This window comes from Rhinolophus hipposideros (assembly GCF_964194185.1).
Source record: "Rhinolophus hipposideros genome assembly, chromosome: 7".
Lineage (NCBI taxonomy): Eukaryota > Metazoa > Chordata > Mammalia > Chiroptera > Rhinolophidae > Rhinolophus > Rhinolophus hipposideros.
In genome coordinates, this window is record NC_138053.1 from 39383171 (window position 1) to 39527349 (window position 144179).

The following is a 144179-nucleotide window of genomic DNA, read 5'->3' on the forward strand; positions in this document are numbered from 1 at the left end:
AAAAGACGCATTAGGACTGATGTTCAGGGATGTCATCCTGAAAAATCATGTTAGGGCTTATTTTCCGGTTAGGTCTTATTTTCTGGGAAACACGATATGTATTTACTATTAAGAAGAGTTATGGGTAATTTTCAAACTTCTTAATTCTTTAACTTTCTGTGTATAAAATTATCATGAAGGGGACGGGATGCAGAAACAAATTACCATGGAAAATATGTTCAACTGAGATCTAAATTTCTAAATAAACTTTCTGTGTAATTATTTTATATTGAGCCCCATTAAATAACAATGCTACTACCCTAATTCCCCCACCTCAATTATTAAGAAAGGATAAACATATGCAGAAATGTTTATGGAAGAACAGCATTTGTAATCCCAACACCCTGAGATAATAGCTATTAATGTGTTGGCATATACATACTACCCCAAACTGGAAATAACCTAAATGTCCATTAACTAGTATAAATGGGTAGACAAATGGTAGTATATCTATTTAGCAATATTAAAAAAAATTAAAGTCATGGATGAACCTCAAAAGCATTATGCTAAGTGAAAGAAGCCATAATAAAAGACCATAAGGTTCTATTTGCATATATGAATTCATTAAAAAAATATTGTACTAAAGTTGTTAAAAATAAATATATGTTGGCATAAAACTTTCCCAACTTTTCCTAATTCATATAATAAAAGGGGTGATAATCTATATGCCAACTTGCAGTATTTTTTTATTGAGCATATATAATGGACATTTTCTGTTTAGCGTAGTGCTACATCACCATTTTTGATTGATTGTTCTATATTGTACAGGTGTACCATAATTAACTTATTTTTTCTAATTATTCAACTTTAGCATACATGTATGTGTGTGTATACATATCTTTATACATTGGTTTCATTTTTTGCATAAACTGCATTCAAACATGGTTTTGAACTCTGCTGGTCATTTATATGAAGATTTTTTCCAATAAATATACAGTTGACCCTCCATATCCCTAATTTTGCATCTGCAGATTCAACCAACTGCTGATTGAAAACAGTGTTTTTTGATCTGAGGCTGGGAACCCATTGATGTAGAGGGCCAACTGTATGCACTGTTCTATGCCACTTCATATAAGGGACTTGAGCATCTGCGGATTTTGGTATCCTCCAGAAGTCCTAGAACCAACCCCCTGCAGAAACTGAGGGGCAATTTTAGTTAAGATTTTGGGGAGTCAAAAGTTATGCGTGGAATTTTGACTGTATGGCAGTAAGTGCCCCAACCCCTATGTTGTTCAAGGGTCAATTGTGTATGTATATATTTTATCTATATCTATTTTTCTATCTATTAATAGATTGCCCTCAGAACACACTGCACCAATTTATACTTTCATCTTTAAATAGTGAGAATCTCCATTTACCCTTAACCTTAGCAGCAAATGGGCCTTATCAACCTTGCTAATCTAGGCCAATCCTTAAAAAGTTAATTTATAGTGCTTGCATGCAGAGGTTAACATCCTTTTATATGTCGTATGTTCATTTGTATTTTTGTTTTGTGGGAAATTGCCTGTTTGTTTACCTTGCTCATCATTTTAGTGGAGTTTTTTGTTTTTAATTTATTAGTTGATAAAATTTATTTATTTATAAACTTGCCTTTCACATGTTGTGTAGATATTTGTTATACATTTTTCTTTGATTTCAATTTTTTATGTTGGTCATATACTTTACATATATATATATATATTTTACAACTGTAATGTTGGTCATACATTTTTAGGTAACCGAATCTATCAAATTTTCTTTATTGGTTTTTCTTTTTGATGCCATGTTAACATAATCCTCCCCTCCCTTAAATTCTAAAAATATTCACCTCAATTTTTTTTAGTACTTCTGTTCTTTTCATTTTAATCTTAAATGTTTAAATAATTTACAATTTAATTCGGTCAGTACTATGAAAAATATGTAACTTTACTTTTCATCATTATGACTCCTTGGTTGTATCAGCAATAGTGACTGAATAACGTAGGTATTTCTTCCCTAACCTAGTTTGAAATTAACATGATTCCGGAATAACAGATATGGATTTCAGCTAATTTCGAAAAAAATACATATATTTATTATAAATCTTTGGCATTGTATTTTCCTTCCTGACAGACTATTCAGCAGTTCTTAGTTATTACATATCATTAAAATCAATTAAAAATTTAGACAAGATCTATTTCCTAGTTGAGGGATCAAGTAGGAACCTTGACCCTACAGATGTAGATGGACACTTTACAGAAAGCTATCTGAGAGGAGAGATACAATGCCCAATTTTTTTGTTTGTTGTATCCCAGAAAATTCTGTTTCATCATTGACTTGGAATAAATTCTTCACATTTACCACCTTCTTGGATAGAGTATTTTAAATTAAATAGAAACTTAAAAATCCGTATGAATTATGATAGATATAATAAAACTATACATATAAAATAAAAGATTAGAATTACAGTGCTTAAATATAACATTTGAGCATGCACATGTTGCCATGATTTAAAATGCATCATAAAATATGTATATGCATTTGAAGATAAATTTTAAAGAAAATTTTGAAGAAAGCACGTTCTTTCCAGCCCAGGGTAGGAAGGACTCTCAGCTTGAAATAATAAATGCTGATATCTATTGAGTGTTTGCTACTTGCTAGGCCCTATTCTGAGCAATTTACAAATGTTGACTCCTTTGACTCTCATAATAACTCTGTGATGAGTCCATTGAAGCGCCAAAAGCTGAGATAACTTAGCCAAGGGCTCCCATTTGTAAAAGCCAGGGCCAAGATTCACTCCAGTCAGTTCTCCAGTCCAGTCCTTACCCATAACACTAAATCTCCTCAAAGACTCCTCCAATTTCCAATCTGCTGTTTTAGTAGTCTTATGCTTTCAGATTTTCATCAACCTATACAAATTTAAGTTTTATCTTTTATAAAAAGGGGTAAAATGTTGACTGCTTTCTTCACAGAATGACTCTGAGGATAAAATGAAAATATTGGGCATACTGTTTACATGTTAAAGCACAATGAAAAATATGAATTTTCATCAACCTTACAAAAAATGTCCTGTTCATTTAAAGCTCTTCATAATGAAAGCATAGAGTAATGACTCCAGACTCTATGGTTACAAACACTTCACTTATGTATTTACCCACCATTTATTCAAATAATAAATATATGACGATTATTATGAGCCAGGCTCTGTAAGTGTTGGGAAGATAGTGATGAACAAGATAGCAAAGGTCCCTACTCTCACGGATCTTCCAAGGCAGTTGGTGTAGGAAAGGAAGGCTTTGCAGAAAATAAACAACATTTTAGAGGTGTAGAGTCCCTAGATGATGCTAGTGAAATTAGTCCAAAGGAAGTAAGTCTACTTTTCTATACTCAACACCACGAAAATCAATTCAGCTGGAGAAACATTTTGTGAAATCCTCTTCAGAATGAAAATCTCATCCTGTTAGTGGGCAGCATAATTTCTTAACATAAGAAATAAATCATTTTAATGTTTTACATATGAAATCACTATTGATAGAAGTTATATCAATCTAGAAAAAGTGATACTTAAGAAATAAAACTCAGACTGAGTGTTGTATAATATGCATATATAATTCATTTTATTTTAAGCCTCCATTAAAGCTAACACTTGAGAACTAAGGTTTTGAGACTTACTATAAACCAGACAGCAGTAACCAAGTAAAAACTTTCAGTTTACAGTTTCTGGAGGAAGCACAGAAAGACTATCACCAAATAGACAATTTTAGTATTTTTTAAATACCTGAGAGTAAAGTGCTAGATTTAACTAAGCTATCAAATAAGATAAACCAATAGGATTTATAATGCCAGTAGTTCTATTTCATTGTAAAATCAATAAATTAAGACGTTAATTTAAGCCCAGTCTTTGATTTTATTTTTGCATTCGTCTCCTGGGTAGACTGTACCCCAAAGCCAATGCGACTGAGAAAAGAAGAAGGATGAAACGGAAACCATGCTCCTGAGCAAATTGCAAGACATGAGCAATTTTGTAAATATTAACATATTGTTAACAGATATCCTGCATTCCTCTTAGCCCTTGATGGGCTTCCTTACTACAGTTTATTTATAACACACTTATTTATGTACTTATTCACTTATTTATTTTTCCAGATAGCCAGCAGAAACATATTTGCACCAGAGCCATAAGAACAAAGCTATGAACTTCTCAATTTTAGTATGAAACACATTCTACTAGCTCACCTAAAACCAAATCTCACCATCCACCATTAGGTGAACTGAATTAGTTGAGTCAACTGCTTGCGAGATGCCAAATTCCTATATCTACCTTTTTCATATTCTCTGACCCTGAAAGCTGAGTCAATTATCTTTTTATTTTGATATTTTAGCATTTTGCACTTTCACTAGTATTGGCTTTTGGCCTTTTCTACTGGAATGACAATGCCTTCAGAGTATGAATAGTGTCTTTCTATTTACCACTGAATCACCATCTTGTAGTAGGGCAGAGATAGAAGGAGTGTTTAATAAATATTTATTTCATAAAAGAAGAAAAATCAAAAAGTACATATTTCTAGTCAAAAGAGTTATCTAGTAACCAAAATTATTGAATAATAACTTCAATCTGATGAGTAAGATGTTTCAAAACAGGAAGAATTACATTTGAAATGTTAGCATCTACTCTTTTAATTTTTAAAGTGTTTGAACTCATGATATATGGAATGCTGTTTAATGAATTAAAGTGCTTTCTTCTTTAAAGGTCGAAAAATTCAATAAGTGTTATATTTACTAGAAAACTTAGATTGTTGTTGGCACTAATAATTATTCGCTTCGATATACATACACACAGCACAATCTTGGCATTCACAATTTCCAACTGTTTCAACACTGCTGAAGTTTTAGGAGGGAGATTTTCAGAGATGGAGCATGTAGAAACTTTATTTCTTGTCTTTTAATCAAAGGAAGGATTCATTTCCAAAAGCTGTCCATCTGGTTCCTTTCATGAGCTCTAAATTTACATGATAAAAAGGCAGAAATATAATTAATATATTTTTTCAATAAGAGACAGTTTTAGGCATGTGCTTTAGCAATGAATTGTGAAAGCTTTGACATATCTAATTTTGAAATCTGTGTCTCCACCCTGAGAGAGGATGAAGGAGAAGGCAGGGCCTGCAGCCTTTTGCTTATGAGAAGATCTTTTAGTGATCTATAGCTGCAAACCATAGGAAGATAGTTTCAATTTTGTTCTTGAAACATGTATCAAGCCCTATTGCCAACACATAGTCTTTCCTGTCACACATTTCACTGATTCTAAATCAGTGAAGGAGCTGTCTTTTGGCAGCATTACTGCATTGGAATCTTCTCTTCAAATCCAATCTGCAATTGCTAAACCTGGAGATCTGCATTTAAAAAAAAAAAAAAGACAGTAACTGTAATAATATTATGCCATTAATATTCCCAAGAAGTAGACTGATGGAAAAAGGATTCTATAGTGGAGGGAAAAGAAGCCGTGGAAGAACCTTATAGTATATTTTCAAAAGTGCAAAGTCTGGGAGGGAAACAAGATCAAGTTGTCAGTTTTTTAAGGTTAAACACATTGATTTCACTGCAGAAGGTCAGTAACAATACCACCAGTAGATTTATACAAAAAAAAAATAAAAAAAAATGTATGCAGTTGCTGGAAACTCAGGACTTCTGAGTCATAAATAGTAGATTCACTAATAATTGTTTCATGACAAATCACTTAATTTCAGTCAACTTTTTCTATAAAATATTAGACATAGGTTGAATCTACCTAATGAAGTTTTGTGATTACTGCCTGAATTGGCACTTGGGAGAATATTACAAGAAGGAGGTTTATAGTTTGGGGGGTTATTCTGGCTCCTTTTCCACAAATAATGGATGCCTATAAATTGAAAATTATTCTTACTGTGTGGCTCTTTCAAATCTTGTCCAAATGTGTGCCTAGGATGCCACGAATTTAATGGAAGAGTATGGAAATGACTCTTTTGGAAGTTTTCACATAATGAAAAGTAAGGTGCATAATAAACCAGATTCTACTTCTTAGTAATATGCATTCATAAAAAAGATTTGAAGTTAAGTGTTGTTAGACTATGTTTATGGAAGGCAGATGAATGTCCTTTATGCCTACTCAACCATGCCAACTTTATATTTTGAGTAATCAGAGTACATATGTGTGATCCCAGCTGGGCACACTGAGGGTGGAAATGACCAGTGAGAACAAGAAAGGAGAGCAATACAGATAATGTTTGCTTTTTAAATACTCTTACATATATTTTGGGTAATTCAAAAATGTTTGTGCAACATTTCACAAACATTCAAAAATGTTTGTGAAAACATTCATGGCGTTAGCTTATTTCCAAGTAATGGCGAGTTTTTTTTTCCATGTGGCTTACACGGTGCATATCTAAGCCTCCTTCCACGTCCAGAGAGTATTTCCAGTCTGGTATGGAAGGAGAATTTTGAATATAGGCTATCGTTCATCCAGGAAAGACACAGATTCACAGAAATTTTAACTTAGTTAATTTTGGCCAAAGGTAAGTTAAACAAATATATAAAAAAGTAAGACACTGCTAAATACAAACTAATTTTGCCTATTAGTAAAGCTATCTTATCAAAGAAAGCAAAGTTTATTCTAATTTTTCTGATAGATATTTTAAAAATCTTTTTGAAAAATCAGATACAGATTAACAGGTACATTCATATCAGTCCTCTTTCAACATGTGATCGGCTTTAGCAGGTTTGAAAGGTTATTTTCTTCCAAATTGCCCAAACATAAACATTACGTTAAATTCGTTTTTAAAAATATGTTCCCTGGTACACATTCTGTACATGTTGAAAATGAATTCGCAGGGAGGGAGTAGGGAATCGGAATATTTTTAATAAAGAATCTCAAGTGATATTCTCAGGCATGTTTGGGAATCACAGTCCCAAATTATTACCTGAATTTAAGCCCTCTTTGTAGTATCTGTGAGCAGTTAAAATTCCACATATTGAATAAACCATATTTACTTTTCTGTACATTTCTTATTTTGAAGGCAATGTAGGGGGCTAATTCCTTTAGGTAAGTAAGTGACAGTCTGTGTTAGTAGTGATATTACTGAAGAATAACATAGTTCATGTCACAAATATTGAATAATCTAAATTATTTGTGCAAATCACAAGAAGAATGATTTGGGTATTCTTTAAACTCACTATAATTTTTAGCAGATCTTCTAAGCGACTTGCATTTCCCTGGTTAACCAAATTACATGAAAAATGTTAAGTTAGGTTAGTGATCTGTCATCATAGTTTAATAACTTTTAGGATACTTACAGAATATTTTTTACAAGCTTCTGTTAATTACTCATTGCCCTATTCTTCAATAAAAAGAGCTAAGAGAATGATCACTAGAACTATCTAGAGATATTGGCATTTGGTTAGAATCAGTATGGTAATTGATGCTATCTGCACTTACGCTGTTATATATATGTATATATATATACATATATATATATACATATATATACATATATATATTCTCATAAAGTAAACAGACAAAAATGTGGCAAGGTAAAATTTCCTCTTCTGATAAGCTATTTATTAAGCACAACTTCATAATATAAAAATTTCCAGTTTGACTATATTTTGTTCCCAAAACTTCCACATTGTCACTTACCACATGATGGAATTATTATTCCTCAGATTAATAAATGATTAGCTAATTCACTATGTAATTACAAAATTACTATGCACTAGGAGCTGGGGCAAATAAGTCAGACTTGGTCCTTATCTCCCTGGCACTCATAGTAACGATAAGTTAGAGTGGAGGGTGATTTTTATTCCAGACTTGCAAAAGTATGGAAGTGAGAGACAAAATGGTGCAGCACTTAGTTTAATGCTCTGCTGTCACCATCTTGAAAATTTTAATAAGTTTTAAATGAAGGGCATTGCATTTCCATTTTTCACTGGGCCCTGCTATTGTTGTTATCAGTCCTGATTATCCATTTCTGCCACAGCAGCATTATTATATTCTTGAAATTTGCAGTTGTTTCTCCTATCTGTCACCATGTACCAAAATTAACTCAAAATGGACCAAAGACCTAAACATAAGACCTGAAACAATAAACTGCATAGAAGAAAATATAGGTACCAAACTCATGGACCTTGGGTTCAAAGGGCATTTTAGGAATTGTCTCCAAAGACAAGGGAAGTAAAAGCTAAAATAAATGAATGAGACTGTATCAAAAAAAAAAGCTTCTACACAGCAAAAGAAACCATTGACAAAATAAAGAGGCAACCAACTGAATGGGAGAAGATATTTGCAAAGAACACCTCCAATAAGAGGCTACCTTTACAAAAAAAAAACAACCCAATTGAAAAATGGGCAGAGGACCTGAAGAGACATTGCTCCACAGAGGACATACAAATGGCAAATAAACATATGAAAAAATGCTCAACATCAGTAATCATCAGAGAAATGCAAATACAAATAGCAATGAGATATCACATCGCACTAGTTAGAATGGCTATCATCAACAAGACAGATAATAACAAGTGTTGGAGAGGCTGTGGAGAGAAAGGAACCCTCATACACTGTTAATGGGAATGCAGATTGGTGCAGCCATTATGGAAGGCAGTGTGGAGGTTTCTCAAAAGATTAAGGATAGAATTACCATATGACCCAGCAATCCTTCTCCTGGGTATCTACCCAAAAAATCTAAAACATTTGGCCATAAATAAATATGTGCTCCAATGTTCACTGAAGCTTTATTTATGGTGGCCAAGTCATGGAAACAATTAAAGTGTCCTTCGATAGATGAATAGATAAAGAACTTGTAGTATATATACACAATGGAATACTTTTCGGCCATAAGAAAAGATGAAATAGTACCATTTGCGACAACATGGATTGGTCTTGAGATTATAATGCTCAGAGAAATAAGTCAGACAGAATAAGTAGAGAACCATATGATTTCACTGATATGTATATAAATCTGAAAACAAAAAAAGAATGAGACAAACAAATGAAGAAACAAAAGTCGTAGACCGAGACAATTTAGTGGTTACCAGAGGGTAAGCGGAAAGGAGGGTGGTAGATGAGGGTAAAGGCGATCCAATATATGGTGATGGAAAGAGAACTGACTCTGGGTGGTGAACACACAATGTGATATATAGATGAGGTATTACAGAATTGTACACCTGAAATCTATGTAACTTTACTAACAATTGTCACCCCAATAAACTTTAATTTTAAAAAAATGTTAATTCAACTCTTTAACTAGCTAATCCATTTTCTTAAGATCTTAGCAAAATGTCACCTTGTTAGGCTTTTTTCAGCCACCATTTCTAAAGAAGTCCTCTGTCCACTTACCTCATTACACATCACTGCTCATTATCCCTAAAGCATCTATGACAATATAGAACTGTTTTGTTTGTTTACTTGTTTCCCTATTATAGGTATAGTTCATGAAGGAAGAGCCCTTATTGTGTCTTATTTAATAATTTATCTCCATGCCTTACAATGTTGAGTCAATATTTATTGAATGAATAAATAAAGAAATGTGTGGAATTCAGTGAATCTAAAGCACAGGAACTATGAAGGAGAGTGATCTGAGATAACGCTGTTGAAGTAAGGAAGAACCACAAGTTAGGGATGTTTGTCAGTATCCTCTCAAAATGGAAGGAATATATTAGGTTGGTGCAAAAGTAAGCACAGTTTTTGCAATGATTTTTAACCTTTTAAACTGCAATTACTTTTGTACCAACCTATTAAGTTGAGGGTAGTGATTTTGTTTTTCAGTATTAGAAATTTTGAAATTGTATTTTTGTTTAAAATGGACATTCCTGATAGTAGTCTATTTCTTTCTGAGAAGTCATATGTGGTGACATTTTACTTAAATTAAAAAAATAATAATAATTGATATTTTTAGCTTTTTGGATTTCAACTATTTCAATACGCTCCTTAAAAATGTAACAAGCACTGTGTTCTGAATATGTAGATAAAATAGAACAATTATCCTCAGTTTGGTGCTACAGAAAAATATATAGCTGCCATTTTGTTAACGTTCCTTCTTTTTTCCCCCAAGGGAATATAAAAAGGAAAGAAATATCTAAATTAAAATCCCATGGGTCATTGTATATATTACAAATATTTTTTTAATTAATTTATTTATTTATTAGTTTCAGGTGTACAAAACAAGGTAATACTTAGACGTTCATCATTTATATCCCTCATACTGTGAACCCCCCTCCCCCCATCCACTATCCCTCCGACCTCACACTGAACCATCACATTATATATATAAAATTATAGTTGGCATTCATTAATGTTTAGCTTCTGGTGTACAATGCCATGATCAGGTATCCACAGTATCCCTGAGGTGGTCTCCCAAATAGGACGCATGTCCATCGGATACCCAACAAAATCTTTACAACATTATAGAATACCTTCCCCAAATTAATTTTCAAAAAAACCCTGAGGCCATCTTGTGGTTACCAGCTGCTTCCAAATCCCTTCACCTTTCCCCTTATCTCCAACCCCCTCCCACACACCCATCTAACCACTCTCGGTTTTTTCTCTGCGTCCCCAAAACTGTCTCTGATTAGTTCATTCACATAGTCTTTTCTTTAGATTCCATATATAAGTGAGATCATATGGTACTTGTCTTTCTCTTTCTGACTTATTTCACTTAACATAATGTTCTCTAGATCCATCCATGTTGCTGCAAATGATAAGATTTCTTTCTTCTTTATGGCTGCGTAATACTCCATTGTATAAATGTACCACAGCTTCTTAATCCAGTCATCTACCGATGGGCATTTCGGTTGTTTCCATATCTTGGCTATTGTGTAAAGTGCTGCAATAAACATAGGAGTGCATACAGATTTTTGAATTGGAGTTTTGGAATTCTCCGGGTAGATGCCTAGGAGTGGAATTACTGGATCATAGGGTAGTTCCATTTTCAGATTCCTGAGATACCTCCATATTGTTTTCCATAGTGGCTGCACTAATCTGCAGTCCCACCAACAGTGCACTAGCGTTCCCTTTTCTCCACATCCGCGCCAGCATTTGTTGTTTGTTGATTTATTGATAATAGCCATTTTGACTGGAGTGAGGTGGTATCTCATTGTGGTTTTTATTTGCATTTCTCTGATGGTTAGTGAGGTTGAGCATTTCTTCATATGTCTTCTTGCCTTCTGTATGTCCTTTTTAGAGAAATGTCTCCCCAAGTCCTCTGCCCATTTTTTAATTGGGTTGTTTGTTTTTTTGGAGTTGAGTTGAGTAAGTTTTTTATAGATTTGTGATATTAATCCCTTATCAGATATATCATTGGCAAATATCTTTTCCCATACAGTAGGATCCCTTTTTGTTTTATTGATGGTTTCCTTTGCTGTGAAGAAACTTTTTAGTTTGATGTATTCCCACATGTTTATTTTTTCTCTTACTTCGCTCGCGCGAGGGGATATATCAGTGAAAATCTTACTCCGGGTAATGTCCATGAAGTTTCTTCCTATATTTTCTTCTAGATATTTTATGGTTTCAGATCTTACATTTAAGTCTTTAAGCCATTTTGAATTTGTTTTTGTATATGGTGTAAGGAGGTGGTCCAGCTTCATTTTCTTGCATGTGTCTGTCCAGGTTTCCCAACACCACTTATTGAACAGACTGTCTTTACCCCATCGTACATTCTTGCTTCCATTGTCGTAGATTAGATGGGCATATAGGCATGGATTTACGTCTGGACTCTCTATTCTGTTCCATTGGTCTATGTATCTATTTTTATGCCAGTACCATGTTGTTTTGATTACTGTAGCCTTGTAGTATAGTTTGAAATCAGGTATCGTTATACCTCCCACTTTGTTCTTATTTCTCAAGATTGCTGAGGCTATCCGGGGTCTTTTATGGTCCCATATAAATTTTAGGATTATATGTTCTATTTCTGTGAAAAACGTCGTTGGTAGTTTGATAGGAATTGCGTTGAATATGTATATTGCCTTAGGCAGTATGGACATTTTAACTATATTAATTCTTCCTATCCATGAACATGGAATGTGTTTCCATCTATTTATGTCTTCTTTCATTTCTTTCTTCAGTGTTGTATAATTTTCTGAGTACAGATCCTTTACATCTTTGGTTAGATTTATTCCCAGATATTTTATAGTCTTTGGAGCAATTGTAAATGGAATTGTTTTTTTAATTTCTCCTTCTGCTATTTTATCATTGGTATATACAAATGCAACTGATTTCTGAATATTAATTTTATATCCTGCTACTTTACTAAATTCATCTATCAGTTCTAATAGTTTCTTGGTGGAGTCTTTAGGGTTCTCTATATATAGTATCATATCATCTGCATATAATGATAATTTTACTTCCTCCTTACCAATTTGGATGCCTTTTATTTCTTTCTCTTGTCTGATTGCTGTGGCTAGAACTTCCAGTACTATGTTGAATAGAAGTGGAGAAAGTGGGCAACCTTGTCTTGTTCCTGATCTTAGGGGGAATGGTTTTAGCTTTTCCCCATTGAGTATGATGTTAGCTGTGGGTTTGTCATATATGGCCTTTATTATGTTAAGATATGATCCCTCTATTCCCACTTTCTTAAGGGTTTTTATCATAAAAGGTTGCTGTATTTTATCAAATGCTTTTTCTGCATCTATTGATATGATCATGTGATTTTTATTTTTCATTTTGTTAATGTGGTGTATCACATTAATTGATTTGCAGATGCTGAACCACCCTTGCATACCAGGGGTGAATCCCACTTGATCATGGTGTATGATCTTTTTAATGTATTGCTGAATTCTGTTTGCTAATAATTTGTTGAGAATTTTTGCATCTATGTTCATTAGAGATATCGGCCTGTAGTTTTCTTTCTTTGTGGTGTCTTTGTCTGCTTTTGGGATCAGGGTGATAGTGGCTTCGTAAAAAGTGTTTGGGAGTCTTCCTTCCTTCTGGATTTTTTGGAAGAGCTTGAGGAGAATAGGTGATAATTCTTTTTTGAACGTTTTGAAAAATTCACCTGTAAAGCCATCTGGTCCAGGGCTTTTGTTTGTTGGGAGATTATTGATTACTGATTCAATTTCCCTGGTGGTAATCAGACTGTTCAGGCTTTCTGTTTCTTCTTGAGTTAGCCTTGGAAGGTTGTGCGCCTCTAGAAAATTGTCCATTTCTTCAAGGTTGTCAAATTTGTTGGCATATAGTTGCTCATAGTAATTTCTTACAATTTTTTGTATATCTGTGGTGTCTGTTGTCACTTCTCCTCTTTCATTTCTGATTTTATTAATTTGGGTCCTCTCTCTCCTTTTTTTAATGAGTCTGGCTAAAGGTTTGTCAATTTTGTTTATCTTCTCTAAGAACCAACTCTTGGATTCATTGATCTTTTGTATTGTTTTTCTGGTTTCTATTTCATTTATTTCTGCTCTGATCCTTATTATCTCCTTCCTTGTGCTCCCTTTGGGTTTATTTTGCTGTTCTTTTTCCAGATCCCTTAAGTGTGAAGATAAACTGTCAATTAGTGATGTTTCTTGTTTCTTTAGGTAGGCCTGCAGTGCTATGAACTTCCCTCTTAGGACTGCTTTCGCAGCATCCCATAGATTTTGGGTTGTTGTGTTCTCATTCTCATTTGTCTCAAGATATCTTTTGATTTCTTCTTTGATCTGCTGCTTGACCCATTCATTATTTAGCAACATGTTATTCAGCCTCCATGAATTGGTGTATCTTCCTGTTTTTTTTTCCCCTGTAGTTCATTTCTAATTTCATAGCACTGTGGTCAGAGAAGACAATTGGTATGATTTCAATTTTCTTAAATTTATCAAGGCTTGTTTTGTGTCCTAACATATGATCTATCTTAGAAAATGTTCCATGTGCACTTGAGAAGAATGTGTATTCTGCAGCATTGGGGTGAAATGCTCTGAAAATATCAATTAAATCCAACTGCTCCAAAGTATCATTTAAGGCTGTTGTTTCCATATTGATTTGCTGTCTGGAGGACCTGTCCCTCGTTGTCAGAGGTGTGTTGAAGTCCCCTACTATGATAGTGTTGCTGTTGATCTCTGTCTTTATGTCCATCAGTACCTGTTTTATATATTTAGGTGCTCCTATGTTAGGTGCATAGATGTTTACTAGGGTTATGTCCTCTTGTTGGATTGATCCCTTTATTATTATATAGTGCCCATCTTTGTCTTTTAATATGTTCTTCATTTTAAAGTCTATTTTGTCAGATATAAGTATTGCAACTCCAGCTTTTTTTTTGCTTCCATTTGCATGAAATATGTTACTCCAACCCTTCACTTTCAGCCTGTGTGTGTCTTTTGATCTGAAATGAGTCTCTTGTATACAGCATATACAAGGGTCTTGCTTCCTTATCCACTCAGCCACCCTATGTCTCTTGATTGGAGCGTTTAATCCATTTACATTTAAAGTGATTATTGATAGGTACATAGTTATTGCCATTTTTAAATTTGTAGTAAATTGTTTTCATCTTTCTTCTATTTACAGAAGTCCTTTTAGTATTTCTTGCAATGCTGGCTTGGTTGTAATAAATTCTTTCAGTTTGTTCTTTTCTGGGAAGCTCTTTATCTCTCCATCAACTTTAAATGATAGCCTTTCTGGATAAAGCAATCTAGGTTGTAGGCCTTTGTGTTCCATCACTTTGAGTATCTCCTGCCACTCCCTCCTGGCCTTCAATGTTTCTGTAGAAAAGTCATTTGATAGTCTTATGGGAGTTCCCTTGTATGTCACCTTCTGCCTTTCTCTTGCTGCTTTCAAGATTCTCTCTTTGTCTTTAAGCTTTGCCATTTTAACTATAATGTGTCTTGGTGTGGGCCTGTTTGGGTTTATCCTGGTTGGAACTCTCTGCACTTCCTGGGCTTGTATGTTGGTTTCCTTCATCAGGTTAGGGAAGTTTTCGGACATTATTACCTCAAATATGTTCTCAATCCCTTGCTTCTTCTCTTCGCCTTCTGGTATTCCTATGATGCGCATGTTGTTGCGCTTGATGTTATCCCAGAGGTCTCTTAACCCATCTTCATTGTTTTTTATTCTTTTTTCTTTCTGTTGTTCAGTTTGAGTGATCTCTGCTAACTTGTCTTCTAAGTCGCTGATTCGATCCTCTGCTTCATCTAACCTGCTGGTCATTCCTTCAAGTGAGTTCTTAATTTCAGTGATTGTGTTTTTTAGTTCTAGCTGGTTGTTCGTTAAGATTTCTACATCCTTTTTTAGCTCTAACTGGTTGTTCTTTATGATTTCTATATCCTTCTTTATGTCTTCTCTAAGCTCCTTAAACATTCTTATCACCAGTGTTCTGAACTCTGCCTCTGACATGTTGGTTACCTCTGCTTCATTTGGTTCCAGTTGTGGAGGTTTCTTCTGTTCTTTTATTTGGGACATGTTTCTTTGTCTCCCCATTCTGACTGACTCTCTGTGTTTGCTTTGGTGTATTAGGAAGATACCCTAGAGCTCTTAGTTCTTGCTGGGTTATCTTATGTAGTATGTGTCTTTTATATTTGACTTGGGCTACTTCGTTCTTCTCTGCATGTGCTCAACAGGTGGCTCGTGTGTTTAGTATATCGTCCTGTTCAAGAAGAACTTTAATTGCTTTTTGCTTGTGAGTAGGTGGGTTTAACTCCTAGGCCGTCTAGTTGTGAAACTTGGCTCTGCTCACCACAGGGTGTTCTGCTGGGTGAGGGTTGGCCACTTAAATGAGGTTTGGCCTCTATGGGCACTTGTGCCTTCAGAGAATTCCCTCTGGGTGTGTGACTTGTAGGTCAAACTCGGTAGTACTCTGGTTTGGTCCAGAGTTGGCTTCTGGAAAATGTGAATCTTTTGCCTCTTAAGCTGGGCCCTGGTAGGGCAGTTTCAGCACAAATCAAGTTGCCAAGTACAACAACAACAACCACAACAACAAAGAAAACAAATCAAGTACGTTCACATGTAAAATACAACCAACAATCCCCCCTCAACATAGGCAAAGATATCAAAGAAATAATGACAGAACAAAGCAAATCACAACAAGCAGAAAAAAAAAAAAAAAAAAAGCACCACGCAAAGCAAAACAGAAAGCAACACCAGTCTTGGCTTAAGCCCACCAGGTAATCTCCAGGTTGTCCTCCGCTGTGCCAAAGAGTTCCCTGCCTATTGCGCAGGCAGCGCTGGTCACCTGGTGCCCAGAGTGAATTTGGGAGTGTAGATTTAAATGCGAGGGGCTGAGGGGTCTGGATGACAGTTTTCAGAGAGACCATGCAGTTTCTGTCCTTTCCTGCACAGATGCACGCTGAGAGTAGCTCCACCAGCCCTGTGCCCAGTACTCCTGAGTCTTAGGCCCTCCTTCCATGGGTGACTTGTAGGTCAAACCCGGTAGTACTCTGGTTTGGTCCAGAGTTGGCTTCTGGATATGTTGAATCTTGTGCCTCTTAAGCTGGGTCCTGGTAGGGCAGTTTCAGCACAAATAAAGTTACCAAGTACAACAACAACAACAACAACAAAGAAAACCAATCAAGTACATTCACATGTAAAATACAACCGACAATCCCCACTCAACATAGGCAAAGATATCAAAAAAATAAAGACATAACAAAGCAAATCACAACAAGCAGAAAAAAGAAAAAAAAAGAATAGAAAGAAAGAAAAAAGAAAAAAAAAATTAAAAAAATAAAAAAATAAAAAATAAAAAAAATAAATAAAAACCACCAAGCAAAGCAAAACAGAAAGCTGCACCAGTCTTGGCTTAAGCCCACCAGGTGATCTCCAGGTTGTCCTCCGCTGTGCCAAAGAGTTCCCTGCCTAGTGCGCAGGCATCGCTAGTCACCTGGTGCCCAGAGTGAATTTGGGAGTGTAGATTTAAATGTGAGGGGCTGAGGGGTCTGGATGACAGTTTTCAGAGAGACCATGCAGTTTCTGTCCTTTCCTGCACAAATGCACGCTGAGAGTAGCTCCACCAGCCCTGTGCCCAGTACTCCTGAGTCTTAGGGCCCTCCTTCCATGGTTGTGTGGGAGGGGGCGGGCGGGAGATCTCTAAGCTGCTGAAAGCCGGGAGCTGCGACTGCCGCTTACTGCTGAACTCAGGGATTGCTTCCGTGGTTGCCCTTGCCCCTCCGCAGGCCAGCCAGAAAGGGTGGGGCCTGGGGATGGAGGGGTCTCCTCCCTCCCAGGCCAGCCACTCACACTCCTCCCGCAGGCCTGAAAAGGTGGTGGCTGGGGGTGTGGGAGTCTCCTCTCTCCTCGTCCAGCGAAAATCCCCTCCTCCCAGCCTCTTCCGAAGGTCAGAGCCGGCTGCCAATCTTCCCAGCACCTGAGCGCAGACGCCCCTCGGTAATCTGACACTATTTCTCAGTTTAGGGGTAGTTTAAATGTCTGGAAGGGCGGGGGGAGGATTCGAAAAGCGCGGTGAGGGGCCCAGGTGTGGCGTCTGAGTTCTTTGTCTGCCCTAGGGCCCACGAGCTGCCCGCCCCGGCGGGAGCGATCAGCTGTGGGACACAGGGATAGAGCCCACCTCCTGGACCCTATGCTCTCCGCTGCACCCTGGGCTCCCGTGGGACTCTAGAGCCCCGGGTGCTGCCTGCCGCTCCTCCTATGGGCACTCTCCTCTTTCCCTCCTCACTCCTCCCCCGCTCGCCCAACTATCGCACCTCAAAGCAAACCTTCCACGAGTCTCCGCTCAGTCCTGGGAGCCGCGCAGCGCAGCTGTTGCTGTACGGCCTGTGCTCCGCTGTGTGGGGGTTAGTGTTTTCACTTTGCGCCCCTCTCTCCTCCCCCGCTTGCCTAGCTAGCGCACTCCAAAGCAAACCTTCCACGAGTCTGCGCTCCGTCGTCCTGGCGCTGCGGCGGCGGTTGCCGCTGGCCTCGGCTCCACTGGGGTGGGGGTGGGGGGGCGCGCTTCCACTTTGCTGTCCTGCCTCCTCCCCTGCTTGCAATCCGCGCTCACCTTCAGGTAATTCCTCCACGAGTCTCCCCTCTTTTCTGCGTGTTCTATATCTCCCTGTGTCTTTAGAGCTGCGGTTTACCGCCGCAGCCGCCGCCACCGGTTTGATTCCACCGCGAGACCGCGCGTTTCCCCCTATATTACAAATATTGAGGTCATTCAGCACATGGCAGTGATCATAGTGCAAAATTATACTACTTTTCTTGTGAACATCATTTTTTTTCCTTGGGCATGTATCTTTTCCCTGAAAAAATTATATATTCAGTTAAAACGATCTTATAATCAAGTGAGTAGGTGGATAGAAATGTCAAATAAGAATGACAATATTTCCCACCTACTTGCCTTCACAGGATGCCATGAGAATTGATATGAAAATGTTTTTGAAGTGTTTTGAACTCTTTATACAAAAGACGTAAACACATAGTTGTAAATTCATTCCAGTGACCCCCAATGATAAATCTTATGACTTTAGAGTTAGAAGAGTTATAGTCACTTTTGAGTGCTAACTCCTCGCTATAGATTTGAAGCTCAGAGAAGTGAATATTCTTGGTGCCACTCACTATAATACCTTTTATTTTTCAAGCAAAAACAAACATTGATTCAGTGGATGGACATTTAGCATCAATTTCATTGCTTTGGGCATTGAAGGATACTGTGCTGGTAACACGATGCATTAGTTTGTAGGACAGCTGTAACAAAACGCCACAGACTGAGTGGTTTAAACAACAGAAATTTATTTTCTCACAATTCTGGAGGCTGGAAATCTGAGATCAAGTGTCAACAGTGTTGATTTCTTCTGAAGTCTCTCTCCTTGGCTTATAAGGATAGCCATCTTTTTCTTGTGTCTTCACAAGGTCTTCCCTCTGAACCTGTTTATAGCTTAATTTCCTTTTCTTATAAGGACATCAGTCATATTGAAGTAGGTCCCACCTTAGTGGCCTCATTTCAATATGATTATCTCTTTAAAGGTCCTCGCTCCAAACACAATCACATTCTGAGGTATTGGGGTTTAGCACGTCAACATATAAATTTGGGGGGGGGATACAATTCAGCCCATAACACTCAAAAACCATGAGTTTGGGCCTAGCATGAAGTCACTAATTAATACATGCACACTTACATACAGCCTTTTAGTGCTTCCCATTGCTCTTAAAATTAAATGTAAACCCTTTACTATAATCTTTATGGCCCTGTATCTCAGGTTTCAGTTACGTGCCATTCTCACTGGCAGTTACTTTTTTTCCAGACTTGTGCTTCTTTCTGGTTCTCAGCTCTTCGTATCATTATGTTTAGGGTCTTAGCTTAATGTCATCTTCACAAAGAGGTCTTTTTCGGCCACACTATGTAAATTAATCCTGGTGATATTGATTACCTTATTCTGTTTATTTTCTGAATAATCTGTAACAAAAAAAGAAGCAACCCTTGATGTCTGGGAACTGATATGACACTCAAACTCAGGCTCAACATTATTAGAGACTGATCTCACTTTTACAGCTAAGCGATGTTATTCTCCTGCTAGGAGTAATGTCATAAAACATTCGCATTAACAAGGTTATTGTGCAACCCAGAAAAGAAAAACCATCTCCCTCTCACTAAATGAGTGACTACTACTACCGGTTATACCTATAGCCTTGCCTTAATCTGCTTTCCCTGTTGATGCTATTTGTGGAGATATCGAATCATAGAATTGTCCCTACTTTATAACAACACCCAATTGGCCCCTAAACTCTTCCCAGTGTTACCCAACTAGAGCTCAAATCCTATAACAGGATTTTTCTAATGTCCTTATTGAGATACAGCACAGTTCCCGAGGTGAGTGTTCTCTCTCCTTGCAACAAGTAATAGGTAGAATTTACTGAACTGCTGGCAGTCTTTGGCTGAGTTAACTATTATCCAGATCGTTTATATGTTTACTTATTGTCTGTCTCTTCCATGAAGGTGTAAACTATCTGAGGGAAATGATCTGGGTTTGCCTCATCACTTCTTTATTGCTAGCAGCTTTCACAGCAACTGTCACTGTACCTGGCGCATAAGTACTTGGTTAATATCAGATGAATGAATGAATCAATCAACGCCAGAATATTTATGTCTTTATACTCATTTAAATTCCTCTCTTTAGAACTTTTAGGACCTTTCTAGTAATATTATGGATATATAGGGGGACTGTGGTCTCTAAGTAGGGAATGAGATATTGCAAGTGGTACGTGAAGAAGATTATTCCTGTTGCTGGGAATAGAACAGAATCCAGGGAGAAGAGAATAAATATTACTGTGTTAGGTAACGAAAGTTAGATTTTGAGTGGACTCTTGGGTAAAGTGAACAAATGGCCTATTTGAGAACTATATCACATAGTAGTATACTTTTAGTGTACATTGATTATAAGGACCAGGATAATGAGACAAAATAGGTTCAAGATTGTGAGTCTTAGAATTTTTATTAAATTTCAGTCATTGTTCTCATTAAGTATTCATTATTTGTGGCTGTGGTGGAAATCTACTAAAAAATAAAAATAAAAAAGTCAACTGTTTTCTTAGTCATTAACCTTATCTTATAAAAATGGTTTCTATATGTGTATATTCTTCAAAGCCATTTTTATATGGCATGAGTAGACAAATTGTATTAGATCTTTATACTTTAAGTTATATAAAGTGTTTGGTAATTTATGTTTCATATAGTTAGTCCTTGGTTTTTAAAATTGCTTACTTTAGAAAAACTTTATTATAGCTCCATTATTTGCAGAAAAGAGTCAACCCAATTAAAACACCTAAGCTCAATTTAAAGATCTTTTAGGTATCGAATAAGAAATTATATCACATGAAGTACGTAATGTTATGGTAATAGAGAATAACTTAATTCATAAATATTTTTAAAAGATAAGTTTTTGTAAAACAATGTGTAATATGAAGATAGCAATGATAGAAAAAAATTAGTATCTGTTTTGTATCTGATTGATATAGGCAATCCATGCAGTATATTCGAATTCTAAGTTTAAAATTTTAAACCAACTGTTTCAATGCTTTTAGGACAAACCTATAGAAAATAGACTCTGAGTTTCATAATTTGATTTTATTTTGCCCACAAAATTACAAATACTAGATTCAATAATAATGACTGATATTGTGTATTATTTTATTTATCTATGGTAGTAGAAAAATTTGATTTAAATTTTTACAAGTCATAATAACAACATATATCCAAATGTTTTCAATCTCACATAATCCTATATGTTGTGCTTATTACAAAACAAAACAAAAACCTCTGATTATTGAATTCTATATGGAAATTACTGCTAAAGTAGTAAAAGTACTATCTTCTTGTTTTATAAGGATGAACATTTGCTAATTTATGAAGCCTCTATTTAGAATCTGTTACTTTTTTCTTTTAATATATAAAATCAAATTATTTTAAGTGGCCAATAATTAAAACTTGAAAGAAATGCTTTATTAATTATACTTCTCTTAATGCAGATATCAAGTTGTTTCATTTCTAAATTTTAAGTTGAAAGTTTTGTAATACTTTTCTATGGTTTAAGTTTTTATGTAACTTTTAATTCTTTTTATGAGCTATTGGTTTTGATTTCACATCTTTAAATCTTTTGAGTTCTGAGTTACACATCGCTATCTCTGGCAAAACTTAGCCTTAAAACGCATTGTTCCTATTGGAGGAGAACTTCATTTTGTGGAATATGAACAGCATGCTAAATACCGACAATGTTAGAATTATCGAGAACAAAAATTTGGAGGTTTTTATTGCTTTCATTAAAAAAGGAGAAGTCTTCTAGTGTCACCTTCAAAATGTAATACAGAAACAAAGATAAGAAAAAAGAAAGAGTAAAGAGTATATCTTCATATTATTGGAAAACTATCCACCATAAGGACTTGGAATATTCAACTGTAGGTTATCTCTTATTATAGATTTAGCTATCCATGTTTCTGCATACAGCATTACATACTCAAGTATTTGCTCATTTTTTTTTAAAAGTCAGATTTTTTCCTGGCTCAGATTGTTTCTGAACTAATTAGTTTATTGGTTTTCCCATAACTAAAATATTGCAAGAGTGGAAAAAAGATTCTGGTGTGACTTTCACATAAGGAAGCAAGCTTAAGGCAGAATCAAGGAGATACACTAGTGTTTCCGGCAGGAACTGATCTTGAGTGATGTTCATAGTCTCTGAGTCATCTTGCTTTGACATTAGCACAAAGAGCTCCTTAATATGGGGGAGGGGGGGACAAAGGGATGGTGGAGTGAGAGATTTAGAGATGTCTCTTCAGTCTCCAGAGGAAGAAGGCTATTATTTGTTTATTTTCATTAAAATATTAAGTGAGAATGTCTCGTAAAGAAAGCTTATTTTCTCTTGTTTCTTTGAACATGGGAACCCTTGGCCTAAATATTGGCAGAAAGGATCAGCTTTCCCTTGGCTATGTTCTATTTTCAGACCTCAAGTATTTGGGGGAAAGAACAACCAGTAGCCATTATACCTATGACCCAGAGTGATTATTGTTAGATTTAAAGGCAAAGAAGGAGGAGGAAGAGGAAGAGAAAGAGGAGGAGGAGGAGGAAGAATAATCTTTATTATGATCTCTTTAATCAAATTAGAAGTATTTGGTTCAGAAATTCTTTGGAAACTCGATTTTTAAAGATTGGATTAGAGTAGGATTATGGTCTCATTTTGCCCCTATCTACTAAATAATTGTTCTAGGAGACCCCTTTCTTATATACTGCCAACACTCTGGAACATGGATTTTCCAACAAAATAAAATGTGCATTCCTGAGGAATAGCCTTTTAATCATTGGGGAATTTATGGAATAGGCTTTCTAAATGTTCATGTTAATGATTTAAAAAAGGGACTCAATTCCACTAAATAATATTGTTGGCTAAACATTTCATGATTGATAGATATTCATCCCAATATTGCTCCATCTGGTTTTACCAGTATTAGTTCTAATAAATCTACATACTTCTACATTGTTTCTGAAGTTCAACAAGATTTTACCTAATACTCACTAATATGCTTCACATATAAATTCCTTAGCTATCCTTTCGGAAATAAAACAGTAATCTCCTTTAGACATAGTTCTCTGTATTGCATCACCAAATTTGCAACATCTTTCAGTATTTATATGAGTTTTTGGGATAGTTCTAAAATCAATAATATACAAAGAATTTTATCTAGTGTGTCTTTTGCTTCATTTAATACTTTGTAAGAAGTCTACCTGACAATCTTATAGCAAGCTGAGTATTTTGCACAAATAGACTCATGTAAAGTGTAGATGCAAACCATATATTTGATAAAGGATTGATATCCAAGATATATGAGGAAGTCTTATAACTCAATTTTAAAAAACAAAAAGAAGAACAAATAACACAAAAATAGGCAGAGAATCTGAATACACATTTTTCCAAGATGCATATTGAAATGGCCAACAGGTGCTCAATATCACTAATCATTAGAGAAATGCAAATCAAAACCACAATAAGACATCACCTCACACATGTTAGAATGGCTATTATTAAAAAGACAAACGATAACAAGTGTTGCCTAGGATATGGAGAAAAGGGAACCCTCATGCATTGTTAGTGGAAATGGATATTGGTATAGCTACTATGGAAAACAGTATGGAAGTGCCTCAAAAAAATAAAAATAGAGGTACCATATTATCCACCACCCACTTCTGGGTATGTAGCTGAAGGATATTAAATCACTGTATAAAAGAGATATCTGAACCTCCATATTCATTGCAGCATTATTTATAATAGTCAAGACATGGAAATAACCTGTGTCCATTGACAGATGAGTATAGAAAATGGGGCACGTGTGTTCAAATGGAATATTATTCAGCCATAAAAGAGAAGAAAATCCTGTCATTTGCAGCAACATAGATGAACCTTGAGGGCATTGAGCAAAGTAAAATAAGTCAGACAGAAAGACAAATACTCTATGACCTCAGTTTTATATGGAACCTGAAAAACCCAAAATTATAGAAGTAGAGAATAGACTAATGGTTGCCAGACATGATGGTAGGGGAAATGGGTGAGGGTGGTTAAAAGATAAAAACTCCAGTTATAAATAAGTTCTGGAGAAGTAATGTACAGCATGGTGACTACATTTAACAACACTGTGTTGTATATTTGAAAGTTGCTAAGAGAATAGATTTTAAATATTCTCATAAGAAGAAAAAAATATAACTATTGAGAGGTAATGAATGTGTTACCTAAATTTATTATTGGAATCATTTTGCAATATATACATATATCAAATCACTGTTATATGCCTTAAACTTATGCAATGCTATATACCATTTTATCTCAACAAAGCTGGAAAGAAAATTAGGATAATAATATGAAGGATTTGGGGGGATTAAAAACCACTTTATATTGAATTAACATATTGTGAAAAAGCTGCAAAATTATATGTATTATTATTATTGTTATTACTCATATATATTCCGTTACTCTAGAGGATCCTGATTTAAACAGTATAAATCATTCACATGATGCTTTATCATTCACTAGGTGCCAGACCAGAATGAAGTCAGGTCGAGTCTCTAAAAAAAAGATTGAGTCTCTTATTTCACTTGTTATTGCAATGGGACTGAAAATCCAATAAAGGTTATAGCTCTTTTTATTATTATTATAAGTTTCAGGTGTACAAACCAACATACTAGTTAGACATTTACATACTGCACAAAGTGATAACCCTCCTCCCCTAATTTACTACCCTTCTGATATCATATATAGCTGTTACAATTCCATTAACTGTTCCCTATGCTGTCTGTACTCTACATCCTGTGAATACACACACACACACACACACACACACACACACACACACATACACACACATATTCACAGGATATGCCAAAAAAACGTATACAAGTGAATATTTTGGTCAATGTTGCTCAAACAGTAGTTTGGCATAATCAGAAGTGTCTGGGCGCTGATGGTAACCATTTTGAGTACCTCTTGTAATTGCAGAAGTCAAATGTAACTTGTATTCATCTTTTTTTAATTGGTATATATTTAGCATTGCAATTTTAATACAGCTTTCCTTTCTTAAAATGTGTATGCATTTTTTGGCATCCTCTGTATATATGATAGTTGATATTCAATATTATTCAGGTTCAACTTCAGGTGTACAGAGCAGTGGTCAGTCATCTACACTGACCATGAAGTCCTCTCCCTAATAAGACAAGTGCCCATCTGACACCCAACAAAATCTTTACAGCATTATTGATTATATTACTCAAACTGTCTTTCAAATCCCCATGGCACTATTGTGACTACTAATTTATAGTTTCTAATCCTTTACCTTCTCCTGTACCCCCACCGCCCTCCCACCTAGCAACCACCAGTTTTTTTCTCTGTATCTCTGAGTCTATATCTGTTTAGTTCACTCATTTATTGTGTTCTTTAGATTAGACATACAAGTGAGACCATTTGGTATTTATCTTTCTCCATCTGACTTATTTCACTTAGCATAATATTCTCTAGGTCCATCCATGTTGTTGCAAATGGTAAGATTTCATTCTTCTTTATGGCTGAGTAGTACTCCATTGTATAAATGTACTACAGTTTCTTTATCCAGCTGTCTACTGGTGGGGATTTCAGTTGTTTCCATATCTTGGCTATTGTGAATAGTGCTGCAGTAAACATAGGGGTGATATTTTTTCAAATTAGTGTTTTGAATTTCTCTGGATAGATACCCAAGAGTGCAATTGCTGGGTCATAATGTAGTTCCATTTTCAATTTTTTGAGGAACCTCCATGCTGTTTTCCATAGTGGCTGCACCAATCTGCAATCCCACCAGCAGTGCATGAGAGTTCCCTTTTCTCCACATCCTTACCAGCACTTGTTTGTTGATTTATTGGTGAAGGCATTCTGACCAGAGTGAAGTGATATCTCATTGTGGTTTTTAATTTGCATTTCTCTAATGATTAGTGAGGTTGAGCATTTTTAAAAAATATATCTGTTGTCCATCTGTATGTGCTCTTTAGAGAAATGTCTCTTTATGTCCTCTGCCCATATTTTAATTGGGTTGTTTGTGTTTTTGGTGTTGAGTTGTATGAGTTTTTTATAAAGTTTGGATATTAACCCCTTATCAGATATATTATTGGCAAATATCTTCTCCCATTAAGGATGCCTTTTGTTTTACTGATGTTTGCTGTGAAAAAAAATGTTTAGTTTGATGTAATTTTTTTCTTTTGTTTCCCTTGCTGAGAGGATATATCAATAAAAATATTACTAAGGGTAATGTCTGCAAATTTACTTCTTATATTTTCTTCTAGGTGTTTTATGGTTTGGATCTTAGTTTTTAGTCTTTAATCCATTTTGAATTTATTTTTTTATATGGCATACAGAGCTGGTCCACCTTCATTTTTTTTTTTTGCATGTCTCTGTCCAGTTTTCCCAACACCATTTATTGTATAGACTGTCTTTACCCCATTATAAATTCTTGCTCCCATTGTCATAGATTAAATGACCATATAGATATGTATTTTATTTCTGGGCTCTCTATTTTGTTCAATTGAACTATGTGTCTGTTTTTTTGCCAGTGCCATATTGTTTTGATTACTATAGGCTTGTAGTATGATTTGGTGTCAGGTAGAGTTATTTCCCCCCACTTTGTTCTTATTTCTCAAGATTGCCTTGGCTATTTGGGTTTTTTTATGGTTCCATATAAATTTTAGGATTATATGTTCTAGTCCCGTGAAAAATGTCATTGGTAATTTGATAGGGATTGTGTTGAATCTATATATTGCCTGAGGTAGTATGGATATTTTACCGTATTAATTCTTCCTATCTATGAGCATGGTATATGTTTCCATTTATTTGTATCTTTTTAAATTTCTCTCTTCAGTGACTTACAATTTTCTGAGTAAAGGTCTTTTACTGCCTTGGTTAAATTTATTCCTAAGTATGGAAGTGCCTCAAAAGTATGGAAGTGCCTCAAAGTGCCTCAAGTATGGAAGTGCCTCAAAATAGTCAAGACATGTTTTATTGTTTTTGATGCAATTGTAAATGGGATTGTTTTCTTAATTTCTCCTTCCGACAGATTGTTATCGGTGTATGCACATATAACTGATTTCTGAAGATTAATTTTGTATTCTGCTACTTTACTAAATTCAGTCATCAGTTCTAATAGTTTTTTGGTGGAGTCTTTGAGGTTCTCTCTATATAGTATCATGTCATCTGCATATGATGAAAATTTTGCTTCCTCCTTTTCAATTTGGATGCCTTTTATTTTTCTTGTCTGGTTGCTGTGGCTAGAACTTCCAGAACTATGTTGAATGAAAGTGGACAACCTTGTCTTGTTCCTGATCTTAATGAGAATGGTTTTATCTTTTCCCCACTGAGTCTGATGTTAGCTATGGGTGTTATATATGGCCTTTATTATATTGAAATATGATCTCTCTATCCCACTTTGTTAAGTTTTTATCAAAAATGGTGGCTGGATTTTTTCAAATGCTTTTTCTGCATCTATTGTTATGACCATATGATTTTTAAGATTAAAGCTCTTGGCAAATGTAATTGGGTAACTATAATCATTCCTACTCATTTTTGGAGAAAGTGTTAAATAGGATTTGGTAGATTTTATAGAAATATATGCAAGGAGGAAGAAAAGGTATTTTTACATTTTATTAGGTTGGTGCAAAAGTAATTGAAGTTTAAAAGATTAAAGATTACTTTTGCACCAGCCTATAAAACTTTTCATGGAAAAAGAGACTCCTTTGGCTACGGAGTCAAAGCTAACACAGTACAAAAGGCAGCACTATCTCTTCTTTACAAAATACATGCCTAGAGAAAAAGAATATCCTTGAAAATTGTGTTGGTTACATCGTAAGTAGTATTAGACTATGTTAGTAAAATAAAAAGTGTTTGCCCAAAGACATTTTTGCATTCCTTCCATGATTTTCATGTTTCTAATGTACTGTTGAAAAAAATCAAAGTTCTGTTCAGTATTTTGTTTGTAGTTGACTCTAAAAAATTAAGGGAAACCATTAAGCTGATTTTTCCTTCTTTATAGTTTTACAGTACTTTATTTTGAATAGTGGTGATGCTATAAAGAATACACGAGGTATAGCAATTAAGTTCAGAAACTTGGTACTGTGTGCTTACATTGACTGCACTGTACAAACAGCTCAGTAAGGTTTCATAACCTTAGTATATCAGTGTCTCACAGCTGTGTGCGTGTTGATGTGTGGTACTGTCTTAATGAGTGGCATTCATTATTGTTGTTGCGTGTTTTTGTGTGCCATCATGAGAATGTCTGAGCTTGAATTAGAGCAACGAACAAACATTAAATTTATTGTTAAACTTGACAAGAGTGGAAGTGAAATCAGGGACATGTTAGTCCAAGTTTATGGGGATAATGCCATGAAGAAAATGGCAGTATACAGATTAAATGTTTTTCTGAGGGGAGAAAATGTGTCACTAATGAAGAGAGGTCAGGGCGGCCAATAATGAGTAGAACTGATGAAAACATTGCAAAAATCGATCCAATAGTGATATTCAGCAATGAGGTACACAGTATATTTTCTAGGATGAGTTCGAGACTGTAATTATCACACCTCATACTTTTGCCTTAATATAAGTACGTGAATTTCCAGAAGGTTGAGACCTGTTTCATTTTAGTCTTCCTCACTTTCCAGTCCACATTCACACATTGCCTTTCCTTCTGTAATAGCACCTGCCATGCACCTTTCTGAAATTTTTAGAGGTAGGAATAATTAAGAGTAATTTGGATCAGTCCTAGGAATGGCTTAGAGAACTTAAGAATTAACTTCTAGTATTAGCTGATTTTTGGTTGCACTTAAATTTTAAAGTTTCCTGAAAAATACATGTATGGCCATACTACATATTTTAATGTTTCAAGAGAAATCTCTTTTGATGTATGCTCAGCTTTATAAATATAGAAGATAAATATGATAGGCAGGAGCCAGAAAGAGAGAGACAAATGTGAATTTGTTTCAGAATACTTTATTTTCATGATGACAATGAAATATTTTAAAGAGAGAATTACATCAGTATGTTTCTTCTATTACTTAAGAATCACAATTAATTTCCCTAAAATGTAATTTTTCTTTCTAATACATTGTTTTCACTATATTGCATTTTAATCTCAAAAATACTTCTCATTTGTAAATCAAATGGTGACAATTTGCTTTTCTTTCACTGTGATAGTTCAGAAACTAGAAATTACTTGATCCATCTAGCAACCAAGAGACAAAAAATATGAAGTTGATCAAAGTTTCATTTTCTGAAGTTTGCTGTCTTTATGTTTATGCTGATGCTTCCAGTTGCAAGGTCACTTCATGTCTATAGAGGAATGGTTATTTCCAATGAGTGGTCATTTGTAGAAGTACATTGTTTTGTGACAGGATGGTATTTACTACAAAAGAGTTAATAATGGAAAGATAGCTTTATTTATTGACCTACTTATAGTTTTCAATGAAAAAATTGTGTGGATAGTTGCTTAATCTGTACTAGGAAATGGAGAGTAATTAGAGGTTTAATACAATTTTCATTGATAGTACTTGTGAGTCTGAAGGAAGTCAGGAAAGCCTCCAGTTGTTTATTATTATTATTTTATAACTCTTAACATGTAGATCCCTGACAGAAGGAGGACCCTTACCAGTATCGGAGGTAGTATCCCACGGGGAGGCAGGGGATGTATTTTATACTCAGCAATAGCAATTCTACTTTGAGTTTCATGGGGAAAAAAAGGTCTGGCTATTGGTCAAACTGACCACCTAGGCTGTATTTTTCAGAATACAGTGTAAAAGCTAAATATAGAATTCAGCTTTTGACTGTTGTGGGTAAAATGCTGTTACTTGGAACAAGTTTTTTTGTTTGTTTGTTTTATTTAAATAGTGGATTTAAGAAAACAACAATCTTCATGGAATTTCTTTATTCTACATAGAGAATCAGTCATTGTGATTTGCTTTTTGTTGTATGGTGGCAATACGAATCCATACAGAGTATAGATCCTACTCAGCTTTGCTAATCTTCTATCAACTTCGGGACCTGCAGATTTAACTTAAAGAGGGAATGTGGCTCTCAACGACCAAATCAAGTTTTTCCTGAAAACACAGATCATGTTTCAATCTTCTACTCTAAGGCATTTCTTTTCTAGAAAAGCTCCCTTAATGGATATTAGACAAAATAATAGCATGACAGTTAAAAATACATTGTTTATTTTCAAATCTTTCACTACATAGACAAAGAGAGTGTTCTAATTTCCCTTCTTGTATTTTCATTTAAAAATTTTAGTATTAGCTGAATTCCTGATAATCCTCATTCAATCAAGTAAACAAATAAATCAACAGAGAAATTGTTTATAAGATAAATGTGATCTAAACTGTCACTGTGAAAGGCCAAAGCAGAATTCATTTTATGTAGACCTCAAGCAACTCAATTTCTGAGGGATAATTTTAATGGTGGCTTTAACTTAAATGCATATTTTAACAAGGCATATTTACAGTATATAATAAATGTTTAAATTAGATTAATTAGTATGTATAGTCGAGATTTTCTTACTGTTTAGAATTATTTGCCTTGCTAAAGTAGTAAATCTAGATGAGCTGAGCACTCAAATGATTTTAATCACACTTGGCATTTGTACAGTGCATTATATTTTCTAAGTACTTTATAATTATAGTATTAATTAGTTAAGTGACACACTGATGTTGTGAAGAGGTCTGTGTCATTATCTCCTTTCACATTTCAAGAAACTTTAAATGCAAAGAACACAGTAATTCACGTTGCAAGTGATCAGGTTAGGACTAAAATCCTTTTGCATGATGTGTGCACATCTGATGCTGCATTTTACTAAGAGTAATTTATTTGGATGCCATTTTCTCTTGGCTCGAGAGATGGAGGTTTCATCTCAAATATAATTTCCCAGAATGCCAGCTGACTAAAAAAAAAAAAAAAGAGAGAGAGAGAGAGAAAACAAAATAGTGAGTTCTTAATTTCATTGCATTCTGTCTCCCATAGTAAATTTTTATTTTATCCTAAGTATGACTTGTTGAGTATGGCACTTTAATGGTAAATTGAGTAGCCTCCTAGAAGGACCCTTGGCAGTCTTTTGGAAAAATTGTCTGTCCATTTCTGCAGCATCGCTAGTGCTTCGTGTCAGAACAAGGGGAAACTATAACTTCCATGGCAAATGAGGTTTCAGAATTCACTTAAGTGTATTTGGTTTACAATCTCAATGCAAATTAAGTCGGGTTCCAAAATATTATAGAATAATTTTACATTATTATACGCAAATATACACAACAAGCATTATTCAGCCATTTGTTTATGTTCTGGTTCCTAAGAGAAGACCTGGGGATTAATAAGACAAGTCTTCTGTACTAAAGTAACTCTTAGTTTAGTAGAAGGATATAACATGTAAACAAATTAGAACAATATAGAAGAAATATTTATCAGACTCGTGCTACCTATCAGACATAGTTTTAGGAAATACAACAGTTAAATAAAATAAAACAGTTAAAAATCCCTCTTCATGTAGCATACATTCTAGTGGGTAAGAAAAAAAATATATATATATGTATGCACTGTGATAGAAGAGTAATAGAGTACTTCCAGATAAGACATGAAAGAAAAAGTAGTTAATATTTATTTATCTGAGTGACAATGTGGTCAGGAAAGGTTTAATGATGAATTGTTATTTGAATTTAATATTGTAAAGTAAGTAAGTGTCTATTTGAGAGCTAGAGAGAACTTTAGGGCAGCCAAAAGGATTGGGGTGTGGAGGGTGATTGGAGTGGGAAATGGTTAGGTGTAGAGAAAATATACTAAGCAGAGGCAGTCTGGTGGACAAAGACTTGGACATAGAAAACAGTCTCATAAATTGCACCATGTGCAAAAACAAGTTCAGAATGAATCAAATATTTAAATAAAAACATTTATTTGTAAAGATATATGTGCTCTGATCATTGCAGCTTTATTTATGGTGGCCAAGACATAGAAACAAGCAAAGTGTCCTTCGATAGATGATTGGATAAAGAAGATGTGATAGGTATATATTGTGTTTCCCCAAAAATAAGACCTAACTGGAAAATAAGCCCTAGCATGATTTTTCAGGATGACATCCCCTGAGCATAAGCCCTAATGCGTCTTTTGGAGCAAAAATTAACATAAGACCCAGTTTTACTTTGGTGGAAACACAGTATACACCATGGAATACTACTCTGCTGTAAGAAAAGATGAAATAGTGCCATTTGTGACAACATGGATGAGTCTTGAGATTATTATGCTAAGCGAAATAAGTCACAAACAAAGTTGAGAACCATATGATTTCACTGATATGTGGGATATAAAACTGAAAGCAACAATGTAATAAGACAATAAAGAAACAAAAACTAATAGACACAGACAATAGTTTAGTGGTTACCAGAAGGTAAGGGGGGAAGGGAGGTGGAAGAGGGTAACCGGGATCAAATACATGGTGATGGAAGGAGAAGTGACTCTGGGTGGTGAGCACACAATGTGATATATAAATGATGTATTACAGAATTGTACACTTGAAACCTATGTAATTTTACTAACCATTGACATCTCAATAAAATTTAATTTAAACAAATCCAAGTGTATATGTATATATATGTGTGTATATATATGCGTGTGTGTATATGTATATATATACATATATATGTGTGTGTGTGTGTGTGTGTGTGTGTTTGTGTGTGTATACACACACATAATGATTCCACTTATATGAAATATCTAGAATAGTCAAATACATCAAGATAGAAAGTAGAATGGTAGTTGCCAAGGACTGGAGAGAGGCAGGTATAGAGAATTGTTTAATGAGTATATAGTTTCAATTTTGCAAGATGAAAAGAGTTCTGGAGATTGATTATGCAACATTGAGAATGTATTTAACTCTACTAAACTGTACACTTAGAAATGGTTAAGATGATGAATTTTATATTATACGATTTTGCCACAATTTAAAAAGTGTTTAAAAGGTTTTTTGAAAAGTAAGGTGCAGCATAAGTTGTTTGTATAACATGATTCACATAAATAAATCAATCATAATTTAAAAATTGTATTAGGACAAAATAACTGAGAATAAGAGAAAAATGGAAAAATTGATTTTGTATATTATTTTTACCTTTGGTATATTTTTGAATTTGAATATTTACTTTGAAAAAATCCTTACAAAAGTAGATTGACATAGATAGGTGGACAGATGAATAGGTGGATATATAGTTGGGATGGTCCATAGTATTGTATTACCGATCGTTGATCAATTTTAACCCACAGAAATGACAGTCTTATACAATTTAATAAAATACAGGAATTAGTAAAAGAAAATGAAAGTAGCCTAATATTTAAAATCCTTTCCAGATTTGATTTTATAAATTAAAAAAAAAAAACCTCCAAAAATAAGTCTCAATTTAGTGATAAAAAGTTAGAAGGATATTGAGTTTGTGATATTGTAGTCCAAATTGCTTCATTTGTAATTCTGCTTGCAATTATTGGTTTTTGTGTGAAGCATATTAGCTCACTGAATTTCTAAGATTAGACTTTAGGCCTTACTGCATAGTTTATATATAGTACATTTATTGAGACTTAAACAGTACAGATATACGAGTTCTGACAATTAAGTTTGTGAACTGTTGCAATGATGTTGCTAACATTTTTTTGATATCAGAGGGATTATCCATTATGAACTTGAATCAACTGGACAAACAATTAACCAAGTTTACAATTTCGAAGTGCTGAAAAAACTGTGTGAAAAAGTTAGACAAAAATGCCCTGAACTTTTCACCAGTAATAACTGTATCGGAACGCCTTCCCTATTCGCCTGATCTGGCCCCCAGTGACTTCTTTGTTTACCCAAAGATAAATATTGAAAGGAAGACATTTTGATGACATTCAGGAAATCAAAGGTAATACTACGACAGCTCTGATGGCCATTCCAGAAAGAGTTCCAAAATTGCTTTGAAGGGTGGACTAGGAGCTGGTCTCAGTTCATGGCTTCCCAACGGGAGTACTTTGATAGTGACCATAGTGATATTCAGCAGTGAGGTATGTAGCACTTTTTCTAGGATGAGTTTGCAAACTTAATTGCCAGACCTTTGTATGTAGCATCTTAAGAATATTTCTAGACAAATCAACATTGTTGGTTGATAATTATCCTATAGTGTTTTTCATGTACAAATTATATTAAGAGAGACTATTTGAATGTCATATAAGTAGAATTGGCCTTTTTGAATCCATATCATTTTAAAAGACACAGGGCAGAAAAACGTGATTGTGAATGGGATGATGCTTATAGTGTTTGGTTAAAAAATCTTTCTTTGCCTGTGATGGAGCTCATGTTCCTTAGGCAGATAATGTATAGTAATAGTTGAAGTATATAATAAATATTCTTTCTTACTAATGTATTACATTTTATTAGCTAGATCAATATTGCTGTAATTTCTACCATTAGCATCTCATTGCTGCCAAGCACATAAAAATATTTACATTGACATTGATCAAAATTGCAACAGTGTATATTAAAATATGAATGACATATAATCAGAATTTTCTGTTTTTACTGCCTCCAGTTATTTGTGACCCCAGATATGAAGTTCAAGTTTATATTTAATAGCACAATTATGTAAATCTGTAATTCTAACACTGAATTACAGCTGGTAATGATCAATAATTATATTTATGTATGATGTGAAGTTAATACTGCCACCATAGATTAATGTAAACAACAAAATTATTTCTGCAGTCAAGAGCTAACAAATCATCATAAACAAAGAGAACTAAAACAATCTCTTCAGAGTCTAATTTCTTCAGCAGAGTAAACAGATTTTTTATGCCCAATGAATGTAAAGCCCCAATTAAAGAAAACACAACTCTACCGAAAACATCATGATGGCTGAGTGTTTCACTACACTTTTTAATTCTTATTTCGGTCTTCAGAAAAGGGAAAATATCCTGAAGTATCTGATAAGGCTTTGCTGAACAGATTCACTGAGAGAGGTGAGAGACACAATAGAAATTCCAGAAAAATACAACCAGCCAATTTAAAATACATTATGGAAAATATATACATCTTCTGGACAGTATAGAGTTTGAGGTCTTTTAAAAAAAAAAATCTTTGCAAATTGTATGTAGCTCTTATGTGGTCTGACCCTTTCTTGATTCTAGCCACAGTTAAAAGAAACAAAAGCTTGAAATATTCCATATAAAAGACTTTAAATTTCAACAGTTAGATATTTCTGAACCAGGAAGATGACAGGATTTATACTACACATTTTTGCATTGCTTAATGCTGTGTAAATATTAGATACTTGATAAACATACTGTACATGGATATAGATATACCCAAATCCATATTAGAATACAATGAAAAGAACTGCAATATTGTACAATGACTATGCTCCTTGCTAAGACTATAAGCAATGTCATGTTTTCTATTTCACCAGTATGGTTAGAGAAGAAGGATTGACTTTAGGAGGATACTCATTTTACATCTATTTTATTCATTTATCATTCACTCATTTTTAGCTGACATTCGTATAGGACTTCCTATGGGCCAGACACTGTTCTAGGTGTTTTGTATATAAGAATCTATTAGTTTTCACAACTGCTCTGTGAAGTAGGTACTATCAGGACCTCCATTTTACAGACCAGAAAAATGAGGTGCAGAGGGGTCCAAGCTTACATAGTTAATAAGTAGAGGAGGTAGGATTTAAACAAATTTTGCTTGAAATTAAAATCATGTTATTTACTTCATACTGCACTGCATAATCCAAATTATCAGCATTATGTAGTGGAACTCTGCTAAAATACAATTTTTGGCTTCCTAATTTAGGCCAAGCTAGATTGTTAATATTCACTCCACTACAGGGTTTCTAATCTTCAACACGATTGACACTTGCAGGATCAAATCATTCTTTGTTTTGGTTGCTGTCTCGTGCATTATAGGATGTATGACATCATACCTGGCTTCTTCCCACCAAATTCTAGTACCACCTCCCCACCCAGTTGTGACAACAAAAATGTGCCTTGGGGAGCAAAATCACCTGCAGTTGAGAACTACTGAATCTTAGTCAAATCCCAACAACTGCATATATTAAAACAGATTTTTAGTAAATGCTTTTCTAAAACACTTATTCAATAAAAGTCAGATATTTTCTCTATTCCTAATCTACCTAGGAAACTTCACATCTTAATTCTGTCAAGGATGAATCTGGAAAATGAAAACTGACAACAAGAATTAGTCATTTCCTTGTAACAACTTCTCATGATGGTGTTACCAGTGATGGCTGGCCTCCCTGTCTCACAGATTTTCATCTCTGACATAGCTTATTTTTTACTTTGACTATATATATAATATGGATATATATATATATTCATCTAGAAGAAGATGATTTCTACTCCTCCTAACCCATTGACACAAATACTTTATAGATCCCAAGATTGCTTCTGATATAATAAGTTAAAACCTTCTTTAGGAATGAATTTCTGTTCTTAATTTAGATGAAGTTCTGGTTTCTTCTAAAGGTCATCTCAATAGAATAATTCTATTCACTTTCATGCTACAGAAACTTTTTTGGGATTGGTAGTAAAAAATTATTGGCCTGTAGCCCAATTCTCTCTGAACTGTTCTAGCTACCTTCTTAGCAAGATGAAAAAAGCAGAATAATTCTAAGCTCCCTTGTGAGAGTTCGTGACATGATGTTCTCACACTGTAAAATTTCACCCTGTGATCTGGAATGATAGGCTTACATTTCTTACCTGGTCCTTGTGTAACTCCTCAGGTAGCTTAAGCAAGGATAAGCTTGTTCATTCTACCTTTTCATGACAAAAAATAATGTTTCTAAGACAATACATTTACGTGAAATTAATTTGTTCAACAAATATATATATATATATGTATATATGGCATTCATTATGTACTAGTCACTGTTCTAAGATATTCACAAATATTATTAGCTCATTTAACTCTCATAGTATTATGAGGTAGGCACTACGTTTTTTATAATCACCTCAACTTTAAAAAGGAAGAAACTGAGGCACAGAAGGTTAAATAACTTGCCCAAGGTTACATGGCACAAGTAGCACACGCAGGCCTTAGACACAGGCGTGTGGTGCCAGAGGGCAGGCTTCAGCTATTGGCCATGCTGCCTCTGCAGAATATTCTGAATCATTTCTTAAGAGATTCAATTTCTCTTCTAACTTGAAAATACCTCTACATTTCAACAAAGAAAGAGTTGCTATTACTGATATTTTTATTCATATAGAGATTCTTATTTATCAGATAGCTGAAGCTTTTAAGACAAAGCTCTAATCCTAAATTGGCAAAATGGCGCCCTTGAGCCAGATTTTGCCTACAAGTGTGTGTGTGTGTGTGTGTGTGTGTGTGTGTGTGAGTGAATGTGTGTGTTGGACCAAACAAAGTGGTTATTATATTGTTTGCCAACATTTAAAGCTTTAGGAAATTTCTCAGAAAAATATGGATTTCAGGTGGTTCTTGAAATAATTATAAGATAAGAAAATAACATTCAGTTTTCCTATATGGCAACAATCTGTCACAGCTAAGCAGCTGTCCTTTTATAAGGGACATGAAAGCCCCAGCACTCTGTTATCATGCATCTTGCAAAACTCATTAATTATCGTTTCTTGCTGGTCTCTGGATAGTTGAGTTTGAGACCCCTACTCTAACCCCTGGAAGCACTGGAAAGAAGTAAAACAGAACTTAGTTCTCCAAGAACATAGGTCTTTATGGAGGTGCCATTTCTAGAACTTGATAATAAGGTGAAATCTTAGGCTCAGACAAATATTCAGAGTCCATTGATTAAATCTAGTTTGCAAATTACAATACTGCAGTATTGTGATTGTTAAAAAAATACAACGGAGAAAATTTAAAAATCTTATTGGCCTTATTCAATAATTCAAATATCCAGCAGTATCCAATCTAGCAGATAGAAAGGGGATCTGAGGATCAATACAAAATGTAAGACTTTTATAGGTAGAAGGGTGCTAGAACAAGGAAATGAAACTAACGAAAAGCAGATTGGTTGTGGTGAAGTCATTTTGCTTTAGGGATGGCAGGAGTCCATCAGGCATATTATTTTATTAATGCTGATCAGGTAATTCCTGATTGACTGGTTTAAGATTCCATTTGTGGGAGAGCCAAAGCTGTAACTGGTGACATGGGGCTTAGCATAAGACCCCACTCCATTTTGAGCTGGTTGTCTTATTTTTAACATGATTTATAAGAAATACTGTGTTTCCCTGAAAATAAGACCTAGCCGGACCATCAGCTCTAATGCGTCTTTTGGAGCAAAAATTAATGTAAGACCCGGTCTTATTTTACTATAAGACCGGATCTTATCTAACGTAATATACTATAAGACTGGGTCTTATATTAATTTTTGCTCCAAAAGATGCATTAGAACTGATGGTCTGGCTAGGTCTTATTTTCAGGGAAACATGGTATATATTTGATCATTTCTCATATATATTCCGTCTTTGACCAGAGTTCCTGGCTCACAGTTCCCAAAACCCTTAAAATTTCCTGACAAAAAGAGCAATGGTTGCATCTATTGTTTTAATATTTTGTCTCTTGTCCTCTGTTACTGAAAACACTTCAGAGTCATTAAGGTGAAATGGGTAGCTTGTTATTCATAACAACCTCTTTTCCACCAGAACTAGACTTGTGTTAATGAGCTGATTTTTATAAGGCACTTGGGTTGGTTGCCACAGAATCAACCACCAAGAGAATAGTGGAACTTTCAGTCCCATCTCCTGATTTTCAGGGAGGGGATAGGGGCTAGAGGTTGAATCAATCACCAATGGCCAATGATTTAATTAGTCATGCCTGTATAGTGAAGTCTCCATAAAACCCCAAAAAGAGGGGGCTCAAGAGTTTCTGAAGATGTAGGTCTGGTGGAGATGCTGGGAGAGTCGCAGGCCTCAAAAGGGCATGGATGCCCTTTCCTCACACTATGCCCTTTGCATCTCTTCCATGTGGCTGTTGTTAAGTTTTATCTTTTTATAATAAACCAGTTATCTAGTAAGTAAACGGATTTCCTGAATTTTGTGAACCACTCTAACAAATTAATCTAACCCAAGGAGGGGTTGTGGGAACTTCTGATTTATATTGAGTCCTTCAGAAGTGCAGCTAACAACCTGGGCTTAAGAGTGGCATCTGACTTGGGCAGGGGTGGAAGGGTTTGGGGGCTGTGGGGGAGAACAGTCCTGTGGGCCTGAAGCTTCAACCTGTGGAATCTGACATTATTTCAGGGTAGTGTCAGAATTGAGTTAAATTGTACGATAGTCAGCTGGTATTGGAGAATTGCTTGTTGCTGTGGGAAACCCCACCACCCATTGTAAAAATTGGATTCCAGAACCCTATTAAATATGAAAATCAATATCTGACTTTATGTAGAATTACCATTCCATGACTCTACAGTAAGCACCATATCCTCCCCTTGATGAGAAATAGGAATTAACTTAGCAAGTGGGGCAGCATTGATTGTGAAATTGGCTCAGTTGTGCAGATTGGAAGTTTGCAGGAGAAAGCTCTAATTTTGCTTTTCCATTATTGAACATGCAAAATATGGGCTATTTTAATGAAATAAATCATTGTATTTCTAGACTTTATATATTACCAGGGCTGCGTTTTGACAAAATAATTATGTAAAAATAAAAATTGTTCTACATGAATCTCTAGGAAACATATGTGTTTTTACATGCCATTCATTTGGCTCCCAATCCTGGTGGGATGAGTGAGGGCCACAATGTCCTGTCCTCAACAGCCCTGCTCACGTCTTGTAGACTCACGTCCATGGCTTATTTTATGGAATGAATTCAGCTGGTATTTGGTCTTCCTCTTTTCCTGCTGCCTTCTATTGTCCCAACATTATTGTCTTTTCTATAGTAGAGCATACTCTCTGAATTCCATAAAAAGAGAAAATATTTAATGTTTTACTAAGTAGAAGAGGATACGGTTATTAAAAATATATTTAACTTCACTTAGCTAGACAATGGAATTTCATAACTCAACAAAAGTTAAATAATATAATTTGGAATGGTAGACAGTTAAGGGAAATAGCTGATCGCTGGGAGGCTAAATAGTTTGTAAGTGGGCATAAGTAGTCATGTGACAATATCTTAGTAGGGAAGTTGGTGGAATGCTTTGAACCTAAATCTGAGAGCACTTGATTATATATAAACAGTGACAATAAAGCAAGAAAGGACTTTTTTTCTTATTTTAAGTGAGTCTTAAATATATCTGTATATATATATATATATTATATATATATATATATATATATATATATATATATATATATATATATATATATATAACATGAATTGAGGAATGGCTGATTTGATATTTTGTTCTGTCCACAACTGGTTAGGGTTACCACCACTATGTGATCATATGTTCCATGTAATGCAGAGTTCTGAATACATTTCATGAATGGAAGTGATGATCTGAGTTTGCTCTGCAAATGTCTAGTATATTGAGAGGTGATCCAGGTATTCTGACCAATGAAATTGTAACTTATTTTAGTTCATCTTCTTTTGACTTCTGAATTCTGGCAGATAATAGACCTAAATTAACTTCATCAAATTAGATCAGAAAGACATGGTTAAATTGCACTTCTAACCATAGTATCATTTTTCACTTACTGAAGAACAGTATAAATGATACCTATGCTTCCACTCGTGTTAAATTCTAAGTTTTCCTCCACTGTGCAAAGGTGAGCTTTATTTCTCTTGTATTTCTTGCAACAGGAAGCACATCTATAATTACCATGTACTTTTATGAAAATGACTAGCTTTGGCTGCATATTACATCTCTCCTAAATAATAGTAGGCTAAAACATTAATCGTCCTCTAGTGTTTAAAAAACCTGGATGTGCAGAACAGGGCTGATCTGTTAACTCCAAAAACTACTTCAGTTTCAGGTACCAAGTGCCTTTCAGATCATCCATCTGTCACTCCCAGGGTATACCCATAGAATCCAAGGTGGCTGGTGGAACTCCAGTTGTCACATGTGTGTTCTAGGGAATAGGAGAAGGGAAGAAGAGATAAAGCATACATACCTCCTCTTCTAGCATACAATACTTTATTTTAATCTTACTGACTAAATCTCAGTCACATATTGACACATGTTAAGGAAGCTGGGAAATGTAGTATTTTTGCTAGGTGCATGGCAGCCCATGAAAACCTGGAATTCCATTGTTAGAAAAGAAGGAGTGAATAGATACTGAGAGGTAACTATCAGTCTTTTCCACAGTGCTTATTAAGAATTACTTAAATATAAAACATCGTGTAGACATTTCTAATATGTGCTTTGAGAATCACTACTTGGTAAGGTGTTTGAAATTACCAAACTTCCCATTATTTGGTGCTTCATGCCATTTAAAGTATAACCTGAATTTAGATTATCAGAAGATGCTGTAACCTCCTAAATTTAAATATGTTTATCTTCAATTTCTGTGGTGAAGGCAACAGCTGCATCTTACCAATGAACCCCCATCTGATAGAAACATGCGTCTGATTTCTATTTTAGTTTTGGCATAGTAACTGTGAAAGACTTTGGTTGGCACTTAGTTATATTTTGCTAATATGTCACCTACTATTATTGCTACTGAACTAGCTTCTCTGGCATCTCCCTTATCATATAGCAGACCTATAATCCTTATAAGTAAGCTAGGATTATATCCTTTTACAAAAACTTACATCTTAATTCTATCCCTAAATATATACATCCCCATCAACCTGTGCATTTCACATTTTTCTTCTATTTTCACTTAAATTCTAATACCATTATTTAAAATTTGTCAATTAATGAAGAGAGACTGAAAAAACGCAATCAACTAGAAAATTATACAGTTGACTGCACTGGGTGAAAAATGATAAAACTGTATATGTTTATTACTTTAAATACAAGTGATGATTGTTTCATTTGCTTCCTTTCGGTTTCTTAGACAGAACGTTAAATCTTACAATTGTTACCTGACTCAAAAATTTGTTTGTTACTACCTTTAGTTAGAGCATTGTCAATATCCTAAAATCAGAATTTGAGGAGATTTAAAAAAAAATTTGGACAAAATGTCCCTCATAGGTGGCAGTATATTTTATTATAAACTTCCTAAGACTATTTAATAATTATGCTTATTTTATTTTTTATGTTTTTGAGTCTTATATTTTAGGTAGTCAATCCCAAGTGTCAAATCTTACTTTTCTAATGGATTCTTATTTAACTTCCAATTTCCATTTATCCCATTGACCTGGGACTTTATTCTCCTGCAATTGTGTCCATTTTATTTTTAATGTAAACTTTGGGTAAAGTATAAAATACATACAGAAATGTCAAATATCCTAAATGTATATCTTGAATCTGTGCAAAGTGTAACTAGCACTCAGAATATGAAACAACCTCCATACCCCAGATGCCACTTGTACCTCTTTCTAATCACTCTTCACAATCCCGACATCTAGCACTAAATATTAGAGTTACTATTAATATATAAATGCAATTATGCAGTAAATAAAATTTTGTGCCTGCCTTCTTTCATTTAAAAATATGTTTTTAGATTCACAGATGTTTTGTGTGTGCAGTATAATTCATTCACTCTCATTGCTGATTAATTTTCACTTGTCTTTGGTTTTCAGCAATCTCTCCATGGTATGCCTTGGTATATAGTTTTCTTTGTAATTATTCTGCATGGGATTTACAGCACCTCTTGAATCTATGAGTCTATATATTTAATAAGTTTTGGAAAATTTGCCCCCAATATCACTTCAAATATTCCTTATCTTTCATTTTCTCCCTCTCTCCTCTCCTGGAAGTCCAGTTACATATATGTTAGACTTTTTTCACTTGTCCCACATTTTTTATGCTTTTTGTAGCCTTTAATGTGCCTTTTCTCCCCCCACCCTTTTCATTACTTTTGATACATTTCACTGACCTGAATATATTATATTCTATTAAACAGTCTTCTACTGTTCAATAAGCTGTTGATAACCATTTAATATGTTCCTAATTTCATGTATTTTATTTTTTAGTTCTGTAATCTCATTTGATTCTCTTTAAAGATTTTAGTTTAGTGTTGAATTTTTTTCCTGTTATCTTCATTTCCCTTATCCTCTCACGTGTATTTATCATAATTATTTTAGAACCTGTGTTTTCAACTCTAATAATTAGATGATCTGTGTTTTGTTTTGTATTTTTTCTTCTTGGGTTTTAGGCATGTGGTTTTGTCTTTGTTGTGCCAAGTAATTTTTGTTTGAATGTCGGATATTATACATAAAAATATTAGGGACTGCAGATGACATTATCTTTCTTCAGAGAGTCTACTCTTTTCTTTGGTAATCAAAAGGAGTGAAAGCAAACAAATGGACAGTGCTGTTTTGCTGCTGTGTTGCTTCCCTGATTTGGCTTGCCCTGTGCCTGGTTCACCCTGGACCTCTTTCTCCTGGAGGAGTGGATGGAAAAGACTTGAGGGCCCCATTCTTTTGGCAGATCTCACACTCTAATTTTTATTTTCTGAGGCTGGTGAAAACTTCAATCTACTTTTCAGAGATTTTTTGCTTTTGCTTTTAACCTCCTACTCTGCACAGCCCCAGACTTTGGTCATTACTTTGAGATAAAAACCCAGTCATATACTTGAGCCTCCCTTCTAATCTTTATCAAAACTCTTGGTTTTTCAGTTTCCCAGTGGTCACACTCTGTTAGTCCAAAGGCCCAATTTTCAGGTTCTTGCTCAAACCTAGAATGGACAAATGCCCCATGGAAAAAGCAGCCACAAAAGCCAACTTACTCACTGAAGATTCTCCTCTCTCTGGAGTTTTAGACCCTCCAGTTCTTCATGCCTCACCAGCTCTCCAATGTCTTCAAATACATGAGTTGTGTGTTTTATCATTTTTTCCTAATTGTTCTGTGAGAGGTTTTGGACTGTTGGGAGCTACTCAGTTCCACGTGGTATGATATATTATTTTACTAACTGATTTGTTCACTTTATTTTAAATATTCTATTATATAGATAAATAGGAAATTTACCTCTCTACTGTTGTTGCCTATTATTGATAAGCTTTAAATATGAAAGGTCAGAATGTATATTTATAGTATATATAGGGAAGTATATCACTTCATGAATGAAAACATAAAAAAAGATTGTCACATAATATGTAATCTTAATAAAATACGTTTAAAATTTTAAACTTTATAAATTTATGTACTATATGAAGTCTTTAAAATTAGCACTTCACTGTGAAAACAAATATGCATTCAGAAAAATGTTTCAAAATCCTAGAATGTTTATCTGACACAATTGGGAGAGAAATAGGATACATTTTGTGTGCCCAACCCCCATCACCAAGGTTACTCTGTTTTAAAAATGTATCTGGTTAACATATATTACCTTTATACTTACACAATAGATTTTTTAAAGTTATGATAGATCTTATATTTTTCTAATTTATATCTATAGCTTTTTCTCTTTGAGAAATTTCATCTATGCCTATTAATTCAACCACCAATTGTATAGTGTGGATTCTGAGCCCAGACAACTCTGTTGGGCTCAAGACCTATATATAGAAAAGTCATCAAGTTATTGTGACTTAAATGTAACATGGACATTTCAGACTCAACTTCCTGAAACTTTATTTCTACTCCACTATTCTCACTGTACCTGACATGAGGTAGGCACACATTACATACTGACTGATGGACTGACATGACCAGCCTATTCCAATCCAGAACACTCTTTTTTACTCCTTATCTTGGTGAACACAAGGAAACCATCACCCTTTAAAATTATCCCAGGCTCTACATATTATTCTTTATTACTCATTTTTTTTTTAAAATTATTACTCAGTTTTTTCTGTTTCTTTGCTTTAATTTCTGTTTATTTCTGTAAGATGTGTTCACAAATTTCTTGAACTATTTGCCTTTCCATATCTGTTTAAGAATAAAATACATGTGTGTGTATACACACACACACAGACACACACACACACACACACACACACACACACACACACACACACCACTAACTGGAAGCTCAGTGTCTTATTGCCAGAGTTTATTGAATGATTGACTTCATATTGGGATTATTGGGAAGAGTGTCAGTTATGTTAGAGAAACCCTCAAATGTCAGCCAGTCTTCCCTCAAGGGTCATTCAGTTTCATCAGAAAAGAATCCCTACCACTCCTTTCTGGGAGCTATAAATCTTTAGACTTGCTTGACTATGTTCCGGGAGTGGTTTCTTCCCCCTCCCCTTTATACTCATCTCTCCCCCTCCTACTCTTCTTTCCCTCTCTATATGTGTTGAAGATAGGGGTGAGTTTATCATTAAGTTTTTAAATTTTGTTAAATATCTCTACTTCAGTATAGTAAGTCAGCCTCACCCTTAGCTTTTCCTAATGTCCCTGAATCTCTGAGTACTTTGATTGAATATCTCTAAAGAATAAATCTCTAGGCTCTGTCAGGTGAAGAACAGGCAACTAACTGGCCTTGCCAGTTGGTGGAGAAGTCCTTAAGTTAGGTTTTCCATGCTCCCATAATATCCTGTCCATAACTCTGTCACAACAATTATTATAGTATATTATAGTATGGTAGAAGTTTTTCTACTTCTCCGCTCTCTGACTCTGAATTAATAGACATTAGACTCTGCTATCACAGAGACAGTATTTAATAAATATTTGAAATAAATGATTGGATTATTTAACTGAAATGTTTAGGTTTAAAATCAGATTTGTAAACAAAAGCATATAGTCTTAGAGACTTATAGTGAGAACTCTTTCAAAAGGATGTCATATGTATATATGACATCACTGATTTTTTTTTTAACCCAACTTCTTCAATAAATTTTCACAAGTGTCAAGCACATTTTTTGGAAGTGGTAATACATCAGTCAACAAAACAGAAAATCACTGGTGCTTTCAGAAACTTATAGTCTATTGATAAGAGAAAACAAAAGTTAAACGTAAATATAATCAATATGTAAATTGTATAATGAGTTAGAAGTTAAGTGCTATGGAAATAAATAAAAATTAGAGTAGATTGAGGAGAACTAGGAGTGTTGTAAGAATTCAGTTTGTAGCATTAAATTTGTTTCTTAGGTCATACCGGTGAGATTTGAGCAAAGACTTGAAAGAACAGTATTAGCTAAATAAATATGTGCAGGAAGAGTGGTCCAGATTAAAAAAAATAATAATAACAAGACAATGGCCACGATGCAGAAAAGAAAGTAGTTCAATGTGGCTGGAGTGCAATGAGCAAGAAAGAGGAAGAGTGATGGAAAATGTGATAGGAGAGAAAGCAAGCCCATGTTCATGCTGAGATTTTTTAGGCCATTATAAGGATCTTAGCTTTTACTCTAAGTGAAATGGGGTCATTGCTGAGTTTTGACAATGATATAACATGATCACAAGAACATTTTATAGAATCACTCTGTTTGCTATAGTAAGAATGGACTGTAGAAGAGAAAGGTAGACACAGACCTGATAGAAGGGTATTGCAATGGTGATGAGGTAAGGTGGCGGTTGACCAGGATGGTGGAAGTAGAGGTGAGAAGTGAGAGGTACTTAGATCCTAATAGATATTTGAAAGTGAAGCTGATGAGATTTGTAGATGGATTAAACATGAATTTTGGCCTGAATAACTGAAGGATCAAATTGTCATCAATTAAGGTATAAAAGGATGTAGGTAGAACATAGTTGAGGGGAAAAGATCAGATTTGGACATATATTGGATTTGTGTATTAGATATTTACCTGGCTATGTCACGTCATCAATTCAGGATAAATATTTAAACTGGGAATATACATTTGAGAGTTTAAGCATACAGTATTTTCTAAAACCATGGGACTAAGGAATGGGGTATGCCCCATTACTGGCAAAGAAAAGATCAAAGAATGAGTTCAGGTGAACATTCAAATTAAGAGGTCTGGGAGAAGAGGAAAAACCAGTAAAGAAGACAGAGAAGGAAGAAAACCAAGAGACTGTGACCTGGAAACCAAGTGAAGGAAGTGTCTCAAGAAAGAGGAAGTAATCAACCCTGTCTATTTCTGGGAACTCAAATAGGACAGGAATTTGGAACTGATCATTTTATTTAATGTTAGAGAGTTGAGATGAAAGACAGGAATCTGGTGGTAGTGGCAGCGGTGGTGGTGGTTGTGGTGATGGTGGTGGTGGTGGTGGTAATTCAGACTAGGGTGAGTTGAATAGAGAATGGGAGGAGAGGAATTGGACATAGAATAGAAAAGTTCATTGAGGAGTTTTGCTAAAAGGGAACAAAAAATGAAAAATAAGTTTGTTTTAAGATGTGAGAAACAATATTATAATAGCATATTTCCCATATGTGGATGGAAAAGGTCTAGCAAAGAGTAAATAATTAATGTTAAAGAAAAAAAAGTGAGGGTGGAATTCCTGGAACCATTGTCCTTGGGTAGGTAGGAAAGATGGGAACTTATGTGAAAATCAGACTGACTGAGAAAAGAGCTTGGAAACTGCTTGAATGACATCAGGCAGGAAGGTAAACTATGTGAGTACATGTACAGGTAAATGTGGGAGGTGGATTCTCTGGAGGTTCTTTTCTGATTTCTTCCATTTTTTTCAGTGAAGAAAAAAAGTTGCATCAGCTGAGAGGGAGGACAGAAGAGAGTGTTGAACTTTCATGAGTGAGAAGATCTGAAGTACTTGTCTAGGAGAATAGAAGTGTGAATGTCCAGGAGATGTATTTAATGATTACATGACATCATTAAGGGCACACTGCAGGCTATGAACAGGAATATAAAGTGAGACAAGTCAGCATGATGGGGTGTTGTTCTCCAGCCAGACTCAGGTATATAAATTTTGGAGCAGAGGAGGAAATTTGGATTTAAGCAGAATCAAAAGAGGGGCAAAGGAATTGTTCTTTTTTCTTAAGATTGCTTTGGCTATTCGGAGTTTTTTGTGGTTCCAAACAAATCTGATGATTTTTTTGTTCTATTTCTTTAAAAAATGCCATTGGCCAAGACATGGAAACAACTAAAATGTCCTTCGATAGATGAATGGATAAAGAAGTTGTGGTATATATACACGATGGAATACTATTCGGCGTTAAGGAAAGATGATATAGGAACATTTGTGACAACATGGATGGATCTTGAGAGTATAATGCTAAGCGAAATAAGTCAGACAGAAAAAGCAGAGAACCCTATGATTTCACTGATATGTGGTATATAAACGAAAAAAAAAAAACAAAAAAACAAGACAAACAAATGAGAAACAAAAACTCATAGACACAGACAATAGTTTAGTGGTTACCAGAGGGAAAGGGGGTTGGGGGTGGGAGATGAGGGTAAGGGGGATTAAATATATGGTGATGGAAGGAGAACTGACTCTGGGTGGTGAACACACAATGGGATTTGTAGATGATGTAATACAGAATTGTACACCTGAAATTATGTAATTTCATTAACAATTGTCACCCCAATAAATAAAAAAATAAATTGAAAAAAAATTATTAGCTAAAAAAAAAATGCCATTGGGATTTTGATGGGGATTGCATTAAATCTGTATATTGCTTTGGGTAATATGGATTAAAGTTGTATGCAAGGAAATGATTATGATGCTTGACCACGGAGATTCTTGGTTTTTTTTACATTTTAATTTCAGATTTAATTTAAAGAAATTAAACAGAATTCTTATTTTTATGAACCAAGATAATATTCCCTGCAAATGGAATGATAATAATAATGTGCTCATTAATAATAATATACCCAATAAAAATCCAATTTTAAAATTTAACTTTATTTAAGTTCAAATGTATCTATGAAGTTTCTTCATCTCTTTTTTAGAATTTCAATGAAATATCACCATTGATATTTCAGCAATTGATTATTTTGCATCTATTCTCAGAATGGAAGCATTGTTAACTACCACGACAAGTAATGAAGTTTAAAAACAAGGTCTGTGATTGTCTAGTCATTTGAAGCATTTTCTGGATTGGATAATATTTAAGAAAACCATTGCAATAGGAGAGAATAATGGATAACACACTCAAAAGTCTTGAATTCACTTCTAAATCTCATTTTCAGAATTGTTATTAGAAATATATACTTATATATCTGTTAGCTGACCGTTGAAATTATGCTGAAAATGTAGCAAAAATAAAAACTGCATATTCAGTGAAGTAGTACACCTTTCACATAAGTAGTCTTTCAATGATCCTGGTCCTAGAAGAGGCAACACAAATGAATGTGTATATTCCTTTTGCAAATACATGTTTTTCTTGTCCATGCAGTATGGTCTATACTTGAAGCAAAACATTTAATTGATTGTTACTTTATAAGATGGTTGTCTAATTGCTTCTTTTTATATAATTGGTTAGAAACTCTTATTACTTAGCATTCTTATTGCTGCTAAAGGAAATCTATTTCAAAATAATTATATTGAGAAAGCTCTTAACCTGATGTATATGAATATCATCACATTGTTTGCAAAAAATGTTGTGTGTGAATGCTTATACACACACTTGTAGGTAGAGATCCCTATCTTTTATAAGCTTCTCAAAAGGATCTTTGATCCCCAGAGTAGTAGTGAGAACTGACAAGTCCATGATAAAGGGGACACATTTGTTCACACATAATCAAAACTTGTATGTAGTAGTTCTAATTTGCATATAATGAAACTGGGTTACTGAAGGGACAAGTGAATGTACCCAAATCACCCAGAAGGCAACAGTGTCAAACACAAAAGCCACATTTTAAAAATTTCTTCTCCAATGGAGTAACCAGGAGCATGCAGTTTTTCAGCTATGAGCAATTGGCTACTGATAACCTTGTTCATTAACAAATCAAGCAGCTGTTCAGATCTGCAGAAAAGCCCCCATGTTGTCCCTAAATACTCCAGTACAAAATCAGTGTAAACTAATTAAGTTACACGAGGGGAAGAGCATCAGATGTATAACTGATGATTCACTTAACCTCAGCTCACTCTTCTTTTAGCTTTCAATAATCATCAACCTCCAAGAAATGATAAGCTTTTACATCAAACTTGAATAAGTATTCCAGAGTGAATTCTAGTGAAAGAGAAACATGTATTTTAAAACTCTTTTAAATTTTATTTGTAGCTACGTGAACTTTTGTTTTTTTACTGAAAAAAAAAATTAAATCAGTGACTGGAAGTAATCTATGGTCAAAAGATTTTATTATTTCTGTTAGGAAAACACTGTACTTAAAAAGTTGCCAAGTATTGTTGGAATAAATGGTGAAGATATCATTATTTGAAATTATAGTATTGTGATTAAATCAAACTATCAAGATGTACTTAGTTTACATAGGTATGTCAAAAAATCAATTAGGATTTAAGGGGTGTGGAAAAATTAGTACACAAAATTATACATGTTATTTATTATTTTCACACAAATGTTGTAAAGCATATGGTTTATCCCAGCCTCTATAGCTATTAGTATTTTAGAAATAATTCAGTTCAAAATTCATTATGGAAGAGTTGAAATGATTTTACCCATAGCTCCTTAATTTATGTGATCTCTTATTCTCTTTGTTTGGACAGTATCAAAGTTGTGGTAAATGTTAATCTTAAAACCATAGAATTTTTAACTTCAAAGGACTTTAAAGGTCCCTGGGTAAAACTCTTTTATTTTACTTTCTCAACAAAAACTCATTAGGAAAATAATCCTATTTTTCACATTCATTTCTATAAGAAACACAGATTGCTGTGCTCTCACCCAGCCCAGTTCTCTCAATGAAAGGAATGACCTTGAATTGAACTGTAGAAAGTAAATGGAAGGAAAGTTTATTGAAAAAGTTTTGTAATGATATAGGAGATTAATGCATATATTTGTGTTGGACACCCTTCCTTGTGCAGCATATTCAAAGTGATGGAGTCGTGTTATTTATTATATTTTTCAGATCATTTGCAATGTTAATTTATATGAGTTTGATATCGCTTTTGTCTTTTAGTTGTGTGTTATTCTGAGAAATCCCTGGGGAAGCAAAGGATTTATATGCTTTGTGTACACGTTCTGCAGACTAAGCGCTCTGGCATAATTATTTTTGGCACTCGCTAACTGATTAAAACATCCAATTTAACTCATGATCAGTAAGATTAAACCTTTTTAATATACCTCAAAAGTAAATTATCATTTACTACTCAAACATCCCTTTCTGCACATGTCCCCAATAAAGCTGTTCTTTTTTCGTTAATGTACCTTTTAACGAGGATTCCCTTTTATTTCTTCCTTTGGGCAAAACTGCTTTATCCTTTATAGAGAGGTAGGAACAAAGATGAGATGGAGGCTTACTAGATAAGTACATAGGTTTTAAATGTTCGACCAATTACAAATCTTTGTTTTTGTGGTATTCTGTAAAGATTTGCTGTTGAAGAAAATCCATCCTTGCTTTGAGTTTATTTGATGTACAGACAAATGGGAACAGTTAGAAGGAAACAATATTTGGGGAAAAAATCATTTACATTACTTGGAAAAAAACTGTAATTTTTCATTTATTTTAAATTACTTTTAAAAACTTAAGTGTTACATTTCAATCTTGCAGTGAAACTCATTTAGTAGAATATCCAAAACACATTTTACTATTAGAACTATTTGAAGGGAATAAATATTCCCAAAGATTAAAACAGCATGATATAATCTTAAATTAGAATAATTTCAATTTGCAGGTCCTCTAAGGATCTGATGAGGACCCTTGCAGTGGCTCATCACTGTAATGAGAGAGGAAGAAAGTAAATGTTATAGATAACATGCATTTGGTTAAGTTAGAGCTTCATGGAGCTTTGAAACAGTCACAGGTATAAGCACCTCACATTGAAGGAGGTAGAGGGGAAATCAGATTAGTAAATCTTCCTGTGTGGATGCTAGAGTGTTGTTGTGTACAAATGTCATGGTTACTCCCTTTTATACATAGGATTAATATCAAATGAAACAAGAATTATTGAGTAGGGCTTTAGACAGAAAATAGGTCAAGTCAATGCAATAAATACCCTGTCAGTGTTTTGATCCAGATTTACAAATATTTCACCAGATTGCTAATAGTCCTGTAGTCCTGCATGTAAATATTTGATCAGTATAAAAAGTGCATCTGAGTTAAACACTACTATGCCCCAAATAGGTTGAACTATTGAAATGTTGTCAGAAACCAGCAGAAGGGACATTTTTCTGGAATATGTGGTAGATAGACCAAAAACACTGCCAAAAGTTGTTTCCTAAATTGTCAGGAAATCAAAATCTCCAAGTGGAATAAATATAGCAGTTGGTTACACAAATTCTAAGAGCTAGAAGAAATAAATAGCTTACAAAAACTTTGCATAGATTTCCCATTCTTGGATCTATAAGTGTTGGAGTCTGGGAAATAGCAAAGAAAAAAATTGGCCACTCCTAAAAATATCTTTAATAATTATTGTATCCATTGGATAGTCTCCACTCCAAGATGTATTCTGGACATGGGAATATCTTGAAGAATCGCTAATAAATGTGGGTTTTTTTTTTATTAGCTATGTTTGTGCCGGGACTCTGTTCCTTAGGGGCTGCACATATGCATAAGCTCAGTGGGCGAACATTCTCTCCATCTCCCCATTCCACATAAAATTAGAGGATAATTTATTGTTGAGCTACAACATCTGAATCCCTAGGTTATATATTAGTTTCAACAGTTATTAAAGCTTGTGTAAGACCTATCACATTCCCATTGTACCATTAGAACTAATTTATGGTCTTGATCTTTTTTTTTCCCCCCTTAAACTTTTTGGCCAAATATGAAACTATAAAGACTTCAAGTAAAAACATTTGTTTAAAAAGTGAAAACAATAGTAGTAAATGTTCCACTTTCTCTCCTCTGGTTCTAGCAGTGATCATAACAAATTTCTAATATATTTACTTAGTGTTAATTGATGAAAAAAATAATGGGCACATTTTCTAATAAGAAGCAAGTTCAATTATTGATCACACCATCTGTTCAAAGGCAACACTCTATCACTTTCCAAGTGTGTGATTTATTTTTAACTAAGAATGAAAACTTAACTTTGAACATGAGAAAGGGTAAGCTTGTTGTGCTTAAATTTTCATAAATTGGCAACTTTTGGCACAGGTGCCAAAGAGAGAACAAGAATAAATGTCTCAAGCCTTGGTTGTTAGGGTCTGATCATAAGCGTTGTGGTGTAGAATTCATGGATTATTCATGTGTAATTACAGATAGCTATTGTGTTCCTTTAAATCATCCCTATGGCCCATTATGGCCCATAACAACTGAAATAGCAATTGTCATAGTAAGGTTTGGGCTCTGTCACAGAGTGTGGACTCTAATCAATAATGATGAATGGTAAAATTTTACATCAAGCAGTCCAAAGTCTGGTTGGCCCCCTCCATAAATCTGTACAAACACCAAGCTGAGCAGCTGCAAGGCCTGGAAATTTAAAAGCCAACAACACTCGCCTTACCCCCTACATGCATTTACCTCTGTAAAAGTAAAAAAAAAAAAGGGGGGGGGGGTATTGGGGGAGGAGGAGAAGGGAGAAAAGGAAATGCTCAATATATCAATTCCAATAATTCACAGGCTGTTAGAAGAATTTTCCCCTTATTTAAATGTGAGTGAACCCTAGGTTGTTTTCAAGGTCAATTTCAGGTGAAACGGGGGTCACCTAGAGGTCACTTGAGCTCCTATGCAGGTCAATACCGCCTCTTCACTTCTAGAGCAGACAAGCCGGTCACACCCAATCAATCCACCAACGCTGCTGCTGCACCCAGCGTAATGAACAGTGAATAAATGTAGCCTATCATCACAAAACATGCTTTTTAAGTACCTTTCCTTTTCATGTAAAACCTCTCGCTGTCAAATTCTACATTCACTCATCCAGCAGTGAGTAGCAAAAGTGAGAAATCAGACTCTCATTGGGGTTGGTAAAAGGTCACAGCTGACAGACATGGAGGTTAAACTGCCGAGTTAAAATACTGTTCATTACCCACTGCAGCTTTTTGCTAACTACACTTCTTTGTGTTATAGTCAAGCAGTGCATCAATATGCTCCTCCTCCTAATTTATTAGCAATTGTTAAATTGTATGGGGTGGGGGCTAAAAGGGAAATTGATGTCTTATATGTGGCATATATTACATTTTATAAATATAAATATATATATTTGCTTTTGCATACTCCTAATCTCTTATCTATTTTCATAGTCAGTACCTTATCCAGCATTGTGTCTATTTGAGATGCACCCTAATTATTAGGGAAACATGATTCCCAAGATCAGAAGAGTAATCTGAATTCCAAAGGCTCAGCGTTAGTTGTTTGAAGACATTTTTTTTAACATATTTTTTTTTTCTTAAAATAATCGTGTATAAGACATTTTGATTGTTTTCAATTAAAAAAAAAACTTTGGATAAATATATGAAAACCTATAATTTACACCAAAACATGCAGAAATGTGTTAGATGTACATAATGTTTCAAAATCCAATTTATTAAAAATTGTAAGAGAGTCTTATGCTGACAAGGTTAGCACCTATCAAACACATTGTCAGTTCAGAATACAATCTGTTATTTTTTCAGAGAAGCGTGTAATACCTGCATTTTTTCCATTAATTCTGATGTAGTGAAAGGAAACTTTAATAGTGGTGAGTAATCACTGGAGTTGAAGTGGAAACAGTAATTTTTTTCTGAATTCAGTTGACTAAAGGAAATGGTTTGGTATGAAATCTGAATGGATTAGAACAATTTTCCAAAAATAAAATTTCATTTTTTATTAATTAATACGTAGGTGGAATTCTTTTATTAAAATGCAGAGGCTTTGTATTTAAAGGTAACAATATGAAAACAAGTCGTAGAGTGTTCCAGTGCAAAATCACAAATCATAAACAAAGGTTTATTTACATGCTCTCTACAACAAAAATTTGACTCAACAAAATTACCATTATCTATTTACATCTTTAAAAAATGCATTCTGAGATTTATTCTAGGAAAATATATCTTTTTCCTCCTTCTGTATGCCTTCTCTCTCAGTGGGACTGAAAATAAAATGTTATGACTTAAATCACAAGAGGCTAACATCATTTTTAGCAACAAGGGCTGCATAATTTCAAGACTATGAGTGAGTGGCTGACTTTAACTAAAATGTTTCAGTTCTCTGCGTATATAGGTACATAAATAATTCAGAATTAATCCCTGCAGAGGGGACAATGGGAATCGTAAATTATCCATGTGCCGTCCTCAACATTAGAGGCAATGAACCTATAGTAACAAACTATGAGTGTTACTCATTACATACATTTCACAGACACCTTAACCTTTTGAATATTAATTTCCCTCTGCAGCTTGTAGCTAGGCAGTATCATTTTTTTTTTCCTTTCCACTCCTCTTGCCTTCATTTCCTTCTCTCTTTCTTTAGTGAAATCTCCTAAACCATAGTTAAGCTGCAGCTACTGAGTAGATTGGAATACACTGATTTGTTACAGCGAGGCTTGTTTTCTTTTTTCTTTTTTTCTTTTTTTAGCTGCATTTTTTTTTGGTAAAAATCCCTTAATATTATATGTAGCCCCTCTGTAGACTGTAAGGTGAGGTGTAACAGTCAGACTGTCTTTAAGAAGATAAACTGGGTTGCAAATCTGGGCTAATCTGACTCCACTGGTGTTGACAATGACCTTTGAATTTCAAAAACACATAACATAAATTTTTAAAACTAGGATTGTCATAATTTTCATCTGAAGATGAAAATAAAGTTTAAAAACGGTACAATAGCTCCTAATTATAAAATTTATAATTTTAATTGTTTAATTGGGGAGTTTAATTTTTAAAAATGTTTAATGAGATATAACAATGGCTATTCTCTTTTTTGTCTCAACTTTCCAGGTAAAAATATTCTGATAAGCTTTATAAGTCTTATTTTGAAAAGAAAGATTTCTTTCTAGTCTAATTCATTATGCCCCATTGCTGTCTGTTAGATAATATAAATTGAAATGTTCATCATGAAAAATATTTTCATAAAAATTATAAAATAAATATAAATACATATACTGGGGTGCCAAAAAATGTGTACACATGACTTGTATTCACATTTTTTATCAGTATATATTGAGTATTACAATTTTAATACAGTTTTTGCCTTTCTTAAAATAGGTATACATTTTTTTGGCACCCTCTATATGTATGTAAGGATATACATAGGCACATTTGCCTATATGTATTATACATATACATGAATTTCTATGAACAAAATTAAATCCCAGCATTCACCTGACCTACACATGATATAAAAGGGTGCCAACAGACAGCTGGAGTAAAATTCAACAAAATTGTTTCAGCACCAGGCTTTTCAGATATTTCAACATGCCCTTCCCAGCAGAGTTGCATGACTTATTCCCTCATCTCTTTCAGCTCTTTAATTACTTTTATATACCTTCCATCAGTGATTAATTTAAAATTAGAGACCCACCAATATCCAAGATCTCTTTTAGTTTGCTTTCCTTGCTTTATTTATCTCTGAAGCTCTTTCAACTTTGACATGTTATATAGTGTGCTTATTTATGTACTTATTGTCCAGATTGGAAGTTCTTTGATGGCAGAGTTTTGTTGACTTTATTCACTGCTATATCATGAATGCTTGAGAAATAGTAGAAGATCAATAAATATGCTGAAGAAATGATACATGGTAGTAAATTTGAAATGTCAAGGACTATTTGAGAATCACTCCAGTCACAGCGTGGCTGGCTAATGGGACTAATTATGACATTAATCTAAGGCAACGCTTCCTTTATTTTTTTTTTGTGGCATCTCCTGCCCCACACCTTACCTTTGGGCATCCATTGACTTCTGACTCCCCCTGCAACTGCTTTTATTAAAATTAGAAGTTACTCTCAGTAAAAGTCTGATGTTACTCATTTACAAATTACATTGTACTTGCATAAAATGCATTTTAATTTTAAGCCTGGATACAATGAAAGGATTTGTTATCTGCTAAAGAAATTTCAAGTATAAACAATTAGGTGAAGTTTTTTTTTTTTTTCCTTTTATTATTATTGTTTAGCGGACTCTCATTTTTTTGATCCTCAATTCATGTTATTTAAATTTCCATATTTCTCACCTATATATAAGAAAAAATCCTGTCTATGGTTTATTTAAATGAGCTGGAAATTGCCTTAATACCAGCTGATATGTGACCACAAAGCACATATGCACACACTCCCTGCCACACATACACCTTTTCACAGAAGACAAGTAACTAAATCTTAGTGTTTTGAACATGGTAACAAATTATATTTTCTTATTAAATAGCAGACCTTCTTTTCCTGCAGTCCAAAGAATTCTTTGAAATTACTGAAGACCTAGGTTTAACCTTTATTTAGGAAATGGTTTTTTAGTTGTGAAGAAAATCAAAGAAGGAACTTTACCTCAAAAACTTGGGCCATTTGTTCCCAAGAGAGAGACCTGGCTGTGTTTGTGGAACTGAGTTATACATTTTATCCTATCATTTTGGCATCAATGATATTGATGTAAAATTATGATTATGAAATCACAATTCATAAAAACAACATGAATTCTTTTATAACACAATTTTTATGAACAAGTCATTATTGAAGTTGCAGTGTAATAACTGTCTAATTAAACAGTTATTCCCCATATTTTTGTAGGATTATGAAAGCCAAGTCCCAATACATAAATAATGGCAGCCTTTCTATACCATGTTATATGTTCTTTGAATATATTTTTTGAGACATACCCCCTTTTTCTATCCAGTTAGCAGAAGTGATCTTCATTTAGTGAAGAATGATGGTGTTGATGGTGTGATAGCAGGAATGAATCTCAGCACCTAATCACAGTGCTGTAAGAAGCTTACCATTTTAATTTTCTGTACTTGAACTTAGGTTCTACTTCACGTCTTCATTTGAAAGATAGTGTGAGACTTTCAAGAATGCCCTCTACCCATTCCTGTGGGTAGAAATCTATATTTCTGGGGGCTATGCAGTGGCAAGGCTTTGGGGTGTCGGTGCAGCATCTTGCTTACCATTATTGCCATCACCTAAACTGGCATCTATTTACCTAAAGAGTTTGGCTTTTGGACCAAGCGCATCCTTCTGTATCCTTCCTTCCTTTCTGAACCCACATGGCCTCTCTTTCTTTCCTAGTTGCTTTAATTACCTCTTTGAGGCACAAGACATTGCAATATTTTTGCCTCTCTCTAGGGCCACAGGAAAATTCCAGCTGTCCCTTTGACTTACTGAATCATCGGTTGCATCAGGACCCTATGACTAAACACCACACTGAGCCGTCTTTACTCTCCCTCTCCTGCACCATCCTTGTTGGTTGAGAGAGTAGCACTAGGGTGCTGTAGCTTTTCTGATCACTATATTAAATGTGAGCAGTGAGCACCAATCCTCTTTGTCCTTTGATTTGCCAAAACCCATTTGAACATAGTTCTCCCCCTGCCTTCCTCGTCTCTCATTACTCTCTTTAGGAGCAGGACACTGGGTCCTAATTGTAAAACAGAATTTCAGGATAGAGTTACTTAGGGCACTTGCAATAATCCCACATGATGCCATTAGAATTTTTAGAAAAGACTATTACAGAATGTACATGTGTCACACAGGGGACCCTGCTCACTGCGCCATTTGTCGTGCAGGGTGTCAGGTGGGGTCTCTGCTCCCGCTCCCCACATAAGAACGCAGGACATGGTGAGGCCAAACAGGAACACCCACGGAGCCATAGGTAGGGGAGTCATATTACTATATTCTCACCGGTGGCATCCGCCTCTCTGCAATCCGCTCTTACTAGCCCCCATTTCTTTCTGCTAGCGTAGCCACAGCAGTTATATTAGTGGCAAATGGCTTACAGGTTACAGCTGACGGCCAACTAGCCACAGTTGATGGCCATTTACTACCTTAGCCAGCACCATTCTATGTGAGGCCGAGAGCCTGGAAACTGCTTTTTGGGGCTTTGTCCCCACACTCCACCCCTACAGGGTCTCGCCTCACAATCTACGAGACAAGCGTCTTCCGCGAGGGTCCCTGTGCGAGGAGCCTGGAGGTGAATGCAATATCCTGGACACAGCCAGGCTCTCTGACTACAGCCAGGGTTTCTCAGGGCACCACCAGTACTTCTGGGCACAGCCAGACTTCCTGGACTCAGCCAGGGCTCTCAGGGCACTGCCACTCTCTCTCTGTGCCTCTCGAGGTACTGTGCTGGGGCTTCTTAGGGTACCATGCTGGAACAACAGCGGCTCACAGTCAAGGCGCTTACATATTCTCGATGGCGGCCAGTCAAGACACAAAAGCAAACATCCGCCAGTTCCACTACATGGTGGTATGTTCCCAAACAAACAGTCAAGCTGTCCATTAAATCAGGGATAGAAGGCCATTCCCCATAGTCCATAGTCATTCGCCAGGGCTGTCCTTGGGGTGAGGGACGACCTTGATCTCCCACGGAGGACTCAGCAAGCATTTCCTCCTGGGACTACAAGTCCTGCATCCAGGCTGCCTCAGCAAGCAGTTCCCAGCCCACAGGGCGGCAACAACCTTCGCTTTCTCCAGCCTCTGCTGGTTGGGGAACCATCCACATCTTTCCACTCCTCCACGGGGATCGAGCTCTCTGGCAGCTGCTCCTCCTGGTCTTCCTCAGACTGAGCTTTCATACGCACAAACTGCTCCACTGCCCTTCGAAAAGCTTTGGCCAGCACTGTATCCTGCCGACTACGTCATGTGTCATGCAGGAGACCCTGCTCGCTGCGCCATTTGTCGTGCAGGGTGTCAGGCGGGGTCTCTACTCCCGCTCCCCACATAAGAATGCAGGACATGGTGAGGCCAAACAGGAACACCCACGGAGCCATAGGTAGGGGAGTCATATCACTATATTCTCACCGGCGGCATCCGCCTCTCTGCAATCCGCTCTTACTAGCCCCCATTTCTTTCTGCTAGCGTAGCCACAGCAGTTATATTAGTGGCCAATGGCTTACGGGTTACAGCTGATGGCCAACTAGCCACAGCTGATGGCCATCTGATCACAGTTGATGGCCATTTACTACCCGAGCCAGCACCTTTCTATGTGAGTCCGAGAGCCTGGAAACTGCTTTTTGGGGCTTTGTCCCCACATGTTTATGTATCCAATCAGCTATTAAGTAAAGGTGAGTTATCACTATAACAATTTGTTACTGCACAGTGAGATATGAGATGTGTGGCACAGTTACTTCAGTTTGGAGCAGAGGATAATAGAGCACACTCTCTTTCTATAGAAAATAAGGAGAGTGGCAGAGAAAGCAGACATTTCTGTGATTTACCTCAGCATACTCTTGAAGAGTACAGGGTAGTGGGAAATGATTTCAAAGTGAGGAAACCAACTCAGAAGAATTCCGAGGAGCCAGGTATCCCTGAGTCCAGAGGAAACTAGTTTCCTTAATTCTTAGTTTTTTTAGAGGGATCATTTTTAATGGTAGCCAGACTGTGATTTAGCAGGCAGAGATCTTCTTGTGAAACATGAGTGTTTACTTTCTCATAAAAATCATCTTCATTCTATAGGGAAAGAAATGAATTAGTGAACGCATGGCCTGGTTATTAATTTTCATAATTTTTCTTCCCCAGACCTAAATATATGGATATAGGTGTTTGGTGTTCATTTTTAATATCTTCCTTTAAAAGTTAGTTAATTAAGTTAAGAGCAAAAAGAGAAAACAGTAACAGGCAAACATGCTATTTAGTGACATTCCATAAGTAAAATATTTAATAATATGGTTAAAACATCGTCACAATACATTCAAACTGAGTGATCTATTCAATCAAGTAAGTCTTGTAAGGGTACCTGAAGGGATGAAAAATCGCAATGTCATTTTTAAAATTAAAGTTGTGGTGTTTAATATTAACAAATTATTAAAATTTGTATTCCTGTATAAATCAACTTCATTTCTGTGAATGGGACAGCCAGGGTAATTTGGAATATATAATGGAGACATGTTGCCAAAGGACTCTTTCTCTGGTGAAATCAATATACCAACATTCTAGCCATTTTCAGTACTTTGCACACAGTGCACACTAAATAAATATTTGCTGGATCACTTTAGAAAACAGTCCCTCCCCATACCTATAACTACCCACAAATTATTTCTTCCTGGAGGATTTTAGGTAAGTCTCTAAGGATATATCATTCTTAGTAATACAGTCTATTAGCTTAAATCATTATAATTTAACAATATAAGAAGTAAAATAATTGAATAACCTCCAAACGCCTGGCAGGAAGTTAACATAACAGGCTATACATATTTTTTTCTGAAAATTACATGAATAGATTCAGGAACATATGTACTGAGACCATAAGGCTACTAAACATCTGAAGATGTAAGTTGTGCCACAGAGATGAAAAAATATTTTTTAACAATGCAGGTGCTGGTAACATCAAATGTAGTGTTCACTCATTTTTCAATTTTGGTATGCATTATTGCTGTTCCCATTTAGAGGCCAGACACATGACTACCATCAACTACTTAAAACTTAAATGTTCATTCTGTAAAAATAAATATCTGATTTATACTACTGTATGGAAATGGATATTAATCAAGATTATATTAACCTAAATAGCAAAATAATTATGGAGAAATTGATCATAGCCATGAAAAAAAGGGATTATTAAAGAACCCCCTTTTTTGTTCATATAATTGTTAAAATAAAACTACTGAAAAATATAAATTATTTAGCAATGCAGATGCAAAACAAATCTAGGTGTTGTTCACCGTAATGTATTAATGCATTCTTAATATAGTGGAAGCAACATCTCATATAATATTAGAATAGTATATTTTTTGACAATATTATGTGAAAACTTCCTAGTGAAATTAACAAGACATATATTCTTTTAAAAATCAACTAACTTAAAAACAAGCTAACTTTTAAAATTTTATAGTTGTGACATGCAACACTAGGTAAGATATTTCTAGGAATGATATCACATTTAACATCAAATTTTTCCTTCCCCACTTTTACCCTTTAATCTCATAATCTACCATGATCAAACAGTTTGCCTAAGGCTATTGCTTCTCTGAGATGGTATTTCTGGGATTGACCTTATAATACTATCAGACATATTATTTCTGTCAACACTTGGTAATAGTGCATAGAGAAATGACTAGGACTTTATTGTAGGGACTAGGCAAAACCATTGGAAAAATAGCAACAATTAGAGGCCCCAGAAGTTTAACTCTTCCATTCTTTATGTACATGTATGTACACATACACATAAACACACACACATATTTAGTCATATACATGACGCCAAGAAAATAAACTTCCAGAAGTCAAATACTAAAATATATATATATATGTGTATATATATATATGTGTATATATATATATGCACTATATATGCACTATACACACACACACACACACAATTCATTGAATGTTTCCTATGTAAAGTCCTATATGAATTAACTATGCCTTGAGAATTTTGAAGATTCTCTACAAATTTAATACCAGTGATAATCCATTAATGTTGATGTTATATAACATCCACATTATGAATTTTTTTCTGGTGCCTGATTTCTGAAGGGCTCCACAGGTTCATGTGAATTCTCCTTTCTTAAAGCTCATGGATCTCATGAATGATTGAACAATATCTTAAAAGCTGTTGAGTTCACTAGAGAGAATCTAGTGAAGCAAAGTCCATCTACTCAACATTTTCCACAATTAGCCTTGGGTCAGAAAGTTGAAAAAGTAGCAGATACAATATTGGGGGTATTTCTCCAGGATGTCATTCAATAGATAGAAGAAGCCAATGCCAATTTATTGAGGTAATAAAGAATCCAAGATTAACTGAAATTTTAAGAAAAATTCTGGATTACAACAAATTCTTCAGGCTTAAAATAGGTAATAGTAACTGTGTATTTCTTTCATGGAATTAGGCTACAAGTTCCTTTATAGCAGGAATTTTATTTTCATAATGGTTATTCCTGGCATCTGGTCACAGTAGACATTAAATTCATGTCAGTGTTTTGATGAATGAATGAATGAATGAATGGATGAATGAATGAATGAATGAATGAAATTGAAATAATGTTTTGGTCATCATCAAATTATAAGTACTTCAAGGTTTTGCGTAGCAAGACACATTCTACTACATAACATAATGTGAGAATAAAATGGGTAAAAATATTACAAATTCAATATTTGTAAATGGTACTCATTCAAAATAAATCTGCTTCAGAGGCAAATATGAGTCAAATTAGTTTTATCTTTTCACAATGTTGTAATTCATACTTTGACTTTCAAACGTTTTATCTATTTGGGGGACACTTTTTGTTTTTCTTAATCTTGCTATAAATCTATGTTAAAATGAAACAGAGTACAGTTTTGTTCAAAGAAAATTCTAAGTAAATAGAAAACTATTGTGTGGATTTTCTGGTGAAAGAGAATTAAAGAAAATCTATGCATGAATATTTATTTGTAGCTATGTTAAATGAGCACAAGATAATTGTGGGCTTAAAAAGAATAAATCAAGTAAGCCTACTTGACTGGGACTTAACAGATTACATGGTTTTCCTTCTCAGAGAGACAGAAAAAAACAAAAAACAAAAAACAAACAAAAAAACCTCATTAGCCACAGCCCAATCATTCAATTTTACTTATTAATTATGTAAACTACTCATTTCTTGGCCTCAAGCAGTAGATGATGTAGGGTAACAAAAAAATCTGTCACCATCTATGGCTTATTTTATTCAATGTAAATATTTTGGGGGAAAAAGTAAATAGAAATTCCTGCATTCAACTTGATAGAGATAGGCATCATTTCAGATATGTGAGCCTTGGTTTATATCTCCTTTTAGGTAATGTTTGAAGTATGCTTTTTTTCTCCTCTGGGACACTGAAAAACACAAATGATAGCAATTGGGACACAGCTATAAACATGTTTTCTCATAATAAAAGCTGCTGTTTAAGTTATCAAACAAATTACAATTAAATTGGACCAATAGCTCATATTTTTACAACTATCGTTTGAGAAGTTGTCCATGTTTTTCCTATGTGGCACAAAAGAGGTTTTACAGAGTAACAAATTAAAATTAAGCTCTTTCCATACCTTCTCAAATGTCCTTTGAAGGATCTGAAGATTTACAGCCAAAATAAGCTCTTCGAAAAATGTGTTTTAAATGGTTTTAAAGATTATATAGAGAGGATTAATCAGATGGTATGTATGGAATGCTTTCCATGTATTCATGGAATTCTGTACTAAATATAGTTGTTATTAAAATTTCAACCAAGTTTCATAACAACCATCTCTTATAGAATGTGAAGCTCATGGATGCAGTTATTGGATAAGAGATAAAGATTTAGGACATATTTCTACTTAAATATTTACCAATGAAAGCTGGCCCTTATATTTATTTATGAAACAACTGTTCTTGCCATTTTAGCTTCTTCTAGTAGTCCTCACTGAATTGTTTTAAGAACTTCATGAGAAGTTAGGAGATTGCTAACTTAGCTCATGAAAACATATTGGTGCATTTTAAAGACAGTAATCACAAATCATGAAAATCATACTTTTTATTTAATTTTGTAGATTACTTAAGGAGTATGAATTTAAAAGAAATTGGTGATAAGCAATTTCTATTTAATATTTTAGTGGATAATATGGAAAATAATTGAAAATAACTTAATTCCCAGAATTATTTTTATCACACTCCATATATTTGTAAAAAAACATTTTGTGAAATCGAGGAGAGCAATATTTTGAGAATCATGTTTAATTTAAAACAATGGATCATTTAAAAGACAGAAATGTGAGGTAAAGCTAGTAATATTTAAGTAATTAGAACTCAGACACAAGTTTTGACTAGGCAGTTTTAAAGCCAGGAGAGCCATGTATGTTTTTTTCAAAAGTTTAGATGTCACCAAGCCAAAGAGAGAACATGGATAAATACCATTCTAGTAATTGTACTGCCGTGTGATGATACATTTTCCACAACAGCAATAGAAGAAATTCAAGGGCTAGAATGTTAACTTACTGGATTTCATTTTTGTAGAATACAAACTACAATTACTTATGTAACAATAATTTGCAGAATCAATAGGGAGTATTTTAGACCATTTGAATTCTTATAAAACTGATAGAATGTCAATTAGATTTCCTGGCTAGAATTCCCTTCTTATTTCCTTCCACCTTATATTTTAGGCAAAACAAAATGTCTTCTTATTTAATTGGAGGAGTGTCATGATACGAAATCCAACTGGAGAAAGATCATACTATTAACGTCAGTTGGATCATAAAATAAATGGGTACACATGGGTATTTCCCAGTCTTTTGTTATTTTTGTGTTCTGGCTTAATTTTATTCGTAACATTTATTAATACTTAACATATTTTGTCTTCTCCCACTAGATTGTGTACTCTGTGGGAATAAGAACTTCATCTGTTTTGTTCATATCTGGATCCACAGAACCTGGTAAGTAACAGACTTGCAATAAATATTTGTGGAATGAAATATTTGACAACAAAATTTATATGGATGCATTTATGAAAACATCTGTGCTCTTATAGAGAGTAGAAAAGATACTACCATATATAACTTTCAATGGTTGCCATAGGATTCCTCTCTCATGATTTTTCTTTTTAGTTTATGTTTATTAAAATATGTGGACGACTTCATAGATTTTTCATTTCTAGAGTATATGGCTCCTGGGTGTGGTAATTCTCTAAAGCCAAGCAGAGTAACTTTCTTTTCAAAATAGAGCCAAGGATTACTTTTATTCTAGGTATTCCAAGTGAGAATAAAATACTTGTTTAGATTTGAAAAAGAAAGAGAAATGCCTAAAGGCATAAGAAGATTTTGGACAATAGATGATAAAACTTACTTTGATTTAAATATCTGTAATATTTAAAAGATCATTTTCATAATTTTAGCTCATTAACTATATCATTGATATTTAACACTCATTTTTAAATAACCAAAGACTACAATGTAATGAATAGTTTTCCAATAGATAAATTTCTTGTAGTTTTTGGTATGATCGTGTACTCTTTGCCAGTGTTAAGAATATCATCAGATAATCTTGTTAGAACTTTGGCAATACAGAATGAAATCCTGTAAATTCAGCTTTTGGCTGGGAGTAAAACCACATATTCTAATTTCATTTTATTTAATAATTAAAAGAAAACAAACTTCTTTTACTTCGAAACAAGTGAGTTCCTCAAGAATTCCTCGGAAATTGGTTCATAAACATATATCTTAGCTAATAGTCAAGGTGCAGTATTGATTTTACTGTATGGGAGTTCTCTTTTTTTAAAAAAATTGTGTACCAGTTAAAGAACTTTGAAAGTACTCACAAAATGCTAACATAGTCTCATAAAACATAAAGCTTTAATTAAGGTTTTATAAAAGAAGACAGACTATTATTTTTCACAAAATTTAACTAATTCTTTACATCAAATTAATCAGGTATTTTGATGTCATTAAGATATATCCAAAATGATATACTGGAAGGTGTGGTAATACTGCAGGTAGACTCAGAATTCTACTTTATAATGAAGTGAAACATAAGCAAAATTGAAGTGGTAGTTATTAGCTTTTTGCTTCAATTATCAGAGCATCTAGACTAAAAGTAATTATTTATACCTTAGTATTTTTGACAAATAACTAAATTTTGTTATGGATTTTGAACATAATTCTCATATAAGCAAATGTGTAAAATGTTCTGTATCCATAATTCAATTCTAATTCAGCCTACATAACTGGGAAAAAAATGCCATTTTAGAATAGACATCATCATGGTGCATTCATTTGATCCATCATTTTTAAATCCCATGTGTGGTTTACATACCTGATCTAGATTTTTGCTTTCTTGTGCTGTATAAGTGAACTAGAGGTCCATGGAACTCAAGCACCCACCCCTTTTGTTGATACACACCTTCTAACTTAAAATATCTGTATGATTTCTTGAAATTCACCGATTATTATTATTGTTGTTTGTTTAGATACTTTTTATACCAAAATTAGAATTTACACTCCATACATAGCTACTTAGGCATTAATTTCAACCTTCGGAACTATTAGCAGAAATATACAGATCTTTGAAAACATGGGAAACAACATGGGGGCATTCTGTGCTGATTTTCAGTATTTGACACAAATTTAATTGACAGTTACTTTAATTAAAAAATGTATATAAATAAAACCATAGGGTAGAAAGTTATTCACCAGGAGGTTAGTGAAAACTATGAGAAATCAGCTAATAACTTGTTCTTACATTAGACTGAACCGAGGTCAGAAAGGTAAGCATCTACTATTATACGGCCAACTTTACATCATTCAAGTCAAGCTTGAAAAAGCAGGTTTCAGATGTTGACTTTTGCTTTCTCCAGATATATGTGATCTTTGGAAGAGAAAAGGACAGCGTTAGGCCCTTGGTGCTAGCATTTTCATGTCTTTCTCAATACCGCAACCATGCTGTGTCCTTTGGAGATGTTCTTTTACTGGACTGTTCCCCAATGAAACTAGGTCTTGAAGTGTCAATGGTATCAAGAGAGATCATAGGGTACCCCTCTAAATCTGCCTCTGGTTGATGTCAGTTCTGCTAGCCCCGTGGATTCTGGTCATAGCTGCCAACTTTCTCTTTGAAACTTCTTCCTTTTCATTATGTTTAGGTGCCTCTCAAGTCACCAAGCTTTGGTCCAGACTCAAAATCAAATTTCTTTTTTCTCGTCTCTCCCTGACTGATCTCAGAGATATTACAAAGCATATTAAATCTCCAAAGAGAGACAGCACTTAAAAGTGCTGTTTCACTTTTGTGTTAACTCACAAAAGTCAGTATCTCTGACTGATCACATATGAAAGAACCTTTAAAAAGGACAGTATCACATTAAAAAAAAATTAAAGCATTTTAAGCTGCTCTTTGGGGTCTATCTTCCTTTAGACACTTCAACCTGATATAATGGTGGGGGTAGGTGGGTGGAAACTTGGTCTAAAAAATAATGATTAGCAAATTTAGGAAATTCTTTATGTTTGGCTGGATACTCTTTGCTTTGTCAGAACTACTGTCTGTGGGTATTTCACCTTTCATTTGACCAGTTCCAATTACTCTATGAGTTTCTGTTTTTGAAAAACTAGTTTCTTTTGTTTTTTTTTTCCCCTTGGATAAAAGAAGTCATAATGTTAATACTGGAGGTAGACACAGAATTCTGTCTTTCATAAATATGAAATTGAGGAATATTATTTTAGAAAAGGTATGTTGTCTATAAAAATGTTAGGAGAACTAAAAATTAAATGATGGAATTTTATCAAAGAAAGAGAAGTTAATCAGGTTGGCTAGTCTATGGACATGATCTCACAGCTGTGATTAGGACTTATTTTGCTTTCAGAGAAAATAATATTAACTCTAACATATTTACCAAGATGCTTGAACAGCTTGACAAGTAGATAGAATAATGCTCAGAAAAATTAAACTAGTCCAAACTATTTGTAATACTTAGACTATAAGGGTAGAGTCTATATACATTTAACTAGCTCTTAATGAAATACTAAGCAAAGATGTATGATTAATAACTACTTTTATTATATCAAGGGAAAACTGAATAATTCTCAGTCTCCATACCATTAAGAATCATCCACTTACAGAACTGTACACCTAAAATCTATGTAACTTTACTAACAATTGTCACCCCAATAAACTTTAATTAAAAAAAGAATCATCCACTTATATGTGGAATCTAAAAACAATTTTAAAAAATTTAAAAAAACAAACTCATAGAAATAAAGATGAAATTTGTGGTTACCAGAGGCTGGCGGCAGGGGGATAGGAGGGACATGGAACTAGAGGAAGGTGTTCAAAAGGTACAAAGTTCCAGTTATAAAATAAATAAGTACTAGGGATGTAATGCACATGATGACTGTAGTTAAACCATTGATGTATAGTACACATGGAAGTTAAGATTCTAAGAGTTCTCATTACAAGGAGAAACATTTTTTTTTCATTTCGTTTTAGTGTGTCTAAGAGATCATGGGTGTGACCTGAACTTATTGTGGTAATCATTTCACAATACATGTAAGTCAGACCTTTATATATTTAAGTCACATGTATTTATGTCAAGTATATCTCAATATATCTCAATACAACTGGGAGACCACTTTTACTGATCTGAATTGAATAGGTGTGCTCTTCATATTACTTTTTCTGCAACTTGATTTCTGTAGTCTGCGGGAGCTATGAAAGATACTGGGACTGACCATCCAAATTAAGTGTTAGATGAATTCTTGATCCATCCAGCTAATATATTAGAATATTTTTGAAGAGGACAACTGTCTCAGGCTTTCTTGGGCTTATTTGTTATATCAGACACTCTTCAGATATTGCATCTGTCCTAAATTCAGTAGATGCCTCATACTAAGGACATTCATACCAATATGCATGAGATGTGAGAAAATGTTTGTTTTTGTAAATGAATAATAGAAAATCAGATGTGTTATTTGTGTTATCATGTGGCATCTGTAAACATATTCATGAAACTATGTATCTAGTGTCTAGAGTTGTGACTGTAACATTATAAGAGCTTAATAAATAATTTGTTGAACTTCCTGAATAATAAAAAAAGAATCATCAATGGTTGGGAATTCACATACAGATTAGATTTTCATAAAATATTTTTTTTTATCTTTGGGAGGGATGAAATGTCTATTATATTGTTTTGTACATCTGAAATTAATACAAAAAATAAAATACTTTTAATGATTTAAATCTCCCAAACTGGACATGAGAACTTTAGAAACATTTATTTGATTTTAACTTTTCAGAATGCTCTGTGTGTATGTGTGTGATTTTCACTTTTTCATTTTCTGGTTTTTGGGAAGAGTGAACATACTAAGAAGAAGGAATGTAGAGACCAGATTTGGAGTAAGTGATACACTTAATGTGAAAAATCACTACTAAAGTATTGTTGTTTCACAACTAAGGTTGTATTAAAGATTAAAGATTCGACTAAGAATTCATCATCTTACACAAGTGAAAGGCAAACTACAACTACAAAATATTCTTTCTTCAATAGTTTTGATTACTGGTGTGAAATTGATATTTTTTTCCCGTTGGGTGTTAAGCAACTACTAAAACCCTTTATATTTTAAACCTTGAGGCAAAATGCATATAAGTATTTTTTATTCCACAGGGTAACTTTTAAACTTTTTATATTGTTGGACAGAATAGATATCATATGTGAGTCTAAGAACACTCTTGGAGCTTACTAAGTTTTTGTACATTTATATAGTGTGAAGGTTTAGTTCATAATTCGATTTGCTCCAAGTCAGAATAGTTGACATTTTGATTTTGATTTTCACATATTGCAAAGTTGTTCCAAATTCCACTTTCTAGCTGGCTCATTTTCATTGACTTTTTTAGATGCACGATAGTGTACCTCATTGACAGGCTTTCCAAATTTTTAGATAAGGTAAATTCAAGATCAAATTCAATTCTGTTCTTTTTAAAAAAAAACCAAAAATCTGTTTTTCAGAGAGCATCATAGAGCACAAATATTAGTACATCACATTATAGATCAATTATAGTATCAGTGAACACTAAATAGTTAACATCATTAGAAGAATAATTTATATAGATTATAAATGCCAATAAAAATGTTTACCTCGTATGCTATTTAAAACTTATGAAGCTTCCCTGTATGATAACCATAATGTCAGAAAAAGAAATAAATAGCTCTATAGTTATATAATTCAGAACTGGCAGACTGTATGCTAAGTTTTCAATTTGAAAGATTCATAAAACACTAAGACAAGTCTTCTTGAATTAAATATTTTACATAAAATATGTATTTACACTTTTGAAAAAATAATAGTTACTTTTTTCAGACATATACTGAGTGAACTAATGTGAACTTATGTTTCTAGCAAATCACTATTCTCCCCAAAATTAACATGGTAATAGCTAACATTTTTTGAGCAATTGTTATGTCAGACACCATTTTATGTACTAAAAAGTATAAACTTATTTAATACTCCCAATAATTCTGTGCATTTTGAATATAAGGAAACTGGAGTATGGAATTGTAAGAACAATTTTGAAAATTACACAGCTCGTATAGGTTGGATTCAGAATCTATGCCCTTAACCAATGATTTACATTACCTATAAAATATTTCCAAGATTTCTTCTGTGCCCTGGATGTCTTTACTAATATGTGTTGCTTCTCCAGAGGGCAAATATTGAGATGAAAGTGAACATTTTAGTTTATTAGTTGAGATTTCCAATTTGTTTTCCTAAACAAAATACAGGCAATGATAAATTAATTTTATGTTTTTGTTATTCATTTAATTTCATCAAGATTTTAGGTCCTATGTTGACATAACTTTACTTAAATGGAGACAAGCATGGTTTGAAAAGAAATGGAGAGAAAAGAAAGATTGGTTGTACACAGTTCATGACTATGTGTATTTGTTCCCTAGAAAGCTGGTTTTCTCTCTTTTCTTTTTTTCCCCTTAAATCCTTTCTAAATATTTCCCTTAAAAATACATTAGAATATAATTTAGTTGAGAAGCTATGTTTAAATATATGAAATATTGGGGTATCAATTTAAATTATTATTTATACTCAATATTTATTGTCACATGATTATGGTATAATATGCCCTATAAGCTAAAGGTGGAGGGGTATTGTTTCATATTTTAATTTAGCAATCTACAGAGGAAGAAGTAAACCTGACTAGAGTTAAAGATGAACATCAGCTCTAGAGAGGAGAAGTGCTGAAATGAACAAAAGTTTTTATCAGGTAGCACTTTAAGTTTTATGCAATAAACTAATTAACAACAACAACCAAAAAAAAAAAATGCAGTTTACACAGATGCCCCGTCAAACACTACCAGAGAAGCACAGATGGGACACTATCAAGTAGCATAATGCTCTAGTACTCATTTATATAATCTGCATAATTCTTCCAAACATCTGAATCCCTGTAAAGAAACACATGCTAAAATTAAATATATATACGTATATATGTACACTATATATACTATATATATATATGTATATTTATATATATATTGCTCTAAATTCAAACACTGCTGCAATATATATTTGAGTGGGTGAAGTGTTATTTGTGGATAGTATTTCCCTCCCATTTAGTAAAGTTTGGAAATGAAAACAAATGTACACATACAGGGAATTCCCTTGAATAAGCAATCCATCTGCCCAATATTTCAATGTACACTATATTTTCAGTGTGTTGCTCTTCCTAATTGGATCAACATAGGAAATTTTGAGTAGTTGAATCATTCACTTGTTTAAAGAGAGGTGTAAAATTCAGGAAACTATCTACACTGTAGGAAAGATTTATTTTCCCCTTTGAATTATTTTGTTTTTCAGGCTTCAAAAGCTCATTTTATTTAATTCATAATGAAGTTACTTGTGTTATAATGTTTTTTGGCCTGATGTTTGAAGCAAAAGTACCTAAATTTAATAATCACTGCTAACTGCACCCATACATTTTCCTCTAATGATATTATTGGGCAAATTTATATTGTTTTATTTTATGCTTATCTTTTGAAGATGTATTTTTGAAAATTACTCTATTGCCCTGAGCAGTGTATAGAACAAACATTTAACTAAATGCTTGATTCTTCTTTCTCTGACTTATGTCTTATCTTTCCTGCCAAGATTCTTTATACTCTTTTCTGATTTTATTTTATTTTATTTTATTTTTTTGTTTTCCTAATGGTATAAGCCAATACGGAAAAAAAAAAAAAAAAAGAGAGAGAGAGAGAAAGCAAGCAATGATGTTGGGGTTAGTGTTGGGGGCAGGGCATGAAAAGCCTCCAAGAGCATTGCTTTATTTCCGCCCCCCCCCCAATCTCTCAGCTACCTCTGTTTAAACCATACAATATGCAATCACATTGCCTTTGACCTTATTGGTTTCCCTTTCGAATGGACACTAATAATTACTACAAAGCCAGTGAGTGATGCGAATATATTCTCCATTGCATTGTTAAACATGCTAAATAATTTAAAAGGCACGGAAGACTCTAATGCTTGGTGGGGGCGGTAAAACCATACCATTTGGCAGGGGCAAGGGATTCAGGGTCCTTTGCTTTTTGTTTCTATTGAATGCTTTTTGGCTGTACAGCTGGAAAGGGCATTCCTATAGGACTTTAAAGGCAAAGTAGAAAAATGACATAAAAGCCTTGCTTGGATTTGATTGATGCACTCTCATATTTGAAGTTCACTCAGAGCTTTGTGCTAGAAGGCCTGGGTCACTCTACCCAGCACTCTAATGAGACTGTGTGTGAACACTTCCAGCTTTGTAGGCCTTGCTTTAATCAGAGATTGGAAAACACTCCTGACTGATAGGCTCCAGAATCAGATCTAAACAGAAAATAACATGCTCGATTTGGCCTCTGAAGGTGGGTTGAGCAAATCTTTGTGATGTATTGGAGCATTTGCTGAGTGCAAGTGCACGTGGGGTGGTTCTTATTTCTGTCGGCAAATACAAATTTTTCACTCAGCAGGCATAATCAGAGCTAACTCGAGAGGAGAAATAACAAAAACTCAACAGCCCTTAGCAACTCAGCATGGCATAGAGGGATTTAAGACTTTAGCATTTTATCTCCATCAGAATGAAAATGTATGAGGAAATCCAAACTTTGAAAGTGCAAATAAACACATTTAGCACATTGCAAGCCACTGATTTTACTGGATCTTTTGCTGGCACTTTCAATTCTTTATCAATTTCACTTAAGATTTTCAAATTTCATAAAACTTGTTTCCTAATTTGCACCGTTTATGCAACTGAGTTCATTTGCATGAGCAAAGGATAATGTAAGTAGAGCCTCCCAATGGGTTACTAGTGCATAATGATAGTCTGAAGTTTAAAATTTTGTGCTGAATGACAAAAGAGAATGTAATTCACTGATGGGCAAAAATTATCCTCACCCTGAATGAGAAATACTATAATCCCCAACAATCGCCATTCATAGAGACCTGTTTCAGAGATACTTTTGGAACTCACTTGTAGAACTTTCTTATACATTTAAAAAATAATACAATCATGAAAATAATGAATAACAATTAAGTATTATAGCTTAGCATGTTATTTTCACCACTGCAGAAAAAATATATTATTCAGTGACTTGTTTACACAATTTTTGTTATAAGTTCTCATTGTTTTGTAACTTTCTTGTCTTTAATAATGCCATTTCTTAGAAACAGTAGACTATCATAATTTATGATATTACCATTCTATATTAGACCTATGTCCCTTAATCATTATGTCTAAAATATGAGATCCTTCTTAGAGCATCATATACCAATGTTGCCCAAGTTTCTATGGTGCTAAAGTTCTGTTAATGAGATAACCATGTATTTTATTATCCAAATTTAGGCTTTTTAAGAGCAAAAGGGCACTATTATTAATAAGGCCAAGGCAATAGACATTGTGGATTTTACTGGAATAAACAGAACATATGGTTTTCCACCTATAGGAAACTTTCTTTAAGTGATGTAGAAGCCTTCTTAATAAACCTTAGAATGATAATGTTTCGATCATGCAGGTTTTACTTACCATTTTTTGCATAGGTAGTAGTCTCCAGTCAACTTTGTTTCCACCAGCACTCTAAAAATATTTGGCTCTATATTTTATAGATTACTTAGCAATTAAAAATTTCGATGTAATCATATTTGAGAATCCTAAGGAAATGTTAATGGCTGGCAAATATATGCCATACTTCTTCCCCCCCTAATATTCAGCTTGACTGCTCGAAAGACTAAAGTGATACAAGTGGTTAAAGGGATACTAATTTTGTTCTGACTTCAGGGCACTGAAAATATTTTCTTATCAGAAAAGTAGGCATTAGACATCCAAATCAAGAGCAGGAAACAAACAATTCCACATTCCACATCCTGATTTAAGTTCTAACCCCACCTCATTCTACTTTTTTTTCCTTAACCAGTGGGGATGTTTATAAGGAAACCAAAGATACTGACAGATCAGAGGATTCTGCCCCTACATTTCTTCTAAAGCAATCAGGTATTTATTGCTGTCAAATATTCTAGATAAATTTCTACTTTCACTATTGCATAGATATTCTCAACTTTTCCCTGCATCTGTTTTTCAAAATACAGGTGAGTGATTTGGTGCAAACTAAATTGTTCTCTCTTTCGCTCTCCGGCCCCTCCTTCTCGTAAACAGTGTTAAAAAATAATAACCCTGAAATAAGGGAATCTTGTAAGCCATAGCCATATGATTCTTTTGACTTTTATACAGTGTGCATAAATATTTGTATAAATTCCATAAAATAAGTTTATCGAATGAGTAAATAAACGTAAAACTAAATTAAAAGATTAATGCAAATATTTCTATGTATATTTATATGAATAATTATACAAACATAAGTTTGTAAATATCTTGATATTGATTTCTGAAATGCTGTTTTACACCATTGCCATTTATTTTAAAATTGGAAAAAAGCCTGTAAGTTATTGAGTATTTTCTCTAGAATTCATCAGTTGGCAAGTATTTATGATTCTAAATATGCCACAATTGTTCTTATTTCTGGACGTTTTTGTTTTATACAAATTTATGTAAAATATAAATAATTGTTTTTAGCTTTGGAAGTACTGGTGAAACTAAGATGGTTACAAAAGAATCATGATCTCAGTAAAATGAGAGAAACTCATGGCATGTCAAAATATCATGGTGTTTAAGATTCTGAAGACTATAAAAAAGTGTTTATGCTATGTGCTTCCTTATGGTATCACTTCAGCATATTTGAGGTTGTAGTCAGTTGGCAGATATGCCTTAAATGTAGCATTGAAATAATTTGGTATAATTAATATATTATTTATATCCTTGACTACTCCATTTCCTTTTCTACCACGTTCACTCTGAGACTGACCTCTGTCCACTCTGCATCCTAAACGGCTGTCGGATAGGATTACTTCTCTCTACAACCCCTGCCACTGATTTAGTTTACCACATCGTCATCTCTCCTACATGAACTCCTTGCTTCCAGTTTTGTTCCTCGTTGATCCATTCTCTACATTATTGTGAGAAAGAACTTTCTAAAATACAAATCTTTGATCATTCCCCTGCTTACAGCTATTTGAAATCTCTCCTCTACTCCCAGATAATGTTGAACCCAAAACTGGGCTAATGACTTCCTTTATATCCTATCCCTTGCTAACCATAACCAGTCCCTCTTCTTTCTTCCATTGTACTCTGTTGATCGTTTTCCCTAAACATTCTTTTCAGCCCCTCCCTCTTTCCTTCTACAATAATGATTTTCATTATTCAAGCCTGTTTTGCCACTTCCCCTGACAACCTTCCATGATTTTTCAAATATGGATAAGGTGTTCATTCTATGTGTACCAATACTTACCTACTCTTGCTTTATCATACTTGTCCCATTATCTGAATCCCTGCTATATTGTTAACTTCATAATATTACTCACCTCTCTTGTCTTATTCATAGTAACAAGCCAGACTAAAATATAGTGTCTAGTACATAGTATGAATATTAAAATATTTATATATTTCTGTTTCTATCTGTTTATTGAAGCATTAACCTCTGTGAGAATTACTTGATATTAAAAATACATGCATTCCCATCTTGTTAACCACATTTCCTATCACAATTCTATGTAAAGTTCTGGCTTCAATTAGATGAAGCACTTGAAAAATAAATATCAATTGATTTCAAATCTTTAGAATTCAATTTTTGTTATTTTTCTCTTATATACTCATCTCTCTCTCTCTCTCTCTCTCTCTCTCTCTCTCTCTCTCTCTCTCTCTCAGTTCCTTGATAAGTTTCAAAGTAAAATATATCATCACAGAACAAAAAGTAAGATCACGTCCATGAAATTTTGGGAATGATATTCCAAAACCATTGAAGAACAAATTCTTATTCTTATTCTGTATTGGTAGTCATTAGCAGAGACATTTACATTGATGCATTCTTTTTAAGTAAATAAAAAAAGCTTTATGAAAATTTATTATTTCTTCACTGTCAAGTGAATATAATAGTCACTATTCATTTTGTATTAAACTATTTTTAAAATTAGGCATCATAATGTATCTTCTCCCTTATACTTTTAGGTCTGAATCTTATTTTATTTGTCTGAATGATATTTATACATTTAACTAATGATTTGGTTGTAATATTTTCCTTTCTGCTATTGTGGCACAATAAAGTTTATAAGAGGGACAAATTTAATATATAACAAATTGAACTCATAAAATGAATGTAAGTATCCCAGGTTTCCTTTTTTTTCTATTTTCAAATTTCTAAAATAAAGTGGATAATGAAAGAAATGAAACAGGAATAAATCTATTTATCTTACAAAGTATAATGTTAGAATTAGAGAAAATATCTAAATTCAGGTCAATATAACTTTGAAAAGTAAAAGAAAAAAAATCCAGATACTAAAATAAATATCATTTGAAATAGAAGTAAAGAAAATATTAGAAAATACTTTTTATCAGAAAGGTCAAACATCAAACAGATTACGGAACTTGAGACACATCTGATTCATGTTATATTTTCCAAGTATATTATTCTACTCACAAACCCAGTTCCTTTTTTTTTTGGCTTCTCACTTTTTGACTTGATTTGAGGAATTGAACTGTTTCAGTAAAGTTTAATTAATATTCAAAGATTGCTTAGAAGTGTTTTTTAACACATGACATTTTTTTTTTTTCTGTGAGGGGACTGAATGGTTAGCTAAGCATTTCTCTTGAGTGAGCAAAATGACTCTAGTCCTAAAGATACAAGGGGAAATTTACATTTACTTGAGCAGCTCATGTTCTCTTCTAAATTGCATAATCCCAAAGCTGCATAATCTGAGCTCCAGACAAGTGTGTCCACTGAATTGTTACATACACAGTTTGCACTGTTACCTATGGGCAGAGCATAAAGGATGCGTTTGAGGACGAGACCGGCAACCTCAAGATCGCTTTTACCGAGTAGCCCAATAGTTTGCTTGCATAATGTGAAATTCTAGAAACTTACAATTAATATATTGAACTCAAGTTTACTCTGCTCTATTAATTAATTATATAAATGTTTTAAAGTAAATATTGCTATGCAGTTCTGTGAGAGATGTCTGCTAGCCTTAAACAAACCTCTGGAGATACTACCACTAGGATCAGGAGAGAATTCTAAAGATCTAGTCACTATGGCTCTAGGAAATCTTGTGGATAGCAAAAATAAATCCACATTTTTATATATCACCAGAAATGAAACTCTTATTAAATCACATTTTTCTGTTTTTATAAACAGTCATTTTAAGAAAAGTTGGGGTCAGTTAGCATGTCACCTATATATAGTTTACTCACTAAAATTGAGTGCTAATTTTCCCTTCACTTTTAGTTGTTGAAGTCTAACAAAATAAAAATCATTCTGAACATGTTTTTTAAGTGCTTTATATTTCTTCTTATTTGTATAGAGATACCAGTTTTCTAATAGCATTAATAGGTATATAGTTAAAAATATCCCAGACTGTTTTAGTTTTAAACTAAAAGTTTCAGGATGTTTCCAAGGGTCAGATTGCTTGTGATTGAATTATACCCCTCTTGTAAAAAAGCAATATAAATTAAATGATACCCCGTTTTCCTGAAAATAAGACCTAGCCGGACTATCATCTCCAATGTGTCATTTGGAGCAAAAATTAATATAAGACCCAGTCTTATATTAATTAAGACCCAGTCTTATTACTATAAGTAATAGTATAGTCTTATTTTACTATAGTACTATAAGACTGGGTCTTAATTAATATAAGACCGGGTCTTATATTAATTTTTACTCCAAATGACTCATTGGAGCTGATGGTCCGGCTAGGTCTTATTTTCAGGGAACATGGTATATTATGATATAAACATTATAATAGATATTGTGTGGGTTAATGCGATACTTTATTACAAACAGAACTTGACATTTAGTTGGTAAAGAAGTAGGAATTGGAATCAGAGTAAATCAATTTTGTTTTTCAGTACTTGGTTAATTCCTTCTTACTTTTTTTCCTGTTGGAAAATACAATTTGTTCTTTTAAATCAATCAATACACCTTATCTACATATTATAAGATGACACAGAAAAAAATAAATGAATGACAGATGAAAGGGCTGCTTACATTTTTTTTCCTACTAAAATCTTACTAAATATTTCTACTAAAATATTCTAGTTGCTTTTAAAATTTTAAAATTTTAAAAATTTAACATAAATTTTAAAATTTCTCAATTTCAGGCAAATTGGAAATCAATTAGATTGTGGTTACAAGGGATAAAAAAGGTATAAGTGATAAAATAAGACTTATGATCATTAAACTAGTGAGAAGAGAAACTGAAATAAGTTATTTCCTTTCCAAGAAAAGAATCTCAATGTTTTTAAATCAAGGAGAGAAAAAAAGCAGAGGTCTAACTGCCATGTAAACTCATTTGAAATGTCATGTCATATTAGAACCTAATAATCAGAATGCCTATTTCCCCCTTTGCTTGAGCCATCAAATTTGTCAAAATTTTATGATAATTCATCCCAGCATTCCTTAGACATTTAAATGACAGACACTCTTAGTAAAGAGGGAAAAAAGCCTCTGTAATCTTACTCCTCATGTTAAAATTGCCTCCAGAGAGGTTTTAAAAATATTCTGTATCATGGCATGAGCAGCTGCTAAACTTTTCATTTCCACTTATGCTTCCCTGTCTCTTTGGAAAAAGGCAATAAATTGGCTACCTACCTTTTATTGACCTTTTATTGTCCTGAACTTTTGACTTCTGAAACATGGCTGACCAAATCTTACCTTGACTTGTTTAAGTCAGTAGCTCTTATCCTGTCCCAAAGGTTCTGAAGTTTTCTCTCTCCTGAACGGGTTAGCTCCCCCTCTAGTGTTCATGCTCATCAAATAATTCCTCCAACAAATAAGAGAACTGCCCAGTTTTGGGTTCCCCATAGAAGGACATAGCTTGACGTGACTAATATAAGTGTTTAATGGCACAAGGAAAAAAAGGTAATTATAAATTCTACACTTTAAAAAATGTTATTTCCCTTTGAGCACCTTGAAAGCATCCCAACAGTTTTGTCTATGAAACTCTAAGAAATGCTGCATCTGCTGCCATGCAGGAGGAATGCATGGCTGAATAGATAGGAAATGTTTGGAAACTATAAGATGACCTGGTAAACAAAAACAAAACAAAAAAAAAACAGTCTTTTGTGTTGGGAAATTTAAAGACTGGTTATGAATAAAGGACTTTTCATTGAAAGCTGACACACAGGACCTCTTTATTTGCAGTCCAATTACCAATAAAGAAGCAGGATTGGGAGAGTGGGAGGTTCGAGGCTCCAGCATTTTTTTTTTTTCTCTGAGAATTTTGAGAAAGACCAGTAAGAGAATTAAATCCCCTCCATTCGCTGTTAAAAAGAGACTGGGTAAATAATGTCCCATACTCTCACAGGCTTACCCTTACTATATCTGATACAGAACTACAGAAAAAGGGCAATGGATATTGGTGATAGTTTTAAAATGTGTTGGGCTCAAAAGTTAAAAGTTCAGCTACTTCATTAAATCTAGTGTTAAAGTTTTAGTGAGACTTAATCCAGAATTTATAATGCAGTTGAAAGTAAAAAGAAGGAAGGAAAGAAGACAGGGAGGGAGGGAGGGAGGAAGAAAGATGCAAAAGATTGGAAAAAGTAAAACAAAAATCTGAAACAGTCCTAAGAGGCTAAAACTCCACAGTTGCTCATCAAACTAAAATCTAGAAGGTTTATTTATTTTTTAATCATGGTATGTAATTTTAAACTTAAAAACAGTACAAGAAAACACACCAAATTCTTCCAAAAAGGCACAAAAAAATCTACTACTTAAGTAATTTCTTCAAAGTTTCTTTCAAAGAATAGTATATGTCTTGGAATAGGTCATATAATTCACTGAAAATTCAGGTTGAAAAAAATATGACCAAATTAAATTAACTTTAGCTTTAATCTTTTGAATTTTGGGAATGATGGAAGCGTAAGCCCTCAACTAATAGTTTCATTAGTATCAGTGATTTTAAAAACATGCTTGGTTAATTTTATTCTTGTGTCATAAATTAACATATATTTCTTAATAATAATACTAAGACTTTAAAAAATGATAATAAATATGGATGATCTAAACTCGAGAGAACTTCCTTTATAGTGTTCTGTTTTCAGATTACTTCATGATCAAAATTATCTCTGTTATCATCATTATCATTAATAATGTATCAAAGACTCATACATCATGTAAACATATGTCCTGCAAGAACCTAACTTACATTTTGTTATGGTGTTGAAACTGAATTGTTCTATTGTGGTTTAATAAAGACCTTAGAATACTTTCTAAGTAAAGTAAACCATTCCTTAAAAGTATTTCTTACTTTGTTGTTTTTCTCTTTATTGTATCATTTAAAACTGTATCACTCAATACAGCAGCAGAAGAATAATACATTCAAGCCCTGCAATGTTACACCACCTTAAGCTTTTCCCATTTTTAATATTCCTGGTTCTGTGTTTTACTGAATCCCATTTTAATGCTCTTTTTTAAAGCTAATTTAAGGATCTTCTTTAAGAGATCATCATTCATGAACTAATGGGATCAGGTAACTAGTGCCTGTCTTTATTTAACAAGAGCCCTTTTGAAGGCTTAAAGGACTAGCATGGCCCTGGGTTCATTCAGTTTGCACTTCTTGGGTAAGAATGACAGCACATGGGATAATCATTTCCACTGTGCTGTGGGTTTTTCCAGGTGGACAACTCTTTGCTCTGAACTAAACTGAGATCACACACACTTCTTTCTGAGCAGTTGTTTGACAGAAGTATCCTTTAAATCACATGTCTCGTGCTAGGTTGCATTGTGAAGTACACGGCTTGAACTGGAGGCCAGTACAAATATAAATACCACTTGTTGTTTTTTTTTTGATGGTGCTATAAGCCATTGGTTCAGGCAAACTTCAAACCATCGGTAAAATTGAAAAGTAAATAAAATGCCATACATAAGAAGAAAATTGGATTTTATGAAATTTTCATAGCTCAGATTTCTAGGACAATTTTCACGTCAAAATTTCTAGTATGAAGGAGGTCATGAGTTATGTCAGCTTGACTAATTTAATTGCTAAAGATTATGCAACGTTGCAAAGGACAGATGAAGGGGTTCTATCTGTCAAAGTGGTTATATAAAAACAAACGGAAAAATAAGGACAGCAACAAAATAAAAGCACAAAATAAATTTAACTATACAGAACACTGAGGGTCCTTATAATTTGGACAGATTTATAACAAGATTATAAAATATAAGAACCATAAGGGACCTTAGAGATGATATCATCTACTTTCGTCATTTGCCAAACCTTAGGTCCAGGAAAACTTAGAAAAATAAGTTTCTTGCTTAATATGTGGCTACAAAATAGACAACAAAGCATTAGATCTTGATCTTTGGGTTTCAATTACACTGTTCTTGTCACCAAGTGGGCTTCAGTCATGCCCTGAAGTTAAATAGGGGTGTTTTTATGGAAATAGGAAGAAAGAGACATTTTTGGAAAGCTTGGTGCAGTAGATGTGAGTTATTCAAGGAGTAATGTTTAGAGAGGAGAAAGTTAAATGTTTGATGGGAGTAGAGAAGATACTTGTTACATTCTTAAGACTCATGATCTTGGAGTTTACCTTCACTAAAAGAACAACTGTTCGTTGTAGATACAATTTGTCACTGAGATTGGGAAATGAAAAGCAAATAATGGTTAATTGAAGATTGTACACTTCTTTATTTTTTTAATATTTTTTTCAATCACAGTTGACGTACAGTATTACATTAATTTCAGTGGTACAACATAGTGATTAGAAATTTATATAATTTGAGAACTGATCATCCTGATAAGTCTAGTACCCATCTGACATGATAATTATTACAATGTTACTGACTACATTTCTTATGTTATACTTTACATCCCCATGACTATTTTGTAACTACTAATTTGTATTTCTTAATCCCTTCTCAATTTTCCCCCATCCCCCGAAGCCTCTTCCCATTTGGCAACCATCAAAATGTTCTCTGTATTACAAGTTTCTGTTTTGTTTTTACATTTATTTTGTTCTTTAGAGTCTATATATAAATGAAATTATATGGCATTTGTCTTTCTCTTTAATTTACTCCACTCAGCACAATATCCTCTAGGTGTATCCATGTTATTGCATACGGCAATATTTCATTGTTTTTATGGCTGAGTAATATTCCATTACATATACATACTACCTCTTCTTTATTCATTCATCCATTGATGAATACCCAGGTTGCCTCCATATCTTGGCTATTGTAAATAATGCTGCAATAAACATATGGATGCACAGTTCCCTTCAAAGTAGTATTTTGGGTTTCTCTGGATAAATACACAGAAATGAGATTACTGGGTCCTTCTTGTTATAGCCTTTGTTTTAAAGTCTATTTTGTCTGGTATAAGTATTGTTACCCCAGATTTCTTGTTTGTTTCCATTTTCATGAAATATCTTTTTCCATCCTTTTTCTTTCATTCTGTGTGTATCTCTGAAACTGAACTGGCTCTCTTGTAGGCAGCATATGTAAGGGTCTTATTTTCTTATCCCTTCAGATACCCTATGCCTTTTGATTGGAGCATTTAATCCATTTACATTTAAAGTAATTATTAATGGGTATATAGTTATTTCCATTTTATTATTCACGTTTTTGATCTTCTCTCTCTCTTTTTTTTCTTCTTCATCTTCTTAAGAAGACCCTTCAACATTTCTTATAATGCTGGTTTGGTGGTGATGAACTCCTTTAGATTTTTATTATATGTCCTTCGATTCTAAAGGATAGCTTTGCTGGGTAGAGTTATCTTGGTTGTAGGTCCTTACTTTTCATCAATTTGAATATTTTCTGCCAATTCCTTCTGGCTTGCAGTTTCTGTTGAGGAATCAGCTAACAGTCTGATAGGAGCTCCACTGTAGGTAACTAAATGTTTTTTTCTTGCTTGTTTTAAAATTCTGTCTTTAACCTTTGTCATTTTAATTATAATGAGTCTTGGTGTGGACCTCTTTGAGTTCTTCTTATTTGGGACTCTCTGCACTTCCTGGGCTTGTATATCTATTTCTTTCAGCAGATTAGGAAAAGCTTCAGTCATTATTTCTTCAAATAGATTCTCAATTCCTTCTCCTTCTGGTGTGCCTATGATGCAAATGTTGGTATGCTTGATGAGGCCCCTTAAACTATCCTAATATTTATAAAATTCTTTTTTTTACTTTTTGCTGTTTCAATTGGTTGTTTTCTACTATGTTGTCTTCCAAATCATTGATTCAATCCTCTGTTTCATCTAATCTGTGGATTCTATCTAATGCAGTCTTCATTTCAGTTATTGTATTCTTTATTTCTGACTGGTTCATTTTTATGTTTTCTATCTCTTTGTTGAAGTTCTCACTAAGATCATTGAGCATCATTATAACCAGTGTTTTAAACTCTGCATCTGGTAGATTGCTTGTCTCCTTTTTTATAGTTCTTTTTCTGGAGCTGTGTTCTGTTCTTTCATTTAACATATTTCTTTGTCTTTCCATTTTGTTTGCCTCCCTGTGTTTGTTTCTGTGTATTAGGAAAAACTTCTATATCTCCCAATCTTAGAAGAGTGGCCTTAGTAGAAGGGTCCTGTGGAGCCCAGTGGTGCAGTTTCTCTGGCCACCTGAGCTGGCTACTCCAGGTGTGTTCCTTATGTGGATAGTGTGTGCCTTCCTATCGTAGGTGACCCTTGGTTTCTGTTTTCACATCACTGGGACACACCAGCACATCAGACTGATTGGTTGTGAGCACTGGCTGTGAGCAGTGGAGAATTTGTTGTGCAGGTATGACTCTATAGAGCAGGATGCACTTTAGTGGTGTTCTGGTGTTTGCCTTGTGTGCCCTTTGGGTGTGTCATTTGTGGAGATGGTTGCATAGTGCTCAGGTGTGGTCTGAAGCTGGCCACTGGTTGTGTTGGTTCTGGAGACTTTGGGAGTGTCTCTGTTACAGGCCAAGGTCAGCAGTTGCATGTGCCCTGCCTGGAGCCATGTGGTATGAGCTACAAAGTGATATCCATATGGGTACCACTTGTACTGGGCTTGGAGGTGCCTGGGATGGGCTAAGCTGTGACTCAAGGCTGGATGCTGCTAATGCCTGGCTTGGGGCTGCTTAGTAAGAGGTACAGGGCATGCTGAGGCCACATGTTGCTTGTTTGTGGTTTTTGACCCTTTGAGAGATTTTAGGAAAGTCCATAGTATAAGCCACGACAGGCTTATTTGTATGGAAAAGCCACTGGAAGTGACTTGGGTGGACCCACAAGTTGGGTGGGGAAGAGTCTCAGGTAATCACCTGAGTTGACTAATGTTAGCCAGGTTGATGGGGATGCAAATATGGTACTCACCTGTGCATGCAGGCTGGCTGGAGGGAAGCACTCAACAAAGGAACAATGGGTTCTGTCAGTACTTCCATCCTGGAGAAAGCTGACCCTCCAGGCCTCACATTGAAGTCAGACAATTTAGTTCCTCCCTGTATGTCCCTGGCACCTTTTGAGCTGCTGTGCCAGCACTGGAGCTGAGTGTCAGTGACTAAATCTGTGTGCAAACCCTTTAAGAGGAATGTCTGGGGCTCCAGCAGCCCCCTGTCTCAGTGAGCCACAATCTCTGCTGGTTTTCACAGCCAGAAGTTATGGGGACTTCTCTTCCCAGGATTGGAACCCTGGGCTGTGGAGTTTGGTGTGAGGATGGGGTCCCTTGCTCCTCAGGAGGACCTCCACAGCCAAGATATCCCTCCCCATGTTTTTTTTTTTTTTTTCATTGGGGAAGAGGAACAGGAGTTTATTGGGGAAGAGTGTGTACTTCCAGGTCTTTTTCCAAGTAAAGTTGTTGTCGTTTCAATCTTAGTTGTGGAGGGCACAGCTTAGCTCCAGGTCCAGTTGCCATTGTTAGTTGTGGGGGGGCACAGCCCACCATCCATTGCGGGAGTCAAAAGGGCAACCTTGTGGTTGAGAGCTCACTGGCCCATTTGGGAATCAAACTGGCAGCCTTTGGCATTAGGAGCACAGATCTCCAACCACCTAAGCCACTGGGCCAGCCTGTCCCTCCTGATTTTTAACAGCCACACGTGAGTGTGAGACCAACGCTTTTTGTGTCTCCATCCCTCCTACGTGTCTTGTTGTAGTTTCTTCTGTATGCCCTTAGTTGTAGGACTTCTGTTCAGCTGGTCTTCAGATGATTCTCCATAGTGATTGTTCTGTATTTTAGTTGTAATGTTGATCAGTGGTGAGCGGAAGAAAGCACAGCATTTACCTACTCGCCATCTTGATCTGAAGACTTGAATTCCATATATTTCTTAACAAATATATATTGGAAATGTTTATTAAGGGATTTACTTATTAGGCAAATCTCTATAACAAATCCACACTTCTAGGCCCTAGCAAAGACATAAACATGTTTTTTGAATTATAGTGAAATTATAGTGAAAACTTTGGTCAAGTGGGCTCATTTATTTTCAGAATAAATTATGCATCCATTGATTAATCAATAGAAATTCCAATGGTGAAGAGATAAAAGTAAACTGTTCAATGACTTTTTTAATGATAACAGCAAGTTGAGAGAGAGAGAGAGAGAGAGAGAGAGAGAGAGAGAGAGAGAGAGAGAGAAAACGAGAGAGAACCAGCATTGTTTCTTCCCTTAGCCCTAAGTAGGCAGGCAGAATAAATGAAGGTCTTGCTTCACCATATTAAGACACACTTTCATATCAATTTACTGATCCCTAAAGTGATTAATAAGGTCACATTTCTCACCAGAAAAGTTAGGTGAAATAACCAGATTTTAATTTTAAAATAATTGTAATTAGTAAGGCAAGGATTAATCATTACTATCTCACTTATGAAAATATATCTTTCTTATCTCAATTGAACTTTTCTGCTTTCACTAAATTCATTCTATTTTGCTTCCAGCTGTATATTTGTGTTTAGATTAAAATAATATTAATCTCGGACATATACAAAAAATACAGTAGAAAGTATATATTAAAATATAAACAGTAGTTGTATCTTGGTAGTGTGAAATTGTGCATTTATTTCTAAATTTTTTCCAATAAACATGTATATCTATTCTAATTTAAAATCAAAGTTAAATACTTTTAAATCTATCTTTAGTCTTTCTTACATGTTGTCATTAGGAAAGGAAATTGATATCTATTTTAAAAGAAAAAAATACAGAACAGTGTGGGAGCCAGCAAAGACTAGTAAAAATGAATGATGTATTTATTCAAGCAAATAATTGTTGAGTGCCTATATGTGTCCATCACTGTTCTCATAATTTGGGATACTTCAGTAAACAAAACTGATGAAAAGTCCTGCTTTTATGGAGCTTAAATTTTAGTAGAAACCAATTAGAAAGTATCAGAAAAGCAAGGAAGATTATTGAGATAAGACTAGAAATTTGTCCATGAGGAGTCTTTGTCAAATGTGTATGTGGCACCAAGAAGAGTCTTAAAAAATAGAAAGAGGTGAAGAAGGAACAGTAAATCTTTTTTGAAGAAGACTTTGGTGGTGGTTTTGAAAGCAGTTTAGGTAGGAGAAAAATCTAGACTCAGTTAAAAACTGATCCTAAGTAGTATAGATGATACCTTTCCAAGTTTGAAGTCAGTAAGGAAACAAAAAGAGGGATATTTACTTGTATGGAACAGTGACTTCAGATTGTTGTTCATAATTCTCACTGAGCTGCTGAAATACACCAACTAAGTAAGAAGCAAGAGTATTGTTGGCATTTACATTCAAAACAAAACTCATGAATTATAGATTGTTCTTTAATTTAAGAACAAAGAACACATACATTAAACGTTAATCAAATTGCTTTGAGTCAACTTTGGTTAATGGAAATTGCTAGTCCACATGGTAAACAAGTTATTGTGGGTATGTTGGAATTTGATAATCTTCATCACCTTATATAACTTCTATCTATTTTTTAAGAACTCAATTCATCCATTATTTCCGTTTGAAACTTTCTTTGGCATACCTCTCTTTTGTTGCTCTTTTCTTCCTTGCTGTTAGGAGCTTAATTCTGTGCTTTATTTAGATACTAGCCTTTTCCATACTAAATAGGATGTAGATTTCCTCATCCTATTTAGCCAGAAAATACTCAAGAACAATGATTACATCTTTCTTTTCTGTATCTACCGTACCCTGTTCTCTGTGTCTGGCACCCAGTAAGCTCTCAATAGAATATTATTTCATAAATGTAATCACTGGAGTAAAAATTAGAATGAAATAAAAGGAACTTTGGTTTCCCACTCTTCGTTCTATAAATTACTTATTACTTAGTGGATACAGTAATAAAGTTTCCATGATAATAAACATTTTTCAAGGTGAAATACTGTTTTTAAAATTGGAGCCACACATGGAAATTAAGACTCTTGACTTCAACTCTAAAATTATCCAATAATTGTAAAACTGCTCTGCTCTAGAATGTCAAAATCACATCTCTTTTAACAAGTGTCTCTCCAAATAATCCTATATGATATTAACTCAAGCATTTTAATCTTATTATATTTTCATTGTTATATTATCCAGCTCATGCCATTCACTCAGTGAGTATTTAAGAAATGCTCTGACAGCATAGTAGTAATTGAACATATTTTTTCTTCATGAAGTTTATATACTAGGATAAGAAGCAGATGATAAACAAATGAAAAATGTGGTTTCAATGCAATGGAAATAAAAAAATAACAGAGTAAGAAGGGAGTTAGAGAATGCTGAAAAAGGTCAATACTTGAGGCTTCTGTATGTTGGACTGTGGTGGCTAGTCACCGAGGCTCAGCCTCTCTTCATGCAAATATTATTCTATACAGAAAAGAGTATGTCAGATTGTTCTTCTTTAACTTTGTCTAGTGTTCCAATCCAAGGATGTCATGGTTAAAGTTCTAATGTGTTTTCAATTTTATATCGGATGCCCCCCCACATTGCAACTGCTTGAGTATTCTGCTGTTGGTTTTTAAACCATATTCAGGCCAACATAATTTGTAGCAGAAATTATTTCTTTAATAATATTTGAGAGACATGGGTGAAATGCCCAGAAAATACTACAAGATACTTTGAGAAATAATGGGAATAATGAAGAAAGACATAAAGGGGGTATAGGATGTCCCCAGAAATCCTTAGGAGAAATGGAGCAGATGATCTGTTACAAAAGTTATACCTTCAGCAAGATATCAGGTAAACTGGAAAGGACTTAAAACATAATATTATGCACACATCTGTACAAATTTGACCTAATAAAAGGAATAAAAAGTGATACTGTTGTAAATTAGTCATTCTACTTCCAGTAAATTCTATAACCTTAGCCTGGAAATATGGTCGATGTCATTTAAGTAGGAATTAAAAGAAAGAGAACCAGACATGACATAATTATAGAGGCATGACATTTCAGAGATGAAATAGATCTTAGAAGATCACTTAGATAAACTTCTTAACTGTGCAGATAAAACGGAATTGAAGGGAACTGTTGAGTACAGACCACCTTCCAAGAGAGAAAATATGGATACACTGTCACAACGTCGATTTTAACATAAACTTAACTCTGTTGCATACTTTTCTCATACCTCTTATCACATCATATAAATGCCAATTCCTTGATTGTAGGAATGATCTATCACATACCACTGAAATCCTGCTGTTTAGTACACAGCCTGGTACAAAAGTTCTATTATAAATGCCTTGCTGGTTGAATAAATGAGTGAATGAATGATAAATGAATATATGGCCAACTCTATGCAGACTACGTGAAGTCAGGAAGCCAATAACAGAGCATCTGATAAAATTTGACTCAACTTTTGGAAAAATTTCTCTCAAATTTTAAGAAATAATGAAAAGAATTACCAGTTCAATCTTAATCCAAAGAAAAATAGAGTTAAAATTATTAAGTGCAAAGCATGTGCCAAACCATTTTACTTGTATTAAGTTGATTCCCACAACAACCCCCCCCAAGACAGATATTATTCTAAATGAGAAGAAAAAATAAGCAAGCCTAAGGGAAATTAAGTAAATTGCCCGAAGTAACAGAGCTTGTAAACATTAAAGCTAGATTTGAATGCAACTCTGGCTGCACGCACAGCCAGTGCCTTTTCTTTTCTTCATTCTCCTTTCCATTGAAACATGGTTTAAAAACATGTGTTTAAAAACCTAGGAGGTTATGGTATTATTAACTTAGCATTTATAACGGTTATACAAAGAAACATGAACAAAATTTAACCTAGACTTTAAGGAAACACATTTCAAAAAATTTGAGAGAGGAGAGGCTTGATTCCATGGCCATTCATTTTAAAATAGAATATGGCTCCAGTGTTTTAAAAAACTCTGAAACATAAAATTAACATTAAAATAACTGAACTGTGTTCTTCTAAATCCTGGCTTTGCCACTTACTAGTATATGATCTTGGGGACATGACCTTTTTATACCTTATTTTTCTAATTTGTAGAATAGTGATAACAGCAATACATGTCTTTTTAAGGAAATTAGAGAATTACATGAAATATAATTATTTAAAAAAGTGTTTAAACTAGAGGTTGGCATATAGTAGACATTTAATGAATGTTAACTACAATACTGAAGATGAAGAAATATGAAAATGGTTCCATAATAAAAGATACAAGATCAAACAAGTAGGAACAGAAAGAAGGCAGCAAGTTAAGATAGCATGGAACAAAGGTCAGTGGAACCAAGTGGGACTGAAAGTCAATTCTCTTAAAGGAAGAGGGTTATAGTAGCAGTCTAAGTTTTTGAAGAATAAAGTGAATTTGGAAAAGTTGAATGCCATTTGCCTTGACTCTAAGTAGCATAAGTTGTATGGTCTGAGTGGCCATAGGTTTTTTAGAGGGTAAAATTATCAGGAATAAAAAAGAATATTTGGGGAAAACTAAAATTTATAGGATTAGATATAATAGAAATGAATGTAAAGGTCTGCAATTAGGTTCAATAAGTCAAAATAATATGGAAAAATGATATTACCTTGGAGACCAATTTATTTATTATAAAAAATTATCTTTATTTTATTCATAATATCACTATCTAAAATTATATTGTGCATTTATTTACATAATAGTCTACATGTATACTTACTAGAATATTTGTGTCCAGATAACAGGGAGCTCAAGCATCTTGCTCTCAGATATACACAAGGTGCTTAGCACAGTGACTGGCACATAGCAGTGACTCCAGAAGTATTTTATAACCAAAGCATTGATTTTGAAAATAAATCTCCTTTACCTTCCTTACATTTGTGGGACAAAGTTATGTAATCCATCTATGCTCCTGGGACTTCATCTCCAAAACTATTATAATAAGTGAGATAATATACATAAAGTGCTCGGCCTTAAGTCTGACACATATTATAGTAGCTTCTCATAAATGATAATTTTATACTTCTTGTCCAGTGCTGCTATGTAAAAGATATATACTATACCTTCAACAGACATTTCCTGGTGTAGAATGAGAGAGGATTGGTCTTCTTTAAATACTATGCTTCATAGAGTACATAATCTTTTATATATTTTATCTTTGTTAGATCCTCCTAAATTATTTTATGATGAAACTTATTTATACTATACCTTTAGTAAAATATAAAAATGTCAAAGAAATTCAATTACATTAAATTCAATAAGCATTCATTGATCTTCATTAGTTTATGTAAAGATAGTACCATCCCTTGTCATCAAAGATGATATGGTCTAACTGGGTGGACTTAGATTAAATAGCTATATTACAAAGAATGTATCAGAAATGCAAAGGGGACTTGGAGTCACCATCATATCCAATATATAATGTTTTTTACAATGTTGATATTAAGCTCTTGGAGACATCAATTTTAGTACAGATAATTGTGTGCTTAGAGTTTCCTTTTGTTAGACAAAAGCACTGCAAGGCAGTGAAACAAATCACAAAGGGTTATTAAGCTGTTTTTTTAAACTTTAACTCCAAATGAAAACAATTATATTTGAGACATGCATTTAAGAAATGGGTGAATCATAAGGTCAAATTACCTTTAAAACAGAATCAAATGACCATTGAAATCTCTTATGAAAGACATTTGGCTTAGGAAAATTGTTTTCTTTTACTTGAGACTCAGCATTTATACATTTGCTGCTTTAAATTACTTCTAAAGATTATCTTTGTATTATAATGGAATTGTTTTGCAAATACGGTTTAATACATAAAATGAGAGCTATTATGGTGTCCCTTATGGTTCCATCACCATCCATAAAGAGTCTTCACAGGTCTCTACACAGTCTGCCCTCTGGTGCCCTAGGTCTATGCTGCCACCGTCATATTCTCCAGTTTATTGTTTATCAGCCCTGAAATGAAAAGCAAATTCTGAGCTCAAAAAGAGACTTGATAGATGTAGCCTAAATTCAATTTAAGAAAATCAAATACTATCAAAGGCTGATTTTGAAAGGCTTTCTACCAATAAAAAACAAAATAAAAAATAGTATATCTTAAAATACCAGTTGAGCATATTTCTCATTATCAGGAAAAAAAAGACATGGCATGACAGAGACATTTTCAATATGCTACAGTTAACTTTCTGCAGGGATTATAAACTGACTTTAGGATTTCTAATGATGAGAGTTTCTATTAGAAAAACGATCTGTACAATAAATACTTAGTAATGAGCACTGTTTTTATTATTTCAGATTCCTTTTTAGGAGCAAAACAAGTTATAACTACGCACATTTTTAATTGTCATAGGTATTTTTAAAAATTCAGCAGAGATTCAAATAGTCTATTTACTGACCTTATGCTACATGCAAAATTTATTCTTTTAAACTAGGTGGCCAAAGCTCTTATACTTTAAATAATCATATAAAATGAAATAAATGAAAAGCATATTTAAAACTCTAAAATGTGGCTTCAAGTTCATAAGTTACATGATAAAAATCTATTTTATTAATTTAAACAATTGCTGGATTATATAATACATATCATATTCCAAATTGATGTTTAAAATGTTAGAGATCTACAGTCTTATTTCAACCTGAAATGATCAAAATCAGGCTACTTAATACTTTATTAATTGTAATCCATTAAAGAAGATATCTAAATTCAGAATCTACTGGTTGAATATGAGATAATAGCTAACATTTTTGGTTGTATTAACAGTTTATAATAAATGTCTTCACATATGGAATAGTATTTATACAATTAGGACTATACAAAATTCAGAGCAAAGCTAAGTTTTGTGTCTTGCAGAGGAATATCAGGCATCTTAATTTTATATAAAAAATATAGCAGTTGAGAACTACAAAATTTGAAAATTGTGCATCAATTAAATTATTATGTATTCATTTGTTAAGGGAAAAGTAGACTTAGGGTTGAATTTAATGATGAGCTATATTGAATTGCTTTTACATTAGCACATATGTCTTTGATGATATCAACCTCAAACATAGATTATTTTAAGCAGCAAAGGCAGCAATTATAGAAAGATGTCAAATTACAAAAACTGAGCAATTAGACAAAAATTTTAGCAGGGCGTGGTTCAGTGTAGGTATGGGGTTTTTATATTAATTTCTGTTATATTTCTTTATAATAAAATATTTTAATTTCTCTCAAGATCTCTTTAGTTTAACTAAACCCTCCTCCTAGATATGCAATCTAGAGCCATGCTTGTCATTTTGGAATTATGAAAAAAAAGAGGTAATAATGTGTTGCATTAAACTCTTTCCTGTTCCAATTCATTTCAATGAGAATCAGTCAATAAAAAGTTCCTGTTTCAGCAAAGGCTGGAGAAGAAACAAAAGAAGTTAAATGAAATGATCTGTTTAGAGAATGCTAAGTGAGGGTTCTATGAGAATACAACATTAAATCCAATTTTGGTTCCCTAATGCAATTTAGCAAGTCTCATATAAATGCTCCCCGTTTTTGCTTGTCTTTGTGTGTGTGTGTGTGTGTGTGTGTGTGTGTGTGTGTGTGTGTAGTTGAACTGTGATATTGTGCTCTTTTTACTTTTCTTAATGTTAATTTTTTATAAAAAAAGGTATTCAACTTTTTTCTTTTCAACTTTGCTACAGTATTTCTAAATAGCCCAGAAGAGATAAATCAATGCCTGAACTGTAACCTTACACTTATACACTTGTTAAATGACTTTTTTACAGTCTGTTATTGCTAGAAATTGGATTGCTTTTAAACTAATGCTGTCTGGCGGGCAAAAGTGAGTGAAACCGCAAAGCCTGGAGGAACACTAATTACTTGTTTTAATTAGCAGCAACTTTCACTAGAGTATAATCTCCCTACAGGCCACTTTTTGGTAGGTGTGGGAAAAAAAGTCATGTAGGAACAAACTGATAATCTCTTACTTGCCCCTAAATGAGAGCAGAACTCTGCTTCTAGTGTAGACATATCGTTCTGTTCAAACCCCTAAACCCTCAAGGGACAGGGCCTACCAGGCAAGGCTACCCAATTCAAAGATCTTTAGCAATCAGTTGCATAATAGAGCCCCTTATTTTATGCTGCTACATCATAAAAGTGGTCCTTTTGTTACATTTTCATCCTGAAAAGTGTCTTAATCCCTTTCTTTTCAAACCAGTCTATGGTAAATTCCACTGGGATAGCCCATTCGCCACAAGGACTAAAATGACCCACTCCAAAAGCAGCATGTGAAGCTTTGAGCCTTTTTTTCCCCTGCCACTCTCCTGAGAACATTAAATTATACTTTTCATTCTCCTCACCATAGGGGGAACCCCCTTAATGATGACAGAGAAAGAAAAATTCCATCACACTGTCCTATGATACCATTCTGCTGTCAAGCAGGCATTTCCCTGGACAGAGAATCAAACATGGCTTCCAGCAGGTGGATGGTGCTGAAGGTCACAGGCAGCCAAATGCAGAGGTTACACGTGAAGGAAGCACAGTTTCCCACAGCAAATTAAGTCATCTGTGAAGCCTTCTCATTTCCCAGCAACTAAATTTATGACTGCTCTGAAGGGTCATCATTGCTTACGTGCACATGTGCTTTAATGAAAGTATCTGAGAATTTAGAAGAACAGGATGATCCCAATTAAAAACATATGCAGGAGCTACATGGTTTTAACAAATGACTGAAATATTTAAATGTTTTTACATAACTCTCTTATTACTGGTTAAAGAGATAAAAGCATCATATTTTTAATAATTTAAAAATAAAAGCTTAAGTAATAGATTGTGCATGGGTATATTTCTAAAGTAAAACTGGAGGTTTTAGGAAATAGCAACACTTTTTCTTTTGGTACAAAAAATTATATAAATCTTGATTATAGTGCTTGAGATATACGCGTATGGTTCATTTCAAAAAAGTCAAAGCTGACTTAAAATTATTTATGAAATAAAACATAGAGCAGTAAATTAGTAGTTTCCATTGGATTACAAAGATATAGTTGATTAGTTTAATTCAAATTAAAAAGTTTTTAAAAATATTTTACCAGTATTTAATTTTTTAAATTATTATTTAGAATACCTTTTAAGTTATACTGTATACTCGCTCAAAAGATGAGATTGATTGAATACAAATGAGTCAGAGAATTGTCTAATAAACTTTCATGTGTTGACTTTTCTAATTGTAAATAATGATATCATTATAAACATTTTCTTGACCTGATTATGATTTTTTAAAATTTGATATTTGTTGGATAGTTTTTGTTTATTTTATTGATTAATAACTTAGGAGAGGCCTTAATTTAAAAGCTCCCACCCCTTACAGGTATAACTTCTTACAAAGTTATTCATAAATAATTGCATATCATGGAGAAATATTTTATATATGTAATTTCATATAGTAATCTCATATACATATTTATCTCATACTCAAGGATTTAAACATTTCTGGATTACAAAAATAACCTTACATAAACAAAACCAAACTCAAAACCAAGCAAACCAACTCTAGAATATAGCAGATATTTTATTCTGCCATACGTATATTACTCAGGTGGTGATGTATTCCCATGTTTGGCTATTTGAAATATCAAGGGAGAGAACCCTCCTAAACGCTTACACTATAACTTTCCTTTGTTACTGCAACATTTTTCTCCAGGGATTTTATTTTAGCTTGCATAAAGTTACCTTTAGTTACCGTTTTGTAAAAAATGAAAACTCACAAAGCATTTTTACAAAATTGTTGAATCCTTGCCCTGGGGTTTGTTTTCTTCAATGACAGGCTTGTGATTCAGCTGTGTTCAGGGTCTAGCTTGTTGGAGGGTTGGGATATGCTGTGCATGAGATAGCAAAAAGGGATCTGAATGAGTAAAAGTAAACATCCAGAATAAAAAGCAGTTGAAAGGGGCTTTGTGAACAAGGGTTGTTGCAGTAGAGGAGAATGGGTGAGGGTGGGGCTGCCCCAACTCTTTGTTTTCCTTCACAGCAGTTCCTCTGAGAGATCTGCATTGTGCAATGAATAAGCTGACCATCTCTCAAACAGGCTAATAGCCACTCCTGTAAGCCATTTAAACTATCAAGCCTAAATATTTAGAGTTATTTGGGGCTTTTTTTTTAATTAATTAGTGGCTACTTACCTACCATTCATCAATTTTCTGTATGCTTTCTTTCCCTAATACTTTTTACAAGACATAGTCTAAACTCCATGGCTGAAAGCTATGTCTGGGACTTCATGCTGTTTAATTAAGTCTGGTGAAAAAGGGTTTATTTTGTAAGATTATATACTGTGTAGAGAACCTACACATCAAGTGAGATGCAGACTCAAACACTATTCCTATTTTCAAGTTTTAGTTTCTAAGCAGAATGTCTTTCTGAGCACAATTTTAGTTTATTTGCTTTTATGTGGGCAAAGGAAATCTGTATCTGAAGGAATATCTTCAGAATCTACAAACCACAAGAGAAGGGAGATGACCAACTGTAGGCTGAAAAAGAAGAAGAAAAATATAGTTTCTCCTCCCCCTCAATAAATATCAAGTTACTTGTGTTTTATAATCCTATATTTCCTATCAAGATACCAACCTAGAGAATCTTTAGATTCTCTAGGTTGGTATCTTGATAGGAAATAAAACTTGAGTCCATGAGGGACTCAACTACAATTTTCAAGTATCATTTAAATTCCATTATTAACTTTTTCAATATTATGACTGGTGATAAGCCTCTTAGGGAAACATCATTAATAAAATGACTTAATTTAATTACTGAAAATCCAAGTATAGAATATACTCGTATTTTATCATTATTCACATTACTAATATACATACATGTATTACATAACTTATTCAATAAGGCCTTAAGCAAAGAGTAAATTTTTCTTCTGAGGTAACAAGTGGTAAAACTATGAAGAATTTTGATTATTGACCTTTAATGCAACATTATTCTTGACCTTCAGTTATGTATAAGGCAAAACTTTCAAGGTGCAGATATACTTACCATTTTGGTAATTTAATTCTTTTTATCTTTGAAGAACATTTGTCTTTGACTTTAAAATATGAATGCCAAAACAAAGATAATCTCATATTTGAGACATGATAATAAAAATAAATATTTTAAGTATAAATAATTATAACTTTATCACTACTTAATAGGGGTCTTGTTACACAGCTGTGTTCAAATTGTAAAGATTAATTAAGCTGACATTATTTATTACCTATTTTATTTAATAAAATTTATATTGTCCGACCATGTAAATATGAGCTCTGACAATTAAGTTAGTGAACTTATTGCAATGATGTTGCTAAACTTTTTTGATATCAGATGGATTATTCGTTATGAATTTGTACCAACTGGACAAATAGTTAACCAAGTTTACCATTTGATGTGCAAAAAAGGCTGTGTGGAAAAGTTAGATGACTTGAACTTTTCGGCAACAATCATGGCTCTTGCATCACGACAATGCACCAGCTCTCACAGTACTGTCTGTGAGGGAGTTTTTAGCCAGTAAACAAATAGTTGTGTTGGAACACCCTTCCTACTCACCTGATCTGGCCCCGAATGACTTCTTTTTTTTTTTACCTGAAGATAAAGGAAATATTGAAAGGAAGACATTTTGTTGACATTCAGGACACCAAGCATAATAAGACGACAGGTCTGATGGCTATTCTAGAAAAAGTTTCAGAATTGCTTTGAAGGGTAAACTAGGCACTGCATCAGTTCATAGCTTCTCAAGGGGAGTACTTCGAAGGTGACTATAGTGATATTCAGCAATGAGGTATGTAGCACTTTTTCTACTATGAGTTCACAAACTTAATTTTTTGATCTTGTAAAATTTTAAATAATTCCCAGAATCATAGAACTCCAGAAATTACCTTAAAAATTATTTAATATAAATTTCCCATAAGGTTATCTTTTCGAATGAACAATTTTTTACCCAGATCTAGGCTAGACATGTCAAAGCCTCTGACCTCTCTTTTAAGACTCTTTAAAAATGTACAAATAATAACATGAAAGAATTCTGTAAACCAAAATGTAAATTGTAATTACAGAGCATTGCTAAATGTTATAAGGGATAGCAAGTTGTATGAGACAAGTTTGCTTACCTCAAAATGTAGAAAGAAAGAAGTTATACATAATCTTAAGTAAGGATGCCGAGTCTTCTGATTTAAATACAAAGATCCATGGGATATCTTTGATAAATGATTACTATGTGCCAGTTATTACTCTAAGGTTTTTACCTTAATAATATCATTTATTTTTCATAACAGCCCTATAAAATAGTTACTATTACTTCCACTTTGCAGGTGGTGAAACTAAGTCTTTAAAAAAGTCAAAAATATAAAGTTAGTAAATGTTGAAAAATGGATTTAAGTGAAGGAAGTCAGGCTCTAGCATCTATGCTATTGTCCACTATTTGCGAGTAAAATACTCTGTTGTTTTTCTGGAAGTGCCCAAGAGTGTGCAAACAAATGTGGAGGTTCTAACTCTTCCAGATGAAATACACATCAAATACAAATTAATAATAGAGCTCAAAATATTCGTTTCCAACTTGTTCATTTAGAACTTGAAATGGGTTTCACATAGAAATCCTGTTACATATTTCCTAATTCACAAAAATCTGCTTCACTCCTGGTTAGGACTTTCTTTGAAAAACTGATGGATCAAATTTCATGTGATTTAGGTTCTATGAAATACTCATTATTTAATATCCATTTTGTTGAGTGTGTACTCTGTGACACAACAAAACATTGAATCATGATTATCAGGTGCACATATTTTAACAGAAGAAACATGGAATTATTGAATCCATTGTGATAAGTCCTATAGTAAATATACTTGCATAGTATTCTAGGAATACAGAAAAGGGTAGATTTGTTCAAAATAGCAGATTCGGGGAAGACTTCAAACTGTGTTATTGATATTTAATCTGGAACCCAAAAGATAAATAGGATTTGACAGATAGACAAAAAAGGAAGAAATGTTCCTTCTCTTATGTTCTAGATATCCATGTAATGATGTCTATTCTGTGGAATAAATATATGTTGTTATTTTTTTTTAATTTTATTGAACTATAACTGTTGCAGAAAAATTCCCATTATTCTTTTATCTCTCTTAGGGTAGTGCTATGATTTCTTATCCTTATTTATGCAGAACTCAATTAGCACAGTATTGGAGAGTGCAAATTTTGTTGAGGTTTTATAAATGATTGCAAATTGTTTGACACTTCTCAATGTAAAGGTAGGGTTGATTTCCCTTCCCTTTCAATCTGGACAGGCATTCAATTACTATGAATAATAGAGTATGCTGGAAATGATACTATTAGACGTCAGAGGCTAGATCATAAAAGGCCATGGTCCCTCTGTCTAGAACAGAACACTTGTTCTTAGAGCTTTGAGCTGCCATATTAAAAGTCTGACTACCTAGAAGCCTCTCAATGTTAAGAGGATTCATTTAAGATTCCCAACTGAGGCCTGCCTTCCATCCATCCCCAACAAGGTGCTAGAAATGTGAGTGAAAACATGTTAAACTCTTATGACCAGACCATCCATCAGCTGAATGTTACCAAGTGACCTCCATTCATGCCACATGGAAAAAATGGAATCACCTAGTCAGGCTCCATCTGAATTCCCACCCACAAAATCATAAAATATAATAAAGTGGTTGGTATTTTAAGCCACTAAGTGATAAGATAATTTGTTACACACTACACAGCTCGTATAAACTGGAACAAACAAGTTATATTAAAAGTACTTGACTTTGCAGATCTTTCTAACAAAAGTCTTATCCGTTTCTTTCCCTCACTAAAATTGTTGAGTGAATGAATATAAGGTGGGATTAAAGAGAGAGATTTTAACATTAAATAAACACACAAAATAAATAGTGATAAGTGTCATGAAGTAACTTAAGAGAGTGTTATAAAAAACAAATATTAGGAGAATGCACTCCAAAGTAGATACTCAGGGAAAATTTCCCTTCAGAAGTGAGTTGAAGGATAAGAAGGAGCAGGTGAGAAAAGATTAAAAGAATGAACTTTCTAGAAAGAAATAACAGCTATGTGGTAAGTCAATGAAATAGGAAAGAGCTTGAAATATTCTAGAAACTGATGGAAAAATAAATAAACACTATAACTGAAACATAAGACACAAACAGGAAAACAGCTTAAAATGATTTTGGAGATGTGGCTCAAAAGCCAAATTATAGAGGAAAATTACCTTTAAAGAGTTTGGATTTAATCCCAAATTCAATGGGAAGGTAATAAATTCTTTATAGATATTAACTATTATTATTCCTATTTATATTGTAAAATATTTATCAGATCTCTTTCACTGCAACATTATATTTATGATAGTAAAACAGCATTGAATTTTTAATATAGTTTTCTTTGTAGAAGTTAATTTCTTTGTAGAAATTGAATTCGTCTAAAGCCAAAGGCATGCTCTCAGCAGAAAGAATAGTGCCTTTTTTTCTTAAAATTTGTCCCCAAATGGTAACTTCTAGGCATCCTCTAGAAACTACAGTGGCACAGAAGTTAAGTATAAAGAAAAGGGGCTCAATTCCCAAAATTGGGGGAAAATACATTTCCAGTGCTCAGAATAAGGGCTAAAATAGAGCTTCCCATGGCAGTTATGAGGCTCAAGTAAAATAATCCATAGGTTTCACTCATGACATGCTGGAACACATAGTGAAGTTTTAATAGGTGTTAGTTATGATTATTATATTAGAGATGTAAAATTATGGTGAGTCAACTTTTCCCCTGAAACGATACAACAGATGCTCGCAAGGTGAACATTTACATGTTTAGTGTTCCTCGTCAGCAGTACCCATTTCTAAGTACTCTTTTCTAAGTTATGTGCAATATACAAGGCTATCACTGAATACAGCCATTATTTTGAGACCAAGCTAATTAACTATTTTATAAATAAATTTTATTGCTTCAGAAGGAAGTTTTTGCCCTCATATATAATTGGATGCCATCTTCAGTAAAGTTTGAATCCTTGATGATTCTTACACCTAGCCTTACTGCTGCCAATACAGCAATTTAGACCTAAGGCCTCTTTCTTCATCATTTATGCAATTCAAACACATTACATTTTTTTTTTAATTCTCAATATGTGAATAATTGAGAGTAAAAAATTTTCTGTTCAAATTACTGTGTGGTTTCTGTCTCCTGGCTGGACTCTGACTGATATATTCCTAGCACAATATTCCCAGCATTGTGCTAGGGAATGTATCAGTCAGAGTCCAGCCCGGAGACAGAAACCACCCAGTAATTTGAAAAGGAAAAATTTAGTACAAGTAATTGTTAACTATCAAAAAGGATTGAAAAAAAAAAGCAAACTAAGGCTAAAGGAAAAGCAAATGCAAGTATTCTATTTAGGGTTGAGGGAGAGTGAACAAGAAGGAACTAAGAACTGAGAAGAGAAACCCCACCTTCCTTCACCTACAAATGCAGAGATTCAGACTGTTTTAGAGAAGGCATGACTGACACAAAAACACATAGTCTGATGATGGTGCTTAAGAAACTTGTGGACGTGAAAGGTGAGTTTAGCTGGCCCTTAAGAATGACTCACATAGGGGGTTGAGAAAAATGCTCAAAGGTGGGGTATGTTGTTCCTCATCTTTAGGAATGTCCCACTGAGTGACTGAGAAACCTGCTGGAAGATTCAGTATGGCCAGAGCTGATTCCTACAAAAAACTTACCAAGTAGCCAAGAAAACTGCCGGAGGGTGTGGGTGGGCTGGTCCCTATGAATGTCTGTTTTCTCTTTTACTTGTATTCTTTTAGTCCCCACTCCTAACAAAGCCTCATATTAAGTCAGCTCGCAAATGAGAAATGGTTGCAGAGTCCAAATTCAATATTAAAAAGCAGGGCAAAGAAACATGGATTTGGAGCTGAGAAGTATTGATATGATAAATGATGCAGGGAATCAGAGAATAACAACAAAGTCCCCATATTCCATTAGCTCAAAAACTACTTGGGCCAAAATAAAAATAAGTAAATATTTATAGTACATTTGGATAAGTGCTCTGATAGGGGTATATAAAATGTTCATAGGAATATAGAGAAGGTCCCTTAATTTATCCTAAGGATATAGAAGAATGATCATGGAAGAGCTGACACTTTGGCTGAGTTTCAAAGAAAGAGTAGGTATTAGCTGGATGGGGCATGGGTGAAGAGGAGAAAACTCTCCAGACACAGGAAGCAGAAAGGGCAAAGGCTAAGAGTGAGCTAGAGCACTGCTCGTAAAATGGATTATAAATTATATAAATTGCAAACTATGGCAAAATTGACCCTAATAGGTAAGTGTGGGCTAGATCACTAGTCTTTTTCTTCAAATGCTATTTTAAAAAGCTTGAATTTTATCTTGAAGACATCAGAGAGTCACTGAAGGCATTGGAAATGGTGGAGTAGGGTTGTGAAGATCAGAATCACAATACTGAAAAATCCATTGCCAGGGTGAACTCAGTGTAAATTCTACAAGAATCTGTGTCTCTGTTCACTGGTGAAGCTGAATGCCTATAAGAGTACCTGGTACATAGCATAGGCTAAAGCATTTGATGAATGAATGGGAGTTCATTTTAAAGATGGTGACTAATTTGACATTAGTTAGATGTTAATATTCAGTTGTGGAACTTAGGAGTCAGGTGAATACAAATCTCTAGTTCAAGAGAGAGTTCTGCAAAAACATTTAGTTTTGGGAATTGCCAAGATAATAGGCAGGATTTGAGGTCTTGAGTCTAGATAAAAATCACTTAAGGAGAGTAATGGAATGATATGAAAGAGGATTATGACAGAACTTAAGAAGCATCAATAGTTAAGACAGAAGCAGAGAAAAAGAAGTCAGAAATAAGACTGAGAAATAACCAAAGATTTTGGAGATCTTGAGAGAGAGGTAATTTTAAGAAAAGGAGAGAGAAAAGATCAAGAAAGAAGAAGCAATCAATGGTTTCAAATGCATCCTAAGAGTCAAGTAAGATTAAAAAGTCATTTTAATATCTTTTTATCTGATTTTTCTCTCCCTAAACCTATAATATAATCTACATGTTGCTCTCTGCTGAACCTTACTAAAGTCTTGTTCTAATCATTTAACTCCCTCTTTAAAAACTGCTGATTCCCCATTGCCCTCAAATCAATTTCAAGAACAATCAATTAGGCCCTACCTCCAGATGAGTATGACATCTACTTTGAACCCCATTGTATTTCACTAGGACTTATCACACTTAGCATTTAAAAAACATGGATTCACTTTTCTTATTACATCTACAATGCCTCTCAACTGGACTAAGTTTTCTGAGAACAGGAGCTGTGTCTTAATCTTTGTATCTCGGCAGATTTAGCATGATTCTTAGTTTAAAAAAAAATGTGTAAAACACATATTTTGAAAACTAAGCTAGATCGCCTTTCCTACTAATTTTATTAATTAACTTTAAAACTTTTATGTTAGGTGTGATATCATTTTATCTGATCAGTGGACTTAAAATTCCTTTTCATATCACTATTATATGGAAAACTGGAATTTTGAATCCGGGCTGGGTGCCTGACAAGACTGAAATGCTTTTACCATATTGTATATGGAAGGACACTGATAAATATTTTTTAAAATTGGTTTGAATTGATATCAGCCTTGGAAATGGTTACAAATTGTGTTGGTAGTATCTTTGCTTGATCTTATTGTACATTTTTAAAAATTATATCATTTGGATAATGATTTAGAAATAGGAATGGGGGATACAGTGAAGGAGGGATAATAAGTTGTAGAAGACAGAATTAGGATTTTGAATGATACTGACAGGTTGAAATGATGTGTTAAAGTAAATGAGTTGAAATTCAACAGGGAGAATCCTGGAGGATGCATTAGTGCAGGAAGGCACAAAAGGTGAAAGAGCATTTAGGATGGTTTTAAACAGTCCAGGAGAGAAGAAATGAGGACTTGAACTTTGTTAATGGGAATGGATGTGACTGACACAGAGCATTTAGGATCTACATACCTTGACAAGTGAATGGATGCAATGATGAGGAAGAGAGAGATTCAAATAGGACTTTAAATATTTGAGCCTGAATAACTTATAAAAGATGAAGACATTGGCAAAGACAGGAGGTCAGAAGGAAGACCTGGATGGAGAGTAGACTGAGAGGAAACACAGCAATTTCTACGGGTATGCAAGTTATTCAAGTGGACATACAACAACTTTTTTTTTGAAAATTGGGACACTTGATTCATCACAACTCTTCATTTTAGGCTTGCTATTGAGCCCATTCGTGAGTTTTAAACCTACATAGTATTGAGCAAATACTTTGTGCCAGAAACAAAGCAGGGTGCTTTACATGCATCATCTTACTTAATTGTCAAGACAACCGGGAAGTCCATTTACAGCTGAGGAAAGTGAACTTGGCAACTAGAAAAGATAGCTTAAGATAGCCAAAGACATTTATAAGACATCCAAAGATATTTGTGGCAATCATGAAAGCTTGTATTAATTTCTTTATTAAAGCTCCTATTAAATAAAATCAAGGTCTTTTGGTAATATTTCCACCTAATGTGAACCACTAGTTAAGTCCTGTTTTCATCTCATTAGACTTGATATGTGACTTCGTTTCCCTGTTTTTCCCCATTTTGACATTAATTCACGGGCTAAATCTATTCCTGGCCTCCTTGCTTAGGAGGAACTCTAGCATCTGGAACTAAAATTCTGAGTCTGATCCATCTGGCTACCCTCATCTGGCCTTATCCCACCCCACATCTGACAGATGTGTCTTCTTTAAACTTTCCTGCTCTCCCTGGGCTTCATAGGATTTTTGCTTGAATTAGTTCTAGAAGGCTGGGTGAATGTTTCATGAGTGAAGAGGAGAGGAAAGATATTTCAGACAGCAGAAGCAGTGTGTGCAAAGCACAGTGCAGGAAAGGCACGCGGCAGAGGTAACTGTCTCAATGAGACAAGTTACATGCTTCTCAATACAAAGAAGTTAACTGTAGAGGTTGAACATGAAAACTAAGAAATGGGTGATTCTGTGTTTCATGTTCATCTCCCCAAACCCAGTAGTCCTCCCTTTTTGTTCATTTTTGTATACAAGTAGAGCTAAAGTGGACTTTCCTGTTTCCAGTATTAGCCTTAAAACTTTATCTCATCTTTGACTGTCTCTTTTTGGTACATGTCTCTGCATGAACCTCTGATAGACAGTTTTTCACTTTTATGAGCTCCTAGATGATATATAGTGGTACCTGTTAGTTGTATTCTTCCAATATTTAGTTTTGTTTTTTATTTTTATTTCCTGAGTGATACACTCTACAAATTTTACATGATACAGAATAAAGACCACATTTCTCAACCTCTCTTTTAGGCATGTTCGTGGGTCTAAATTAAGGCCATTTGAAGATAAGTAGAGATTATGTATACATAGGAAGTGTCCTTAAAGGAAGGTGACATAATCTTCTTCTGTAATGAGGATGAAATGATTGGGGTTCTAGTAACTATCAGACTATACTGAATAAGGCCACATCAGAAAAGCAGCAGTTATAATAATGGCCAGCAGTATATGTAATATTTACTATGAACCCGGCATTATTCTTCACACTTTGCATATATTAACTTATACATATTTTATAATAATCATATGAGATAGAGATCTCAGTTTTCTCATTTCTAAATAGTACTTAAGTGCAGGGGTCATGTAACCACATTGCCCGAGCTAATGTTTGATGCTGCATTATTATTAGGTTGGTACAAAAGTAATTGCGGTTTAAAAGGTTAAAAATAATTGCAAAAAACACAATTACTTTTGCACTAACCTGTAATACAAATCACAATCCATAGCTCCAATTAACAATTTTCATTAAAGTAATTTATAGTGATTATAAATCTATTTAGATATAGATATAGAGGCATAGAGAGATGCAGCGACTTGCCAAATATTAAACAAGTAGGAAGTGGTATAGTTGGATTTTGTATCCACGCTCTTAACCTATTCTGTTCTGAACGAAAGACTGAAAGGAGTCTGGAATCTGCGCTAATTTGTGATATTACTACACTAACTCTGGAGAGCTGACCTCTGGACATTTTCTCAAAGAATAAAATCTTATGCACTAAACCTTTTTGTTGTTGTTGTTGTTGCATGTAACTAACTTAATTCTAACTGCATAATGTCTTGATTTTTCCCAAGGTTGCTGCCACTCTCAGATCATTAAACAGTTTTCCTTATAGATGGAAGTGAAGTTCAGAGTAACAATTCTTGTTGCCCTTGGTATCTTCTGTGAGATAAAATTATCAGCACCATTAGAGAGAAATTTTATATTCACAGGAGTTTCAGTTGAATGGAGTTGGTGTTTCCACAGATATGTGGGTAAATGAAGGCCCCCCCCCCAACTACCATGGGCATCTTCCCCCATGTCTGTTACTTATGCCTGTGTTAGATCATCATTTGTGTTCTCTGTATGCTCTGAATGTTCAGGCATTGAGCAGTACACTTCCACCAGGGCAGAACTAGAGTCTCTCTCCTTTTGTATTCAACCAGTCACAAGCAAGCTTCTATTTTCATGATCATGAATTTTAATAGAAATACCTTCCTATTTTATTTCCAAGATTTTCTTGCTTAGCACATGATTTTAAGAACAAGAATGTTTTGAGAAATGGTAGATCTCTTTATTTAACACAAACACTTATCTTACCAATTTTACTGGGGTTGTCTAAAGGAAATAATAGGATTTGAATCCTGCTTTTTAATTTTAGCCCTTAAGACCTGTTAAAATCGCTTAGTATGAAATGACATAAGTAAAAAAACAGGGTGAAAATGAACAAATTATTAAAATTTAAACTAATAAAAAATAAAAGCATAGTTGAATCTAATATTTTCTTTTTTTAAATTTTATTAAATTTACTGGATGACATTGGTTAATATTTTCCTTTTGTTCTGATACTGCTGTTAGATAATATTTAACTATAGTGTAGAAATTCATCTATAGCTCTAATCATTTTATACAATTTCAAAGAACTGGCTAGATGTAGAAATTTATATTAGCACATATCAATAATTTGTGTTTCTGCTTAATTTTGTTTTTACTAATTCTAGTGAGAAATGAGACCTGGGAAATCCATATTTGGTGCTTAAGCATAAGGAGAAAAAAAAAACAATTATGTGGTATGAACTTTAGACTAGAATAACCAAATGGAATATCTTTTGAAAGCTGGTCCAGCTGTTGTTACTGTCTCTTAAGCAGACAACTATAAGAATGATTTGATTTAAACTAGAATCTTCTCAGATATACTCCAAGGTGTAACTCTAACACACGAAAGTAAATACCACAAAATATCCTTTGCCTTTGAAACATAACTGCTGTCATAATGACCATCTGCTGGCTGTAGGTTTTGAACATCCACTGACCTCTGACATTTATGACAAATTATGTACCAAAGTGCTAGCGACACCTTGTTAAAATAAAGCCAGAGGCCCTCAAGTTCTCAACCCCTCTTGTCCTTAAAAGCATGGGTTAAACGGTGGCAAGAGGCAGCTTGGACAGAAAACAGACATGGCAATAGCTAAAAGGAAATGAAATCCTAATCCTTTGCCCTTTGACTTTTGCAGCTAGCTTCACTGCAGTGTGCTTTCAACCATTAAACTACCTTAACCTTCGAAAGAGCCAAACCAGTTAAAATTGACTGAAAATTTGCACATCATCACCCAAGATTTGATTGATTCTTATTTGAAAATTGCATGGAGGACAGTTGTTTACTGTAATATTTTTAACCAACAAAATATATTTCTCAGTCACCTCTGGTACACACTGAAATTGATGTCATATAAAAAGCAATGTGAACAACACTTTTCAAAGTCACAAAGTTAGTCTAGCTGCAAAATACAGTAGTGCCAGTAAATGATTTTTTAAAGTGCATAAAAACCAATTTCACTTTTTGATCCCAATTCCAAAGATATATGCTAATTTTATGCATATGGGATAAAACAAGTTTAGTTACTATTTATTATAAAATTATCTGTATGTGTCTATAAGCAGTAGTCATTTTAGCGTTATTGTCATAAACATGGTAAAAATAGTGTACACAAAATAAACTTATACAATGCAATTTCTTCTTAGGAAAGAAAAAACAATGAAAGACATTGTTAATTTAGGATATCGTGAGACAAGGTAATGGTCTGAGGACCAGAAACTTAGCTTAAGTTAATATAGAAATTGATAAGCTTATGAGGCAAATTATAGAAAAGAAATGTATGTAACTTCATATGCTGGTATAGTGTAAGAATGCTGACATAGTAGAATGACATTTCTTGAGCAAAACCTTTAGGAAAATTGGGGCTCATGAGTATCCAACTTCCCTCCTGGTCTCACCTGTGTTTTCTTGACTAATTATGTAAAACAGACAGTGAGGCCTTTGGCATAAGAAAATGGAAACTGAGCAACTGGACAGGAAGGCATGTACTTTAGCAATGCAAAAATCGACATTGTACCCTTATGCTTATTTGAAAAGTAGCTTACCTATTTTTTTTTATTTTTTTTTAAGAAATGACAAAGCTTTCACAACTTTGCTTTGTTGGAGATATTATTTACAGTTCTGAGAATTGCTTTAGGTAAAAGGATAACTTATCCAAAAGAGAATTTATGACCACTGGAAAACCAACTTATAATGAAGTTTAATACTTTGAGTGTAGAGATAGAGGTGTTCATTTAGAGTGTTCAAATTTCCAAATTGAATTAAATGATAAGTGAAATTAATTCTAGAAATACCCCATCACAATATTTCTTCTGTGTGGGTTTTTAAAAATTATATCTGGCAATTATTTTTCTTATTATTTTTGTCTGGACTACTTTTAGAGGGCATGGGACACAGATTTAAATATTTCACAATTCTCTCCAATAAAATTGTATAAATCATGGGTGCCTGTATAAAATAAGCACATAAATGTATTCCATATGTATACATATTTTATAATTATAACTTTCTGTCTTTTATTGAATATTCTAATTGACATCTCAGAGACAAAATCTGTTTTTAAGCAAAGTTGGTCTGCAATGTATTTCCAGTTCTGTTCTGTCTTTGCATTTCAACAGATTCTTTTATCCTTATCTAGTGCCTTTGTTTATCCTTTATGTCCCCTCAAGGACCACCACTTCCCTTTCCCAGGATTCCCCATCAAAACTGACAACTATGTTGCAGTCCCCAGAACATGTTTTCTCTCCTAGAAATTAACAAAATAGTACCAATGAATTCAATAGCATTTGGAGATTTTTCCATGGAGTTAGATAAGGAACCTTAGAGATCATATAACCCAGAGATTTTCTTTTTTGTAAATATGTTTTTCAAATTAATGGAATTCCTTTTACATTTCCAAGAATATCTCTCCCTGAAGTTGAAATGAAAAGCTAAGAACCTTGATTGATCATCTTGACTTCCTGAGCTTCTCTGCAATTCCTGTGGCTTGTAAAGGACTCCATGATTAGAGTTTAAAAAGCCTTATGTAGCCCACCTATACCCAAAACTATTAGACACAAAACCAAAAGGAGGGAAGTAACTGGCTCCATGTCTGAAATGTTCCGCCTTAGTCACATCTTCACATTTAAAAACTGTTTTCATGGGACTTCAGCTTTGTCATGACCTAACTGACTTCTCTTAGACATATCATATACTGTTTTATTGCCAGTTTTTAAATAATATTCTGCTACAGTGTTTGTGTATTCCATGAAGATAGAGCTGTTTAATTTTTATCTCTAGTACCTGCCAGTATCTTACCATAACAGATACTCATTAAATGTTAATATAAATTAGTATTTTCTTCAGAGTTGACAAGAGTTATTATACAGATTTGTACTGGCAGAAATAAAACTAAAATGACCGGTTCTCCAATCAATCTCTACTGCAAGGCTTTATCTATTATGTGATTTTGCTTAAGTTTCCTTTCTAATAAGATTGTGTATTAAGAACTTTCTTTCAGTACCCAACTCAAAAAAATGAATAAAATGAGAATTTCAGGAAGACAAGTTATGTCATACCTTTCTTTTTAGCTAGATTTGCCTTTTAACGATTGTAGCTGCTAAAACTATCTTTTTCAGTGCATTTTACCCCCTAAATTCATGTACACATGTTGTCCTATATACATACTTCCTGTCCTGATCTAGTCTTGGCTAGTGGATCAGCCTTATACCCCTTACCTGTTGCAACTGGCTGCTTCTTGTTTTGCAGAAAATATGTCCCTCCCACTCATACCCTCCCAGGTCTTTACCATTTCATTCTATGTCCATTGGTTCAGTAGCATGGAGAGGAAATGGTGATACTCTAGGACTTTCTGAAATGTGATGGGTTGTTTTAAAATATAAATATTTAGTGTTATTGGTGGATTCAAGTAGATGGTGAACTGTTTTCTAGATGTTCAGGAGTGAATTTATTCATTAAGTCATGGATGAAACACATGCCCTCACTATTAAATGTACCAAAATATTTACATCAATATCCAAAGCTGTCTTCCATTGCTGAAACAGATAAAGACCTGTGCTTCTAAGGTAAAATTCTGCACTTGTCCCTAATCACATCCCTTCTCACCTACTCAAAGAAATCATTCAAGTGATTCTTCCTGTCTCCAGAATCTTCAGTGTTTCTTTTCACTACACAAATAAAATGTAACATTCTCTCCATCTTTAAAACAAATTCCTCCTTTGCCCTCTCTCACTCGTTATCTCTGTCTCCTTACCCCCACTGCACTTCTCTTCTTTGCCTTGCAGCAGAACTCCTAGAAATAGATTCTATATGCATCTCAATTTCCCTCCTTGTCTTTTCTCTTATTTTCTTTTGAATCAATGCCAGTCTGCCTTTTTGTTATTCTGAAACTCAGAATTATCTCGCCAAAGGATAGGAGACTGGGGTTTATAACCTGAGTCCCATCTTCTCATTACTGAGAATTGCCTGTGGGGCCCTTGATTTCATACACCACCACAGGGCCTGAGTGAGGTTTTTTTCTTTTTTGTTTTTTTCATTTTGGAAAAAAAAAAAAAAAACACCAAAAAAAAAAAAAAAGAACAAAAACCTTGAGGCAGTTAAGCAGAAAAAACGTGGGAGGTTGTTAGCATGGACTGGAAATGTCTACCACAGTTTCAGCTGAGCCCAGAGATTGGCCAAAGGGATGTGATGTACAGGACACAAAAAGTGTCTGTTTTGACCTTTTTCTCTGCTCTATCTTATTCTCTTATCCTCCTCATTTTCCTAACCTTTAAATTGGCATGCCCTAAGAGCTAATCCTTAGACTGGTCTCTTTTTTTACTACAGTACTACTTACTTGACCTTACACAGTCCAATTTGAAGTCATGTTTATAATGCTAAGTTCCAATTTTATATTTACCTCTTTCTTGAATTCTAGACAAATATATCAGGTATCCACACAACATCTCTATTTGGAAGTTACTTTAAAATCAGATTTTTGACATAAATTTCCTATATGACCCAGTAATTGTCCTCCAACTAATCTACCCATGAGAAATAAAAATGTGTATCTTTACAGAGATTTGTATGTCAGTGTTCAAAACTTCATTCATTGTTTGTGATACCGTGTTTCCTTCAAAATAAGACCAAGCCAGGTAATCAGCTCTAATGCTTTTTTTTTGGAGCAAAATTTAATATAAGACCAAGTCTTATTAATATAAGTATTTAATATAAGTATTTATTAATTATATTTATTTAATTTATATTTATAATTAATTTATATTTATTAATATAAGTATTTATTTTACTATAGTAAAATAAAACTGGGTCTTATATTAATTTTTGCTCCAAAAGACACATTAGAGCTGATTGTCCAGCTAGGTCTTATTTTTGGGGAAACACGGTAGTATCAAACTGGGAAAATCCCAACTGGTAACATATCCAGAAAGCAAAATACAACATGGATAAATCTCAAAACATTGTGCTAAGTGAAAGAAGCCAGATACAAAAACTTACTTATTGTATGAATATATTTATATTAAACATCAGAATAGGAAAATCTATCAAGACATAAAGTAGTTTAGTCATTGTCAGGGGCTTGAGAGGCATATGAGGAGTGACTGCAAATGGGCACAAAGGCTCTTTTAGGGGGTGATGAAATGTTCTAATATTAGATCAGATTGATGGCTCTCAAACTTTAAATTTACTATAGCCATTAAATGATATACACTTAATGAGTGAAATTTATGATATGGAAGGTAACACATCAATAAAGTCGTTTAAATAAAACATAACTTTGATCTTCTGCCTTAAATTTTCTTCTGTCTTCCCCATTTCAGGAAACAGCAGCTGTGTTTTACCAGTTACTTAGTCAAGAGACATTGGAATCATTTTAAATCCTTTCTTTTGCATCACAAATCTAATCTGTCACTACTACTACTAATCTCCTTCCCCACTACCACTTTAACAAGACACCGTCATCTTTTGCCTTGACTATAAGAGCTGCCTAGCCAGTCTCCATGCTTTCATCATTCCCATGTTATAATTCATTTTACATACAACAAATTATTCTACTTATTTGTTCAAAACACTCTAGCAACTTTCCTTTTCCTCAGAGTATAATCCAAAGATGTCATCGTGGTTAAGTTTCCAGATAAAATACGGGGAACCAAGTTAAATATGAATTTCAAATGAACAGCAAATATATTTTTAATTATATATGTCCTATGCAATATTTGGGATATAGATATATTAGAAATATATATTATAACATATATTAGAAATATTCATTGTTTATCTAAAATTTTAATTTCACTTGGCATTCTGTATCTTTATTTGCTAAATCTAGCAATTGTATATCAAAAAGTGGTCCAGGATGTAGACTCTTACTCTCTCTCATCTCATCTTGTTCATTATTTCTTTTGCTCAAAGAGGCTTTTTTTTTTTTTTTTTGCCACTTTCAAAACAAGAATACTCTACCCATTGGAACTTTGAGCTTGCTCTTCCCTGTATCTATAAAACTCTTTCTCTAAATATCTGCATATCTTCACACATTTCGTTTAGCTTTCTGCCTAAATAACAGCTATTCATCGAGGGCTTTCCTGATCAATCCACCTAAAAGCAGAGCTCCTGCAGTACACTATTCTCAGTACTCTCATTTAGCTGTACTTATCTTCTTTGCACTTGTCACAAATGGGCATACAATATATTTGTTTTGTCTACATTTAACGGTAAAGTTGAAGCAAGAAATTTGGCTCTCTGCCCTTCTGAATGCAAAGGAACTAGAACAGTTCTTGACAGATAATATGATCGGTAAATTAAGTCATCCATCCATCCATTGATTTGTTCATTCATCCATTCAACGTTTTTCTGTTTCTAGGTTCTAGGTTTCAAATCACAAGTAGTGACACAGTCAGTGTATGGAGTAGTGTATTTTTTGAAGACAAGTGGAAAAAAGAAGCAAGGGTGTGGTGAAGCTAACAGAGACAAATTGACAGACAGAAATAGGTATGTGACTGTAGACTAATAATAGCAGGATAAGTTGGATGGAAACATGGTTGTTGCACTTGTGTCCCTGAGTGACAAGCCCACCCACACAACTGGAGTTCAGGAGATAGGTTAAGTTGAGAGGTAGTATTTGGGACTCATCTGCCCATGGGGTGATAGTTAAAGCTGATGTGCCCTGAGTTCTGTCAGCAGCGACCCCCACACACCCCAGAACTCTCCATTAACATGTAAACTGACTGTCAAGTCCATAATTTGTCCTCTCTATTCCATCAATTACCTTCTTCCTTTTAAAATGGTGAAGATCTTTCTGTCCACTGGCACATTTACCATAGCCTATAGAATTCTTCGGGTTTTTTTATTTTCAAAATGATTTCACGTTACCATCCAGCCTTGCTCCATGCTATTTCTTTCTCCTTCATTTCTCTACTTGCCAAGTATATTACCACATGTCCCCGAAAATAAGACCTAACCAGAAAATAAGCCCTAGCTTGATTTTTCAGGGTGACATTCCCTGAACATAAGCTCTAATGTGTCTTTTGGAGCAAAAATTAATAAAAGACCTGGTCTTATTTTCAGGTAAGAAAACACAGTATCTCACTTCAACCATTACACTGAAATTGAATTTTCCAAGGTCCCCAGTCACCAATCTATTTATATTTTTTCAACGTTCATTCTCATGGAATTCTCAGTTGAATATGACACCGTTGACCATTACCTTTCTCTCTCTCTCTTTCTTTGTGAGTGTGTGTGTATGTGTGTATATATATACATATATATTTTTTTCCTTTGATTTTTCCAATGTTACTCAACAAAGCCTGATTTATTTTTCCTACCAACTTTATAATCTTGGATCTTCTCTGCACAATTCAATTATCTTTTTCTCTATATCATCTTTGCCTTCAAGTGCAAATAAATCTCAAAATCTGGTATTAACTTTCTGTTGTTCCTTTTATAGTCTCTTGCCTATGGAAGCTTCATATAACCTCATGACTTTGCATTCAGTACTAGGTATGTGTCTCCCCAACCTACATAGCCTGCTTGGTTACTTAATTCAACAGCTCTGGCAATATACCTCTCTGCTTGTTGTGTGTATTCATTTTAATATACTGAAGATAAATAAATTTTAACATGTTAAACTAAATAATAATTTCAATATGTTTCAACATCTTAATAATATGTTCTGTCTTTTCAAATACACCTTTATGTTATCTAGCAGAATAAGCTCTGAATTATACTTCTTTCCAAAAAGTGTTTTTAAATATCTGATAATTGAGCAAATATTGTTTTATGTGAAAAAGAATCTGAAAAGTTTTATTTACTTATAAATTAATAAGATTAAGAAACATACATAAAAATATATCAAGATTTCTTTCTTTTTTTATTAGTCACCTTTCTCTTTCCAATTTTGGGCTTAATATACCAGTGATACTTTAGGAAAGCAGAATGGTGAAAATTGTAGATACAGACACATTTACATTCATACTCACATTTTTGTTGGTACCTTTAATCATAATAAATTTCATATCATCTCCATTATGCCATATATGGCCATCAAATCTTGTTCTAAACTTTTGTCCTATGTTTCTTCTGATTCTCTCGTATTCCAAATACAATAAATGAGCAGCCAGTTCTCTTGGGAGACCTCTGATTGTGATCTCTGGTCACAACCAACCTCCTCATTTTTGGTGAGCCCCCTTTGTGTGTCAATGTCTACTAACCTGCTCAGGAGGTAGCAGGATTTCTACCTCATGCAACAGAATTTTACTATAATTGACTTTCTGCCTCTTAAAAAATGTGTTAGAATTTGTATTTGTTTGAAAATTTTTTGATTTAAGAAAGTTTAAACATGCTGAAAAAGATGTATTTATAATACATTATAAAGAATCAACACACATACAGGTAAACATAAACATAAATTGATCTTTTAATCAATAAATAGACTTTGATTCTTTATCTAAAAAGAAACAAGTTTATAAATAAGTACTTATTTGTTGAATTTATACTCTGATTGGAACAAGAGATTTAAAAAACCTTAGGAATTTACAGAGCAATGATGAAAAAGGTAAAAAACAGTGGTTCTAATTTAATAAAAAAAAAAAAGCAAAATTAAAGAGATATGAAGAATTAAGAGGAAATGTAAAAAAAATGGCAATTTAGGAAAAGTGACAGAGATCAGCAGACATAAAAGGTGTGTTAGTCTAATTGTAGGAGTTTGCTATTACCAAAGCAATACAATTTTTAATTAAAATAAATTAAAAACCCACATAGAAAGCACCACGACTAAATCTTTAAAAATATGTTAGTGGTATAGAATATTAATTTAAGTCATGTGGGAAAAAAATTAAAGAATTTTAAATAAATGGCACTATGTGAAATGTCACTTACATAACTGCATAAATTTTAGGTAGATGATTTTGGTATGTACACAAGAATATCTAAACAATACATATAAAAGTAGAAAAAATCAATAACAGATATTGCTTTATGATAGAATTACTAGAGTTTGAGTGCTTAATGTTAATTAAGGCCAATTTGACTATTTGATCTACTCTTAAATGTAAGCAATTTTATATATGTATATATATATATATATATATATATATATATATATATATATATAAAATCACATTGTTAGAGCACAATTATAGGCTAGAAAATATTGTACACAATTTATATTTATCTTGTTAGTGCTTATAATATTTATGCCTATAGTATTAATGCCTGTAAGATTTATCATTTTTACTTCATCAATGAGAAAAAATTAATTAAGAGATAATAAGTATCTTTCAGATTACATAGTGGGGTATCAAAACAAGGTCTTAGTGAATCTCAAAAATAGTGCCCTTTCTACTACAGTACATTGCCTCCTTTCATGTGTAAATTAAAATGAAAATATAATTTGCATGAATGAATTGTCTTTGTATATCAAAATATAGCCTGAGATTATACTTCAAAACACATTTTAAGCCACTGGTTTATTTGGGCTACAATTTGTGAATCTAGGAGTTCACAGTTAAAATGTAGATATTGTGAAAATAACATATGGATATCTTTAAATATCCAATTTCCTAGCCCAAAATAATCTATGAGATCAATATCTAACAGTGACAAGAAGAAGAAATGAAATTGGCAATGATAAGTCTGGAGTATTGGCCCTGTATGCAAAGCAAAACTCAGAAAGAAGTTCCTTGCTAGAAGGACTTTATATGTGGTTGAGGAGAGTGAGGATGGGGCATTGAGCTCCTTAGTTAAGGAAATAGGCACGAAAATGGGAAGGAAAGTTTTAGTCCACCAAAAATAAATTTCTTATAGTGCATTGGGTTTGGTGCTTTACACCAGGACATTAAGGCAAAAATACCAGTTGGTATAATTAGCATACATCACTGGTTCAAACATGCATGTTTTCACATTTTAAACTCTTTGTAATTATGAGTTATATTGCATTTTATATGACAGCATTGCCTCATAGTTAAATAGGCAGTATTTTTCTTTCTTAGTAGTGGTGTATCTTACAATTGATGAAATCTTTGATTTGATGAAGGACACTCAGTGAGGTTCATATGAAAATTAAACCAAAACATGTATAAGTCCATTCTTAGGTCTTCTGCTGATGCTCAGCATCACTACTGGTGCAAATTCTATTCTGAACTGAATATACTTACAAGACTAATATCTCATAAGAGTGCCCTTCAAGTCCCTTGTTTGCCCCATTCGTCTATGAAGAGGGTTTGATGTTGAAAAAAAGAATTAAAACATTTTGTATACATAAGCAGTATATATATGTAAGAGCTATGAAATCTTCATGGCATTTAAAATAGAATTTTAAGAATATCAGAGGATTTAGGATACTTTTACTTTTAAATGAATTTTCAAGTTTTGCAAGACATTTGAGTTTTGCAAACTTGTATAGCCAAAAGAAATATTTTAACTAAGTAGCTGGTCTGAAATATAAAAGTTGAGTTCAATCTAAAAGAAAATTTTTCAGTCTAATTGAGTGCTGGTTAAATTCTGAAAGCAAAAGCTCTGAGCTGTATGTTTCAAGCTAGATTCTCAGTTTTTGTTTTGTTTTTTAATAAGGCATAGTTTCCCATGCAATAACATATGGTTTCAATATTTGAGCATTCTCAGCCATTTTCCCCATATGTTTGTTGTAATAAACTAACCACACGTGGCCAAATTCTGTCCTTAGATGAGCACAGCGAATGCTCACTAGGGTCGAGGAAAACAAGCACATTTCACAGGGCAACTTACGGCCCACAAACCAGGCTTCTGTAACAATTTGCACAATAATAAATGGTGCAAATGTATGATTATTAATGTATTTTAGAAATGACTAAAAGCTCCTTTTCTCTGAAAATGTCTGAGATTAACTGTTTGACAAAGAAGTTGTTGAAAGACTTGGGGAAAGTTGTGTGTGAAGGTAAGCATGCATTCATTCCACAATTTAGCACTCTTCTAAGCACTAAATATACAAGTATGTTGTCTGCTGTCATGGAGCCCCCATTCTAGAAACATAATATTTACAATAAACAAGTAAACTAATAAATAAACCAGGAAATTTATGTAAGTGCAATAAAAATGGTAAAACAGGATAATGTTTAGAGTGATGGGAATACATTTGCTAGGGTAGATAGAGAAAGTACTGTCCCTGAAGAAGTTATATTTGACCTGTCCCCTGAGACCACAATGATGAGAAGGAGCCAGCCATGTGAAATTTGGAGTGGAAGTGAGAATATATTATACAAGGGAAGGCCCTAAGCCTTGGACACACTTATGGTTGTAAGGGGAGGTGAGATTGGAAGTACAGTTAAGGACCAGATCATGCATGTTCAGGTAAGTTTTGTGGATATTAGTCTAAGCATGCTAGAGTATTTTATGCAAAAGAGTGAGGCAAACTGATTTATTTCCACATTTATATATAAATATCCCATTACAATTGCTTTGCCAAACAGATGACCACAACTACAATATTTATTTAAGATACTACTAATGGAATATATAGAAAATTCTAGCATTTAGTGGGAATGAAAATTGTGACACTGGCGGGAACATTTGAAGACAGATTTAAAATATGGGATTTACAGTTGGTTTTCTGGAATATAATTTCTCTAGGTATAGAGTCCTTGTGTACCTGCATACACTCTAAGAAGGAATCTTCCTATGAGCTTTAAGGGGAAATTAAAACATAGAATGATCCACATGTGAATCTCATGCAATATACACATTTACATCTCTGATAATTATTAGGAAAATTTGAATGAAAAGTGTGATAATAGAATCTTATTTGACAGGGAGATATTTTTTTATTATCATTAAAATGTATTGGGGTGACAATGGTTAGTAAAGTTAAATAGGTTTCAAGTGTACAATTCTGTAATACATCATCTATATATCATATTGTGTGTTCACCAACCAGAGTCAGTTCTCCTTTTATTACTATATATTTAACCCCGTTTATCCTTATCTGCCACCCTCCCTTCACTCTTACCCTCTGGTAACCACTAAACTATTGTCTATGTCTATGAGTTTTTGTTTCTTTATTTTTCTTGTTCTTTTATTGCTTTCAGTTTTATATACCACATATCAGTGAAATCATATGGTTCTCGACTTCTTCTTAGCATAAAAATCTCAAGATCTATCCATTTTGTCACAAATGGCACTATTTCATCTTTTCTTCTGGCAGAGTAGTATTCCATTGTGTATATATGACATTGTTTATATACCATATCTTCCTTATCCAATCATCTATTGAAGGACACTTTGGTTGTTTTCATGTCTTGGCCAAATAAAGCTGCAATGAACATCAGAGCACATACATCTTTACAGATAAATGTTTTCAAATTTTTTGGGTATATACCCAGGAGAAGGATTGCTAGGTCATATGATAATTCTATTCTTAATTTTTGAAACCAGAAAAAAATTGATGTATTTGGATATCATACAGTGATTTCCAAAATTCGAGATTGACTAATGCATATACAATAAATCTTCTGCCACACCTGTGCAATTTCAATTTATATCAATTTTTATTCACTTTAAATGTGATACAGTGACAGTTAAACATCAATATTAAGGATTAGAATTCTCTGAAAGAGGTTTAATTTTCAAAATAGCAAAAGGAAATTTTTTGACATATGAAAACGTAATTACCCAGCATCTAATCTTCCCTCTTTTGTTCTCTAATATGATAAAGTAAAATCATAGGGGAAAAAACTAAATGTTTGGAAATGTTTAACAAACATTTTCAGTGGTATCTCACTGTGGTTTTGATTTGCATTTCCCTAATAATGAATGATGCTCAGCATCTTCTGATATATATATATATATATATATATATATATATATATATATATACACACACACATATACATACATACATGCATATATATACACATACCTATACATACATACATATATATGTATAGATGTACATCTATGTACATAGATGTACATCGATATACATATATATACATATATACATATATATATATAAAAATATATATATATATATATATATATATATACACATATACATATATATGAAAGCCCTAAAGTTTGAACATATCTTTATGGTTCTGAGGGGTGGAGAGATCAGAAGTACAGTCAGGGGTCAGATGATGCAGGTTCAGGTAGACCATGGTAAATTTTCTTATGTGTTTATTGACTATTTGTATATCTTCATTGGAGCAATGTCTATGTAAGTCCTTTGTCCATTTTGTAATTGGGTATTTCTTTTGTTGTTGTTGTAAGTTATATTCTATATAATAGATCCTTATTACATATATGGTTTGCAAATATTTTCACCAATTCTGTGATTGTTTTTTTAAATTTTATTGGTAGTATCCTCTGAAGCACAATATTTTCATATTTAGATAAATTCTAATTTATCTTTTTTTTTTCATTTGTGCTTTTGCTTTTGGTGTTAAATCTAAGAAACCTTTGACAAATCCAACGTCACATGGATTTATACCTATGAGTCCTTCTAAGATTTTTATAGTATTAACTCTTACATTTATGTTTCTGATCATTTCTGTGTTAATTTTTACATAGTATCTGAGGGGTCCAAATTCGTTATTTTGAATGTGGACATCCACTTTTTCCAAAACAATTTGTTAAAAACAGTATATTTCCCCATTGAATATTGGTACTATTGTCAAAAATCAATTGACCATAGATGAATGGATTTATTTCTCAACTCTTAATCTAGTTTCCTTTATCTATATGTCTTGCTTGTGCCAGTACCACATTGTATTGATTACTGGAGCTTTGTAGTGAATTTTAAAATAGGGAAATGTGATTCTTCCAAATTTATTCTTATTTTTCAAGATTTTTCCTATCTGGAGTCCCTTGCATTGCATTATAAATTTTAGAAACAGTTTGTCCTTTCTACAAAAAAGTCATCTGAAATTTTGATAAAGATCTCAGTGAATCTGTATATCAATTTGGGGAGTATTGCCATCTTAATGATATTAATGATGTTAAGTCTTCTAAACCATAAAGTATTTCTTTCCATTAATTTAAATCTTGAATTTATTTAAATATGTTCTGTAATTTTTAGTGTACAAGTGTTACACTTCCTTTGTTAAATCTTTTCCTATATGTATTATTCCATTTGATGGTATTGAAAATAGAATGTTTTTCTTAATTTCATGTTCAGTTTGTCCATGATTAATGCATAGAAATACAATTGAATTTTTGTATGTTAATTTTGTATCCTGTAACTGTTCTGAACTCATTTACCAGCTCTGAGTGTGTGTGTGTGTGTGTGTGTGTGTGTGTGTGTGTAGTCTTTAGTGCTTTATATATATACAGTCATGTCATCAGCAAATTGATAAGTTTTACCTCTGCCTTTCCAATCTGGATGACTTTTATTCCTTCTTCTTGCTTAAACGCCCTGACTAGAAATCATGCAGTGTTGAATTGAATTGATAACAGCAGATATCCTTGTCTGGTTTAATATCTTAAAGGGAAAGCTTTCAGTCTTTCACCGTTAAGTACGATGTTAGCTCTGGGTTTTTCATAGATGCCTTTTATTACATTGAGGATGTTTCCTTTCATTCTTGTATGTTGAATATTTTTATTATGATAGTGTGTTGGACTTTGTCAATTGCTTTCTCTTTTTCTATTGAGATAATTGTGTATTGTTTCTTCATTATATTAATATGGTATATGAAATTGATTAATTTTAATATGTTCAACAAATCTTGCATTCCTGGGATACATCCCACTTGGTAAGGTTATATCATGTTTTTATATATTGCTGAATTCCATTTGGTAGTGTTTTATCTATATTCATAAAAATATTGATTTGCAGTTTTCTTGTGATATCTTTGTCTCACTTTAGAATTAGCATAACATTGACCTCATAGAATGAGTTAAAAAGCATTCCTTTCTTTCTCGTTTCTGGAGAAGTTTGAAAAGGATCTGTGTCAATTATTTTTTAAACACTTGGTGTAATGCACCACTGAAGCCATCTGGGCCTGGGTTTTTCTTTGTTAGAAGCTTTTAGATTAGTAACTCAATGTTTTTGCTTGTGATAGAGTCTATCCAGATTTTCTATTTCTTCTTGAATCAGTTTTTGGAGATTGTGTATTTCTACAAGTTTGTGCATTTTATCCAGGTTACCTAATTTGCTGGAATGTAATTATTGATAGTATTCTCTTATAACCCTTTTTATTTCTGTAAAGTGATAAATAATGTCACCCACTGTCATTTCTGATTTCAGCAGTCTTCTCTTTTTTCTTTAGTATATTTATAGGTTTGTCTATTGTTTTTATTAATTTCTTTATTTTTTATTCCCTATTTCAGTTTTTTCCACTTTTGTTTTATTATGTCCTTTCTTCTTCTTGTTTTGTATTTAAGTTTACTTTTTTTCCAGTTTCTTAAGATGGAAGATTAACTTGCAATCTTTCTCCTGTATTGAAGTAGTCATTTAGAGCTGTAACTTTTTCCTTAAGGACTGCTTTTGCTGCGTCCCATAAGATTTGGTGTATTGTTTTTTTTCATTCATCTCAAGTATTTTATAATGTCTTTTGTGATTGCATCTTTGACTTATTTGTTATTAAGAAATATGTTGTTTAATTTGCACTTATTTGTGAATTTTCCATCTTCCCTTATTGATTTCAAATTTCATTCCATTGTGATTTTAGAACATACTATTACCATTTCAATCATACATTTATTGAAATTTGTTTTGTGGCCTAACATCTAACATATGGTCATTACTGGAGAATACCCATGTGTTCTCGGGAAAACTGTAAATTCTGCTCTTGTTGGGTAGAATGTTCTGTAGAGGTCTATTGGTCTTTTAGAGTAAGTTTATTTGGCTATTACTGTTAGGTCTATTTGGCTTATACTGTTGTTTAAGTCTTCTATTTTCTTGTTGATCCTCTGTCTATCCTGTTTCCCCTAAAATAAGACCTAGCCAGACCATCAGAGCTAATGCATCTTTTGGAGCAAAAATTAATATAAGACCGGGTCTTTATGTATATAAGACCTGGTCTTATATTATAGTAAAATAAGACTGGATCTTATGTTAATTTTTGCTCCAAAAGACAGATTAGAGTTGGTGGTCTGGCTAGGTCTTATTTTTGGGGAAACATGATAGCTTTTATTGAAAGTAGTGTTAAAGCCTTCAGCTGATATTATTGATCTATTTTCAAATTTGTCGTTTTTTTTACTTCATGTATTTTGGTATTCTTTTGTTAGGTACATAAATATTTATAATTATTATATCTTCTTGATGGAATGACCTTTATACCATTTTATAATGTCTTTCTTTGTCTCTATTAACAACTTTTGTCTTAAAGTCTATTTTGTCCTTTATTTGTATAGCCACTTCAGCTTTCTTTTGGCCATTGTTTGCATAGACTATCTTTTTCCATCCTTTTACCTTGTTGTATTGCACCATTTTAATTCATTTTTCACATCTTGTACTATATGTTTTAATTTCTTTTTGTTGCTCCGTGAACATTTTACAATGATTACAGTGAAAATTTTAATTTGTAACAATGCAATTCAGATCAATAGTAACTTAATTTTAATAGTGTACAAAAGCTTTTCTCCTATATGACTTCATTCTCCCCCCACCTTAAAGTTGTTATTGTCACAAGTTATCTCTTTATATATTTTAGTCTCAACAACACATGTAATTATTTATTTATTCAGTTTTGTTTTAAATCAAATAAGAAAATAATGATTTACTACAAAACCATATTATTGTTTTGTATTGTTATCTGTATTTTTTTTCCTTCGCCAGTGTTTTTTATTTCTTCATGTAGATCCAAGTTATTTTCTATTATCATTTCATTTTAGTCTGAAAAACTCCTTTTAGGGCACATATGTTATCAATAAATTCACATTTAGTTTATCTGGGAATGCTTAAATTTCTCTTTCATTTTTGAAGGACGTTATGCTGGATATAGAATTTTGGGTTGATATTTTTTTCTTTTGTTTTAGTACTTTAATATGTCATTCCACTGCCTTTTGGCCCCTATGGTTTCAAATGAGAAAGCTTTTAATCTTACTGTAGATCCCTTGTACATGATGTCACCTCTCTCTTGCTGCTTTCAAGATTCTCTTTTTGTCTTTCATCAGTTTGTTTATGATGTGTCTAGCTATAGATCTCTTTAAATTTATCCTATTTGGAGTTTGTTAAGCTTCTTGGATGTGTAATGTTTATCATCAAATTTGGGCAGCTTTCAGCCATTATTTTTTAAATATTCTGTCTATCCATTTCACTCTCCCTCCTTTCCTGAGATTTGTATTATACAAAATGTGATCAAACAATATGTTTAATGATTAATTTAATTTATGTATATATATTACAATAAAAGACACATTGCCCCCTCAAAATACTCGCCCTTGCTTCAAACACACTTATCCCAATGTTCTTGCCACTTTCTGGAAGTCCTTTTTTGTGAGTGTCTTTAGTTGTGCTGTGGTGGCTGCCTCCATGTCCTGAATCATTTTGACTTTAGTGAAGAGCCAGAAGTCTCATGGTGCTAGATCTAGAGAATAAGGTAGATGAGGATACACTCTAATGTTTTTATTTGACAGAAATTGCTGTATACCATAAGCTATGCATGACACAGAGCATCATCATGATGGAGGATAATTCATGGCACACTTTAAAACACACTTTCTCCCAACCGTAGCTCACACCCAACTGACTGCACTGAATAAGTTGAAACTTGTCACACCCTGTTACTAAGGTTTGGTGTACCACTTCCCATTTTGAAGATCCCTGCCTTTCTGTTGGATGGTACTCTGCAGCAGCATTTGTTTTTGATCACAGTGGAAAGGCTCCCTGTCATGCATTGCTTCTGGTACATATATTTGTTGTTACGAGTGATGGTGTCTCACAGATATCTTATACTCAGTTCATTTTTTTTAAATTCTTTTTTGTCTTGGTTCCTCAAACAGCATAATTTCAACTGACCTACTTCAAGTATACTGATTCTTCCTTCTATTGCCTTGAATATATTATTTGAGCACCTCTAGTGATTTTCTTTTTAATTTCTGTTATTGTACTCTTTAACTATAGAAAAATAATAATGTGTATATACACAGAGGGTGCCAAAAATACATACACACATTTTAAGAAAGAAAAAATATATTAAAATTATAATATATACTGATAACGAAAGATGAATATGTCATGTGTATACATTTTTTGGCACACCTGGTGTGTGTGTGTGTGAGTGTGCCTGTGTTCATATATATATACATATGTATATATATAGAGAGAGAAAATATAAAAATATAAAAAAATATATATATATACACATTTCATTCAATTTTTATATTTTCTAATTTCTGAGATGTCATTCTCATACTATTGTTTAATAATGGGCATGATTTTCTTTAGTTCTTTGAAGATATTTTAAATTGCCAGTTTAATGTCTTTGTCTAGCAAATCTGATGTTTGGGATCTTCAGGATAGTTTCTGTGGATTACCTTTACCTGTCCTAAGCCAGTCTTTTCTGTTTCTTTCTTTTTTTTTTCATGCCTCTTAATTTTCCTTTTTGGTTGAAAACTGAACATTTAAAATATATTATGTGGCAATTCTGTAAATGACATACCTTCATAATATTTTTTTGTGAATTGCTTATAGTATACTTCCTCTCTCTATATAATGAAGACCTTAACTTTTTCAAACTTGCAAAGCTCCTTTAACTAACATAAAAGTACTCTACGTAACAGAGGAAATTATTTTTAGCTATTGCTTTTCTCTCAAAAGAAGCTTGTAAGGTTTAGGAGTTTTATGCCTCTAAGAAACTAATTTCTGAAGGCATTCAATTTTAGTATAATAACTTATCAAGAGGTCGAAGAAATGAAAAATAAATATTAACATGCAATGATTTATTGGTGACTTATATAAGATGTGTCATGATTAAGTATACATTCCTAAACAAAGGTTGTTATTTTGACCCATTCCAGACAATACCGAGTGAGGTTTATAAATAGATATTATGATATTGTGGACTGAGCACTAGGATAGGTGCAGCTAGTCTCAGCTCTGGCACTATATTGTTAGAATATTTTATTCCCTGGGGCTTCATTTTCTTACTTGAGTAATGGACCCAAGTTGGATCATTTCTAACAGTCCGCAATTGACATCCACAAATCCCTAAAATATCCAGACTCCTATTTGTTTTCAAAATTGTGTCTCAAAACCTTTCTCATAGATTTCTCTGTTCACAATGAAACTTGCTCAATATCTGACCACGTCTCAAATCCTGTTGCTATTAAAATAGAGCTCTCATTCATGTCCCTGTTTTTTTCTTTTATATCAAAAAATCAATTAAAACTGCCTATTCTGTAAGGGCTTTCCTCTAAAAATCATATTTATGATGTCCCCTTCCCATATATTAGGTTGGTGCAAAAATAATTGCGGTTTTTACAATTTTTTTTTTTAACCTTTTAAAGCAATTACTTTTGTACCAGCCAAATATATTGCGTGTCTTGTTCTTGCATACTGTGATGATTCAGCAACGAAGGAAGAGATCACTCTAAATGATAAGAAGGTTTAAATGATCAACGTAAAAGTTATCAAAGATTCTGGCAAGTCTTTTGTATAATAGCGATCTTCAAAGGAGACAAAAGAGCAAAATCTGTAAAGCTGATACCTGGATCTCTGGCAGGACCCTGTCCAATCCCCATCACTTACCATCCTACATCCTCTTTATTTTGTCCCTATGCTCTATGCATATAGTTTGACAAGAGGTTATTTGAGGCAAAATATAAAAGTGAAAATGGTACCTACTCTAATTTCTCTGTCAAATGTCACTACAGGCAGGATAACACATTCTCTAGTGTCTATACCTCCATTTTAACAGGTTACATCCTTATTTATCCATTGCTCCATAACCCCTACCTCCATCTCTGTTTTTTGATCCTGGTGGATGAAAAGAATAGAACATAAGTAATGCCTGCAAAAGGGTACATTGATTGAGTAAAGGAATTTTAGCCAAGTCTTCCTTTCTCTCTATCATCATAGCATATGATTGTAAGATCTTCCTTCATTAACTATCGAAGATGAAGATCAAGTAGGTAAATGTCCCCTTTCTAAAGTTTTTCAGAAGATAAAGTCCAAATTATTTTTTATTATTTATTATTTTATCCTTTAATATGGAAATTGAAAGATAGTTTCATAATTATTTTATTTAGAAAAACAACTCATGGGAACATGAGTTCTGCAAAGGAACCAGCCATCATTTTCATTGTTTCTTCAATGTATGTTCTTTCCAGGAGCAGTGATAGTTCAATATTTTGCTGTCAAGAAGCAGAATAAATAACTCTGATGATGATTCTGTTGAGAACGTCCCCAGAGAACAAGAGTAAAACCTACTTAATTTAGCAAACCTTTCTGGGTACCACACAGGCCCTTCCTTCATTGCTGAATCATCAGTGAGCATAAAGTTAGTAAACTACTCAGAAACTGTACTTCCTTGGGCTAATGTTTAAAAACAGATGAGTTGTATGTTTGTGTTTGTTTTTATCTTTGTTTTGTTTTGTTTTTAAGAAATCATTTTCATAAATGAAGTAAAAAAAAACCAACAACAATGACAACTTAGGACACCTCACAATCCATTAGGCAAACATTTTCATTAAAATATTTATGATAGTTTCTGTGCTATAGGATTCCATGCTCAGATCCAACTTCCCCCATAGTATGGCTCCTATATGAAGCATGAAGTGACATCTTTAATATTGGACCTAAGGAAAAGGGTCAAGCATATGAAAAATGCCATCATTTAACATATACTCATATGCATTTTTAGGCTAAGCTACTTTTACAGATAAAATAAACTTAACAAATGGCATTACGTTATCTTTTAGTTTTTATAGAAAATCTTGTGGGGGGGGGGGTCAATAGTTTCCAGAGTCTACACACACAAATACTTGAAGTAATAACCTTGGTATTGATGGGTACGGATGCATCTAGGTCATAAGTTCATGGAGAGGATATAAACTGTACCCCAGATTTGTACAAAATTAAAAGATGAGGTGTTGCACAACACATGGGGATTCCCACATGCTAGTAATGATTGCAGAGGCTTAGTGTCAACCTCAAACAATGGACATAAGAGAGTAATTCCTATAGACAGGGCAAAAAGTCTGGATGAAATTTTTAGTACCTAGTATGGTGCTTTGTACACATGGACATTAACTGAATATTGTGGTTGACTACAAAAGAAATTGAATAATAATAATAATACAACATGAAACAAGATGACCAGATTTCCTTTTTAAAAAAATTTCTTTAGTAGCTAAAAAGCAAAATGTTTCACCAGTCTTGCTGTGCAAGCTTTATAATAATGCCTTCATATATTTTAATGACAGAACCACATTAAACATCTGCATTTAAGAGACCAACAAGGGGAAAAAACAGGCAAAGTTCCCAGAGAAGAAACAAGCAATGTAGTTTGAGAAAAGTGTAGTATTCAGGCAAGCCAGTGGAGTGAGGAGGTGGAGGGGGTGAGAATACTTTCCAAGAACGATAAAGTCCTTTCTAGTGTCAACTTATGCTGAGGACAAATAAGAGAATGACTGAAACCTATCCATGTGCAGCACTGGTGGCAACAATTTTGGTAGAGTGATGAAAATGGTAAGAGAGGGAAAAGAGACCTCAGGGGAGGTATCTGTTGGATGTCAGTTGAGTTGAAGGAGTTGATTCTCAATGGTTTCTATTTTTCTCTTCTGAGTGGGAGGAAAGTTTATTTCCTGGGAGGGAGGGATTGCACTTAGTGTAAATGTTTTATATAGATGGAACTGAGTTTGAAATAGTTGCTGTGAAGAATGGATGAGAGAGCTGACCAGGCAGCTCTCTGGACCTCTTTGGGGTTGTGGACCATCACTGGAGATGGTCAGAAATTTAGTGAGGCTCCAGGAACTGCTGTGAATTTTCCTGTTAAATTGTGGGTTTCTCTTGAAGATATAGACTATATCTTGACTCTTCACCTCAGCAGATAACATAATGCCTGAACTCTATATAATGATCTACAATTATTTATTTTATGATAAGATGCTGATCTATGTCATAAGATGACAACAGCCATTATTAACCCTTATTCGTAGGCATCAACAGATAAATAAACTTCCTTGTTTTCTGTGCCAACTGTGTCCCCAAACCCTCACACAATAGTTTTCTCTTCTATTTTCTCACTCCTTGTGGCAATATTTTTCCAGTCAAGTGATAGTAACTACAGTGGCATACATGGTGACAAGTGATCATAAAATGCTAATCTTGTATCAAATTTAGCCATTGCAAAATCTTTTCAGTGAAGATTTTTCGTATAAACCTGTATGTTTTTCTTGATCCTCATTTCCAAATTCTATTCCATCATAGCACTATGCTATTTCTTAACGGTAAGCGATTACCGATCCAGATTCAGTTTCAGTTCATAAAATTTGTACCTTTACTGTTCAATAAGTAGAATTAGAAATCTATATATCAAGTTAATCAAATAGAAAAGCATCTTATTTTCTTTGTACCATAAAACTCTAGACAGAGCTAATTCACAGTTAAAACTTGAATTAAAACTTTTAACTGGTTCAGTGGAAGACAACCAATAATCAAGAAAATTGTCTCTCATTGTCTCTATTTCCTTAATGCCTTTTAATGACTTTTATCCCCCTGTGTGTGATTAGAAATAAGCAATGGTGATTATTAAAAAGATGAAAGAAAGAGTCTAGGTTTGTATTCTATATAGACCAAAATGAAGGAATGAACTTGAATGCGTGATGGCCAATCTCAGCCATGCCATAGGACAGCTGGGACAAGACATATTTCACATCAATTCAAAATAATCTCTGTGCTTTTCCATTCATTTTAGCTATATTAAAGAGGGAACAGCCTGGGACTCAGAAAGATCATATAGCTGATTGCTTTCAAAATGAGACTATACGGGATGTATAAGAACGTCAGGCCTTCATTCTAAATTGTGCAGACACTAGTCTTCACTTAAAAGGTATGCCAGAAAAAAAAAAAATGGCCTGGTTACAGCCATGGTTTAAGACCTTTAATGCATGTCTATAATTAGGGGTAAAATGGCTTTAATTTTTTTTTTTTTTATAGAAATTCTGGCTTTTCTGTGAAGATCAGCCTCTTCCTAAGCTGCATCAACTTCAAATATTCTGCTGGCCGTGTCTGCACAAGAGGCTGCTAGGCTTCAGTCTGCCACGGGCCCTGGGATTCTACGGGCCCTAGAATCCTATGGTGTATGTCTATTCAGTTCAAATAGTTTTCAAAAATAGAAAAATGTGAGAGGATGAATGCTTAATATTAAATGAAAGGGACCTTGCGTTACAAAGCACACATTTTGACTCTGTTGTATAGAATCATAATTTTGTGGCTGAAATTTATATTCTTAATGTAATTTCAAAGAGGAGCAGAGCTTTTAAAACAGTAAAACAATAAAGGTGGCCATGCATAGCTTACAGATCGCTGTGCTGATTATGCCTACACCAAAGGTGTCAGAGTTCTCCATGCACAGGTTACTTTTAAAACCAGTCAAGATATCAAGAGAAGAATTAAAACACTTGAACCATACTCTGAGAAAATAAGAAGTAAGCAAGAGAGATACCTGTGAGTTTTGTATCAACACTTCTAATATTCAGACTTAAATTCTCATTTTGTTTTTGCCTGTGCCTGTGTTCTCCAGGCACTGTGTAACATTAATTATATCTTGCAACTCCAGAATATCATTAAAAAGATGTGAAATTCTCATTGATATTATTTTCAATTTGCATTTATTCTTATGTATCTTTAGGGCTTGAATAATAATAAAAGTTAGAAAATCAAAAAGTCAAACAAAAATCTCCTTATGAATCACAATAATGAACATGAAATATGTACATGGTAGTACCCTGTACCCACTACACAGAATTTAGTGCTTATAACTGCAATCACCATGTGATTTACTTTCCGACCACAAGACAGATGGCCATTAATGTATTTCTAGTTTCAAAAGAGGCATCTTCAGTTAAAAAATGCAAAGGAAAATTATAGTAACCAGTTTTACAGCACAATACTTGACTTTCAAATGAGAGGTGTTTCTGGAAATCAGTTACATCAACTTTCACATTCCTTACCTGAACAGTATTTTCAAGTGCATTAATTTCCAATTTAGATTATTAAGTATGAAAATCTGAATATCTATTGTGCATTTTATCTCATATTTTAATGTTTTTATCTAATTAAACAAAGAAATAGGTGTAGTAAACTTTTATTTTAGGATCAATTATACCATATTGATAAAAGAAAATTACATGTGCCTTATTAGTATTACCATTAATAAAACTATTCCTTCTGTGAAATACATCTATAATTTTTCTCAAAGGCTCAAGATTTTCCTTACTAATATGTTATATGTCTTTCAGGAAACAACCAATAAATTAAAAAAAAAAAAACGAGAAACAATTTACACTATAATTTTTACTATTCTCTTCCACTTTCCCCTCCACCCCCAACAAAAATAACTGAAAATTATTTAAACTTGGCAGAGTTTGCTGTGATTAATTGCCTTTGTGGTATGCGTGCCACACTTCATTTTATGATTCAGATTTCTGACTCAAGAAATTGTCAGCAAAAGATAATATATCAAAGTTTAAATATTAGCAATAAAGGAGTACAGGAGATATTCTGTAACTACTTAGAACTGAAAGCATTTTATTGAAAAAGGTTTGTTTTCTTTGGCAGCCTTCCATGACTTTCTACTGTTGACAAAACTAGCAGCCTGTCCTGTTTGAAGTGTAACTGTGGCAGAATCTGCTGCTTCCAAGCACTTACCGGATTTATCTCTAAATTAATATTTTCATCGAACACATTCACAATATACCTTACATAATCTTTAAATTATAGGAAAATGCTGGAAGGGGATTCTGTAAGTCACTGGCTAAAGTCATACTAGAGATTTATGCCTCTCTCAAGTCGACATTTGTGACTGACCTACAGCCCACCGGGGCTGCTACTTCCCGTTCCTGATTCATGATAAGTGCAGCTGCCTCCAAATAAGCCCCGCGAGCCCATTAATGTTCAGTCCCTTCCCTTATGGTAAATATGCACATCTCCATTCCCATTTCTTAATGTTCAGCTGTGCTGAAGGTGAATAGAAAACCAGGCTGCCTTTTCTTACTTGAAACCCTTTGCCAAGTGCCTTGTCACCAAAGTGTGGGTGCCCCAAAGTTCAACTGACCCCTGGCTCTAATTAAGGTGATGCTTTCCAATACAGTTTACTTACACAAAAAAATAGTAAAGTTGTTTCCCTCTTGCAATATGGATTTTAAGACCCTGGAATGTGATGCCTTCAATTTTTCGCTGCCAACACCATAACTAATTAACAAAATTGCATAAAGATTGATATGAAGGTAAATATTAAAGACACAAAAGGGAAAGGGAAGCAAATTATTTAAAATGTCAGAAAGCTAAGACATTCATCTTCACTGCCACGATTTGTTTTTCATTAATAAAATATACATTGTTTTCTGCTCAGTAAAGTTATTAGTGTAAATATAGTCTGCATGATGCTTTGTCCCTTCCGAAATGAAGTCTTTGTTTAGACATCGGTGATGGGGGTTTTGTGCCATTGTCTCATCTGTCAGATTAGATGAGTAAGTGTATTTAGGGGTGCAAAGATGTGCAGCCACACCTGCTGTGCAAAGCTGTGAATTCACAACTCTTCTGACTATTAAAATGTGTTATGCTGGGAGCTCTTTTGTTGTAATGGAACTGTTGGTGGTTGCGTGTTTGAAGTGGCGCAAGTGTCAGGCCTTATTACAATCATAATAATCACTCCAAAAATAACCTCACATTTTGACCATTTAATGTTAGTACGCAGCAAATTAAAGGCTAAGCACTTAACAGATTTAGAGATATTAAGTTGATTTTTCAGTTCAAATTTTTCTAAGGAAAAACAAAAGTCCATTAATTAAATAATATTCATGGTCCAGAAAAACTATAGTCATTTAAGAATGAGTTTTGAAATAATACAGGAAGCAAACAAAAGACACACAACAAAATCAATATTATCAAGCCAATATTATGACAATAAAATTATTGTCAGGAGAATGATATTACATGTGATCCTTAAAGAATGATAATTTTCATTTCTTTATTTGTTGATGTTTGTGCTTTTCATATATACCTACCAAGATATTTTACTCCCTCAGCTAGATATTGGATTATGTCTAAACAGAGATAATGTTTTCTATTTATTCCTGATTATATAGGCTGATTTTTTGCAATTTCTATTATTTTATTTTGCTGAAATATAGCTGCACTTAGTAATCTTAAAAAGCACAACATATTAACTGCTTCATTTATTAACTCACCATGCAGTTTCTTAAACTTACTTTTAAACCTAATCTGTATTTCTGATTTTGTGTGTGTGTGTGTAGTGCTATTCTTTAAAGAATCTTTGAGTATCTAATAAATCTATAGGAATTTTTCCTGTGTAAATTATCAGGGTGCTGAAGAATGAGATAATACTTTTTTACAATATTAAAAAAAAAACAAAAAACGGAAAAGGAAAAGAACAAAATGTTAAACCAAAAGAGCCTCTGTTGTTACTTTTATAACACTAAGAAGCTTGTGGAAAGTTTAATAGACCCTAATCTAGAGAGGCCTTTTAGGGACCTTAGACCTGTATGGCCTCATTAATTCAATTGGTACGTGACAGTTCAGAGGTGTCCTAAACCAGCCATTACCTGCATAAACAGGCTCTGATGCCAGCATGGCACGTACACTGTCCTCAGATCAGGATTCCTCATCCTCGATAGCTATGATTAGAGAAAACCTATAAAATACAAGATAATGTTTTTTCTCTATAAGTATTAATGAACTCTGATTGCGAGGTATCCTTTCCAAAATAGATTTTTAAATATTCTTAAATACTAACCTAGAAGAAGATAATATAGACTTAATAGAGAAAAGATATTGGTTTAAAATAATTGAAAGATATTGGCCTCCTTCAACTTTCCAAAAAATGTCATTTTACAGAAACTCGGGCATACAATTAAGTTGTTCTCATTTGACAAGCATCATGATGCTGAGACCTGGTTTTTCATATTGCATAACATCTGGATTGTCCTGTAGATGTAGCAGGGTGACAGCTTCACACACTCCTTGAAAGGAGGCATTCACACACTGACAGTTACTCATCGTTCAGGAAATTAAAAAAAAAAAAATGAAATAGAAGAAAGATTTTCCTCCTGACTCTTAATTTAGGCTAATGTATGTAAAATACATTATCTAATAGCAACCAACACAAGAACGGTTTTCTGGCACAATATAAATTGCAGCTGGTCCAAATTATAGCAACAAATATTTTACCTTGTTATAAAAATGGGGAAAAGTTTTTACTGAAGGCCAAACTTTATAAAATAAAAGAAATTAAGGTAATTGAAGATTTGATATAATTTAATTAGCTTTGTGATAATCTTAAATTACTTCTCCTTTTTATCCTTATATGCATGCCCAATAAAGACATTGAACGTGAAAATGCTAAAATAATGTGTAAACCTAGTATTTTAATTAAATCAGTGACAAACTAATTTCTAGCCATTAGTTGTTGAAAGAAGGCTGCTGTATAACAGGATTAATCATCTTAAAGCTTTAGAAAGTAATAAACCATATAAATATGTGAAAATTAATATATACTTTTTTCTTTTTAAGATATGGTGAAATTTTCTACAAACCTTTATTACTTACCTTTACACTCAGCCTCCCTAACAATATTGGTGTTTTAATCTCTTACATTTTCTTCAGAACCCTGTGCCCTTGTTATCCAGACCAATTTTGATCTCGATGTACAAAATACTGACACTGCTTAAAATGTTCCTGCACATATGACATTTAGAGAAAGCTGGATATACAAAAATTGGTTTGCATTTCCTTAAATTAATAAAAGTCACTTATGCAATGGATCTTTAAGATAGAAAACATTATTTTATGGAAGATATTTTTTTAAATGTTATGCTGACTTTTCTTGCTCTGCAGTATATCCAGTCTAGCTAAAAAGCTTCACTAGTCTGACTTATATTTTTACGTGCTGGATTAGTTCTTATATTTGTTTTGATAGAAAAGCAGGCAACAGCCTATTTCATGGACAATAAATTCAAGATAGTGATGATGAGATAGTATTGCCTCAGCTAAGTGCACCCAGATTGGAAGGTCACATGTTTGACCTCGATCTAGTATGGTCCTTAATGAATCTGTATACTTGATTAGAGTTACTGTCTTTTTATGACTCAAAATAGCTTTGCATGGAAAACTAGCTCATTTTAAATAGAGTTGGGAGAATTATTTTGCTTCCAACACATCTCTAAAACTTTCCAAAGACTTTAAAGTGCATGCCTTAAAATTGTAACCTCCCTGAAAGCTGTCCTTTCCCTTGCCAACTCTGGCTTTGTTTAGGGAAGAACTACTTCTCTGTCACCTTTTTTTTTTTTTTAACACACTAAAAATTTTAATTTTTTTCAAATAATCGGTAGAATTACTGAGATATTGGATTAAGCCTCAGTCTTGCCATTGTTTCAGAATTTTTCAGGGCTTCCTTATTTATCCCATTTCATAGAACAGATGGAAGAATTGGTGTTGGCATGTCATATTGAGAGATTTGTAGAACTATAAGAAAATCAACAGTGAGCATTAGAACTCAGAGTCATTACATGTTATTTGTCCTATTTTGTGTTTACTTTGCTTCTTTTATTCATTTCTTATTGTCAGTATTCTGTCAGCTTCAAAATAATTGGGATTTTTATAGGGTCTAGTCACATATCACCATTAACGTTCTGGTTTGTATACAGTGTACCTTCTTTGTTATGCAATGGTCTTTTACAGTCTCCCTGCTTCTTTGGTGTAGCTCTCTCCTTATCTATGTCTCCAACTCTATCTATCTCTCTCTCTGCTTCTCACGCTGCATCGCTTACTCTTAATTCAAGGAAGTGATTTCTTACTTCTTGTCACTCTCTTTCTTTCTACCACTCACTCTCAATCTATCAGAACTTGTTTCCTCATTCTCTGACTACTCTGGACTCATGTATCTCCGTCACTCCATTCTTCTTTCAGAAATATTATCAAGGTTCTTTCTTACCACCCTTTTTATTTTTTAATGCCACTTTTGGAAAGTCTCCCTTTCCTTCTTTATCTTTCTCTACATTTTAGGACTTGGAAAGTAAATAAAATTAGACAGTAAAATACTGATTTTATATCACTGAGTACACTCCTAAAGAAATAAATATTTTCTGAAAGTTTCTAAAATATGAAATGTTAGCCTTCCATGGTATGATTCATTAATAAATATAGTGAAAGTTTTAAATCAAGGACATTCAGAGATGAAACAGTTAGCTTGTAGGTGTGAGCCATTGTCTCAAACAACAACAAAAAATTAGAATACAAAGAGACTGGCTGTTCATATTTCCAGTTGTGCTTCCCAGTATTGGGTTCAGATTTAAAACTTCAAAGAGCAAAAGTGTTGGGATTTTAAGTTCTTTAGTTTTCCACTTCATACCCTTAGAATCCCTTGGAATCCTTTTATATTGTTACTCCTCCACATGCTAAAAATGTATTGGTCACACATTCTTTTAGATATATAATTCTGAGTGGATACATTTTTGTCATAAAAAATATGTGGCGGAATAGTTAAGTCATTCTAACACTACTAGGAATTTCATGTGAAATTCAATTGTTACAAGGATTTTAAAAATAGCATAAATATATCCCCAAGCCCTTCACAATGAATACAGTATAGAGATCAATCATTTTTTCTTACGTTTTAAAGGTAAAACAAAAATGCAATTTAAAAAGAGATTAGTACATCTACTCTAGAACTTCTTTCTTACTGAGGTTACAGGTAAGGTGAATTTTCAGTCACTTGCTACCAAAAGAAAGCATCTCAGGAATGACCATTTTAACAGATACTTTAATCCCATATGATTCTGATTTTGAATGGGATTTTTTTAGTAACTCTGTCAAATGAACTCTGCCTTAACAATAAACCTCTACAGGCATAGATATCTCCATACTAATGAAAGTGAAAAAGCAAACAAACTTTAGGGAGAAAATAAACCTCACAGTTAAAACTAACTTGACACCAGAGCACTCTCTCCCATCGCTGTAATGTAATTTGTAAATTAATTTTTTCTTTAGTAAGATGATGAGACAAGCACCCTTCCAATAATTACTAGGGAAAAAAACCTGAATGATATAAATGTAATTCAAAAGGAAATAAATTGACTTCCCTTTGCTCCATGTAATTGTCACATAAGTCGTCCATAAGCTATGATGTAGGCAACACCCACAACTTATTATAAGTGAACTCACATATCTATCATCCATTTTCACATACTCTAATAAACAGAGCAAAATATTGAACATGATGGTAAAGTTCAGTTTTCTCCCGTCTCTTCTTGACAATAATATCATAGCTCAATACCCTGTACGTTTTTGTAGAAGAGAATGAAGTATTTTTCTTTTCGAGTGATATTAATTTATTTTGCTTTCTTAGCACGGATATATTAACCATGCCAATCTCTTTTGGCATTTTTATTTCTTACCATAGAAAAAACAGTCAGATAGCTCATCAAAATATATCAGTGAATAATAACTTCCTCCTTTAAATTAAGTAATATCTAAGTTTAATGAAGCTCAGTTTACAGTGATTTTCTGGCTCAAGTGCTCTTCTTTCTACCTAATTATGTGCACAGCTTTCAGACAACAAGGAGTGTCTTTAACATTAGATAAGAACCTCGGCTTTTATCTCAATCAATAGTCTTTAGCCTTTGAACTCGTGTCAGTGGAAGACCAGTCTGTCACGTTCAGTCCTACCGGATCTCTTTTTCTCCTCGATGCATGCTGCCATGTATAAAAGAAACACACACAAGCATGCACTCACACGTGCTCATACACACCCATGCCCACACCTCAGATATGAGCAGGAAAGGTGTTTAGATTTTGTGTGTGTGTGTGCACGTGCGTGTGCATGTGTGCATGTGTGCATGTGTGCGTGTGTGTGCATGCGCACAAGCATGTGTGGACAGGATCCTTTATAGCTGTAAAGATGTGTGACTGTAATGATGATGTTAAAATTTCCTTGTTTCCTTTCACTGGGCTTTGTGTATCTCAAAGGAGCCCCATATGGTGCTCTTTGTCCGTGTCATTACCTCGTTACAGCCACTGTCTGCCAGCCAAAGGTAGACCGAGCGCTGCAGCTGTAGACAGCGATACAACTGGAATTGTCTAAGGTCAACAGTGCCGTAATTACTTTAAAATGTCAGCGTACAATAAAATACAACAGTTCATCTGGCAGAAAGCAAATTAGCTTTGACCATAGCGTAATTACCCTTTTCTCAGCACCATTAGAAGAGATCAAATCTCCACATTCAGTGTTTGAGGAAAGGCCATCAGAGTACACTCTACCTGACAAGGATGCACATTTGCCATTTTGAGATGTAATTAATTGTCCCTATAATAGAAATTTTTATATTTGACTCTGGAATTGAAATGTGTAATAACCTGGCTTCTTCATTTTAACCATTTTGATGCTGGAAAGAAAGCTATGTTTTGCCAAGTACAAATAAGTAGTGTCAGTATCGTCGAGAACCTATTTTTCATTTTGCTAACAATTAGTTCTACTTACAGGAGTGATTTTTCTAAAGTGACTTCCATGCATATTAAGAATGGTGCTAATGTCTACATCCTACATCAGAGAAACCAAATGAAAAAATTAACATCATTAAACTCTTCCTTTCATAGCTTCTTTTCCTTCTTTGCATGTTTATTTCCTATCTGACTGGGATAATGTGAAGTGGCTCTTAGACTGACTTATTAAAGTTTGATTTCCACCACTGATCTTCAACTACACCTCTACCTCACATACAAGGACAATCTAGGTAAAAGATTACTCCTCCCCCATCCCCCACAGGATTAATGTGCCATTATTCCAAGAACATCTTCTATTTTTTCATCATTAATGGTAGAGGGTACAAATGCACCAATCAAATGATACAGTAATTTGATTAACTCGGAAACAAACAGCGAGGAGCTGACCAGTGACAGTCCCTGTAGGGCAAAGACTTCACTGCTTGTTGACTTTCATTAATATTTAAAGGCACCAAAGATGCTTTAAGCTGATTTGAAATGACTTAAGGTGTCTGAGCAGCATTTCTCCTTGTGCCTGGTTGTTTATACACATGAAAAACAGCTGTTTTGTATCAGAAGAGCTTTGCACTGACTGTATTTAGGGAATTCTACCATCATAAAGATGTTTACATTTTCTTGATGTTTCATTCACTGTGTTGTGGGCTTCTTCATAGTTTTTAAAATAAAAGTGTATTCTCTAGGGTCCAGAAATTTTCTTTTTAAGCACAGATTTCCTTGTGGGGGGGAGGGGGCGGATTATCTATGAAACCAACAGGAACTTTATAGTTAGGAAAAAAAAAAAAATTCTTAACATGACCCTTTCTTACTGAACCTTTGCTAGTTTTAATGTGCTGAAGCCAAAACAATAAACAAGCTTTCTGGTAAAATCACTGTAGCATATCATTGATCAGTTTATCTCTTCAGAGCAGAAAATTATGGCACATCCTGAGCTTTCTCCCCAATGGCTGGGTTGCTTTGTTCTTCTTCAATGTCATTTATAATTCTTAGATCATTTCACAGCATAAGAAATAATAAGTCCCGAGGAACGTTTTAAAAAATAAGCAAAATGGGCAGATAAAGCTTTTAAATAGACATGAACATTTGGGAAGTAAATAAATTCTTTCTTTGAGATCCATCTAGTTCTGAGAGTTCATCAAAATGCCTGTGAATATATTTAATGGATAATTTGTAGAATTTAGGGAAGTAAATATCACAGGGTATTGGCTTGAAGGACTTAGTGCTACTTGTAAATTGGTAAGACTGACCAAACTGGAACTTTCTGCTGCCTGTGAATAGCATAAATTAATGACTCACTGTTACTTTGAAAGAGAAGTGATTTTTTTATTTGTTTGTTTTTTCATACCCAGTGATACTTGGAGGAGCCTTTGGCAGGCTAAACAGGCCCTAAAATAGTTTGAAATTTGCATTAGCCCCAAATTTAAGGCCCTTTGACAATCGTACTCAAATTCACCTTTTCTCTCACCTTTTCCCAATGCAAACTCTCTACTGCAGCCAAATTATCTCTACCCTCCACTCCCCTGCCATGTAACCATGGGTCCGCCTGACATGGTGCCTAGGATGTGCTCTCTATGTTGCCTCCCCTACTCCTTATTACTGCTCCAAATAATATTGATATTCTACTCTCTGGTGCACACCTTGCTCATTTCACAATTTTCTCTTTTTCTTCTGAATATCTAAAAATCTCATTTGTTGAAATCTAGCATTCAGATGGCTTTTAGATTTTTTTTGTATTCTTCCTCTTATTTCATTTATATAAATGTTGTTTTAATAACAAGAATGAGTTCTTATTGATGGCAGGGATCACATATTACTTGTCATTGCTTCCATCACTGGTGTGCTACAATGCTATGCACATAATAGATATTTTTTTAAAATATTAAATGAATTAATTAATTGAAGAATTTGAGACACTTGGGGAAAATACAAAGGTATCTGTTTATTAAATTAGAGAAAATTAATTACATATGGTGAAAACAATTAAGAAAGAAAAACAAAATTCTAGATTGCTAAATCCAAACGATTTTTCCAGTTTTTATACTAAATCCATCCATGATTCAAAAGCATCAACTTATTTTCATTTGATCTGGTAGCATAAACTAAATAACTCAAAGTGAAAATATTGTCTGCAAATATTACAAATGACACAAAGCCAGGAAGATGTAAATCAAAAGCTAACATAGTGTGCTATGTTACATATTTGGAATGGAAAAAAATAAAAGCAAGCATTCTTGAGGAAAGCACAAAATAGATTTATCAAAAGATGTTGTAAAAATGTAAAGAGAGGAATAAATCTTGAGCAAAATAAAAGATTAAAACTAACATTATGTGCAACAGTTAGAGCTAACGTGCTCCTTATGGAATCCAGTATGCTTTTCAGAAAAGCAAATAACCTGTACAGAAAACAATGCCCATTAATTTTCCTCAATCAACTGAGAAGGCAGTCATTTAAAGGCATCCAATTATTCATTTGACATTTCCGTTACATTAGTAACCCAATTGCTAAGATTATATTTTTATTATGAATTATTTGTTAAAACTATCAGCCCACTCTACTTTTTCCTTTAAGTATTGACATCAGAAAGCATTTCCTTTTCAATTAACTGAAGTCATTAAATCTTCCTTCATTTAAACTGAAAGTAGAATTGGACGTGTAAAGCCTAGTACTGGGCTTCAGATTAAAAATAAAGACAAGTTTAACATGAGAATGGTGTTTTAATTTATGTACATTTATTTTAACCCTTTTCCTAAGACCCCCTTAATTTGGAGCCATTTAATCTAACATATAATGCCTAGCAATATTAATATATTTTCAGAAGTAGATTTGCTTTACTACTCTCTAACAGAATTATTTCATGCCTTTATTTTTCTTGTGAAAATTCAAATTTGTCCTTCCCTTCTCATTCTCAACTAATGACCTTGTGTTTTTTTTATTCCACTGACAAAAACAAAACAAAACAAACAAATGGCTTCTAGTTCTGGCCAAAATGAGAAAACATGGACAAGGTTTACCCTTCAGAGCCAAATAAGCAAAAACAGACAGAATATAAAGAAATAAAAAAAGTTTTCAAGACAATAGAAATCAAGTAACAAAGTACAGTGATTCCTGAGAGATGGGAAACCAATTACATAAGCCCTATTATTGCTATAGTTTACTCCCTTAAGAGAGATTCCAGGTTTTGGATGAGAGAAAATACAAGGGAACTAAGCAAATCTCCTGCATTGAGAAGACAGAGTTGAGCGTCTGAGGAGTTGAAAGTCGTAGGTGTCCCAGGGCAGAGTACCAGAGAAGAGAACAATGCCTGAAGCAAGAGGTCCAAAGGCTTGCAGAAAATAGCAGAGTAATGATCAGAGCCTGCCTATGAAGAAACCACCCAAAACCAGCGAAAGAGCCATCCATAAAGATTAAACGAAACAGTGCCAATGGGGTCCAGGGTACTGCCTGTTTTCACCAGGTAGATAGGATAAGCTCATAATTCCTGGGGCACTAGGTAGAGTCCTTAAAAAAGTTTTGCCTCAGTGATGGGAAATAATTAGTCATAGACTAAGCATTGTTCCATATCCCTCTTTAAAAAGTCAAAATAAAAGACCTAAAATAATCAAAATGTTTCCAAATACTTAATTTGATTCCAAAGAAATCTCAAGAATATTTATTGGCACATTATATATCCAGCACCTAACAAAGTAAAATTCACATCCAATCAAAGTTTACTAGACATGCAAAGAAACAGGAAAACAAGAGATATAATGAATAACAAATAAATCAAAACACTCACAGACATTGGAATGAGCAGACAATAAATTAAAACAGGTATTATAATTGTATTATACATGTTTAAAGAAAAGAAGAACCATGAAAAATATAAAATAATAAGCAACAAAACACCTAAATCAAACTTCTAGATAACAAAGATAAAATATGTGAGATAAAAAAATACACTGTCAAATATATGGTGATGGAAGGAGAACTGACTCTGGGTGGTGAACACACAATGGGATTTATAAATGATGTAATACAGAATTGTACACCTGAAATCTATGTAATTTCACTAACAATTGTCACCCCAATAAATTTAAAAAAATACACTGGATGACATTAATGACAAATCAAACTCTCATAAACATAATGTAAAATTATAAACATAATTTAACATATATCCAATAACATATAGAAAAGATAATACATCATGATCAAATGGAGTTTATACCAGCAATATAGGGTTGATTTATCATTTTAAAAAATCAAACAATATAATTCCATATATAAACAACAAAAAGAAAAATAAATGGTCATCTCAATAAATGAAGAAAAAGCTCTTGACAAAATCCAATACCAATTTACGATAAAAACTAAGCAAGCTTGGTTCAAAGGGAACAGTTTCAACCTGATAAAGGGCATCCACAAAACACCTACAACTAAAGACACATTTAATGGTGAAAGACTGAATGTTTTCTCCCTAAGGAAAACAAGACATGGATCTCCATGCTTGCCACTTCTCAATATAGTACTGTGGCTCTTGAACGTAACTTCAGGCAAGAAAAGAAGAAAGCATCCAGACTGGAAAAGAAGAAGTAAAACAGTCTTTATTTTTAGATGAAATGAGCATTTAAGTAAAAAATTCAATAAAAATTAGAAAAACAAAAAAACAAACAAGACTACAAAACTAATAAGTGAGTTTGGTAAGGCTGCAGATGGTCGATTATATACACAAAATCAATTGTATTTATATATACTAGCAATGAATATTAAAACAATTTAAATTAAGAAAGCAATACCAATTTGAAATAGTCCTCATCCTTCTCCATGCTAGACCTCATTCAATGTGCTTCAGCCATATTGAGTTTATCTCTATTTCTCAAACCACCACATTTATTATGGCCTTAAACTTTTGTATTTGCTTTCCTCTGTCAGAAGCATTTTTCTACTCTGTCTGCTCATGGCTGATTATTGCATTATTCAGGTCTTAGAAGAAATATCACCTCCACTGACAAGTCATCTGATCATTCTATCTAAAATAACTAATATGACCACTCCTGATCACTTTCTATTATCTCATTAAAAATATTTTTTTCAGAGCTGGATCACTGTCTATTCATTTATTTAGTTTTGTCTTTCCTACAAAGTGTCAAACTCCATTAGAGTAGCGACTTCACCATTTTTTTCACTGCGTATATTTCATCATCTAGAACAGTGTTTCAGAGATAGTAAGCACTCAACAAATAACAAACATATAGTGATTGTTGTTAAGTGAATCAATGAATGAATGGTCATTGTATATTATGTGGGTATTAAAGATAAGCTATTTCTTTTTAATGTATTAGTCCATTTTGAA